Source organism: Talpa europaea, assembly GCF_964194135.1.
Source record: "Talpa europaea genome assembly, chromosome: 6".
Lineage (NCBI taxonomy): Eukaryota > Metazoa > Chordata > Mammalia > Eulipotyphla > Talpidae > Talpa > Talpa europaea.
In genome coordinates this window covers 42,694,671-42,838,849 of record NC_140072.1, presented here as the reverse complement: position 1 = coordinate 42,838,849, position 144,179 = coordinate 42,694,671, and the positions used below count along the sequence as shown (strand labels likewise).

Below are 144,179 nucleotides of genomic sequence, written 5' to 3'. Positions count from 1 at the left end.
TTATGAAGTCTCCTAAAACAAGACATCAAATCAATAGGCATGTGATTCTTACAGGTTGACATTAGATTTATAATGGTCCTTGTACACAGCATAGGCTTCCCCTGGGATTTCCTAAGGTCCATTATCCTTAGTGCTAAACTAAAAAGTACTATTTCACTTTAGGAACCAAACTGGCAACTCAGCTGCCAACCATTATTTTGCAAAGCAGGACACAGTTAGTTGAAAATTATATTTTTCCAATTAGCACAGTGGGAAACACTACTGAGGCATTCAGTCCAAGCCTGCAATTAGAGAACATTTGCTTGCTTCTAGAAATAGAATGAATAGGAAGTAGAGACCTGCTATCTAGGTTCTCAGCAGTGATACTCTGGGAGGAGAGACCTTGTTATAATTTCAGCAGTCCCCAGAAAATAACCACCTTGCTCCGTTTAATAAGTAGCATTCTGTTCTGCACCACAGTATGTTCAGATGAGATGAAAAAATCCAGCATCACCTCTCAATATAACAAAAGGAATTTACATAAGCCCAGTCATTAGGAAGGAACTAATGATCTGCCAATGATCAGCCCTAGTGTTTTACCTTATTAGTTGTTTTTAAAAATCTATTAATAAGCTTCCGAACTTGTGAACATGTGCAGGTGCAGGGAGAGCAGTGCATATGAACAGGACAGGGGAGCACCATGCCTTTCCCCATACCTTGATCTATGCATCTCTCCCATCTGACTATTCCTGAACTATATTTTATAATAAACCAGTACTTTAGTGGGAAAAAATATATATGAATAAAGCCTTAAACGTCTCCATCTGTGCATCCTTGGTGAGGATGTAAATTGATACAGTCATTATGGAAAATAGTATGGGGGATCCCCAAAAGATTAAAAATATAAATTCCATATGATTCCATTATCCCATGTCTGAATATTTACCCAAAAAGTACAGAAACACTAATTCAAAGAGATATATACACCCCCATGTTTAATATGGCATTATTTACAACAGCCAAGAGCTGGAAACAACCTAAGTGCCTGCTGACAGACAAAGAAGATGTGGCATATATACACAATGGAATACTCCTTTCCTATTAAAAATAGGATGTTATTTTAAATGTCCTGCCACTTGCAACAACATGGATGGAGCTATATGAATAGTGAAGTAAGTCAGAGAAAGACAAACGCTGTATGATTTTACTCGTATGTGGTATATAGACAAAACAGATGAACTACATAAAGCAAAATTAAACTTTTAGACTATGAGACCAATTAGTGGGGCCCAAAAGGGAAAGCGGGAGGGGGAGGAGTTGGGGAAACTAGTAAGGTAGAGTATACAAATGTGTCCCCTTTTGACTCTTACTAATGAACTTCATGCAGTACATATACATGCTGATTTCCAATGATGAATCCCTAAAACTTACATAACACACTGTCCATCAAAAAAAAAATCTCCACCTGTACCTGTCTTCAAAGTAACAGTTTGCCATAAGCACCTCAGTCATCTCCAACTAGCTGACCCTCAGTTTTTTTATTTATTTATTTATTTGTTTGTTTGTTTGTTTGTTCATACAAGCACTGGGTACAGTCAGAAGCGCAGGAGGGTGAGAGAATTCACCAGAGCCAGAGCGGGGAGCAGAGCAGGCAGAAGGACCGAGGTACACTGCTGAGGGGAGCGGCGGGTGGCAGGAGAGGTCTGCACGCCATGTGGGACCCTCCTCCTGGTGGCCGGGGAGCAGCCGGGGATTGAACCAGCGCCGCAGAGGCCGCGGGCAGCTTCGCAACCCAGTGCTCAACCACTGCGCCACCGGGGTGGACCTCAGTTTTCAATTAGAAATCATAAATAGGGCCTCCTGGTGGCGCAGTGGTTGAGCGCTGGGTTGTGAAGCTGCCCGTGGCCTCTGCGGCACCAGTTCGATCCCCAGCTGCTCCCCGGCCACCAGCGGAGGGTCCCACATGGCGCGCAGACCTCTCCTGCCGCCCACTGCTCCCCTCAGCAGTGTACTTCAGTCCTTCTGCCTGCTCTGCTCCCCGCTCTGGCTCTGGTGAATTCTCTCACCCTCCCACGCTTCTGACTGTACCCAGTGCATGTATAAACAAAACAAACAAACAAACAAATAAATAAATAAATAAAACATGCCTCTATAAAAAAAAAAGTTAAAAAAAAAGAAAAAAATAATAAATAGTTGAGAACTTGGCTCTCTCAAGGACAGGCAAAGATAAACTTTGCCACCACAGAGTGTGAGGTCAGCAACCTTATCAAAATGCAGAGCACTAAACAAGATTTTGCTGTGAGCCAGGAGAAAGTCATTGGTTACTGACGTATGTGCAAATCTTACACATTTCACACAGTAAATCAGGCACCCTCATATCATTAGATTTTATAAGGAACACCACAACCCAGCTTTTAATGAGCAAGAGTTTTTGTCACGTTTGGCCTTTAAGCAGCTTTATATTGCCTGAAGTTTAAAAAGTAAGAAAGAAGCAAAACAAATCCTTTCATTTCCTGCTAATCAAGAATGAACTGTTGGAAACACTAGCTTAGCCTGAAGCTTAGACCAGTTTGCAAAATTCATGGCAACCTCCGAGTAAATAGTGCATAGTTATACGACATTTTTCTAGTTCTCAGCTACTATAGTGGATTAACCAGGTGACTCAAGGTGGGCCTGGGCATTCTGTGAATGATACTGTTTAACTTCTGGACACAAAGAGCTTTACCAAGGAATAAAGAGCTTCATCTGCAAGTGATTGTGGGTTCCTGCATGTGTGCACGAAGGCAAAACACCTAATAAGATATACAAGATGTTGGCAGTGCTAAGTTATCTTCAGATAATGGGACTGGGAAAGCAGAAAGCAAACAAGGAGGTTTCCGCACCTCCCCCCCCCCCCCCCCCCCCCGCCCGCAGCTTCTAAGTTGTGCTTTTTTTTATTTGAATGCAATATAAACATGCCAATAAATTAACCACATTAAAACAAAAAAATAAAAAATACTACTAGGTAAAGACAGAACATTCCCTCTAGGACAAAATGGCTGTAAGGCACTACTATAGATAGAGTCAATAGGCGAAGAGACAAAAGCACAAAACGTGGACATTAAACAGCAAATGAGAAGTTGTGAGTAGACCCAAGAAGGCAGAAGCTTTGGTGGCCACTAAGAAATTGGAAAACAAGGTAGCTCTAGAAGATATAAAACCAGAAGGACTGAAAGCTAGGGCACATGATATATTAGATGATATTAAAGAATTACAATTAATTTTATTGGATGATAATGTATTGTGATAACATTTAAGAACAAAACACTATGTCCTTTAGACAAAACACTGTCCTTTAGACACATCTGGAAATATTTTTTTTTTTTGAAGATTTATGTATTTATTTATGCATATAAGAACTGAGGTGGGCCTCCCCTGGTAGCGCAGCAGTTGAGCGCTGGGTTGCGAGGCTGCCTGCAGCCTCTGCAGCGCCAGTTCAATCCCTGGCCACTGGCGAGGGTCACACAAAAAAAAAAGAACTGGGGTACAGGCCAGAGGTGCAGGTGGTGAGAGGATTCACTATAGAGACAGAGCAGGGAGCAGAAGAGGCAGATGTACTAAAATACACTGCTGAGGGGAGCAGCAGGCGAGTCAGGAGAGGTCTGCTGCGCCATGTGGGTTGCTCCTTGGCCAGCTGGGGAATCAAACTCGTGCTGCAGTGGCTGCGGATTGCTTCATAGGTTGTGTCTTAACTCTTTGCGCCACCAGGGAGGACCCACAAGTGACTTTTTTTAGATTTAAAAAAAAAATTTTTTTTTGCATACAAGAACTGTGGTGTAGACCAGAGGTGGGGGTTGGGGTGAAAGGATTCACCAGAGACAGAGTGGGGAGTAGAACAGGCGGATCTACTGAAAGTGGGAGAGACAGGAGAGGTCTGCTGTGCCATGTGGGTCAGCTTCCTGGCCAGGGATCACACTTATGCTGCAGTGACTGGTGATAGTTAGCTTGATAGCACTGAGACTTTAACCTCTGCACCACCAGGAAGGCCCTTTCAGATATATTTTTTAACTTTCACAGATAACCATAAATTTTACGCTTGACTTTTAGATTGCCCTGCATGATTTGTTTGTATGTTCATTTTTATGGGCCCACACCCACTGCAAAGTGAGGGCTGGCCTGTATGGCTCTTACCTTCCACTCTCCGCTGTGTCCCATTTCGAAACCTCTGTTCTACTCTTTATAAAATGACCTCTGCTGAAGACAGAGGACTGACTGTGGCTTGGGAAAATGGATCTGGGGGTTTAACTGCTGCTGCTTAAAAGAAAACTTTCATGGGGCCTCCCTGGTGGCGCAAGGGGTTAAGCACCGTACTATGAAGCAATCCGCAGCCTCTACAGCATGAGTTCTATACCCGGCCTTCCAGGAAGCAACCCACGTGGCACAGCAGATCTCTCCTGTCTGGCCTGCTGCTCCCCTTAGCAGTGTGTTTCGGTCAGTCTGCCTGTTCTGTTCCCCACTCTGTCTCTGGTGAATCCTCTCACCCTCCGCATCTCTGGCCTGTACCCCAGCTCTTGTATGCATAAATAAATCTTTTTTTTTTTTTTTTTGGTGGGACCCTCGCTGGCTGCCGGGGAACAAACCGGTGCTGCAGAGGCTGCGCGCAGCCTCGCAGCCCAGCACTCAACCGCTGCGCCACCAGGGGAGGCCCTAAATAAATCTTTTTTTAAAAAAAGAAAACTTACATTATGGAGTTTTGGAAATATACATGAAACTAGAAAAGTCTAATGGATCCTGTGTACTGTGTATTGTGTACTCATCACCAAGCTCCAAGAACAATAAACTGCTATTGTTCATCTATTTTCCTCATATACTAAATTTTTTTTATTGGAGTATTTTTAAGCAAATTCCAGACATACTACTTGACCTGTAAAATATTTCCAGATGTGGGCCTCCCTGGTGGTGTAAGGGGTTAAGATGCAGTACCATGAAGCTATCCGCAGCCACTGCAGCACAAGTTCGATCCCTGTCCGGGGAGGCGATCCACATGGCAGACCAGGAAAGGCAGACCTTTCCTGACTCGCCTGCTGCTCCCCTCAGCAGTGTATTTCATCAGTCTGCCTGTTGTGTTCCCGTCTCTGGTGAATCCTCTCACCCTCCACACCTCTAGCCTGTACCCCAGTTCTTATATGCATAAATAAATAAATCTTTAACCAGGTTTGTGAAGAGGCTGGAGAGTGGGAAGAAGTGTGGGAAACTTTTTAAAAAAACAAAAGAAAAACTTAGCTTCTGACAGCATAATGATTATAGGAGAGGAACGATGTGTGGGTGGGAGAGATGAGAGAAGTAGAAGGGGCTGGTTGGTGGTGGTGACATTTGTGAATGTGGTTTGCTATCTACAATTGCTGAGGTGAGAAACTACTTTCTACACACTACACAGAAACTGAAATCCATCCAGTGTTGTAATATAATATTACCGTGTGTGTGTACTGAGGCATTGGAAATTTGAATGTCGTTGAGGAACTGATGCTGTTTACCTAGAAACCGTGGAACAAATATCCACATACTGGAACCAAACAAAGTAAGGACTGACCAAACAGATTAAAATATTCACATGTACACACATGCTGATAAATATATAGAGCCCCAGAACTCTTGAGTAATTAGGATTTTACCCTACTGATTTTTCTCTGGGATTCCCCCAAGAAGAGGCTAACCAGATTACCCTCCATTAGGATTTCTCATCTACAGCCTTAAAGACTTTTTTTTTAAAGATTTATTTACTTGGGCCTTCCCTGGTGGCACAGGCGGTTGAGCACTGCACTGTGAAGCAATCCGCAGCCTCTGCAGCGCAGGTTCAATACCCGGCCAGCCAGGGAGAAACCCACATGGCGTGGCAGACCTCTCCTGTCTCGCCTGCTGCTCCCCTCAGCAGAGTCATCAGTCTGTCTGCCTGTTCTGCTCCCCACTCTCTCTGGTGAATTCTTTCACCCTTCCGCGCCTCTGACCTTTACCCCAGTTCTTGTATAAATAAATCTTTAAAAATAAATAAGGTCAGAGAAATAGAAAAATGTATTCGAAAAAGTGGGGAATTAGAGGACTAAATAGTTCCATAGTTTAGAATGCTTTAAAAAAAAAAATGTATAGAGGACACCAACATGATTCAGGAAATTTCTAGAAATGAAGGGTGTGTATTTCTGGTTCTCAGTCTGTTGAAAAGCAAACAACTCTTGCGGAATTTTCTTTCTTTTTTTTTTTCCAAAGATATATCCATTCATGCATACAAGAACTGGGGTGCAAGCCAGAGGTGTGGGGGAGAGTATTCAACAGAGTGGGGAGTAGATCAGGCAGACTGACTGAAACATACTGCTGAGGGGATGAACTAGTGGTGCAGTCACAGTGGCTCGCTGGCTCTGGCTGGCGACAGCTCAATAGGGCTGTCTTTAACCCCTGCACCACCAGGGAGGCTCCCTGGTTAATTTTCTGACACAAAAGGACTAAATATCCCAACAAATTTCCCAAAAAGAGAAGATGACACAAAGGACCAGTCAGCAGAAAGCCTCAACTAAAAACAGTGTCTTCACTGTTACATTCTGAAGGACTATTTCAAATCTGAACTTTATTTAAATTATCAATTAAAATGTGAAAATAGAATAAAAACATGTCTATACATGTAAAATATCAAATTGAAAAATTCTCACCAACACACTCTCAGGAAGCTGCTAGCTGATATTCTCGACACAGAAACAGGGAATGAACCAAGGAAAACAAAACCAGGTTACAAGAAATTCAACAGAAGTCAAAGAAACCCCCCAAAATGGAGGGGAATTTGGGGATCCAGGTGTGAAACTTGTCTAACCTGGAGCAGAGCAGGTTTTGATGAGCCTTCCCTATAATAAAGTGGAACTGCTAAACATTCTTGTTGTTTCTGAGTTTTTCTTTTTTTTTAAGATTTATTTATGCATGCAAAAACTGGGGTATAGGCCAGAGGTGTGGGGGGTGAGAGGACCCAGCAGAGACAGAGTGGGGAACCAGAGGCAGATTGACTGAAATACACTGAAGAGAGCAGTGGGCGAGTCAGGAGGTCTGCTGCACGTGGGTCACCTCCCTGGCTGGGGATCAAACTCCTGCTGCAATGGCTGCAGATAGCCTCATAGGTTGCGTCTTAACGCCTTGCGCCATCAGGGAGGCCCCCTGTTTCTGCATCTTAAGAGGAAATTACATTACTGGTGGACAGTTTCAAGATGGATTAATGAAAATTACATTAAAAAGACAAAAAAAAAAATACAACTTACTCCAGAGATAACAAAAAGTTGTATGGGAAAAAAGATCACAATATATTTATAATAAGACTTGGCAGCTCAGTATTTTTTTTTTCCAGAATATTGTTCTTATCGGGCCTCCCTAGTGGCGCAAGGGGTTAAGCACCACACTATGAAGCAATCCACAGCCTCTGCAGCACTGAGTTTAATCCCCTGTCAGGGAGCTAACCCACACAGTGCAGCAGACCTCTCCTGTCTCCCTGCTATTCCCTTTAGCAGTGTATTTCTGTCAATGCACCTGTTCCGCTCCCCACTCCGTCCCTGGTGAATCCTCTCACGCCCTCAACACCTCTGGCCTGTACGCTAGTTCTTGGATGCATAAATAAATCATTAAAACTCAACATGTTTCCCCCCTTCAGAATCCTCTGCTAGGTACCCCTGTACCAATCCCCTCCTCATTCTTCAAATTAAAGTCACAAGGTTATTTTTAAACAACCCCAAAAGCTACAACTATGCCCATGCTCTGCTAATAGATAACATTGGAAAAGATACAAGAATTTTGCAAGCCTGTTTCCTCATCTGTAAAAGAAGGATAAAGCCTAAAAGCTCAGTATAGTGTCTGATATTAAGTGGTGAACATTATTTGAATGACTTTTCAGTGAGATGACTAAACTTACTAACAGGATACAAAGGTATATACCCAACCAGCCGTTAATCTCTCAGACATGGGTCATGTTAAGTAGGCATAGCCTTATCCTTGTTATACTTTGGTTTGCATTCTCCTAAAAGTAATTCTTAGGACAGGAACTATCAACCTAGTTTGCAAAGCAATGTGCTTTTCATTAACTGTTCATTAATTTTCATTAATGGGTGAAAGAGATAATGGGTCAAGATCAAAGAAGCCAACACATACATATATCTTCTAATGAAGCTGGCTACACACATACACTCCACTCATTTTAGCAGTCTTTATAACAGCAAAGCTAAAAACAAATCTGAAAAAGAGGTCTGATGAAAGTTCCTTTAAATAGTAAAACTGGTTATTAAAAACTATAGACCTGTATGTGCTAATGTGAAAGTGTCTAGTAGACTATGCCATTAAAATGAAGAACTATTGGGCCTCCCCGGTGGCGCAGTGGTGCCGGTTTGATCCCCGGCTGCTCCCCGGCCACCGGAGGAGGGTCCCACATGGCGCACAGACCTCTCCTGCCGCCCGCGGCTCCCCTCAGCAGTGTACTTCGGTCCTTCTGCCTGCTCTGCTCCCCGCTCTGGCTCTGGTGAATTCTCTCACCCTCCCGTGCTTCTGACTGTACCCAGTGCATGTATAAACAAACCAAACAAAAAAAAAAAAAAAAAAATGAAGAACGATTACACAATGGTCCCTATGAAGTAGTAAGTACATCATGTATATTCTGGATCATCAACAGCAAGAAATGGGGAACTTAACTTAAGTGGGATGGTAATTCGTACTTCTTATCCTCACTATACTAAGAATGACATAAGGCTGATTGATCTAGAGTCCAAATGCTTCAAATATGAACAAAAACCATGAGAATAATTTTTCTAAAAACTGTAGCTTTTTTATTCAGCTGAGAGGTAGACAGATGAACATGGAAGGCTGTCCCATTTATCTTGCCCAAAGTTTATATTCCACTTCATTCATCCATCCCACTGCCAGAAATCTTAAAGAAATAACCAAGATTGGCAGAAGAATTCCTTTCTACTTCTTAGCAATACCTCAACAAATCACTTGCAAAGAAGTTACAACTAACTTAAATTTTCAATGTTCAAAGAACTTCATCCTTAGAAGTTCCCAAATAAACCAATCAAACCTGCCACTACCGACAGGAGGGCAGAGTACAATGACTATTTCTATAAGAGACTACAGGGGAAACGTCGGTTACATTATTTGTTGTTAAATCCCTGTGCACGTTAGGGCATAAGCTGGTGAAACCAACAAAGCAGAGCACACTCGTACAGCTCTGAATGGTTTAAAAAAAAAATTCACAAGTTTTATCTTCAGAGACAACATTAAAACATAATGGAATTGAAGCCTGATACAAAAAGTAGAGAAATATGTACAGGAATTCACAGCCCAGAAGGAAAGGAGACCTTAATAAGAATCAGTGAAAACTCGGCTATTTTACATAGCTAATTTTGAGACAAGTCATATTTAGCACAAAAGCAATTATAGCACAAGTAACACTTCCCTCCCACAGCTCCCAAACTCTAACGACTCGTGTCAGTCTTCTATAACACTGTAATCTTTCTTCAAAGGAGCAGGAATGTGTAAGGTGGTCCCAAACATTGACACGAATTTGAATCTCAAGCAGCAGCTTCACACTTTGAAGATGAAGAGCGCCATGATAGCAGCACTGATGACTCCAGAAATGGGGACTGTGACAAACCAGGCCATAAAAATGTTGCGGAAGAGTCGCCAGTCAACAGCCTTTTTGGATCGGAGCCAGCCAACAGATACAATAGACCCCACCTAGGAGAGACAGACACCAAAAAACCAGTTACTAAAGTGTCACTGGCACGTGGTAAATACAAATAGAGCTGAGTTTATGTAAGTCGTAAGTCTGACTACCAGATGAGCAAGATTTTATGAAAGCTACAAATTAAAGGAGAGAACTTGTGGGAAGATGAAGGCAATACAAAAATCAAATCATTAGCCTGTACTCGCTAGGATAAAACATTATGAAAAAAGGAATCCTTCCTTCTGAAGTTTCTCAGTACTTCAATCCTGAGAGACCCTGAGTATAAACTTTTCTCTTTTTTCCCCCAAAGATTTTTATTTATTTATACATACAAGAACTGGGATTTAGTCCAGAGGTGTGGATATAGGCCAGAAGTGAGAGGATTCAGAGACTGAGTGGGGAGCAGAACAGGCAGATCTACTGAGATACACTGCTGAAAGAAGCAACAAGCAAGACAGGAGAGGTCTGCTGTGCCAAGTGAGTTAGCTCCCTGGCCAGGGATCAAACTCAGTCAAAGTGGCTGGCGACAGCCTGATAGCTCTGAGATGTTAACCCCTACACCAGCAGGGAGGCCCTGAATATAAACATTCCATAAGTACCTTGCCCTTCAATAGTCCAACAAGTTTCTCATTTGCAGACTCTCTATAAAAGGTCTTTGGCATCATTTGGGAAAAATATATATTAATGCTTAGATAGGAGTAATAAACAGACACAAGAAAATTGTTAAACATAAGCCTTTACATTCTTGCAGTTACTTGTCCTACTAAACTTGTACACTCCTCAAAACTCTAAACTTTCCAAACCAATATATCGAAAGGGTAAAAACAAAACAAAACAAAAAACCCCACATATCACTAGAATCATTCAAGACCATTTATTATTATACTTACTTTACAATGTGTTGTACTGACAGGAAGACCAATATTTGATGCAATTACTACAGTGAGGGCAGATGCCAATTCAATACTGAAGCCACTAGAGACACAAAAAAATTATTTGTCAAGAATGAAATTTGACTGTTTTGATCTACTTCAAATTAAGACAACCCTGCTTTGCTTTACTCGGTGACAAAAACTGCCACTAACATCTGTAATTTGTTTAATTCCTGAAATTTACTTTAAACTAGGACTGCTTTAAATGGAACTCCTCTCTTCCCTCTAACAATTGAGGTTTTAAGGTACTCTCGAAGTCCATTATTTAAGTGTGCACTTTTAATTTGAACCAAATTATTAGTTTTAGCTCCCAAACAAAGCCAAGCATACACTGCTATTCACTCTTAATTTAGGAGAATGGGGTTGAAAAACACCTGACCAAAAAATTCAGTTTAAGAGCTAGACAATAAATATAATCTACAAAGTTCAAACCAACAACCAGAATAACATCAGGAACTTAAACAAACTTGGTTATTTTAACTAAAGCATGATGCATGTGGCAGTACTACATAGTTATGTATCTTAAGAAAATGAGCATTAACCTCCCTAATATCTGTCTGACCAACTTACCTAGAGGGTGTGATTGGTGTCAGATCTTTCCCCATGGTCTGGATAACTCTCCTTCCCCAAACCCACAGACCAATACAGATACCAACACCACCATAGAGCAGAAGCCACACTGGTATCGCTACTTTTGAAGAAACATCTCCCTTGTCGTAAACCAGATATAAAGCAACCAGAGGGCCAATGGCATTGCTGAAAGAAAAAAGGGCAAAGATGGGTGACTTTTCAGGCAGAATTAGAACTTGGCAATATCCAACTTGCCAATGGCCTAAAGCAACTCCTCGGTTCTAATAAACAATTCAAACCACAAAACTCAGTTTTAACATTGTATAGGGCACCGATTTTAAGTTTTTCATCTTAAATTCCACAAATTACTATCAAAGAGCTGGAATCCAATCACAATAAACAAACTTTCTCTCAAAGACTAGCTGCGTTCCTACGTATAACCTCCTGAAACCCAGTCAAAAAATCCTTTGTAATATCCTTAAAGAAAAAATTTTAGCAACCGTTTTATTAAGTCAATAACTGCTATTACCTCATACCATCTATATTATCCAGGGTCTCATGGTGATAGCAGTACCAGCCACAAGCACAGCTTTATGGAACGGAAAATGAGGTATGGAAATAAAATGTCAAGATTCAAAATGAACTGACCTGACATCATTGCCACCATGGGCGAATGACCCAAAGCAGGCTGTAAGGATCTGCAGGAACTGAAAGAGGAGAGACACTTCTGGTTTATCCTGGTCAGACCATTCTTCTAGAGAGTTACTACTTCCTTTTCTGTCACCCAGACCCATCTCTGCCTTGGCACTCATGTCCATCTCAGATGCCGAGTGAATGTCAGACACAGCGTTGCAGTAACTGGTGTAACTGTCCATTCGAATTCGCTTCTTGCTGTCTCCGTTTGGCCATGTAAGCTTTTCCATTTCTTCACCTTTTTGTTCACCTTCTTTGGCACGGAACGAATCCAGAGGCATGCCACAAATTGCCATGGTGTAGGAAGTGTAACTATTGTTGCGCCTCAAGGGTTTGTCACCAGAGTCTCCCATGCAGTCTCCCACCTTGGCCAGATGTAATTTATGGAGCAGCTCTTTGTATAAGCCAGAATCTTTATGCACGGTGTGATACTGATAGTGGCCACTGGAGTTTATCTGGTTACTGACAGCTTGATTGAACTGAACAAGGTTCCCGTTAGGTAACTGCACTGTACCTGACCAAGACCAAAAAGGTAACATTCAATACAAAGAGCATTAGGTTCAAACAGCCTCCACATCAGTACTAGGTGACAAAGTGAAGCTCTAGTTTCCCCACCGGAGGATATTCCACTCACCATTCATGGCACTGTCTATGCTGGTTTCTTCTTTCAGGTCGACGCTGGGAAGCCTCTCTCGCTCAGGAGCTTCCTCTAAGTCTCCCAGTTTGAATGACACTGTTTTCTCTTCCACTACAGCCCTGAGGGGCACAGTGGCGGACCCTCCCTCAGAAACAGGATTCCTGTTTTCAGTGTCACTGAGAGACAACTTCGTTTCTTCATGGTCTTCTTTCAAGCTGTTCTTTTTTTCCATTAACGGGCTTTCAGAAGGACTAGACTTTATTTCTCCTAGAAAAGAAGGGTGTTTTGCTTGGTTTTGACCAACTAACTTGTTCCACATCCCACATCTCAAAATGAGAATATAAACCAGTAAAAATTCATGCTAATTTTCCAATCTGTATTACTTGCCACCACTTATCTTTCCCTTGAGAACCAGCAATGCAGAAACTTACATTATCAAGGATGGCAAACTTTTACAGTAGAGTGTTTTAGGCTTCATGGGCTGTTGTGTACTCTTGTTCTTTGTTTTTATGTTAATAGCCCTTTTACAAATAGAAAAATTGTCCCATGTCCTTAGCAGACCCATTCTATAATGGGTAACAGTTCAAGTATAGGGCTGACAAAGATTCAAAATTTGGACTGCATCTATCAATAGTTCTTGTTCTTTTTAAATCCTTCCTACCCCGCAAATTCTGTCCACGAGTTCAAGCAAAGTAACATAGCCCAGTGTAGGCAACTTTGATTTCCACTTCTAAAAATAAGGAGACATGCCTTAAGGTTCTAGGTTAGGATTCTAATAAGTTCCATGAGTACACAGGAATATTTTCTATCATTTCCATGGCCAGGACGTTTACCTATTCACTCAGGCATCAAAGTCAAGCTGCAGACTAGGATTAAAACATTGGGCCTCCCCTGGTGGCACAGGCGGTTGAGCGCTGCACTGTGAAGCAGGCTGGCCCGCAAGGGTCCCACATGGTGCGGCAGACCTCTCCTGTCACGCCTGTTGCTCCCCTCAGCAGTGTATTTCTTGTCTATCTGCCTGTTCTGTTCCCTGTTCTGTCTCTGGTGAATCCTCTCACCCTCACGCACATCTGGCGTGTACCCTGGTTCTTGTATCAATAAATCCTTTTTTTTTTTTAAATCACCAAGATTTGGGGCCTCCCTGGTGGCACAGGGTTCAAGTCTCAGTGCTATCAAGCTATCGCCAGTCACTGCAGAATGAGTTCGATCCCTGGCCAGGGAGCTAACCACATGGCACAGCAGAGCTCTCCTGTCTCACAGCTGCACCCCTCAGCAGTGTATTTCAGTGGATCTGCCTGTTCTGGTCCCCACCTGTGTCTAATGACTCCTCTCACCCCCGCACCTCTGGCCTACACCCCAGTTCTTATATGCATAAATAAATAAATCCTTTAAAAATAAATAAATAAATCTTTTTTTAAAAAAAAAAAAATTTAGCAAGATTAGTCTGATCTCCCAGACTGAGGCAAAAAGGAGGTCAGAGTCCTGGAAGCCTCCATCCCCCTGTACAGCAGCCCGGCAGAGGTTCTCTAGGTTCCTCAGTGCAGCTGCATGACACAGCAGCTTCGGGAGGCACTGCAGTCAATGCATCCATCCGCTTCCAAAGAACAAACTGAAAACTGCTAACAGAACATGTGCAGATGAAAAAGGGGCAGAAAAAGGTCACTTTAACAGATCTCAGTAAGGAAAAAAAATTTAAATGACTAACACTGAAGAATTTATTCAGTACATAATTACACTAAAAAATTATGTGTAGTAATGGCCTAAACGATTCCTTCACATGACACTTAAATATGTTTTCCTGAATTTGTACAATTCTGAGAACTAACCAACTCCAAATTGAGATGCACACACATACTAGATCTAACTTTGCATGTCTGAACATGAAGTTACATACAAAATTAGGGTATATGTGTCCTCTATGAAAATATTTTGTACCTACCCCTACCTTATTTTTCGTTTATTCTCACTTTTCAATGTAGGCAATAAATCCTCTATATCATGTCATCGGCGACTGATCAAGGTTTTTAAAAAAAAAAGTAAATAAATCCTTTAAAAAAAAAATAAAAATAAAAATAAAAAAGTAAAATGCCCCATGTCTCCAAGCATGTGTAAATATTCCTTATGACTAGAGGTTGCAGTTGACTTAAGTCCCTAACAAAACCCTTTGGACAAACAAGTATTCTCAAATTCCCACTAAATTTTTCTTTTGACTTTGTCAATCTACCCAAATAATGGCTTATTTATAGGTAACCAAATAAAATAACAAAAAAACCACATCACTAGTTAAAATCTTTTGCTATATTTTGTTACTTACGTTCAATTTTTCTCTTCATCCGGGGACATACAAAGAACCAGACGATAAGGGCACAGATAACAGCACATCCCACCGAGATGAGGATGGTACCCCACAGAGGAAGTCTGTCAAAGCCCAGCACTAGGAGATAAAACGGTGCATCTTGAAAACCCTGGGGCAACAGCCCCCTGCAATAATGTACAAACCCTCTTCTGGGAACTCTGGGGTTCCCCAAGCCAGCCCAACACCCTTTATAGCTGCTGCCAGCCTTATGTAAACAGGATTTAATGTGCCAGTAGCCATACAAAAATTTAGGAGAAAAATATCCAATCTGAAAACCAAACCAGTCTGGCCCACTTAAACACCTGCTAAGTCTCTACAAGCTTCCTCACAAACTTGTTCTTTTTCCTTTCTTGCTTTAGAAGGTAGTAAATATTACTACTGAGAATATCCAACTAGCAGTGAAAAAAAAATTGAGGCCTCCAGGTGATAGCTGCCACACATTACATTTGCACATACAGATTTTAATGCTAAAAAAGGAATGTGTCCCTATGGTTATGACATCCACTGTACTAGCCTAGCCCCCAGTAAAGCCCCTCGACAAAATTATCTCTTAGGATGCATATTGAACTAAGATACAGAAAGTATGACTATTCAAAAGAATAGTTCAAAGGGCCGTCTGCAATAGTTCAAAATAGTTCAGTGGTAATATGTCTAACAAGCCACATTTAAAGAGACTTCCCTACTTTTCGCATAGCTGTGGAATCATTAACAGTTATCTGCTTATCACCTAAATGCTAAGAAGCTGCATATTACTGGCTATATTAATATATTAATGACTGAAGCAAAGCACTATAAAATCCTATTTAAGATCAAAAAGTTAAATCTGTAGCGTTCACCTTAAGAGCTTACTTACTTGGGTTGCTTTGTTTTATTAAGAATTACTTAAAATGGAAAATTTATTGTTTCACACATAACTGATTAAAAATAAAAATTGAAACTTCTCCAAAACTTAAGTTCTAGAATGTCTTTTAATTTTAATTCTGCTATCAGTTTCTATCATGTAGTCACACCAACTGAAATATACATGAAATGTAATCAATCTCCATTACAAGTTAAATTTGCCTACATTCCAAGTCAAAAAGGGAAATGAAACGGTTTATTCTTGTAAGTGATTCACAAGGGACAGAAAAAAAAATCCAAGATCCCATTTCAAAAATGACTGAAAAATTTAAAGTTTCTAATTTCACTGAACTATGAGCTTTGCTGCTACCATACGAAACAGTGCTTAAGAGTCCATGAAATACTTAAAATTAACATGAAAAACCCAATTTAAAGCAAGAAACTGCAGCATGCAGATTTTTCTTCAGCTACATCATTTGGTGAGGCGTCTGAGATCCCCTAAATATCCTCATAAATATCCCCTAAATATCCTCAATATCCTCATAAAATTGTCCATCTTCTTTCCCGATTGTTCCAATAATAAGATAAGGTTAAAAATACTTAGCTAACTCCATTTTTGGTCAGTGACTTATTACATTAGTGAGGTTTAAGAAGCAAGTTACAACCCATTAGTCAGAAATGAAATCAATTTAATGGGCCACAGTGAGCATTAAAAATAGCTAAAAAGGATATCTTAAAATACAAGTTCACAGCACATAGTAAAGTTTAAGTAGTTCCAAGATGCTATTCGTTGCTTCTCTCTCCCTCTCTATATGCATGTATCATGGGCAGCAACATACAATGTATTTCGTCCAGCAGGTCACAGTCAAAAGATTGTGAAAGTCACTGACTAGGTAGTCAAACACCATCAAGTTGAATGACCCTAGGTAGCATAACTGAACTCCTGCCTAATCAGTTATAAGTTTATATTTTTCATTTGCTAAATTAAACCTCTACTGTCAAAATGTATCCCATGCGTTGCCTTAGTCCCAACACAAAAGTAGTCAACATTTCAACCTTTATATTCTCACAAATAATGTTTCTTAATTTTCTCAGCTGTATGAATTCTTCTTCCAAGTGCACTTAGACCAGGTAATAAACATCCCAACTCTTCTCATTCAAGCAGATTCAGGGAAGTAAATTTAGTACTTAGAAACAAAAGTAGCTCCAATTGGAAGGAAAAAATGAGAACATCCAGCAAACCAGTCCTAAATGACTGATTATTGAAGACCAAATTTAACTAATGACTCTTCAGTAGTCAGTGGAGGTCAGTATCAATTCCAGTATTTTAGCATAGATAGGAGAAAGGGAGGGACAAGATCAAATTATCGTGGATCCTGTGAAGACTAAAGAGTAAAGGTCTGTAGTGATTTAGAATCTGAGCAGGTCTCTTTGGTTGAAAAACTATCTAGGTTAACTCGGCATACACTAGCCTGCAGCCTTCTGAATGGGCGCAGGCCAGCCACCTTCTAGGAGATTTCAGCCCTGTAAAGCAAAAAGGGGTAAATTGGGCATTTAATGCAAGTTTTGTAAACAACTTTAAATTCACATTTAAATGTTTTGATATGTACTTACAAGGTGCTCCAGTATACATGATGGAAAAGAGGTTTATTCCAATTGTGCAGGCATAGAAAATTGGCAAAGCTCGCAAACCATTAGGAACTGGATCTGCCTGTAAAATATCATTAAGATTGATACCTTAAAAACTCTGAAAGGTAACCGGTTTCCACAAAACTCTGTAAAAGTGCAGGCTCACAAATTACAGTGTTGATAATTGTCTTTCCATAACAATTCCTAAGGCCAGCTAGGCTTTCCTTACATTTGCTTCGGATGTCTCCCACTGAGGGCTAATCTCATCGTCTACATGACATTAGCTTGTGTTGTTTCTTTAGATTTGTTTTGACTATTTTTAACAAGGTTACCTATAAAAATGACCAGTAACATAATCAGCTTCAACACCTGATGAACCACCTTATGTCCAAATGTAAATCAGAAAACACACTTGAAGATATACTACATATTTTAAGAGATGTCAAGAAACAGATGGTGAGATGTCAGAACTTTTCTCATCTGACTTCAAATATACAAAGAATTCTTAAAAACAAAACATATAAAATATACCTGCAACATCTAATCTAGACATAATAAATGCTATAATTAACAACTAACCCAAGTACTATGATAAAAATCAGTTGTGCACTAGATCATCTCCTCACACTCAAAAGACTAAGCCAAGCACTAATACTAATCTGGGCACTGAAGTAGAGTGAATGGGACAAATTTCCTACCCTCCCAGAGCTGACATTTACATTTCAGTAAATATTGACAAATGCTACAAAGAAAAATCAAGGACACAAGGGCAGTGATGGAAAGGAAGGCTGATGTCAATGAATCAAGATCTGCAAATGTGTTATGTCAACAAACAATGTACATACCTAGAAGTGGAGAAGGAGCAAGCCACCTGGCTATCTGGGGGTAGGATATTCCAGAGATATCAGGAAGTGCAAAAGCCCTAAGGCAAAGACTTGAAATATTTAAGGACAGCAAGGAAGGCAATGTGACGGGTAATAATAGTTCCATTTACAACAAATGTGTATTAATTCTACAGGAAAACACCCAAATCAAACACAGAATGAGAGCACAGATGTAAATATATGCTAAGGCTAAACTCAGAAAATTTTTAGCCTAAAGGTTTAATGTTATCTTGATCACAATCCAGTGAAAAATCTTAGGGTGGAAGAGACAGAAGGAAAATCTTAAAGTGTTTCTAAAGCTCTGAAAAGAAAATCAATACATTGACAAGTGGTAGTAGCTTAAGATTAATGAAACCGAAGAGAAAGTAAGGGTGCCACTTCAAATCAGTAGAGCTGGGGCCTCACCAAAAAATACTCTGAATTTTAGCTCCCCCTATCCATAGTTTAAAAGAACACTATGGGGTCTCCCCTGTGGCACAGGGGTTGAGCACTGGGTTGCCAAGCTGCCCGCAGGCTCTGCAGCACAGGTTCGATCCCTGGCTGCTACCTGGCCACAGGAGGAGGGTCCCACATGGCGCGCAGACCTCTCCTGCCGTCAGCTGCTCCCCTCAGCAGTGTACTTCGGTCCCTCTGCCTGCTCTGCTCCCCGCTCTGGCTCCGGTGAATTCTCTCACCCTCCGGCGCTTCTGACTGTACCCAGTGCTTGTATAAATAAATAAAAATAAATCTTTTTTTAAAAATTAAAAAAATAAAAGAACACTATGAAACTGGGGTCTCCCTGGTAGCCTGGGGGTTAAGTCTCAGACTATCACCACTACAGCCTGAGTTCAATGCCCCTTCAGGGAGCTGACCCACAGATGGTGCAGCAGACCTCTCCTGTCTCGCCTGCTGCTCCTCTTAGCAGTCTATTTCAGTAGATCCACCTGTTCTGCTCCCCACTCTGCCGCTAGTGAATATTCACTCTCATTCTCACACACACACACACCCTGGCCTACACCCCAGATCTTCTACACAAACAAATAAAAAGGGAAAAAAAGGAACATTACATAACAAAAAAACCCAATAGCATTCAATAAGATTAGAAACCTAAGTTTAATCAAAATTTTCTTCTAATAATGGTTTTAAAAAATTCTCCAAGGAATCTGAGACCCCCAGTTCCCAAAATCAAAAGCCATTAGGGTTCTACAGATATTATGTGGGGACTTCCCTTAACAAATTTCTACTCTCAATTACTCCAATGAGGTAACCAGGACTAATAACTTAAGAAATTTTTATCACAGCATGCTTCATCTAACACACACTTAAAACATTACCCAGGGGCCTCCCTGGTGGTACTAGGGGTTAAGTCTTAACACCATCAAGCTATCTGCAGATACTGCAGTACAAGTTCGATCCCGGCCAGGGAGCTGACCCACATGGCGCAGCAGACCTATCCTGTCTCCCCCCCCACTGCTCCCCTCAGCAGTGTATTTCAGTAGATCTGCCTGTTCTGCTCCCCACTCTGCCTCTGGTGAATCCTCTTATCCCCTGTATCTCTGGCCTACACCTCAGTTCTTAGATCAAGTAGTAAAATGAATCTTAAAAAAAACAACAACTATTACCCATTAAGAATGTAAGTATCTCAATGAGAAAAGGAGTCTTCATAAAATCACCTTCAACCATAATAGTTCTCCATTTCTTATGTATTTGATGTTCCAGCAAGCTTTTGTCTAAAGAAAAGGGTCCCCCTGAATTTGAAAAGTTGTCCTAGATAGATTGAATGTGATTCCTAACGAAAGGGAGAATGCTGAAAAGTCCCATTTTCGCTGACTAGAATTTAAATAATTAAGAGAAAAACTTTCCATTTCCTGTATTCCTTGTTTATTGCCCCACTGTGTAACAGAAGTAGCTCATCTCTACTCCCTTTGTTTTCCATTGTACTTTTTCCTATTGTACTGAGACCAGACATTCAGTAAGCAGGGGAAAAAAGTAATTTTAATGTTAATTTCAAGAATAAAATCTTAATTTGTAAAGTATCTTAATACTCAAATACTCATAGCAGCCAGGACCCCCAAAGGTTACCAGTCTAAGGATATTTTCGTGAGACTTAAAACCTAACAGTAGGGGCCCCTCCTTGGTGGCACAAGGGGTAAAACACCCGCACTACGAAGCAATCCACGTCCTCTCCAGCAGGAGGCCAGGGAGCAACCTGACAAGGCACAGCAGACCTTTCCTGTCCCACTCAGCAGTGTATTTCAGTCAGTCTGCCTGTTCTGCTCCCCACTCTGACTGTTGGATCCTCTCACTGCCCCCCCACCCTGTCTCTCTGGCCTGTATCCCAGCTCTTGTATACATAAATAAATCTTTAAAAAATAAATAAATAAAACCTAACAGTACCAGAAATATTCACTCATCACTTAAAAATTCATCTGTTATTGATGGATTAGTCACAAGAGTTTGTTTGCTGGGGGGGAGAAATGGGGTGTGGGATGGGGATGTTGGAGGTGAGGAAGAAGATCCTTAAAGTCATTTTTACTTTAATCATTACTCCAACCATTCTTTAAAACTTCCATCCTCATACCCTCCACCTAAAGAATGTACCGTTAAGAAGTTAATATACCTAAACTCTCAATGGGGGGGGGGGGGGAAGAAGAATGTAAAAATATCTGCATGTACTCATTAAATCAGAGGTTCCAGATAACTAAAAATCCCTTTGCAACCCAGAGCACCACATTCCTCCCTCTACGAAACACAAGTTTGTTTTATCTGGAAAAATATCAAGTCTCCCCAGTCTCAGCACAATCTGCTTCTCCAAATAATCAACAAAGACCCAATGTAAGTAAACCTTTACCAAATAGAAACCCATAACAGATCAGGATATTTTTAATACTCCTTGTTCTCTAATACAGAGCATGCATGCTATCTGGTCCAAGACTACCAGTAAGCCTCAAATTCAAGAATCCTACCATCATAGGCTATAGTTGTTAGACACGGAGGGAAAGTGCTACCCATACCAGCTTGCTGAATTAAAAACCAAACTTCAAGTCTGTTAATGTCAGTGAATTGTCTTACTCTCCAATTTTACCAAGCTCTAGAAGTTTTGAGTTTTCAAAGTATTAAACTGCTGTTTGCCAAACTCAGGCTCTGGGCAATGGAATAGTAAATCTCTTTACCAGCCAAAAAACTTCTATAGAGAAAAGATACAAATCCATTCTTAGAGAAGCTTAGAATTAAACCAAACAAGTGGTCTGAATACATTCTCACTCTGTGGGATTAAGCTACCTATCTCCCTGCACTCAGATTACTACAGTTTAGAAGCAATTTTTAAAACTTACAATAGGCCATTAAAAACCATTCACCTCAGTAAAGGGTAAACTTTGTCTCCTAAGAAAAATGGACTTATTCTCAGTGTAACTCAGTCCAGTGAAATCCCCTGCTGTCTACATTTATTTTGGAGCCAGCATTGCTCAAGAAGGATTTTCAAACACACAGGAAGTTAAATGGTTGTCTGGAAAGACAACCAATCAAAAGAAAAACAAAAGCTACCTTTATTAGTTCTTATTACTTATTCTGAGAAATTAACATCAAAGTGCTATCAGTAGAGTTCCCACCTAGAACTTATAACCTGGTTATGATCATCAGTGTTGTTAGGAACAATTATATAGAGACCTTAACTACTTTATTTACCTGGCAGCTAAAAAAAAGTCACAGAAGACATTGTGACTTGTTGAACCCCAAGCTCAATTTCAAATTTTCCTGAATAGTGGTTTACATAAAGCAGTAATCTGCATAGAGCTAGACAAAATCACTCTAAATATCCTTATTTCCTTGCACATCATTCAATTTCCTTCATAAGACACTGGAAGGAAAGCAAGTTGGGTATTGACAACTTGTTTCTTTCAGAGAATTTAGCAACATACAGAAAGTATGCCTTTGCAAAAAAAAAAAAAAAAAAGGAATTTTCGTCCAGCTTCCCAAGGCCACACACCTACATACCAATCACATGTGCAAAAATGCTATTTTGACTTTGATTACCACAGGGTATGACCCACTGAAGGGCATGGGGGGAGAGAGGAGAAAGATTACCTTACGGAGGATGAATGCTCGAACAAGGAAGAATAAAATTCCAGACATAATACCAGAAAGCAGCGGAGAGATAAACCAAGACATCACTGGAATAGAGCACATTAAGAAAAAATGTGAATCGATGAAAATCAGGAACCAAAAACTCTTTAAATTTTAGTATTCTCTTTTCAAAACTTCATTCAGTCTGTCCCTCTATTGTATATCATATATGCCAATACATATTCCCATGCCAACATGACAATAAAAATTAAGATGCTATTTAGAATTAAACATACCAATTTTTATCAGTTCAGACCACTTGACACCCTCCTGCCCCTTGGCCACAAGGGAGAAACCAATGGTTGCACCAACAATACAATGGGTTCCAGAAATGGGAAGCTTCAAAAACGAAGCCACTAGTTGCCACACAGCAGAACCTGAAACACAGTCAAGTTGCATGAAGTCAATGGCAAAATCCCATTATGGCTGCAGCGCACTCTGAGGACGACCATGGGCAAGGCACAGGACGGGAGGAGACCGATTTCCTCGCCCACCACCCCTGGAACAATGCGAGCTTACCAAACATCGCGCTGACAGAGCCCGCCATCAGCAGATGCTGGGTCGAGTTGTACATCTCCACGTCAATCAAGCCCTTCCTGATGGTTTCGCTCACTTTGGCCCCCAGGAGAACGGAGCCCACAGTCTCGAAGACACTGGCGAGGATGCACGCTTGCTTCAGGGTGACTACACCTGAGCCCACGGCTGTACCAAACGAATTGGCCACATCATTGGCTCCCACGGAGAAAGCCAAGACGAACGCAATGATGAAGCCCAGGATGAGCATCCAGAGGTACTCCACCATGGGGCCGGCGGCCGCGGGGGCCGCGGCGGTACTGAGGATCATCGTCGCCGTGGTGGATGCCATTCTCCAGAGTAGTGGTTTTTTAATGACTAAGAATTACTGAGCGGCTTTCAAGATGTGTAAACGGAATCTGAGGTATCAAAATGCGGTAATAAATAATATATATTATATAAAATTAAATACTGTAAACGACGGCCCAGAAACCGAGCTGTGGAGTTACTGCTATACACTGGGTATGGGCATCTGTTGTCTGGGGTTTCTTTGGCTGTGGAGGGCTAGACGCGCGGAGCGGAATTCCATGGCGGAGAAGAGAAAGGACGCAAGTTCATCCTGCGGGTGGAGAGAATAACAATGGCAGCGCGCCCTTGGGGAGGGAGCGGTCTGGCAGCGGCGGGGCCCCACGCGGCCGGGGATCCCCACCGTGCTCCCCGCGGCCCCCTGGACCCCCAGGCGCAGGCTCGCGGGGCGGCGGGGCACGTGGCGCCGGGACCTCCCCGCCCGCGCGCGCCCCGCCGGCCCCCGCAGTCGCCCGCGCGCGCGCTCCGCGAGACACCGGAAAAGGGCCGTTCCCGCGCGCGCCGCCCGGGGACCGCCAAAAAGGCCCGCGGGCGGGCGGGCGCGCGGGGTGGGGGAGGGAGGCGGACAGCCACGCCGCGGGGTCCCGCCGCGCCGCCCGCCCACCCCAGCGCAGCCCGCCGCCCGCCCGCCCGCCCGCCGCGGCGTCCGCGCCCGGCGCCGGGGAGAAGAAAGAGCCTTTCCAAGGTGGCGCCACCACTCACCACAGGAAAGCAGGGGCCGCGCAGGAGACGAGGTGGTCCAGGCTGCGGCGAAGGGCAGGAGGTCACCTGGGGTCGGCGGGCCAGGGGCCCGGGGCAGAGACTCCGGGGAGGGGTCGGCGGGGCTGGCGACCCACCCGGGGAGCGGCGCGGGCGCCTCAGCAGCCGAGAAGAGGAAGCACGCAGCGCGCGCCGGCGGCCATCACTACAGCGGCGCACGCCGCCCATCGCCACTTATACCGGCGCGTGACACGCGCGCCCCGCCCCGGGGTGGTGCCGCCGAGGGGCCGCGCTCATTGGCCCCGCCGCCGCCGGCGACCCTCCCCCGGCGGGGAGCGTGTCCACGTGGGAAGGGGCCGCCCCCTCCCTCTGGCCTCGCCCGGGCGGCCGCGCTCGGCTACTCCGGCTGCCTGGCTGCCGGCCGCCGCACCCGCCGCGTGGGCCCCCCCGCTGCCGCGGGAGGTCGTCCTGCAAGGGCGCGGAGTTCACCATCAAGGTCACGCCCAGTCCCCCCACCCACCCCGCGGGCCTCCTGGACGGAGCCGGCCGCTCCTAGAGGCTCACTTTCGGCGCTTTTTTGACCTGTCGTGCCCAGAGGCCACCCTTGGCCGCATTTCCCTCCCGCCCGCCCGCTGTCGCCGCGGGAGACCTCGCGTCCCGGGCCTGGAGATCCAGCCCTGGCACCTTCGCGCACCTGTGACTTTCTCTTGGCTAGACAGACACTGTCCCTGACCCGGGAGGGAGGGAGGGAGGGGCGCTCACGTGGTCGCTCGGCTCCAACAGTCGTGCGCTTGGGTGAGAAAAGAAAGACTGGAAAGTCACGAGAACCAGGGTGTCTGCCCAGTTATGGCGCAGGGCGAAAGGGTGGCTGCGGCTCCTTCTCCGCGGCAGCCCTGCGTCTTCTACGCCGCGGCTGTGTCTGGAGATGGGGGACGGGGAACACAGTGCTTTGGGTTCAAAGTCTGACTCCACTTGCTGCAGTGTGTCACCTTGACTAAGTTCCAGATTTCTCGGGCTGCGTTCTTACAAATGTAAAATGTTAACAATCAGGACCTGCTCTGTGGCGAAACATAAATGAGTTAACTGTGTGGCTGGAACTCCGTAGTAAAGTAGCTGCTAATTTCCGTTTTGCTCTTTGGGAGAATATGCCTGTTTTAAGATGTGGAAAAGCATATAAGGGGATTTACTCTCTTACTCCCGGAATTTTCCTATCCGTTTGAAGTAACGATTGATTTCTGGTCCCCTCCAGTGTTATAATGTAGTTTTGACATTAATGAAATCGAAATGCAATGCAACTGCATAAATCTTACCTAGGGGGAGTAATCCCCCAATGCCATGAGGGATTAAGGTCGTGCTCTCGCAGGTTGTGAGATTAAAAAATTCCAACCAGAAATTCTTACTAGGCTTAGAACAGAGCCCTCCTCAACTTTCTGCCATCCCTAGCAGCAGGGCACTGGATAGCAAGAGCAAAAACATTGTGAAAGGTTGCTGTCTATGTCGGACATCTGTAGAGACTTAAACTCCACCTGAGTGTCTTCTGACCTACCTAGAACATCTGATGGAGTTCTATGAATAATTTACAAAGCTCTAAAGTCCCAAGGTCATGGCCAAAAAGAGAAGTACATGTCCGGGGGCATTGACCCTGGAGTGCAATTCTTATGTAATTCTGGCGTCTTAAAATGTACTCCTCCTTCCACCTTTATTCATTTCAAGGTTGTGAAAAAAATGAATAAAAAGACTGACCTGTGAAGGAACCTTAGTGTTCTGCCATTTAAAATAATAATTTTCAAAGCTGTTATTGCTGAGGAAATTGTCTAGAGCTTTCCCCAGTTTGTGTTTTCTTTCTGTCTGTTGGCAAACTTTTCTGGGTCCGTGGTATTAGGTCATTAAACGGACACACACTTGTTGGACAACCTCTGTGTAGTAAATATCCATGGAGGTGAGAGATCACAGTCCCCGCCCTTAGAGGTGGGTTTGTAGGGTAAGTGTTGGAGGTGGGGGAGAGACTGGAAAGGAATTCCCCTTGCATTGCAAATGAATTCTATCAACAACATTTGCAGCCTCTAGAATGGCCCACCCTTCCTTCTTCCAAAAACATTCTGAGAGTGCCTCTGCCAGCCCGTCTGGGAGGTGAGTGTCATCTGGGGACAGAGAACCAGTGGGGTATGGACTTTGGAGATCTACTTGGGAAGAATGAGGCTCTCCAGTTCACATACAAAAGACACTAGTTCTAACTTTATCGCCGAACACGGGAAAGGGGAAGAGAGGTCCTGAGGATGTTTTCTCTGTTAGAATCAGGGCCTTGGTATATTAGTATGCACTCTAGGATCTCAGTAAGGCCCTCTGGTTTCAAAGTTAAACACAAAACTAAAACCATTACCTGTTAAGTGACCATGAGCAAATAAACATTCTGCCTCAGTGTCCTCATCTGTTAAGGGCCAAGTTTGAGAGTCCACGCTTCACAGGACTGTTTTGAGGACCCCATCAATGTATGCAAAGCCCTTCTAGAGGGTGTCTAGCATGCAGTGGTGCTCACTAAGCATGCTCACATTATTCAACAACTAGCTGAAGGCCTGCTGGGTAGAGCCAGTACTGAAAATGAACTGTCAGGTGTCAGAGCGGCACTTCCAAACTTCTCCCACTGCTGGGAGAGGTGAGGGGCCATAAAACACTAGGGCCTGCTGCTCATGGGTTGGGAGTAGCACAGGGCACGTGAAGGGGCTCACTGGCAGAGGAGTGGGAAACCTGAGCCTGGTCCAGATCCTACTGACCGCAGGTGAGCCACTGCCACTGGGCCTATGGAAGGGTCCCTCTTTGGGACCCCCCCCCCCAACCCTTACTCTCCCTCAAAACAAATAGAAGCTAGCCTGCTACATACCGCTGGTCACCAGACTGGACTGGGTTTGGAATTGTCTTGGAGATGTTTCCATCTCTCACTAGACCAGTTAGTCCACTGAGAGCTGGGAGAGCAGACCCACCAATCCCTCTGGACCTATGCAGATGGGCCGGAAGGAGAAAATACCACTCTTGCACTTTCAACCTCAAAGAAATGCATCTGAGTTTACCATTCCACAAGCACAAAGTGAGCCCCCTGGGGAAAGTCTACTTGGGGGTGGGGGATTTTGGGGAAGTGGGATCACTGGGGAGCCAAAGCAACTTCAAAGGCAGGCCATGAGGACTCAGATGGGAGCAGGAAGAACACCCAGGGAAGGAAGGAAGGAGACTTTGAGTATGGAGATTTACCTCCTCCCTGACAATCACTGCCCTCTCCTCAGCTCAGTCACAGTTTAAGGAGGGGAAGGTCATGATGTCTATAGTGCAATGAATATTCATGTGCGGGGCACAGTTTCAGGTGCTCTGCATGTATTATCTCCTGCGATGTTCTCAATAAACCTTGGATGATATACTTTACTTTCACCTTACTGTACAAAGAAACTGAGGCATGCAGTTTCATGCAGCAACAGTCAAACCTGTGAAGAACCTAACAAGGTTCAAGTTTGTCAGTGCTTTTTTTCTCAGGCTGTCAGTAAGTACAGAGGCAAATATGATGCCCTTAAGGTGCTAACTCTTATTTGCACTTATTAGCACATTTGGTTTCCCCTTCTTCCCTCCCTTTTATTAACTCTGTTGCTTTTACAGCCTGTGTTTTAAGCTGCCTCAAACTCTGTTGGAATAGAAAAGGACATTCCTAGGAGACCTGACTCCAGCATTGTCCCACAGTGTCTCCAGAGTAAGACGAGGCAGAAAGCCAGGACACATGTTCTCTCCAAAAATAAAGTTGTTGCAGTGACCTGACCATGTCCTAGAGTAAATGAAAACTCTGTTCTTCAGACTTCTCAAGAAATCTCTTACAGACATCCTGCAGGGGAGGAGGAGGGAGAGGGATCAGAGGGAGGGAGGAGTACAGGGGACTGGGGCGATGGTGCACGGGTGCCTTGGGGTAGGAAAGTCTATGGAGACTACACCTGAGGGGGTGAGGGAGGGAAGCAAACATTGTTTAGATATGAACAATGATGGGCCTCCCTGGTGTGACAAGGGGTTACTATGATATACTATGAAGCTATCCATACACACTGAAGCTCACCAGACCTCTCCTCACTTGCCTGCTGCTCCCCTTGTATCAGGGTGGTCCCCAGGAAAGGGGGAGGTCCCAGGTTCCCCGCCCAACCAAGGGAGGGTGGAGCTGAGCAGAGAGAGAAGAAGCTGCAGAGGAGACTGAGGAAGGAAGGAAGCAGGATGGAGCCAGAAGGAGCCCTGGAGGAGGCACATGGAGCCGAGAGACACGTGAAGAAACTACACTTGCCTTTTGGTTGTGGACTGGGTGACGCAGATGTGGGTGAGAGACCCGTGGGGAGGTGACAATGGCGGGTTTTGTCTTGATTTTGATTTTACTCTTTTCCCTCCAGACTTGTCTGGTTGTTTCTGACCCTTTTCTGTGGGTCCCCACTGGAAGATGCTTTAGACTCGTGGCAGGCTTTGGGGCCTTGCTCTGGGCCAATCCTGCTTGGGTGGACTTTTACCCACAAGGGGACGGGTAACTTTGGGTGCTTGATTTAGAAACTATATTCTTTGCCTTTCCTGTAGTGTTTCCTAAATGTATTAAAGTTCCTTCCCATTAAGGTCTCATATGTTTTGTGTTGATGCGGCGGATGGCGGAACCTATTTAGAGCAGGCAGGTTTGCGGGGTCTGGGCTGCCCCTCTCCCTGCCCTGTAATACCCTCAGCAGTGTATTTCAGTCGATCTACCTGTTCTGCTCCCTAATCTGTCTCTGGTGAATCCTCTCACCGCCCACACCTCTGGCCTGTACCCCAGTTCTTATATGCATAAATACATAAATCTTTAAAAAAAATAAAAATGAACAGTGATGTAAGGTATATATAAATAAAATTAAAGGAAAGGAAAGAAATCTCTTACAAAGTAAAACCCAACCTACAAACAAGCCTGATGGAGTCACCAACAAAGCGGTTTAACTATTGCAGAGGGCCTCCCTGGTGGCGCAGCGGTTGAGCACTGGGTTGCGAAGCTGCCCGCGGCCTCTGCGGCCCCGGTTCGATCCCCGGCTGCTCCCCGGCCACCGGAGGAGGGTCCCACATGGCGCGCAGACCTCTCCTGCCGCCCGCTGCTCCCCTCAGCAGTGTGCTTCGGTCCTTCTGCCTGCTCTGCTCCCCGCTCTGGCTCTGGTGAATTCTCTCACCCTCCCGTACTTCTGACTGTACCCAGTGCATGTATAAACAAAAACAAACAAACAAATGAATGAATAAATAAATAAAACATGCCTCTATTAAAAAAATTTTAACTATTGCAGAGCGTCGCCTACAAAGTAAAACCCATCTGTATTTAATTCTTACAGGCAATAGGTTCAAGACAATGTTTTGGGTTTGGATATTGTTTTTGTGTCTTCAATTTCACAAAACTTTTTAGGTTTTTTTGTTTGATTTTATTGAGGCAAACATTGGTTTACAATGCTTTATATGACTTAAAGGTATGGACTCACCCCCATCCAGGTGTATGTTACCACACCACACCCACCAAGGCTCCCGTAGGATAATGTTTGAAGCAAGGACCGCAGGTTGCCACCACTACTTTCCCACCTGGGAGATGGCTGTGGCCGGCCTCTCTGTCTTCAAATATTTCCTCACTCCCCATCAAACAGGACTGAGCACCCAGTATCCCTAACTCTTCCTTTATAAAGTCTGGGGAAAGTTCTAGACAGAGGTAGAGGGAAGGGGTGTTCCTTCAGTCACCCAGAGAGACAGACTGATTGGGAGTGGTGTCAGGCCAGCGTCCCACAGCAATAAAAAGCTGGATATGGGTTGTGCTAAGTGAGCAAGTCAGTCCAAGGAGTGGGGACTGGCCCACCCATGCCGGGTTTTCTGTGCCTCCTGCCTGACAGCTCATTACCTGGTCTCTTCTCTTTGCTTCTAAGTGAACACATTTGGGCATGATGTAGCAGGGGACCCGGGCAGAGAAAGCAGAACTACAGTTCTGGGAGCTTGAAATGTTCCTTTAAGCATCAGGACAACCCAGTGTTCTTGAATATTTCTTCAGAAAGACCTCTCTAGGGACCTAAACTAGAATTCCCCATTTTCTCTAATTTCCCAGGAAAGCAGGCAAGAAAGGCAGTTTGCTAGAAACTCAGAAACCATATGTAATGAAGAGCCGTGGAAGAGGGGGCAAGGCCAGGACATCGCCGCCACACCCCAGGATGTTCGCTTTTAGGCTGAGAAACTGAGTGGGCAACAGGACATGACTCATCCAAACAGCCATGCCAAGAAGATAGAGGGGAATGGCATCAGGAGTTCCATCGCTTCCCCTAGCTGCTCACTCATTCAACAAATCATCTGCAGTGGATTTGATGGATCAACAAGATTGGCCACCCCACACCCTCAAAAAACACAAACCCCTTACATCTAGAATTCCATACTGAGTTCCAGCCATGAACATAACAACCAAAAAGGCAAAGTGAACCTTCCACCCACCGCCAGGCCTCCCACTCCCGAGCCCGACCCACATAGCTCATCTTCCACTACATCCTTATTTATCACTCGGTCAGCAGACAGCATGAGAGACTGCTGGAACACCCATCCCACAGTCCACCCCACACCACAGAACGGCCTTCTTTCTACAGGATCTCTCCAGGTGGCTGCAGGCCGGTCTGTCATATGACCCCCTGATAAGAGAAAGATACCCAAGAAATGCCAGCTGGGCTGAGGAGGGAAAGCTGGAGAAAACTTGTCTGTCTGGAGAGAGTGACCAGAACGTACACCTACACTCAGCTTTGCAAGTCCAGGAATTCAGGTGTTTTGGGGCTTCAGCTGCTGGGAACGGCCTCACAAGAGACTGAGGTATTGAGCAGAACTTAGTTTCTTCATTTTCAGTGGGAAAATTTGTTTCCAGTGAGGGAGACCCTCTACCCCCTGCCTATCATCTTGCTCCTTCAAAGTGTGGTCTGCAGGCCAAGAGCAAGGGAGCTTGCATGAACTCAGGCCCCTCCCAGACCCAGACCCAGACCCAGACCTATTGAAGTAGAATCAGCATTTAAAAAAAAAAAAAAAATTAAGATTTATTTATTTATACATCCAAAACTGGGGTACAGGCCAGAGGTATGGGGGTTGAAAGGATGCACCAGAGACAGAGTGGGGAACAGAAGAGGCGGATTGAAATACACTGCTGAGTGTACTTCGGTCCTTCTGCCTGCTCTGCTCCCCACTCTGGCTCTGGTGAATTCTCTCACCCTCCCGCACTTCTGACTGTACCCAGTGCATGTATAAACAAAACAAACAAACAAACCAGCAAACAAATAAATAAAGCATGCCTCTAAAAAAAAAAAAAAAAAAAAAAAAGAAATACACTGCTGAGGGGAGCAGCGGGGGAGACAGGAGAGGTCTGCTGCGCCATGTGGGTCAACTCCCTGGCCCCTGGCTGTGTTATAGGACAGCCCCGATAATGAACAGGTTGCCTGGGCCTGTATGGAATTAGCTTTAGGACATCCTTTCCCCCTAACAGCTGGGGATTGAACTTGTGCTGAAGTGGCTCCAGACTAAGGTCCCTTGTACCACCAGGGAGGCCCCTAGAATTAGCATTTTTAATGAGGATCCCAAGTAGTTCATGTGCACTTTACAGATTGAGAAGCAATTACAAGAAAAGTAAAAATCTTAAAAAAAAAAAAAAAAAAAGAAAGAAAGAAAGAGTGGACTCCGTGGTGGCAGAATGGGCTAAGGCTCAGCACTAGCAAGCTATTGGTGGCCACTGCAGCATGAATTCAATGGATCCCTGGCCAGGGAGCTGACCCACTTGGCACAGCAGACCTCTCCTATTTCGCCCCCTCCTCCCCTCAGCAGTATATTTCAGTAGATACACCTGTTCTGCTCCCCACTCTCTCTCTGGTGAATCTTCTCACTCCCCCCTCCCTGCCTGCACCTCTGGGCTACACCCCAATTCTTGTATGCATAAATAAAAAAAAGAAATCTTTTAAAAAAAGAAAAGAAAAGAAAGGTAGTGATGGGCCTCCCCGGTGGCGCAGCGGTTGAGCGCTGGGTTGCGAAGTTGCCCGCAGCCTCTGCAGCGCCGGTTCGATCCCCGGCTGCTCCCCGGCTACCGGAGGAGGGTCCCACATGGCGCGCAGACCTCTCCTGCTGCCCGCTGCTCCCCTCAGCAGTGTACTTCGGTCCTTCTGCCTGCTCTGCTCCCCGCGCTGGCTCTGGTGAATTCTCTCACCCTCCCATGCTTCTGACTGTACCCAGTGCTTGTAGAAATAAAATAAATAAATCTTTAAAAAAAAAAAAAAGAAAGGTAGTGATTCTCCTTATCTGGTAAAACCCACAAGCAAGTCTAACATTTGGGTCTTGTTAGACCCAAATCCAAGTCTAACAACATCTTATGTAAACTGTGGGACCACCTCCTCAGTCCTCATTGAGGGTCAAACAGTGGGAAATGTAAGGCATGTTGGGACCTGTAGTTTGCCCATTTTGGTGCTATGGGCAGTCTTTGTAGCTGCCCCCACCTTATTTAAATAGGGTTATGAAGAATAATGTTGATAGAACTGTCCATTTAAATTATCCCATACTGAACAGCCTATACATGCATCTTTGTAAGTAAGTGCTGGGATTTCTTCTTTCCCTTGGGATTTAAAAAAAAAAAGTATACTTTCATATATATATAAAGTCAACGTGAAACTTTAAAAATATTTTTCCAAACACAAAATATAGAAAAAAGTGTCAGGCTCAGAGGTGCAGGGGATGAGAGGATTCACCAGAGACAGTGGGGAGCAGAACAGGCAGATCTACTGAAATATACTGCTGAGGGGAGCAGCGCACCAGACAGGAGAGGTCTGCTGCGCCATGTGGGTAGCTATCTGATAGCTTCATAGTACTGAAACTTAACCCCTTGCACCACCAGGGAGGCTCCAAAAGACTTTTCAATTGACATTATCTCTGGTCTTGCTGGACTTTTTTTTTTTTTTAATTTTTTTTTATAGAGGCATGTTTTATTTATTTATTTGTTTGTTTGTTTGTTTGTATGTACATGCACTGGGTACAGTCAGAAGCGGGGGAGGGTGAGAGAATTCACCGGAGCCAGAGCGGGGAGCAGAGCAGGCAGAGGGACCAAAGTACACTGCTGAGGGAGCAGCAGGCGGCAGGAGAGGTCTGCGCGCCATGTGGGACCCTCCTCCGGTGGCCGGGGAGCAGCCGGGGATCGAACCAGCGCCCCAGAGGCCACGGGCAGCTTCGCAACCCAGCGCTTAACCGCTGCGCCACCGGGGAGGCCCTGGACTTTTTTTTTAATGTCTTATTTGACCAGATATGAAGTAAGGCCAATTCTCACCCTATCATATAGCTTCCAAAGCAAAATTTAACTAAGGATATCACTCCTTGTTACATGTTTCTGTTTGGGGACTAAAGAACTGGATCTTTAAGCCAACTGGCCCTGCACTGACCTGCCAAGGGATGGATGGATGGATAGATAGATAGTTAGATAGATAGATACCCACCATTTGCAGAGAACTGAACTTTATAGCTATGACCTTGGATGATGTCTGTGGTGATGACTTGTAAAATATCTGACATTGTGTATGGGACGTTGACTCTCCTGGCTCTAGGTAGGTATCTAAATCATTGTTTCATCTTCACAACTGTGTGATGGAGGCAGAACAAGTATTATTACCATCTCCCAGGTATATGGGACTCTCAGAGCCCACAGCCACACAGCTAGAAAGCAGAATAGGACCAAGAAGCCTGGTACCATGGACCCTGACAGGCATCGGCTGAACAAATGGTTCCAAGTTCAGTGTTCTTCCCAAAGCCTTGTGCAGCCTCTGGATTTAAAACAAGAGTGGGGCCTCCCTGGTGGCGCAAGGGGTTAAGACGCAACCTTGGGGGGTAGAGGGTGGGAGGGGAGGGATTGGGGACAAAATAAGGGGGTTGCAATTGTATGGGGAATATAAAAATAAAATTTATTAAAAAAATATTCATTTAGGTCTTTTACCCATTTTTTAATTGAATTGTATACTTTATATATTTGGGAAATTAGCCCCTTGTCATGTGTGATATGTAAATGTTTTCTCCCATTCAGTAAATTGCCTTTTTGTTTTTGTGATAGTTTCTTTTGAAATATAAAAGTGGTTTAGTTTGACGTAAAAAAAAAAAAAAAAAGACGCAACCTATGGGACCTCCCCGGTGGTGCAGCGGTTGAGCACTAGGTTGCGAAGCTGCCCGCAGCCTCTGCAGTGCTGGTTCAATCCCCGGCTGCTCCCTGACCACCGGAGGAGGGTCCCACATAGCGCGCAGACCTCTCCTGCCACCTGCTGCTCCCCTCAGCAGTGTACTTCGGTCCTTCTGCCTGCTCTGCTCCCCGCTCTGGCTCTGGTGAATTCTCTCACCCTCTCCCGCTTCTGACTGTACCCAGTGCATGTATAAACAAAACAAACAAACAAACAAATAAATAAATAAAACATGCCTCTATTAAAAAAAAAAAAAGACGCAACCTATGAAGCTGTTCGCAGCCACTGCAGAATGAGTTCGATCCCCTGCTGGCCAGGGAGCAACCCACATGGTACAACAGACCTCTCCTGGCTCTCCCACTGCTCCCCTTAGCAGTGTATTTCAGTAGATCTGCCTGTTCTGTTCCCCACTCTGTCTCTGGTGAATCCTCTCACCCCCACACCTCTGGCCTGTACCCCAGTTCTTATATACATAAATAAACAAATGTTTAAAAAATAAAATAAAACAGAGGAGTGACCCAGATACGGAAGAGAGGGAAAGGAGAGCCGACTTCACTTTCTAAGACAACCTCATTTGCAAATACTGTTCCTTTCATTTTTATCAGACTTGTGTTCTGACTAGTCCACAAAATGTGGTCACTGAAATTATCAGGCTAAATAATATATGCTCTTGTTAAGACAGCACAGTACAGAACAGTATCAAGTTAAAAGTGCCCTCCTTGGATCCTAATATTCTAGTCCAACCCTCAAAAATAATAGACTAATAACAGTTCCTTGTCAATCCATCAAGTTGTAGTCATTAAATTGTGCAGCTTTTTGTATGCCAATCATACCTCAGAATGGCTTTCTATAGTTCCTTATAGGACACAAGCATAAAATGTATTTATATTTTTATATAATATGTACTATTTTTCAAATAAAATCGTTACACATATGGTTATACAACTTGTTCTTTTCACTTAATGTTGTCTTAGATCCATTGCATGTCATTGCATATTAGCTCCCTGATTCTTTTCTTTGAATTTCTGCATAATAGTTCATTGAAAAGTGTGTGTGTGTGTGTGTGTGTGTGTGAGAGAGAGAGAGAGAGAGAGAGAGAGAGAGAGAGAGAGAGAGAGTCTGCATCCACGTGTCCTAGTGTGGGTGGACTAGCTGGGTCATAGGCTATCTGAGTGTCTTCATCTTATACACATTGCAAAACCATGCCAGATTAGGCACACACCCAGCATTTAAGAAAAAGTGCCAGTTTCAAGACTTTAGATCTAGTTTTAGATTTTCAGGTTACCTGGCCCGTGGCCTAATGGCCCACCCACATCTCCTGCATCAAAGTCTGTCTCCCTCCTTAGTATCTCTTAGTTCCCAGCCACGATGAAACCTTTTGACATCATCCTCAGCAGCAGGCTTGTCCTTTCCCTTCTGCTTCCAGCTCTCCACTTGTCATTCCTACACAAACCTGTCTCTCCTCTCACGCCACCCCTCCCCTCTTTCCTTTCTCCATAAATCTGTCTTCCCACCCTGAACACTCCAGAACAGCCTCTCCTGACCCGGCAGTCACCAAGCACCTCCTTCCCCTCCGCGTATGTTTGTTTTTCCAATGAGGTCACGCTCAGACAGTCGCCTCCTTGCTTGTTAATGTTCCTGCCTCCAAGCAGCCTGCGTTGGCATGGTGGTTGTTATGGGGTCAGCGTGGGTAACCAGACCCGGAAGAGACACAGACTTCACCACTCAGAACCTTAAATCTGGGCTTACTCAACTTCTCGGTAAAGACTCTGCCGGCTCACTGCCAAGAACTCTGATGATTTAGGTGGTCCGTGCCCTCCTTCCTCCCTCGTGGTTACCCACTTTCACTTCCCATCTGTCTGCTCATGCCTGGGGCATAAGACAGGGGCCAGGCAGAGGCTTCACTGACATTTACAACCCTCTAGATGACACCTAGCTACCAGTTCTGATGGAGCCCTCGATGAAGAAAGGAGAGAGTACTCCATGGCGCAAGACACAGGGAGTAATGGCTCGTGTTCTCTGCTAGCTGCTGGCCACGGCCTGACTTCCCTCTGCTGTCTCAAGACTGCGAAAACGAACCAATGGAGGGGCCTCCCTGGTGGCGCAAGGGGTTAAGGCGCAACCTATGAAGCTCTTTGCAGCCACTGCAGCAACTGCAGCACGAGCTCGATCCCAGGCCAGGGAGCAACCCACATGGCGAAGCAGACCTCTCCTGACTCACCCGCTGCTCCCCTCAGCAGTGTATTTCAGTCAGTCTGCCTGTTCTGTTCCCCACTCTGTCTCTGGTGAATCCTCTCACCCCCACACCTCTGGCCAGTACCCCAGTTCTTCCATGCATAAATAAATAAATCTTTAAAAAAAAAAAAAGAATGAACCATGGACAGTGGGGGAACAATGCACTCAGTGCATGATGGAGGGTGGAGGGGATGCAGCCAGTTGTGAAATGAAGATGAGCACCCCCAGATCCCTCTCTAGCTCGCCTGGGTCCTTTCTCTCCCTTTTTCTCTTTCTCCTTGTCAGGTCAAGGAGCCACCACTCCTTTCCTTCTGCCTTTAAACAGCCACAGATTTCCCTTCATTCCCTCTCTTCTATCTGCTACACAGTCCCTGAGATAGTGGTCTACACCCACTACCTTCCTTCCTACCCCATACTCGGAAATGTGTTGCCCCTTCTCCACACCTGCCCAAATCCTGTCACCTCCCTGCTGCAAACCCCAGCCGCTGCTCTGCTCTTCCTGAAGCCTCTGCAGCTGATAATGCTAGTATCATGTCAAAAGACTAAATTCATCTGAGTAAACTGGAAGATCTAACTGGCTTTATTAAACAACTCATGGGGCAGGTAGCATCCCATGTGGGCCAGGAGAAGGATACTCTGAGGAGTAGCGAAAATGGAAAATTTTATAGTGAGAAAAAGGGTGTGATAGAACTATTAGCAAAAGGAAAGATTGTTTCAGGCCAGGCTATTTTCCCAAAGGGAAGGCTGGGAGGCCTTAGAATGCAGATGACTTCACTAGGGCTAGCCATGAAAATTCAGGCTTGATTGATTTAAAATTCCATTTTGGGGAGAGTTTAAAATTGTAATCAGGTTAGGTATTGAGTCTTGGTGAGATTTAGTATAAATGACTCCATTTGGGACCTGTAGTTTCTTTCTTTAACAAATCTTTTTTTTTTTTAAGATTTTTATTTATTTTTACATAGAAAAACTGGGGTGAAGGCCAGAGATGGGGGAAGGGGTGAGAGGATCCACCAGAGACAGAGTGGGGAGCAGAACAGGCAGATCGACTGAAGTACACTGCTGAGGGGAGCAGCGGGCGAGACAGGAGAGGTCTGCTGCACCATGTGGGTTAGGACCCTGGCTGGGGATTGAACTCAGGCTGTGGGGGTGATAGCACTGAGACTTAATCCCTAGGCCACCAGGGAGGCCCCAGACCTTTTCCTTAATTTGTTTCCCTGCTGAAAATCTGTGTACTCGCCCTCTTTCCTTCCACATTAGTCTTTCTTCCCTGGTTCCACTTCCTCCTCACCCACTGTCTGTCTGTCTCTCTGTCTCTGTCTCTGTCTCTCTCTCTCTCTCTCTCTCTCTCTCTCTCTCTCACACACACACACACACACACACACACACATTCATTGTCACCCTAAAGTGCTACCTCCATCTGCTGGGCCACAGTTCTAAATGCCAGCTGCACATTTCTCCCATCAAATGCAACACATTTAACCCAAAATGTCCCAACTTATGTCCCCATCCCACCGGAAGCAGCTGCCTTCTCCTGATTCCCCTTATTCAATGCCGAGCTCCAGCTCTCTGAGACACACTGAAGCTTCAAGCCCGGGTTCCTTTGAATCCTTTGTCTTCCATGCAGCATCAGTCTCGACACACTTCAAAGTATCTCCCAAACTGGTCCCTCTTTTCAACTCCTACACCACCTCCTGCTTCCTTTCCTGGGTTGATTTTATTTATTTATGCATATAAGAGCTGGGGTGCAGGCCGCAAGTGCGGGAGGGGATGGGTGAGAGGATTCACCAGACAGAGTGGGGAGCAGAACAGGCAGATCTACTGAAATACTCTGCTGAGGGGAGCAGTGGAGAGACAGGAGAGGTCTGCTGCACCATGTGGGTCACCTCCCTGGCCGGGGATCAAACTCGTGCTGCAGTGACTTGATTGTGCTGAGACTTAACCCCTCATGCCACCAGGGAAGCCTTCCTGGGTTGTTTTTTTCTATTATCATTCCCCTTTACAAACACCTCCAGAGGTCCTCACTGGGTATGCAGTGAAGCCCAGCCATGCAGACCTTCTCTGTCCTTCCGCATGTGGGTAGAGCTCCCTCCCTTGCCTTTTATCCTGCCCTCTGCAGGACATGTCTCATCTACCCTCACCTCTAAAACATGGATGTCTGGTCCACAATGGGTTTGGTACAGTCAATGCTCTTTGCCTGTGTATTTTTGTAGTTGTCTTGTTTTCCCAGTAATGTCAGAAACTTCTGGAACATCTTTGCATTTCTTTATGCCCTGCTAGGATTGGATTGGTAAATCTTAAGCTCAGGGGTGAGACTAGAAAAGCAAATACATGAGGCCTAGGGAAAGAGGGAGGTTTGTAACATAGCAGAGTCAATGCCGACCAACCTATTTGCAGGTTGAATGTACCTTCAGGCCAGCAGTTTGAGATCCTCACCCAGGAGCCTTGCCTTGGTAGCTATTCCCTGAACACCTCTTTACAGACGGTCGATTCCCTAGAGGCAACAGCCAGTACCAGAGTCTGACAGAGCTTAGGGGGTAGGGTGACCTGATTTCCTTGGCCTGGAGTAGGAGCAACCAGCCTCAGCAGGCCTAGAGGTGTCATCTCCTTTTCTCACCCTGCTGGCTGTGCTGCACCTGATGTCAGGTGCTGCCACTTGGCTCCAGTTTCCTGTGAGGTCTAACCAGCTATAGCTTTTCTCACTTACACAGCAAAGAAAGAGTGGACCCACACCTCCCTGCTCATGACCCCACCAAAGTCAGCCAGACCCAGTTTCCCTAGGGAGGGCCTGCTGGGCAGTATCTTTATCCCTGAAGAATGCTGAGCCTCATTTACATGACAACTCAGGTGGTAAAGGGACTGGTGGGGTCCTGGGGGTAGGGTGGAGACAGGGACATGGAGGAGAAAGGCAAAGAGAAAGACAAGTGGGGGGGGGAATATAAAGAGCACAGAAATCCAATTTTGACTTCTATGTCCTGTCTCTCACACCTATAGTCCCCCACTTCCACCATCCTTCCCCCAGCACGTCCACCCACATCTAAATCCAGCCCCTCATCCCTCGCCCTCGACACCTCTCGCTTATTCCCTAGCCTCCAGCCTCACCCACTTCTAAACAACCTACACAGGTGACCACACTCATCTGCCCAACCATTATTTTCATGAAGTCTTTCCCCACTCCCACTGCCTACAGGATAAAATCCAGACGGTCCTGTCTGGCTGGGGCTTTCCATGACTGCCCTCCTCTGTCCACCTAGCTTTATTTTCCACTGATTCACAACAGGAAAAAATCTACTCTTCCCAGTGGGACTCGTCGCCGCACACTCCCTACCGTGCACTGAAGCCAGTGTATTTGTCTGGTTACCTTAGAGAGTTACCAACGTCCTCACTCCATGTATATCTCCTCATTTCCCTTTCACAGCAAGCCTGGGGAGCGGCCTAGTTATTCTAGTTCTGCAGATGAGATGAAACTGGGGCTCAGAGGGAGTGGGTCACTTCCCAAGACCACAGAGCTCCAGAGTGGTAGGGCCTCTCAGCGCAGGTCTTTGTTCTCCCCCTTCTGGGACTTCTCACTTTACCTTAAATGAAAGCAGTGAGTTTCTGGGAAACTAGGACTAGGTTCTTTTTTTTGTGAATGACAAACAATAGTTACAATTACAGTATGTAACAGAAAGCAGAGCTAGGTAAATAGTTTAAAGGAACATTTTCTTTCTTCTTTTTTTAATCTTTAGAGTTGCTAAAACTCATTTTGAAAAGTAAATTTTCTCCCCCTTGGCAGACGACACATTGCTGTTCTCCTAAATTTGAAGAATCAAAGACACAAAGCAGGGCCTCCCTGGTGGTACAGGGGTTAAACACAGTGCTATCAAGCTATCACCCAGCCACTGCGGCATGGAGTTCGATCTGAGTTCAATCCCCAGCGGCCAGGGAGCTACCCAAATGGTGCAGCCGACCTCTCCTGTCTCTCCCACTCTCCCCTCAGCAGTGTATATCAGTACATCTGCCTGTTCCGCTCCCCACTCTCTCTCATGAATCCTCTTCCCCCCAACTTTGACTTAACACCCCAGTTTTTGTATGCATAAATAAATAAATCTTAAAAAAAAAAAACAGACACAAAGCAAATAGGGTCCAGGTGCAGGCTAGAACCCACCTGGAATGTTCTCATTTGGGTTCCTTTCTGAGATGGCAGGCTTTCTACAGAATGGAGCTCATGATTATTGCCCTATCACAGCACAAACAAACCTTGACTTTGGTTTCCCAATATAATGTTGTGATGTACACACTAATTATGTCTTATGATCTGTGCTGTGTCTGACAGTTTTCTGCCTGGAACATTGGCACATTGGAACAGGAGGCCGGTTGACCCCCTCCTGCAGTGAGAAGGCCCGTTGACCCCCTCCTGCAGTGAGAAGGAAGAGGAAGCTCTGCAGGCCTAGGGCTGGGTTAACGAGGAGGCGTGACTGCTATTGCTCCAAGGGTCACATTTGGGCTCTCAGGGCTCCACCCTGTCTTTCTAATTAGTTCTCTAGCAATTCCAGATCTCAGAGTTGTTTATGAGTGTTTAAGTTCATTCTAAAGTGCAGATGCTTAATCTTAATTTTTTTAAAGATTTATTTATTTTTATACAAGAACCGGGGTACAGGCCAGAGGCGCAGGAGGATGAGAGGATTCACCAGAGACAGAGCGGGGAGCAGAACAGGCAGAAGGACCGAAGTACACTGCTGAGGGAAGCAGCAGGCGTGACAGGAGAGGTCTGCCACGCCATGTGGGAATCTCCCTGGCTGGCTGGGATCAAACCTGCACTGCAGAGGCTGCGGACAACTACACAGCGCTGTGCTCAACCCGTTGCGCCACCAGGGAGGCCCTGTTTAATCTTAATTTTTAAAAGAAATTTTTATTGCAGTAACATTGGTTTATAACATCATAGAGATTTACAACATTCCATGGATTTATCATTACAAATGGCATCTAAACATACTATGTTAAGTTCATCATCTAAAGTCCAATTGTATCTTTCGCCATACAGTTGATTTACCCACCTCCGCCTCCTCCTTCCCTTCTAGTCACTGCTTCCTGTCCCTGGGCAGCTCTTGCCTGTTGGGAAGCTGCTGCCCTTAAGGGAGCTGGAGTTTTGGAGAATACCTGTTTACTATGCATGCGGAGTTCAAGGATGTTACAAGTTTTGCAAACAGAACTTCTTCCAGAATTGACTCTTGTTCTCTGCGGAGTAAACAGGGATTCTCCAAAAATTCCAGCTCCCTTCAGGACAGAAGGCTCCCGACACTTGGCCTTCTGCCTCAAAGCAGTAGGTGCCCTACCTGCTTCTCACTGCTGTAGGCCCCTAACCCACAGCAACCTCCCACCTAAGCAACAATCAGAAAGAGCTGGGTATCTATAGACCCACCAACCTGCCTTCTCATTCATGGCTGGTGCTCCAGACAGGCTCCCTCTGGGAGCTCAATTGAGCAGCCAGTCACATTAAAAACAGAATTGCATGAGTGTGTATTGTGATAAGAGCAATCCCAGAGGTCTGCACATGATCTATCAGGGGCAGCACACAGATTGTGAGGAATTCTTTGTGAGGTGGAGATGCCTGTATTAAAGGAATGAAGAAGGCCTACCTGGTGGTGCAAGGGTTAAGATGCAATCTATGAAGCTATCTGCAGCCTCTGTAGCACGAGTTCAACCCCCAGCCAGGGAGCTACCCACATGGCACAGCAGACCTCTCCTGTCTCGCCTACTGGTCCCCTCAGCAGTGTATTTCAGTCAATCTGCCTGTTCTGTTCCCTGCTCTGTCTCTGGTGAATCCTTTCATCTTCCTGCACATGTACCCTGATTCTTATATGCATAAATAAATAGATCTTGGGGCCTCCCTGGTGGCGCAAGGGGTTAAGCACTGTACCATGAAGCAATCCACAGCCTCTGCAGCACAAGTTCCATCCCTGCCTGGCCAGGGAGCAACCCACATGGTGCAGCAGACCTCTCCTGCCTCACCTGCTGCTCCCGTCAGCAGTGTATTTCAGTCAATCTGCCTGTTCTGTTCCCCACTCTGTCTCTGGTGAATCCTCTCACCCTCCCGCATCTATGGTCTGTACCCCAGTTCTTGTATGCATAAATAAATCTTAAAATAAATAAATAAATAGATCTTAAAAAAAAGATTTTTTAAAATTTATTTTTATATAGAAGAACTGGGGTACAGGCCAGAGGTGAGGGGGATGGTGAGAGAGGAGTCACCAGAGACAGACTGGGGAGCAGAACAGGCAGATCTACTGAAATACATTGCTAAGGGTGTTGGGGGGAAGGATGTACTGAACAAACTCCACAAACAGATTTTATGGGCCCTACCCCCACCCCAGACCAAAGAGATCCAAGACACTAAGGCCTACAAATCCCATAATGTCATCCCCACTGAAGGGAGGATTGCTGGGAACTGAGGGTGGAGTTAAGCAGCTAAGTCTGGTATATAACCAGACACGTGGGTCTTGGGGGTCTTGGGGGTCCTTGGTTTTACACCGGCTTTCAGCGTGCTATGGTGTTCCAGCTCAGCGGAACTGGTAGGACACAGTCACCAATTTCTCTCTCTTTCTCCCTGAGTTCTTCATTTCTTCATTTCCCCTTTTTGTAAGTAAACCCTTTATTACTCTTTTTGTATGTGCCTGCAGTTGAGTTTCATTATAAGTCCCTTTAAGCATGCCGGTGAGGACCCACAGTCAGGCAACCCATTTTACATTGGGGTTGTCCTGTAACAAGGATGGCAGCAGGTGAGACAGGAGAGGTCTGCTGTGCCATGTGGGTAGCTCCTTGGCTTGGGATAGAACTCAAGCCTCTGTGGCTGGCAATAACTTGATAGTGCTGAGACTTGAACCCCTGCACCACCATGGAGACCCTTCTCTTGATACTTTAGGGCCATGGCTTTCTACCTGCAAACACTTTATTAATTATTACTAAAAGATTGATTTATTTATGCATACAAGAGCTGGGGTGTAGGCCAGAGGTACGAGGGGAAAGGAGGCATGAGAGGATTCACCAGAGACAGAGTGGGGAACAGAACAGTCAGACTGACTGAAACACACTGCTGAGTGGAGCAGCGGGCGAGACAGGAGAGGTCTGCTGCGCCATGTGGGTTGCTCCCTGGTGGGGATCAAACAGTGGCTAGGGATAGCTTCATAATGCTGATACTTAACCCTTTGTGCCAGCAGGTAGCCCCAAGTAAAAGATGTTTTTTAGTGAGAGATGTAGCTTAAAAAGAAAAGGAAAGGACATGGCTCTTGCACTTGAGAAACTCTGAATCTAAGGGGACAAGAAGACAAACACACACACCACTAGGATAGGATGTGAGAAACCAGAGACAGAGGGGTGTTCAGAAGGCCTGAGGGCTCAGAGGAGGGGGCTAGCACCTTGCCAAGAGGGCGGGGAGCAGCCCTCCCAAAGGTGGTCTGCCTGAGACTGGGATGGGGACGGATACAGGACCTGGGGTTCTGGTTGGGGATGTGAACACAGAGATGCAGGAGGCTGGTGTAACTGGTTCAGGACTTGGGGCGTCACAGCAAGGCTTGGAACCCTGAATGGGATCTGGGGCAGTGGGGACAGACAGGTGTGAGAAGAGCAGAGGGAGGAGACAAGGACTTTTATCCTGTGAGAGATGTTAGATTATTTTTGTTGTTTCAAAAGGCAGTAATGGGGAGAGCAGCCACTTGAGGGACAGATATTGGTTCAGAGATTTTTCAAGTTTAGCTGAATAATGGTTCTCATGAAAACTTAGGATACATTTAACCATTCATCTGACATGACTTATTTTCCACCTTGCTGACCAGCAAGACCCAGCATTAGCAGCTCAACCAGCTTCCCAGTGCGCGCCCTTGCTTTCTCCTTTCATTTTCTTTGTTTAGCTCTGCTGAGCATCCAACCCTCAACTAAGGAGGGGCTGTAAAGGGGGAGAAGTGCTTTCCCCTAACACCTTTTCTCAGGCAACTAGGGGACTGCCTGTAAACTGACTTTAGAAAGACACAGCAGGGCTGACAGTCTGGTTTTCAGCTGGCAGACAGGGAGTGGCCTCTCTTTCTGCTTGTAAATCTCTGCAGAGAAAATAGAGTTGGAAGGGAAAAGCAAGAGCAACAAAGAAGCTAGCATTTTATTTCCTTTTTATGCAAAAACACTTTTTATCTGTAGATGCGGAATGTAAAATCTGCCTTTTTCTAGTAATCTCTTCGAGGTCATTAATAGGAAAGGGATGAGGCAAATATTAAATATCAGTAAGTAGGGCCTCCCTGGTGGCCTCAGGGTTAAGTCTCAGTGCTGTCCACGCCTAAGGCCTGAGTTCCACCACTGGCCAGGGAGCTAAAGCACATATGGCACAGCAGACCTCTCCTGTCTCACCAACTGCTCCCCTCAGCAGTGTTTTTCAGTCAGTCCTCCCGTTCTGCTCCCCATTCTGTCTCTGGTGAATCCTTTCACCCCCCACTCCCCGGCACCTCTGGCCTACACCTCAGTTCTTCTACACAAAAATAAGTAAAAATTCAAATAAATATCAGTAAGCAAGTATCAAAGGGACTGGAATTGTCCAATTGTTAGGGGGAAAGGATGTCCTGAGATAATCTCATACAGGCTTTGTGGACTCCACCCCCACTCCAGACTAAAGCCATCAGGACATTGGGAAAGACAAATCCCATCACCATCAAGGGGAGGGTGGCTGGGACCTGAGGGTGGAGTTGGGCAGCCAGGTTGGATATAAAAACCAAACACGTGGGCCTTGCTCGCTCTCTGGCTCGCCATCGCTCGCCTCCTGGCTTCACCGCTCCTGGCTGGCGGCCAACTCTGAGAGCGCCATTTTGGGATTCCTGATCGGCGGATTGGGTAGGACTCATTTAAAACTTTGTCTCCCACTTTTCTCCCAGAGCTGGACATTTCCTCATTTCCCCTTCCCTTGTAAATAAACCTTTTATTAACCTTTCACGTGTGCCTGCAGTAGAGCATTGATAAGTCCTTTTAGGCGCTCGGGTGAGGACCCACAGTCAGGCACCCCGTTTTGTATCGGGGTTGCTCTACAACACAACCTCACACCCCTTTGTGGACAACTTCCTCCCATAATATTCACCATGACTAGGAATTCTAAGAGGTCCCTAGGAGAATTATACATGTGCCAGTCGATATTGTCCATTCTTCCGTAAAGGCTGGTCTTTTCCCTGGCTCCCCACACCCACACCCCAAGCCCTTTTCTACACAGAACCCCCTGCTCTCAGTGAATTCTGCCCCCCCCCCCCAATTCCTTTACTCTTTTCTACCCCAACCTGAATCCTACCTCTAAATCCTCCTGGAAGCCAACCCACAAGGAGTAAAATAAATTCCTGAGACCTTTATGGTCTTTTATATATTTATGAATGATAAGGGACTCATTCATTTCCTTATTCTTACAGCCTCGGCTGCTAAATGTCACTGATAACTGCGGATTCCTGGAACACAGCAACCTCTGGCACATAGCTGAGGATGCAATAGGATCTCAGAACGGAGATCTAATAGAATCGAATACAAAACCTGAGTTCAAGTCCCTGGGACTTTAGGAGTTTCCTTACTCTCAGAGGCATGATTTCCTATCTTGAAAGACTAGGATAGCAAAGAAGTATCTACCTTTTTCAGATGTTGCAGAAGTTAAGAGAAACTACAGGAAAAAGTTTAACACCTAAGGGATCAATTAATTTTACTCTAAAGTGGTAAGATAGAACTCAAGGGCATTCTTTTTATTTGCTCATTTTTGTCTATTCAATTTTAGGATTTTTTCCAGCCTTGTGAATTTTATTCAATTTTTATTTTATTTTTGAGATGTGTTAGGTCAGAACAAAAAGATACATTCATGAACTGCAGGTAAATGAATCACGTTAGTCTGTTCTTGTGTTTTTCCTTTTCTTTTTCTTTTTCCTTTAACAAGTAGGTAAATGTGCCTATTTCCTCCTCTCCAATGGTATTCTTGAGACCGGCTTTTCAAGACCTCAGTCATCTTTGGCACCACTGCTTAGGAGGCGTTGCCAGCAGGAGCTCCCGTGACAATGGGGTGAGTTGTTGCTAATCCTCACGTGGATTAGAGTTGGTGACGGGGAGCTGACATTCTTCTCGTGACTGGCTCAATCATAAATAACTTGTCCCTGTCCCGCAGGCGTCCCTGTGACTGGTGATGGAGCCATAGTCCAGGTCCGGCTATTCAGAAGGCTGAGGCTCCAGCATCGTGTCCCCAAGAAGCAGCCCAGCAGAGGCCGCCTGAGTGTGAGGTGTGATATTTTAAAAACCACGTTGTGCCATTTGCAACAACATGGATGGACCTGGAGGGTTTTTATGCTTAGTGATAAGACAGACGGAGAAACACAAACACCCTGTGATTTCATTCATGTGGTACAAATGTAACAGGGTGGTCCCCAGGAAAGGAGGAAGTTCCAGGTTCTCTGCCCCACCCAAGGGAGGGTGGAGCTGAGCAGGGAGAGAAGAAGCTGCAGAAGAGACTGAGGAAGGAAGCAGGATGGAGCCAGGAGCCCTGGAGGAGGCACGTGGAGCCTAGAGACACGTGAAGAAGCTGCGCTTGTCTTATGGTCTTGGACTGGGTGACACAAATGTGGGTGAGACCCGTGGGGAGGTGACAATGGCAGCTTTTATCTTGATGTTGATTTTGCTCTTTTCCTTTCGGGCTTGTCTGGTTGTTTCTGACCCTTTTCTGTGGGTCCCCACTGGAAGATGCTTTAGACTTGTGGCAGGCCTTGGGGCCTTGCTCTGCGCCATTCCCATATGGATGGACTTTTACCCACGAGGGGACGGGTAACTTTGGGTGCTTCATTTAGAAACTAGACTCTTTGCCTTACCTGTATTGTTTCCTAGTTTTGTTAAAGTTCCTTCCCATTAAAGTCTCCTATGTTTTGTGTTGATGCGGCGGATGGCAGAACCCATTTAGAATAGGCAGGTTTTCGGGGTTTGGGCTGCCCCTCTCCCTGTCCCATAACAGATTTGGTGCCCAACATGATTTAGGACAGAGCCATCCGTGGTTAGTCAGCCCCATGGGGAAATTGGGCTTCCCTATGGCACTGGCTACCAAACCTGCCTATTCTAAATGGGTTCTGCCATCCGCCGCATCAACACAAAACATATGAGACTTTAATGGGAAGGAACTTTAATAAAACTAGGAAACTATCCTGGAAAGGCAAAGAGTCTAGTTTCTAAATGAAGCACCCAAAGTTACCCATCCCCTCGTGGGTAAAAGTCCATCCAAATGGGATTGGCCCAGAGCAAGGCCCCAAAGCCTGCCACAAGTCTAAAGCATCTTCCAGTGGGGACCCACAGAAAAGGGTCACAAACAACCAGACAAGCCCGGAAGGAAAAGAGCAAAATCAACATCAAGATAAAAGCTGCCATTGTCACCTCCCCAAGGGTCTCACCCACATCTGTGTCACCCAGTCCACAACCAAAAGATAAGTGCAGTTTCTTCATGTGTCTCTAGGCCCCATGCGCCTCCTCCAGGTCTCCTGGCTCCATCCTGCTTCCTTCCTCAGTCTCTTCTGCAGCTTCTCCTCTCCCTGCTCAGCTCCACCCTCCCTTGGGTGGGGCAGGGAACCTGGAACTTCCTCCTTTCCTGGGGACCACCCTGTTACACAAAGAGAAATAAAACGAATGAACTAATATTTAAACTATAAAACCACTCTTGGTTACCAGAAGGGAAGGGGAGAGGGTGGGTGAACTGGGTAGAAGGGATCATTACACGTTGAAGGACAGAACTGGGATTTTAGTGGTGACCACAATGTACGTACAGAGGTGGATTTATGGGCTGCACACCTGAAACTTATAGAATGCAATGTAACTTCAACAGGAGCCATTCTGAGCACAAACGGCCATCTTGTGACCTACACACTTTCCAGGGAAACAGTACTTCATGCTTGAAATCATTCATTATTGATGAGAGCTGAGGAATCAAGGGTGAAAATCCCCTTGGGGCCCTTCTCAACAGGATGTTATGTTAAGGAGGAAAAATGCTGGTAAACACAAGTGCCCAGCCACAGGGAGGTGGCCGGAAGAAGTGGAGCTCCACAGCTGGAGGTATTTATTGGAAAAAACAGTGGGAGGGGAGGTTCTGCCTTGGTGTCAAGCTACCCACAAGTTACCTCAGAGGCTGTGACTCACTGTGTTCTGGGGGAGGCTGCTTTCTCCAAACGGAATTGATGCCCAAGGAAGGAAATGAAGCAATCTCAGACTACTCAGCAGCCTTGGGGTAGGCATATCTGAAGGTCCGAGTCATCCCCAGGTATTGTGACTTAGTATTTACACTGTGGCCCCAAGGCACAAACAATACCAAAGGAATAGGATTCTGGGGAGAGAGGGAACTGGGGACTATCTTGAGTGAGTAGCTTTCCCTCACTGCACCTTCATTTCTTCGTTTTAAGGTGAAGGGGGAGCCTTGCACCCAGCACCCCAACTCTGCCCATATCTGTGTTCTATTTTACAATTAGAAAAAACGTTGAATTTCAGTGCCTATGCACACGACTTGTCCTCCAGGTCAACATAGCCTCTGTCCCGCCCTTCCACCTCACCCTTAGTCGACTTCACAACTTCAGGCTCCCTGCCTGCCTTTGACGTTATTTGAAATGGCAATGCCAGAGCTAGCAGCCCCCTAGTCCTTTCCAGCTCTGGACCTCTCAGATTCCGAACCTTAGAAAATCAGATTCCAAATACTGAGTAGAAACAGAGCAAGTAGCTGCACTGGGATGAGAAGGAAATTATCCTTCATCCCAGGATTCTAGAGACTGAGTGTGGCAGGGTGCCAGGGCTGAGCATCTGCCAGGCAGAACCGTCGCAGCTTAGGGGAGAATTCAAAACAGTCTCTTTTACCGCCTCCTGTGAATCCTGCTTCTCTAGTGCTGGGCCGCCAGCCGTGGGCATCATGCCCAAACTTCAGTGCGCAGTGAGGGGGCTAGGTACCCATCTGTCCAGTTTCCTAAGCAGGTGGCTGGAAGAGATTGCCTGCATCCAGACTGCCCTCTGCTGGGCAAGCACTGCAGCTGCTGTGGGGTGCGAGACAACAGAAAATCTAGAGGAGAGCGATATCCACTCCTAGTGTCTATACATCTGTCAAGTGAGAAAGGCAAGGAAAAAGCCTTCAGCTTTTCTTCCATATTAACAGGAATGCATGGCACCTTCCTTGTGGTATTGGTCCTCCAAAAAGTCTCTGGTAAGCAGTCTCAGTCTCCTATGTCTAATCAAAATGATTTTTCTGACATTAAGGTTGACACAACAGTGTCTCATACATATTTATTGAACAAGTTAACTAGGTCAGCAGTTACCTATGGTAGAAGCTACTCCTGGCTTTGTTGAGGAGGGTGCTTACAGCTTGTTGGCTCTTTCTGAATTCCCCTCTGTAGCAGGGGGAATCAGACAGGTCCTCCTGCTTGGTTCTTCAGTTCCAAACTGTAGCTACTAAGCATCTTCTAATTCCTGGACCCTACTCCCGCTCCCCTACCGAGATGCTTACAAATCATGGCAGACCTAGTTCATAGCTTCTCCCTTTTCTCTCTTTAAATAGTTCCTTCTTGTCTCCCTTTTAGATACCTGGATTCTCATCTGACCTTGAACTCATTGGACTTAGAGATATCTCACCTTCCTAAAATAGTCACAGGCATGCCTCTTTCTCTTATTAATTGTTGTTACTTGACACTTGTCAATACTGTGGGTCTGTACAAAGGGTTAGAAACTTCAGGTTTTCAGGAGGGGCATCTAGGACCCCCCACCCCCAGGGTTAGGCTGGGCAGAGCCAGGCTCTGAGCGGCTAAGGTAGGGCCTTATGTCCAGGCTCACAGCCAAGTGGCAGGATGTTATGTAAACACTGAACTTGTCTCAAGTATTCTCACATGACCCCCACACCGTGAGCTAACTAACCACACTTAGGGTATGTGTGCCAAACTGAAGCATGCTTAAAATTTTAGTTTGAGTAAAAAATTGACTCAATCTAGCAGATGGAAAGGAGCTATGAGGAGCTGTGCAAAATGAAAGACTTTTATGGGCAGAAGGAAGCAGGAATAAGGATGTCATACTAGGCACAAAAAGCAGGCTGATTATGGCATGGGCACAATTCTTTAGAGAAAGGCAGGGGTCTATCAGGCAGATTATCTCACTAGTGCCGAGGAGGCAACTCCTGATGGTCTGGTTTAAGATTCCTTTTCTGGGAGAGTGGGAGCTATAATTAAACTAAATCTTGGTGTGGTGCTGTAGGGCTTAGCACAAATGACTCCATTTTGGACAGGCTTTCTTGTTTTTAACAATTGGTAGAACAAATTCAAAGGGCTAAACTTATGCTCATTCCCGCTCCACCCCCCATTTTCCCTGCGTATAGAACATGCACTGTCCTTTTCTTTGGATCCTTATAGAAAAGAATTTTATGAACATAAGGATCTGTATGTATAGTCATTTACTCAGTCAGTGTTTCTCAAGTGCCTGCTATAGATAATGAGATAAATTAGTCAACTATATAAGTTAGATTTGTATGTGCCTCGGAAAAGACTTAGTAGGATAAGTGAGCTGGGAATAGCCCTGCAGGCATTTCCCTCTGCTCTCTCACCAGTCTCTGAGCCCCTGGCTCTGTCTCTGGTGAATTATGGCTTCATGCATTCCCTGTGCTGGGGGGCTGGCCCTGCATAACTAGGTGGGTCTGTGACAAACCCTTGGGGTAAGGTGGGGGAAGCTTAAAAAAAGCTTCATCTTCATTTATCCTGGGTCAAAGTTTGTGCATGTTTTTCTGGCTTTAGTTAAATGTGATAAAAATAGCCTTTATCAGTTGTTCTCAAAGTGTAGTCCATGGACCAGCAGTGCCAGGACCAGCAGCATCTGGGAACTTGTCAAAAATGCAAATTCTCTGGCCTCACCCCAGTCCTCCTAGATGAGAAATTCCAGGGTACGAGCCTAGAAATCCCAGTTTTAACAAGCCCTCACATCCGCACTATAGAAATGTTTGGAAATACTCGTTTCTACCAGTAGTAGTCTTAAAGTACACATTTTCTACAGTCTTACCAGTTGAAAACAAATCTTTCCAAATTAAATCCTAGACTAGGGGTACAGATGGTATATTAACAAGTGAAAAATAAGTCACATGGCTTAATTATTTAAAAATAAGGATCAGGGCCTCCCTGGTGGCGCAGGGGGTTAAGACGCAACCTATGAAGCTATCCGCAGCCACTGCAGAACGAGTTCGATCCCCGGCCAACCAGGGAGTAACCCACATGGCGCAGCAGACCTCTCCTGCCCTGCCCGCTGCTCCCCTTAGCAGAGTATTTCAGTCAATCTGCCTGTTCTGTTCCCCACTCTCTCTCTGGTGAATCCTCTCACCCTCCACACCTCTGGCCTGTACCCTAGCTCTTGTATGCATAAATAAATAAATCTTTTTTTAAAAAAAGAAAAAAACAAAACCTTAGCCCTTCTCTCTCTCTCTCTCTCTCTCTCTCTCTCTCTCTCTCTCTCTAAATATTTAAAGAGCAGGTTTATTAGGGAAAGGGACAGCTTTTGTTATGAGAGGCCTGCATTGTTGCAGGCAGGTGACTTGAGGAGAGTTGCCTCCACAGAGGGATGTCGTGAAGAGAAGTCCCGGCATGGTACAGGGCGTGGGCAGCCAGAAAGCTGCTGCCCTGCAGAGGGAAAGAGTTGATGAAAAGAGGCACTTGGGCCTCCCCTGGTGGCGCAGGCAGTTGAGCGCCACTCTGTGAAGTTGTTTGCAGCCTCTGCAGCGCGGGTTCTATACTGGCTGGCCAGCGAGAATCCCACATGGCGCAGCAGACCTCTCCTGTCTCGCCCGCTGCTCCCCTCAGCAGTGTATTTCATCAGTCTGCCTGTTCTGGTCCCTGCTCTGTCTCTGGTAAATCCTCACACCTCCCACGCATCTGGCCTGTACCCCAGCACTTGTATAAATAAAAAAAAAATAATAAATCTTTAAAAAAGAAAAGAGGCATCTGCATAGTCACAGGTGGGCAGTGGGAGTGCTCAGCCCTTCTCTGTAATAGTTCAGGAAACTGCAGTTATGAATTATAAGGAATTTAAAAGCCTGAATTTAAAAGCGGTCAGCATGAAGGACTCGCATAGATGATGTGATGTAAGTTAAAGGTCTGTCTATGTAAACAATAGTATATGCAGAAAATAGGAACATTGTGAGGGAGGAAGATGAAGGCAACAAGGCTGAAGAACCGTCCCTCACCAGACAAGAAGACTAACAACCATCTGAGTCATTCTCATTTCAGCTTTAAAATGTAGAGAAGGCGAGTCATGTGCAAAGCCAGAGCTTAGACTCGGAGCAGCAACGTTACCAAATCTCTTTCCTTTTTGGAAAGATGGATGTGTGAGTGGCACTTGGCCAAACAGAAAGAGTCATGATTTAAAAAAACTTGAATTAGATGTCATGCATGGTTTTTCAGCTTACTAAATTGAAATGAACTCAACCAATTAAGTGTTAATCAATTACATTGTACTTTAAATCATTAAATTCCATCTCAGATTTTTTTGTTTTTTAGAAAAGGCGATCTTTCTGGAGATTCAAGAAGTTCTTCTCCAGAACTTTTTATACTTTATATATTCATTTCTCCCCAACCATTTATTTCGGAAATTTTCAAATCTACAAAATGTTGCAAGCACAGTAGCATATACCCCTTTACCTTCATTTATGAAATGTTAACCTTTTTCCATATTTGTTTTCTGTAGAAAGATAGATGTTTATACATAGTATCTATATATGTACATTTTAACTATACATATGTGAATAATAGTATTGATATTAGTATATCTATATATTTGAGATGTATATACTTTTTTCCCTCCTCAACTATTTGAAAATTTTATTCTGATACTTTACCTTTAGATACTTCAATGTGCATCCCCTGGGACATTCTTCTATATTATTATTATTATTATTTTTAACAATTTATTTATTTATTTATTTATTTATTTATTTATTTATGCAAGCACTGGGTACAGTCAGAAGCGTGGGAGGGTGAGAGAATTCACCAGAGACAGAGCAGGTTGCAGAACAGCAGAACAGGCAGAAGGACTGAAGTACACTGCTGAGGGGAGCAGCAGGTGGCAGGAGAGGTCTGTTGCACCATGTGGGACCCTCCCTCACAGGTGGCCGGGAATCGAACCGGCGCTGCAGAGGCTGCGGGCAGCTTCGCAGCCCAGTGCTCAACCGCTGCGCCACTAGAGGAAGCCCCATTCTTCTATATTAAGTCACTACCATTATCAAACCCACAGCATTTAACATTTCTGGAAACTCTTATTTAACATACAGTTCTTATTCAAGTATCCCTAATTAAACCAACAGTGGCTTTAGGGAGTGGTCCAGGCAATATCTCTTTATCCTATTTTAATGGAGTCTTGTTCATGGGCTTTGTGTTTCATGATATTTACATTTTTTCTTTTTTAAAAAGATTTATTTTTATTTATTTATGCATACAACAATGGGGGTGCAGGCCAGAGATGCAGGGGGTGAGAGGATTCACCAGAGACAGAGTAGGGAACAGAACAGGCAGATTGACTGAAATACACTGTTGAGAGGAGCAGCACATGAGACAGGAGAGGTCTGCTGCGCCATGTGGGTAGCTCCCTGGCCAGGGATTGAACTTGTGCTGCAGTGGCTGCAGATAGCTTGATAGTGCTATCTTGCATCACCAAGTAGGCCCTATTTACATTTTTTTCTATCTACATTTTCTCTTTTTATGGACTGTTCACATTCTACTCTGTTGGCTTCAAGTCATGGTTCAGAAGGCTTTAAAAACATAGTCAAGGACCTCTCTGGTGGCCTAGGGGTTAAGTCTCAGTGCCTCCTGATGCAAAGGCCCACCTCATTGGCCTGAGTTCCATCCCTGGCCAGGGAGCTACCCACATGGCGCAGCAGACCTCTCCTGTTTTGCCCACTGCTCCCCTTAGCTATGTATTTCAGTGGATTTGCCTGTTCTGTTCCCCACTTTGTCTCTGGTGGAATCCTTTCACTACCCTGACCTCTAGTCTACACCCAGTTTTTCTACACAATATAAATTTAAAAAAATAAATAAGTAAAAATTTTACAATAAAGGAATAATTCTTTTAAACAAACAAACAAACAGAGTCCAAAGATGCTCTTTGACAAAAATACATCTGCTCTTTTCTAGCACAGTTTCATCCTGGGGTATTTGCTCCTGTTATTAATGTGTTTAAACTCTGGTTTATGCAAGAGTTCATTTGTTGTTTTGGATTCAGCGGGGGGTGGAGGGATCAGAGAGAGGCAAGTGTTTTAAATATCCCAGCGTCTGCTTTGAGTAGTAGCCTCTTCTATGAAGAAACAGGTGATTCATTCTTTTTTTCCTCACTGACTCAGTCTTCAGCTATTCTATATTGAGAGTCTCAGGCTCAAGCCAGTAATCCTTGCTCTGCACCTCCACCCTTCCATCTCTCCAACAGTGCACCTTCTGTACTGGATGCCAAACGTGCACATCCCCTCACACTGTGCAGTGGTAGGTCTCCTGATGCAGGGGATATGTACTTGTATTTCCTATAAACCTTCTTCCCCAGGGCCTCCCATGGTGGCGCAGGCTGTAGAGTGCTGTGCTGTGAAGCTGTCCGCAGCCTCTGCAGTGCCGGTTCAATCCCAACTGGCCAGCGAGGGTCCCACATGGTACGGCAGACCTCTCTTGTCGCTCCCGCTTCTCCCCTCAGCAGTGTATTTCATCAGTCTGCCTGTTCTGTTCCCTGCTCTGACTCTGGTGTGTCCTCTCACACTCCCATGCATCTGGCCTGTACTCCGGTTCTTGTATAAATAAATAAATATATATATATTTTAACAAAAACCTTCTTCCCCAGACAACGATGCAACTTCAATCATTTAGGTAGAGTCATTTAGGGCAGAAGGTGAGAGAAGACAACTACTGACCACTAGATCTCTAGACCTCAGTCCACCACTCTACCACCATTTGTTGCCCTTGTACCTCACCACCACAACTACAACCATACTCTTAGGTTGTGACCTGAACACAGAATGGTGACTTCCTCCTTTGATCATTCTAAAATATTTACTGAACGATGACTATGTGCCACACTATTCTAGTTGCCTTGGGTATATCAGTGAACAAAGGAGACAAAGATTCCTGTCTCATAGAATCCCTTTCTGGGGAGAGCAGGGAGACACAATAAACAATAAACCTAGTAAATAAGTGCTTCAAATGGTATGTGAAGAGATAATAAGGAGGAGAGAGCAGGTTATCAGATGTGCTGGGCATGGGGTAGGTGTCTGAGGTATGTTGGTATATCATCGGATGACTAGAAGGTGACTTTAGAGAAAGATTTAGAGGTGACAGTCACTTTATCTGGGAGAAGGTTCCCAGCAGAATAATCATGCAAATACCCTGAGGCAGGGCCAAGCCTGGAGTATTCCAAGAGCTGAAAGGAGGCCACCTAACTGGGAATGAGGGAGGAAATAAGGTTAGAGAAGCAATAAAGAAGGTGCCTAGAATGCACAGGGCTTTGGATGCTACTGTAAGGACTTGTGCTTTGCTCTGAGATGATGTGTGCCTGCAATTTTAGAAGGATAAATGACATATATTCTGACTTCTTGAAAAGAATCCCCTGGCTGTTGTACTGAGAACACTCAGGTGGAAGCAAAGTAGAAACTGGAAGAACAGGGAGGAGGAGGCTGCTGCAGAAACCCGGTTTGAATGATGGTGGCACATGCTGGGAGTGATTAACAGGAAGGTAGTTGGGCTATGGAGGTATTTTGAAGATGTAGCCAACAGGATTTCCTAGTGAACTGGATTGAGTGTGAGAGAAGAGGGGTCAAGAAGGCCCCAAAGTCTGGATCTGAACAAACCGAAGAACAGATAAAGCTGAGGTTGGAGCAGCTTTATTTTTTTATTTTATTTTTTTTTTTTTAAGATTGACTTTTATTTATTTATGCACACAAGAACTGGGATGTAGGCCAGAGGTGTGGGGGTGGGAGGTGAGAGGATTCACCAGAGACAGAGTGGGGAGCAGAACAGGCAGAACTACTAAAATACACTGCTGAGGGGAGCAGCAGGGAGACAGGAGAGGTCTGCTGAGCCATGTGGGTTAGCTCCCTGGCCAGATAGAACTCAGGCTGTCTCTGAGACTTAACCCTTAGGCCACCAGGGTGGCCCCTGGAGCAGCTTTAGCAGCAGGAGTTCAGCTCTGAAGATGGTAAGACTGAGGTTTCCAGAGATCAATAGAGATGCTGGGTACGTAACTGAGACGCAAATCTGGATTCTGGAAGAAAAGTCTCAGCGGAGATTAAATTTCAGAAGATAAGTACCTTTCATAGTGGCTGTTGTCATTTCCCCACTCTATAATTTATAACACACAATAATGCATCATCCATTACTGCATCGTTCTGAATGTGACTTAAAAGTGCAATCTGTGTATATTATAGTTGTGCGGTAACAGTCTGCCTTTGACTGAGGATTAACTGTTGTGCTTTGTATTAAGACAGTGCTAGTTTTTTTTAAGATTTTATTTATTTATGCATACAAGAGCTGAGGTGTAGGCCAGAGGTGTGGGGGGTGAGAGCATTCGCCAGACAGAGTAGGGAGCAGAACAGGCAGATCGACTGAAATACACTGCCGAGGGGAGCAGCAGGCCAGACAGGAGAGGTCTGCTATGCCATGTGGCTTAGCATCCTGGCAGGGGATCAAGCTCATGCTGCAGTAGCTGGCAACAGCTTCATAGTGCTGACACTTAACCCCTTGCACCACCAGGGAGGCCTGACAGTGCTAGTTTAAATTTAACACTGTGGATATTGCAACCATGTTTTCTAGGAGTTCAAGTAATGAAATGAGAATGATTACAGTATCAATGCCCCATGACCAGGCATCACTGAAAACACAGACTAATGGTCATTAATGACAAATGGGAGGACATATGACTGGAATAAGGAAATAATCAAAACTTTCTTGCTGCACATTTCTAAATAGGCAGAAAGACTTGGAATTGTGCCTAGTGCAAAAGAATATTTTAAAGCACACATTGGAGAATGAATCTGAGTTTCAGGATGAGACAGGCAAGTACTTCTAAATCTGTCAAAAGTGAAGTTTGTTTTTTTTTTCCCTTTGTCTCTCCAAAGACACCAATGCTCAGTTGAAGAGTGGCTTTTGAAAATAGCTGGGCACACCACATACACAAGCACTTATTAGCCTATCATTCCCTTGACTGCTCTATAAAGCAAAGTAAAAATTATATTTTCTGATTCAGACACTGCAACGAAAATGCCCTGTAGGGGGACAAAAGGAGAAAATTCTGATAACACATGTGTTGGTCTATACAGTGCAAAGCTGATTCTGGCAGGTCTCACCAAGGATCATGCTTGCTGGTTATCCACGGCAGCAACAACAAACATTCTCCCTGACTCTTAGGTACTTGGATTTCAAAAAGAGAATATCAAGTCATCTTAATTTCTCTGTAGTCTTAATGAAACTGCAGAAAACATAAAAGACCATTGATCACTTATCCAACTACAAACTAGACTTTGCTTATTTATCTGCATATTTGGCAGACAGTACAAAAGTAAATTTTGGCAAACCCCATTCAGTCTATAAGCTTCTTGCCAAAGAAAATAAAGATATGTTTATAGTGTCCCGTACATTTTGTGTATAACATTGATAAAAAGACATGTGATTCACTTACTTGTTATATTGAGGCTTGTAAATTTTCCATTGCCTCAAATATACATAAGAATTTAATGAGATTTTTTTATTTTAGTTTTTTTTTTTACTTTACTGCTTTTATTATATAAAATTCACTTTGATGCACAGCTCTATGCTTCCAAGTTCCCATCACGCCAATTCCTGGTGTCAGTCCAAAGTGACAACATCAAGCTAAATATCCTTTTAACAGAAGTACTGAATGTGGGACAATTAGGATTTTGATTCTTACCACTACATAGAGAAAAGAGGGTCCCTAAAGACTCAGGAAGTTTAGAGAATTGTTACTGGGAATGGAAACAGAAAATGCAAAACTATTTTATTGTATCATGAGACATAAAGAAATAATATCATTGCTATTTTTTATTCATATCCATTTTAATTTGTGGCATTGTAAGTCTTGCATTTATGTATCTTAAGGAAAGCTTCCCTGGGCCTGGTTTCCTGAGGCACTTGGCAGGGTAGATTGTTTGTTTGTTTCTTTTCTTTTTTTAAAGATTTATTTAATTATGCATACAAGAACTGGGGTACAGGCCAGAGGTGTGGGGGTGAGAGGATTCACCAGAGACAGAGTAGGGAACAGAATAGGCAGATCGACTGAAATACACTGCTGCGAGGAGAACACACACGGGCGAGTCAGGAGAGGTCTGCTGCTCCATGTGGGTTGCTCCCTGGCCGGCCGGGACCGAACTCGTGCTGCAGTGGCTGCGTACAGCTTCATAGGTTGTGTCTTAATCCCTTGTGCCACCAGGGAGGCCCGGCAGGGTAGATTATTTGGAGGATGCTATTTCTTCAATTTTTTGATCTGCATTTCCCCCTTCTTCGTCCCTGGCACCACACACTGCTGCATCACAGTCACAATGGTAAGCTTCAGTGACTTCTCCTGGGAGGTATGAGATTTGTCTTGGATTATCCACCCACGCTTTGCAGCCAGAGCAGCTGATTGGCAGTGTCCAGTCTCTGCCCTTGGGAGCCTCTGGAGGGCAGAGCCCTTCACTGCACAAACTTATCCATATTTGCTGCTTGGCATTTTTAGCTGCTTCTTAATACTTTTCAGAGAAATACTCTTTTTGTCAGCAATTGAACTGATACACCAAGCATCCTATAATTTCTGGTCCATCAGAGAAGAAGGAAGTGATTAAATTCTATGGATGTGATCCTGTTTCATATATCACCATCTCATTGGTAAATATTCACGGGGTTAAAAATACTACTATTGTGATACTCATAGGCTCCCAGACTCTGAAAACTGTATCATCAAGGCCCTCAGAGTAGGTTCATTAATTTTCAGAATTTTATTTCTAAGCAATATTATAAAAACCAGTCAACCAAAATTGAGATATTCCACCAAGCCAGTGGTTCTCAAGCTTGGCTGCCTAATGAGTAAGACAGATTTAAAAATTGATATTAAAAAAAAAAAATACCTATACTGGGTCTAAACCCAAGACATTCTGATTTAATGGGCCCTGTGGTTTGGTGTTAGAACTCTTTTGAATAGCACACATTATGGCAGAAGTCAGTTTACTTTCTTTTCCAGATTATTGTTAGAGAATCTGACTTCTATTTATGCACAGTCTGCCTGAAAGTATTCAATGTCATGAAGTAGACTGTTTACAGAAGGCTAAGGGCCAACTGAACTATCATTACTATAGTAATTATCAACAAAGTCAGTATGTTCAGTGGCAATCAAAAATCCTGTTTAGCCATCAAAGGTGAAATGAGAACCTCAAAAACTGCCTTTTGGTTAACAGAGCCCACCTTCTCATCTGGCATTGATTGGCACATTCTGCCGCCTCAGAATTCTCAGTGTCATCAGCTCACTCAACCACTTCAATATTTGCACACATCCCCCAACACTGCCACCTGTCCCTTCCCCCACTATTCCCAATAGTTCCCCATCTTCCATGCTCACTAATTCTAGTTGGCCTCCTTGGTTAAATATAGTCATTGTGCATGTGATCAGGCATTTTGAAAAGACTCTTGTTATCACAATACATCCAGCAATGGTGGCTGTGGTAAAATGCGGAGATGAATGACAGCTGTAACAGGCAGCAAATGTGGTTGACGTGATGGTGGCTACTGCTAAGGCAGCCATGATGGGCTGCTACAATGGCAGCTGTGGCAACAGATGTTGGCCATTGAAGTGAGTGGCCATAGGGCGACTACCACTGAAGTGAACCCAGTGGGCAGCAGCAACTGAGGCAGCTTTCTCTGTTGGAAAGTTTCTCCCCGCAAAGACTACTCTGCCTGTGTGCAGTCAGCAGGAATGGCATAGAATTAAAACTCTGTCCCCTTAAGTATTCCGGAGCCAAATGAGTTGCAAGGTTAGTGTTTAAATACCCTCACTCCTCCAGTAGAAAGAATATATATTCCACACAGCTGCCCAGAGTTCCCCAGAGAATTAACCTGTTGCCCACTGTGCCGACTTGCTTGATAATGCACCCTTAATGTGCTGCTGTCCCTTTCCTGTCTCACTTCCCATTGTTCTACTAATAATTTCTGAGATCATTTCCCAAGCCCTTGTCTCAAAGTCTGTTTCCAGGGGACACCAACCTCAGATAATGCGTCATGAACCAAGGGTTATGAATCAATCACATATGGCACATTAAAACAAAAACTGACGATATGCCAAGGCATTTTTAACATCTTTCAAAAGAGTGAAATCATATAAAACATGTTCCTAACCCAACTGCAATTACTAAAGATAATTAGAAAAATCCCCATGCTTAGAAGTTAATATAATTCTAAACTTCTAAATAATCTAGAATCAATTAGAAAAACACAATACAAAGCCATGCTTGGTGGGAAATTTAGGTGCATATATTAGAAAAGAAAAAAGGCTGAAAATGAGTAAGCTAAGCTTTCACTTCCAAAAGCAGAAAATTAAATCCAAATAAAGGAAATAATACAGAATTAATTGAATTAAAAATACAAAATAGAGCACATTGAGAAAGTGAGAAGTAGATTCTGTGAAAAAAATACGATTGATAAATCCACATCAAGGCTGATCATGAAAAAAAGGAAGGGGGTACAAATAACCAAGGTAAGAAATGAAAAAGGGGTTTTCACTAGATTCTATAGACTTAAAAGATTATGAGGGTCATTATAGTTAATAACACTGTATAATAGAATTGAAATTAGCTAAGAAAATAGAACTTAAAGGTTTTCACTATTAAAAAAAGACAAGGAGGATATTCTGAACAAATTTGTGGCAATTTGAAAATTCAGATCATGTGAGAAATTCCTAGAAAAATGTAACTTACCCAAATTGACACATAATGAAATAGAAACAATGACATTTTCACGGTAGCTTAAATATGGGCACAAAAAATTTTTGCAGTTAAATGTCATCAAGAGAGGGGACTCCCCACTCCTCCCCACCAGCACGTCATCTGGGTTGACCTCATGACTTGCTTTGACCAATAGAATGAGTAAAGGTGTTAACTTTGAGGTTTCCATTTTTGCTCCCTTGGACCGGAGACCACAATGCAAGGAAGCTGGTCTAGACTACTGAAAGAGGCCACTTACAGAAGATGTTCTAAAATGAAGCCCCAATTTCCATTTTGGCTCACTTCCTTTAGCTATTTGGAGCAGAAGCCCACTCAAGCTTACTTAAGTGGGGTTAGCTGAAGACATACTCAGAAATCTGATTATATAATCCACAGTTCAGAGAAACTGGAGTCGAGAACATAAAGCCACCAGATCCAAGCAGCCCTTTCAGGCACAGAGAACTGATCACAATCCTCTCTCTGCTACGTGGGGTTTTCTCCTGTTTGGTTACATGCTGTCTGATGGCTCCCGCAATTCTGATTACACATGTCTTGCAGGGCTCCTAAAAGCCAATTCACAACTTCCTTTGTCTTAGAGATGAAATCCCTAGGAGAGAGCCTGGCTCACTTCTCCAAGCCAGGTCACAAACCTTGGGTTTCAAATAGCCAGTCTGGTCAACACTGGACAGATTTCCAATTCCCAGAGAGGAGTGACTTGTCTGGCTGGTGTATCTGGGTGCAGGTCCTGGCATGCTCTGCTCAGCTCAGCTCGGCTCAGCAATGGGACCTCTTTTCAGTAAATGTGCCTGTCTGCCTCCTGGCCTGTAGGACCTGCCCCTGATGGAGTCCCAATGACCAAACAGCTATACCCACAGAGTCTGTAATCTTGAAGACACTAAGAAGTTGCAGCAGCCAATGTTGGTATCAGCCCAGATCCAATCTGCACTCTTCTGTGTACTGAAGGCTGCTTACTTGATTCCATTACGTTCTGCACAGGGATCTCTTCTGATGGCAGTAGCACACTCAGACACACACATGGCAGGCAGATATGACAATCAATGCCCACGAAAATAGCCCTCAATGGCAGATGGGATTGCCTCTTGGATAGGATAACTGAGTTAAGTTCTCTGCAGTCTCCCAAAAGTTCCCAGAGGGACAGAGCCCCAGCCATGGTGACTGACTGGGTAATGCACCTTTTATTTCCCTCTGTCTTAACCCTCTACTCCCCTCCAAGTGTTTCCAGAATCAAGTTCCAAATATACCATCTGCACTCAAATTGTCAGCACTGGATTCTGGAATACAAACTGAGCCAGAAATCCAGTGCAGCAGACTCTAAATCACATCTTTCAATACAGCTGTTTTCAGGAATTAAACCAGTATTTTTTATCTTCATTGCCCAATACCCATGTCTATCACTCAATTGGTTCTGAACTTAGAAGCAAAAGAATTGTGTTATTTCTAATACTTGAAGGCTCAAGTACTCAAAAAAACACTCAAAATAATTCTTAGTAAATGCTAGAGTGGGAGAAAGAGCCTTTCCCCAAGTAGATGTAGGAGACAGAATATAGTTGGTGAAATGTAACAATTGTTAAATTAAATTTAACAATTAAATTTCTTAACCATGTTGAACAGATGGAACATTTTGCCCCCTTCCTTGGTTTGCTAGGTAGAGTTAGGGTACAGAGGGCCTTTCCCCTGCAACTCAGGTGCCAAAGGCTAGAATCAAGACTTGGTACACAGAGTCTTTATTTACTGTGGGTCCTGATGTCCAGGGATGCCAGGCCCATGTCCACAGCCCTCAGGACTTCATCTGGCTACTCTTCAGGGTAAAGGCATCAAGTGGTCTGCCACTCATGTCCATTTTTCCTGTGACCCAAAGGATCCTCAGGAGGCAGGAAGTGGCTGTGGCTGTGAAGGAAACACATCAACATCTACTAGCATCTTTTCTGTGCCCACTCCTGGAACCACGGCTGGGGAGATCACATAGACACAGTAGAGGCTGCACTTGCAGAATTCAGTCTGCAGGGAGTCAGTATCAGGTAAAGACCTTGGTCACCTACCATCTAAATATGTGGGATGCAGTGAAATGTCACTGGGAGGAGGGAAGGACCATTTGCTTTATGTACTGAGCACCTGCCGTGTGCCCAGGATTGTTCCAGGTAATGGGGACCCATCAAAAGATGTGGGAGATACAACTCTGCCTCTAAAGAGGGACAGACAGCCAATGAACAAAAATAAGTTAACTGCTGATAAATTCTAGCAAAAACAAAAACAAATTAAATCAGGATAAAGAAAAGAGGTGAACTGCAAGAGGAAGTACAAGTAACACTTTAAATGTAAGCTACATTAATGTAGATGTTCTATAAAGTCTTTCCATCATGTTTTATGAGATGAGACTGTTTGTGTGTTTGCTACTTTGTAGACTAGCGAATGGAGGAGGTCTGAATCTCACTGCCTCAAACTGAGGAGGAAAAGCTGTACTAGAATGCCATCACCAGGGAGGAGAAGAATGGTGAGAAGGAGCTGGGTGTTGCGTTAATTACACTGAACACACCGAGCAGCCCCAACAAGGTTTTTAAGGGTAGAGATGTGACCTAATATCCACTTGTAAAAATTCCTTTGGCAGAGGAGAGCACATTTGGGGTTCATAGACGGTCACAGGAGGACCATGGCTGCTTGTTCAGTGAGGGAAGGAGCATATGGGAAGGTAGGGTCTTTACTGTTCAGATGCCAAAATAACTTCAAAGAAAAATCACCAATACATGACTAAGAAATAGCATGAACAGCATGCAATCATTACTGAATGTTTCCTGAAAAGAATCAGAAGTCCTTCCCTCTGATAACTGCTTTTGGGGTCTGAGTCTTTCACGTATCCCTGCCTCAAGAAACAACCAATGACTACAGACCAGGTAGAAGGGAAACTCCCCAGTCTTTAGCCAAGAACTCCTCTGAAGCAGGCAATGCAAGCGAAGCAGGTACAAGGCAGTAAGGTGAAAACCATGGTGGAGTGAGCTCAGGTACCTTGGGTGCCCAGGGACAGGGATAGGTCATCAAGGGACATTTTCTTAGTGAGAAAACATCTAAACTGAATCAGGATTAGCCCGATGGATCAGGAGGGGTAATACAGAAGGAATGATCTGGATAAACACTTGGCAGCAGGAGATATATCCCTGAGTACCATTCACTAAGGCTGGAACACAAAACTTGAAGTAGAAAGCAGTGGGAAGTAGGGCCAGAGGCACAGGGGCCACTTCTGTAGGGTACTCTGTGTTGGAGTTTAGAATTGAACTGGTAGAAGTGAGAAGTCATGAATAAGTTTTTAAGGAAAGCAGAAAATGCTCAAATTCCACTGAGAATCACTCTGGGAGCATCACAGAGAATGGGCTGCAGGGGTGAGATGGGGCACAGAGGTTCCAAGAGAAGGCTTTTCTTTTGGATGCAGTAAAAGACGGGGTTCCAGGGACACAGACAGGGGCAAATTCCAGTGTGTTTAGAGGGGGCTGGTGAAAGGTGTGACTTTTGACTTTGGAATTCACAGTTCAGTGGGGAGGTAGTAAACGTCTAAATCAGTGTTTCTCAAGCATTTTTTTCATTTGTGCCCCGAGGAGCCCTTTAAAATATATATATTTATAAAGATTTATTTATTTATGCATATAAGAACTGGGGTACACGGCCTCCCTGGTGGCACAAGGGGTTAAGGCACAACCTATGAAGCTATCCGCAGCCACTGTTCAGCACACTGTAGGAAGCGGCGCACTGCAGGAAGCTATCCTCTCATCCTCCACACCTCTGGCCTATACCCCGGTTTTTGTATGCATAAATAAATCTTTTTTTTTTTTTATAGAGGCATTTTTTTTTTATTTGTTTGTTTGTTTGTTTGTTTTGTTTATACATGCACTGGGTACAGTCAGAAGCGCGGGAGGGTGAGAGAATTCACCAGAGCCAGAGCGGGGAGCAGAGCAGGCAGAAGGACCGAAGTACACTGCTGAGGGGAGCAGGGGGCGGCAGGACAGGTCTGCGCGCCATGTGGGACCCTCCTCTGGTGGCCGGGGAGCAGCCGGGGATCGAACCGGCGCCGCAGAGGCCACGGGCAGCTTCGCAACCCAGCGCTCAACCGCTGCGCCACCGGGGAGGCCCTAAATCTTTTTTTTAAAAAAAAAAAAAAAAAAAAAACTGAGGAACAGGTCAGAGGTGGGGGGGGGGAGTGAGAGGATTCAACAGAGACAGAGTGGGGAGCAGAACAGGCAGACTTACTGAAAATACACTGCTGAGGGGAGCAGTGGACAAGAGAGGTCTGTTGCGCCATGTGGGTAGCTCCCTGGCTGGCTAGGGAATCGAACTCATGTTCCAGAGGCTATGGATAGCTTCACGGTGCTGTGCTTAACCTCTTGCACCACCAGGGAGGCCCCAAAATATTTTTAAAATATTTTACTCATCTGTGAAATTTTAATACCAGATACATAAATAGGTATTAGTTTATGTCTTGTGCACATTTAAAAGAGCAAGATTTTTTGTTTCATCCTCATTCTGTCTGCCAGTACAGCCAAGCACAGTGAAGAAGGGAAAGAGAGTAGGTATGAAGGTGGGTGAAGTTAGCCTGGAGAAGAACACAGTGAATCCAGCAGGGATTTTCTCAGCATGAACGGGAAGCTACTGATGAGTTTTAAGCAAAGGTGTAATATGTGACCAGTTTTTAGTTGTGAAATGCTCATTCTGGCCACTGAATAGACCCAAGACAGGAACATATTCAAGGAGACCAGGTAGAAGATTGGAGCAGGTAACCTGGAAGTAGAAGGGTGGAGTGATGGCTGAACTAAAGCAGAAATTGTGGAAGGGCAGGAGGTGATCACAATCTGGATTCTGGATGGAAAGGGTAGCTGTGTGGGGCTGAGGATGACTCCTTGTCTTTACTCTGAGCAACTAGACAGATGAAGGAGTGATATGAAAAAGTGAGCCCCCCCTCACTTACTTCCACATTCGAGGCTGAGGGTGGCAGTTGCACTTGCTCAGCACACTGCAGGAAGCGACGCACATGCTCTGCACAGTTGCCCACTGCTGCCTCGTTCTGTCGAAGACACTCCTCAAAGGCCTCAAAAGGTTCAGCACAGGCCTGGCGAATCTGACGGATGATTGGGCTGTGGGGGTAGAGCATTTCAGGTCTCAGACTTCCATGCCACTGCCCCCCGCCTCCCAACACACTGTCCCCATACTTGCCCACTCACTGGGAGGATGTACATCGAGCAATACTCATTTTGAGGTGGTGGCAATCCCGCTGCCATGACTCAGGCTTGGCTGCCACACACTGGCTATATTGCTCCAACTCCCGACCACAGTAGCGGGCAGTTATCTCCAGGGCTGCTTGCCTATGGGACAGAGTAGGCTAGGATAATTCCAGGCAGCAAGCAAACCGGGAGTTCTGATTTAAGTCGGGTGGGTCTAGAGCCTTGGGCAGATCTGGGAGTGTGAAGCATCCTCGGATAAATGTAGAAGTGTCATGAGCCATGGGGTGTGCAATAGGTTGGGAGCTTCTTGGGAGATAGTGGAGAACCTAGAAAATATCTAATTATTCTAAAGCAGATGTTGGGGGAGTGCTGGAAGAAAGATCTTAGAGTCCAAGCATCCTGCAATAGGTCTGGGAACCATGCAGAGAAGGCTCTGGGCTTTAGGAGTAAGATCTAAAGTTATAGGGACAGAACCCACAATTTTAAAGTGGGTCTGGAAGTCCCAAAAGTAAGGTTTAGAAATAAAGAGGTGAATTTCTGGAGAAGGGTCTTTGACCAGTCTTGAAATAAGACTGAGAACAGGGGTACTGGAGGTTTCCTAAGGCCTTGGAAGCCTTGGCTGAGATTCTAAGGTAGATCTGGTAATCCAGAGATGTGTAAGAAAAAGTCTGTGTGGATCCTATAAGTGAGGTATGCAGTACTCTGGGCAGATCTGGAAGTTCAAAAGATCAGGCTAGATGAGCCAGGGGGAATGGCTAAGGGCTCTAAGGACGGGTCTATGAGTCCTAAAGGTCCTGAAACAAGTCTGAAATTTTTGGGTTGTAGGGAGAAGGACTGGATTCGGGGTCCTGAAAGACGAAACTTAGATGTTGAGATTTGACCTTAAAGTCAATTACCACGAGGAAGAGGCGGGGACTGGACACGCGAAGGGGTGGGACTTGTGAGGGATGGCGCTGAATCCTAAGGACAGAATCTTTAAGTAATAGGGAGGCTAATCTTTCCCGCAATTCTGGGCTAGATTCAGGCCACTGAGCGAAAAAAGGGGTGCGGGTTCAACTCTCCAGCTACTCACATCTTGGTGGCGGTGTGGGATCAGTGAGGGAGGAGCGGGCCGCCTTTTCCGGTTTCAGGTTGTCATGGCGGCGCCCAGGCCCACCCTCCCAGCCTCGTTTTTTCCGGTCACAGAGCGGACTAGCAGCCCCATTCCCTATAGACCCAAATCGTCATGGCGGCGCCCTGTGTCTCCTTCCGGCTTCGGCCTCTAAAGGCCACGCCCAGAGTAGCCACTTCCGGCCCTCCCCCCCTAACCCCCGGCGAGGTTGCTTTATCCCTTTCTAGTTCCGACTTGCCATGGCGGCGCCCAGTAGCCACGGAAGTAAGATGGGGAGGTGCAGCGTTACATCAGCCTGAGCAGTGTGCGTCCGAACTGCGGCGCTGAGCCACGGCCACACGTGCGTGTAGCCACTCTACTGGTGCTGGTGGCGAGCGGTTGCCGCTGCAGCGGACCACAACCTGCTTCCTCCCACCCCGCGGCTTAAGTAGGCGCCATTGCGGCCGGCTGCTGGGAAGCGGATGAGAAATCACGTGGCCGCCATCTCCCTTGCGCATGCGCCCACCGCCCTCTCCGGGCGCTGGTTCTCGGGCGCTTGGGGAGCGGGACAGACCTGCTGGCGAGGCACGCCCATTTGCTTAGCCCATGTTACCCAGATATCACCCCCTGCCCCTTAGCCTCAATTCTGAAAGCAGGGTGGACGTGAATTTAATCCTGACACCTTGTGAGCATGGACAAGTTACTTTTCTTTGTAATTCCTCCAGGTGTGGCAATGCAGCTTCCTCTTTATCTTCAGAGTGAGGATAGACCTGGGGTGCGTTTCCTCATCTGTGGGACTAAGCATCGATGTCCCTTGATTAGAGAATTGAGCATCAGACCTGCCTTCTAATATGTAGTCTTTCCAGACACTGCAACAGGGTGGTCCCCAGGAAAGGGGGAGGTTCCCTACCCCACCCAAGGGAGGGTGGAGCTGAGCAGGGAGAGGAGAAGCTGCAGAAGAGACTGAGGAAGGAAGCAGGATGGAGCCAGGAGACCTGGAGGAGGCGCATGGAGCCGAGAGACACGTGAAGAAACTGCGCTTGTCTTTTGGTCGTGGACTGGGTGACACAGATGTGGGTGAGACCCGTGGGGAGGTGACAATGGCAGCTTTTATCTTGATGTTGATTTTGCTCTTTTCCTTCCGGCCTTGTCTGGTAGTTTCTGACCCTTTTCTGTGGGTCCCCACTGGAAGATGCTTTAGACTTGTGGCAGGCTTTGGGGCCTTGCTCTGGGCCAATCCCATATGGATGGACTTTTACCCACGAGGGGATGGGTGACTTTGGGTGCTTCATTTAGAAACTAGACTCTTTGACTTACCTGTATTGTTTCCTAGTTTTATTAAAGTTCCTTCCCATTAAAGTCTCCTATGTTTTGTGTTGATACGGTGGATGGCAGAACCCATTTAAAATAGGCAGGTTTGCGGGGTTTGGGCTGCCCCTTTCCCGGTCCTATAACAACACCAGCCCAAATGAAAATAACATTTAATTAATTGTAACACTTTAAAGAGGTACAAGAGCTATTTGTGAACAAGTGATAACTTCGTGGAGTCTTAATGTGCCCATCTCTGTAAAATGGGGTGATGACAGTGACATCCTTCACATAGATCAGAGTGTTATGTGAGTTTTGGGTAAGTCAGAACTGTTACAGGAGGCCGCAAGGGGAGGTCTGGTTGGCAGTTAACACCTAACAATTGCCCACTGACCATTGAACCTGCTTCACATGACAGTAGGAGGTTTGGAGCAATGGGTACTGTGCCAAAGTTTTGCACCTCAAGACCCTTGTGTTCTTCTTTTCTGCAAAAACTTCCAGGTGAGTGGTGGGACAAGAGGGGGAAAGAACAGCCTTCAAGGACAGAGGGCTCTTTAGTTTCAAATGTGGCCTGAATCTCGATTTCTCTCCTGTAGAGAGAACGTGCCCTATGCCTCCTTCAGATTTTCTTAATGATCGCTTTCTTCTTAATGCTTAGCTGAGAATAGCACAAGAATTGGGCGTCATTGAGAGGGGAGGAAGATATAAGTTGTTTGACTTTAGGTTTGCAAATTAATTGGAAAGAGAGGAAGGTATGGTGAAAGGAGTGGGACAGGAGATCAGATTGTCTGGAAGTTTCATGGGAAGAGGTAAGTCAGGAGTAGGTGTCAGAGTGTTTGTTGCTGTTTTTTTAACTTCCCCCCTCCAGTTTTATTGAAGCATGACCCAAAAAAGTTATATATGTTTTATGTAGATCATGTGCTATTTTGCTATATAATATATTGTGAAATACATATGCAAGCTGAGTAATAGAACCATCACTTCACCTTTTATCATTTTTTGTGTGTGATGAGAACATTTGAAGTGTACTGTTTTGGCACATTTCAAAAATACATTATTATGAGCCTCCCTGGTAGCTCAGGGGTTAAAGTCTCAGCACTGTTAAACTATCACTAGCCACTGCGGCCTGAGTTCCATCTCCAGCCAGGGAGCTAACCACATGTCCCAGCAGACCTCTCCTGTCTCACCCACTGCTCCCCTGAGCAGTGTATTTCAGAAGATCTGCCTGTTCTGCTCCCCACTCTGTTTCTGGTGAGTCCTCTCACCCCTGATACTTCTGTCTGCACCCCAGTTCTTTTATGCAAATAAGTAAATCTTTAAAAAAAAATACATTATTATTAACTGTAATCACCATACTGTGTACTAGTCTCCCAGGACTTACTCATTTTATAACTGAGATTGTACCCTTTGGCCAGTATATCCCCATGTCCCCCACACGTCTGGCAACCACCATTTTACTCTTTGTTTCTATGGGTTTGATTTACTTAGATTCCACATGTAAGTGAGACCATGCAGTATTTTTTCTGTCTGGCTTATTTCACTTAGTACCAAATGCTCCATGTAGGGCCTGTCAGATTTGACGAGGGAGGTTGGGAGTGTGAGGCTGGGAGCATACACAGTCTGTGCAGAAAAATAAATGCCTTTGGCCAGATGATCTACAAACTGGCAGCAAATAAGTCCTGATCCTCGCTGCCCTGAAGGGTCAGTGTACCTAGAAAGGATGGTGCCTGGGTGTGTAGGTGATTTTTTAATGGGACTGTTATGAGAAGGATGCTCTAGACTAGCAGTCTTCTGGATTCCTGAGGGCTCCTTGTTGCTGCTCAAGTGGCTTCACCTGTCACCTTCCACCGTTGGCTTTCTCCATCTTGCCTTTTTTTGCAAGTACCCCTACCCCTCTCCAGATCTTAGGGTATGATGGGGTTGGAGGTAAATCCTGAGGTGAGGTTGGAGTACATGCAAACTCTCCAAGCAGTGAGGACAGTGAGCAGTTATGCTCAGCTGTATTTTGTTTCTTCTCCCTAACCAGGTGGTTAGTGACATAGAACTTCAGGACCACCCTGGAAATAGTCGCACAGAAATTTGTTAGAGGAAACTAAGTACTCTGACTCTGATGGGGTCTCCTGGCTGTAATTGCTTTACCCATATTTAGTCCCTTAGTTAAAAAAAAAAGTGAACCCTTTCCTTGAAGCTTGGCTTCTGTTTTCTCACAAATGTCTCCTGGATCCTATTCTTTCCAGGTTTATCCTTCCAGGGTCCCAAACATTGGGCTTACTGGAAATTATGATACATTCTATCCTTGACTCCTACCTCTGGATTCCAGCCACTTGTTGGTCTAGACAGGGGTGGGTGAAGCCTGGCTGAGGCTCCACCTAATAATATACACAAGTCTGTATTATTATTACAAAATTTTATTTATTTTTTTTTTTTAGAGGCATGTTTTATTTATTTATTTGTTTGTTTTGTTTATGCATGCACTGGGTACAGTCAGAAGCGCAGGAGGGTGAGAGAATTCACCAGAGTCAGAGCAGGGAGCAGAGCAGGCAGAAGGACCGAAGCACACTGCTGAGGGGAGCAGCGGGCGGCAGGAGAGGTCTGCGCGCCATGCGGGACCCTCCTCTGGTGGCCGGGGAGCAGCCGGGGATCGAACCGGCACCACAGAGGCCGCGGGCAGCTTCGCAACCCAGCGCTCAACCGCTGCGCCACCGGGGAGGCCTCAAAATTTTATTCTTAAAATATTCCCCCCTTTTATTTTTTTTAAAAGTATATATATATATATATTTAAAAAATTTATTTATGTATACAAGAACTGGAGTGCAGGCCAGGTGCTGGGGGTGGGGGTGAGAGGATTCACCAGAGACAGAGTGGGGAGCAGAACAAGGGGATCTACTGAAATACACTGCTGAGGGGAGCAGCGGGTGAGACAGGAGAGGTCTGCTGTGCCATGTGGGTTAGCTCCCTGGCCAGGGATCAAACTGAGCCCATAGCAGTGATAGCACTGAGATTTAACCCCTAGGCTACCAATGAGGCCCCAGCATTTTTTCGTTCTTGAGGTTTCCTCTGCTCCCCTTTGTTTCTGTTTGAATGCTTTCTCTCCCTTGCTATCACCCTGGCCTGCTTCTTGGGCTGCCTCACTTGGTTCTTTTTGCCATCTTCACAGCCACGTATGCAGCTGCCACTCCTTCCTCCCACAGGCCTGTAGTAAGGGCCCAGCTCCCTGCTCTCTGGTGCTGACTGAGGGAGGGTCTGGGGAAGGAGTAGAAACCATGGCTGCAACCTTGAGAAGCTGCCTAGCACTAGCTCAACAAACTTCAGGAATGGTGATGGGCAGGCTGAGGGTGGAAGGAGGTTGTGGTGACCTTGTGATGAAGGTCAGGCCAACTCTTGTGCTTTCTGGGGGCAGAGCACTCCCTTCTGAGGATGGGTCTTAGGCAGGTCCTAGACCGCCCACTCAGCAGTTCCTTTGCTCCTGCCTTGAGCTGGTGTGGGGTTCCTGGTGGGCCTGGTCTGGGCACCCTAGTTTTCCTTGGCTGCTGTAGATTCATGAAGTTGAAGGTTTGGTGGGAGTGCAAATTCAGAAGCTTTGGGTAATGACTAGGTCCCTGTATCAATCTCCTCCTGGTCCTTTTGGAGCTGTGAGCCCAGGCTGGTAAGGAGGCATGCAGAAGCTGGTGACAGACAGGGGGTGTTGCCCTAGTTTCTCTGTTCCTTCAAGAGGTGACATTGGATGTTTCAAGTAGAATGTCTAACCACTTAGATTGGAAAAAGGAAGTCAAGAAGTGTTAAATGTGTGGTTTGGTTGGCTTAGATCCAATCTAGGCCTACACTTCTACCTCACCAATCTCAATATTAAATTTTGTGTCTAGGGCCTCCCTGGTGGCGCAGCGGTTGAGCGCTGGGTTGCGAAGCTGCCCGCAGCCTCTGCAGCGCAGGTTCTATCCCCAGCTGCTCCCCGGCCACCGGAGGAGGGTCCTACATGGCGCACAGACCTCTCCTGCCGCCTGCTGCTCCCCTCAGCAGTGTACTTCGGTCCTTCTGCCTGCTCTGCTCCCCGCTCTGGCTCTAGTGAATTCTCTCACCCTCCCGCGCTTCTGACAGTACCTAGTGCTTGTATAAATAAATAAATAAATCTTTATAAAAAAAAGTTTGTGTCTAAATTGAGGTATCCTGGGAAATTTCCCATTTAGAGCCCATACTGGCTCATAGTGTGTCCCACTGCTGCTCAGCTGTTTGTTTCCTAAGCTTGCAGTAACATTATCACCAATGAGGTGATTTAAAACCACAGAAATGTATTCTCTCCCAGGTCAGGAGGCCAGAAATCCAATATCAAGGTGCTGGCAGGTTTGATTCCTTCTGGAGGCTGAGGGAGAATCTGTTTCAGATCTGTTTTTCAGCTTCTGTTGGTGGCTGGCAACAGCCAGCCTTGGCATTATGTGGCATTATGTGGCTGGTGCAGTCTCTACCTCCATTCACATCACTTTCTCTGTATCTGTGTCCTCTTCTCTGCTTATTAGGACACCGGTCTAAAACCACTGGGGGCTCTATGCCAACATCCTTTTGCCACAGGTTGTACTCTGCATAAGGTCAGTAATTAACACTAGCTCATTCAAAAGGCTCACCGGACTAACTGGGCTGAATAGAAGGGTGTTCCATACAGCCTGCTGCATTGTGTTTTTAAGCCAGCCCCGCCCCCCTTTTTCATAAATGCTTTGGTCTCATCCCTCACCCATCCTGTACTGCTTCACACACACCACGTGGCTGCACTGGGCACCAGGTGGGTCCCAGATGTTGACAAATCCCTCTCTCCTTTTTGTCATAGTAGCATTTTCCCCATAGGGAACTCTAATCAAGAGTAGCTCTACAGATACTTGAAACGATATAATACATCTTACAGTACCAATTAGAACCACTTGGGGGCGTGGAGTGTCCATTAAATAGAAGTTTCCTTTCAGTGGCCCCGGTTAGGTGGGCAGAGTTGACTGAGAGGATTGTTACAGTAACACTGTAACCTGAAGACCAGTCAACAATTGAAAAGAACCGCTGGCAGCCCTGGGCAGGGGCCAGGAGAGATGTCTAAGACCAGTCCGTCATCTGCAGTGAACAGTTGGGGCCGATGGGTGTGATGCAGCCTCTGCAAGAGACACATGAGAGTCTAGCATGTAGGCTGGTTTATTAGAAACAGTCCACAGTCCTTTACTTGATGTGAGAAAGCTGGTTTTTTGTTTGTTTTCACTGCAAGAGGCACCACTTTATCCCGATTGTTCCAGGGCTAAAGTGATGAAATGTTATCTCCAAGGTGGGCTGTGTCTGGAGGTCTGGTTTCTAACAAGTCCCAGGGATGGGTACTCCTAGGAATCAGTCTGTCAGTAAAATTTGTATTCTTTCCTTTTGTTTAAGAATTTCATACATTCTCTCAATCAACACTCTATGGACAGATCTAAGTAATATACTCAATTTTGTTTAGCTCTGTCCTTTCAGTGAAGATAGTCATTTTCTACACTCTCAGAGATACATAATTCGATCTTTTGAGTCTTTCCTTTAAAGTGTTGTGTCCATTGCTTCACTTATTAAGAATGTGTACATACATATATGCATACATACTTATTCATGTTTGAATATGGATCTGTTGCATGTCATGCCCATTTGAGGAGGTGTATTCAGTTGGGTGCACATTCAGTTCATAAAAGATAAAACATTTACTGTCATGTATGGCAGTTTGTTTCAGCAGATACTCATTTCTGGTCTGCCAGCAATCCATTCATAGGAAAAAAACTTTCATTCACTCATTCCTAAATATTTCCTTTTAATAGGTACAATTGCTTAAATTCTTTTTTTTAAAAAAAGATTTATTTATGCATATAAGAACTGCTGAGACTTAACCCCTGCGCCACCAGGGAGGCCCAATCTTAGAGTCTTCATCTTAGAGTCACCACAGGCCCCAATTGCTTAAATTCTACAACCACTACAGATACATGCTTTTATCTCCATGAGGTCAAAAGCACATCACTCAGTCTTCACCAATATTGAATTCACAGATAAGTAATTTATCTTTCAGCAGTAACCACATTTCCTTCAGTAGATTTATTTATTTCTCTAAGTACTTTATTCCAGATTCACATGTATTGTATAGGTTTCCTTTCAGTGAGACACCTTATTTTCTACCATCATTCCATTTGTAAGGATGTAGTCCATACCATTCGATTTTGTGTATAAATCCTTTCTTTCAGTAGATACATTCAGATTCACAAACTCTTCATTCATGGAGATATAAAATATAGACTTGTTATGTGTATAGCCAGTTTCAGTTTTGATATAAAGTCCTACCAACATCCAATTCACAGAAATACTAGCTTATACCGTAATTATATGTGTTTAGTTTTCCATTTATTCTGTTATGCTCTAAGAGATATGTAACGTCACTCAATCTTGTATACAGGTGTCACATGATGATTCCATTTTACATACTATTTTTAAAATAACAAATTAGTGGTTGCCAGGGTTGTTAAAAATGGGGGAAGGAGGAAGGAATGGCTATAAAAAGGTTGGCAGTCTTTTGGTGATGTAACAGTTCTTTATCTTGATTATACTGGTGGCTACATCAAGCAACAAATGGTAACACTGAAGATACATATGTAGAACTATACATACATATACAAATGAGTGCATGTAAAATTGGGAAATCTAAATAAACTCTGAGTTGTTCCAGTGTCAATTTCTTAGTTGTGAATCTGGAGTATCACTTTTAGTTAAAGCTAAAAGTTGACTATTTTATTAAACATTTTTATTTATTGCTACTCAAAAAAATGGAAGGACATGAACAACAGATTTCACTTATGGGATGGTGAGGTAGACAGGCTGGTGCTGCAGTCTAAACTGGGATTCTACTAGCAGTAGGGAAAGTTTCAGTCAACAGATGCAAGGCGTTTTTCCAGATTTTTTTCCCAATAGTTTCATGAAGCAAAGCCAGAATATACCTTGAATGGTCTATTTTTCGCAGTCTAGAATTAGCTGCCTCAGAATTAGTAATAGGCCACCTAAAGCCAGACTCAGGGGAAAAAAACTTTTTTTTAAAGATTTATTTATTTATTTATACCAGAACTGGGGTACAGGTCAGAAGCGCGGGAGGGTGAGAGAATTCACCAGAGCCAGAGCAGGGAGCAGAACAGACAGACGGACCAAAGACACTGCTGAGGGGAGCAGCGGGCGAGGCAGGAGGGGTCTGCTGCGCCATATGGGGCTCTCCCTGGCCAGCAGGGAATCAAATCGGTGCTGCAGAGGTTGCAGACTGCTTCGCAGCGCAGCGCTCAACTGCTGCGCCACCAGGGAGGCCCCATCTTAGAAAGTTTTTTTTTTTTAGGGTTTTATTTTTATTTTTTTAAGATTATTTATTTATACAAGCACTGGGTACAGTCAGAAGTACGGGAGAGTGAGAGGATTCACCAGAGCGGGGAACAGAACAGGCAGACTGACAAAACACACTGCTGAGGGGAGCAGCGGGCTGCAGGAGAGGTCTACGCACTATGTGGGACCCTCACCTGGCGGCCAGGGATCAAACCGGTGTTGCAGAGGCTGCGGGCGGCTTCACAACCCAGCGCTCAGCCGCTGTGCCACCTGGGAGGCCCTTAGAAAGCTTTTTCACATCAAAAAGCATCTTACACTTGCACAAGTAAGTGTAGGCAAGGCAGCTCCTGCCAACACTATAAAAGCCAGTCTGGGACAGCCCAAATATCCATCAGCAGGGGAGAGTACATACACATAATGAATACTGAATACAAAAAAGAAAAGCACATCCACTAGATCTTATGGATTTAGTATAGAAAAATATAAAATACCCCAATAAATATTTTGTATTCACTACATGTTGAAATGACATTTTGGCTGCATTATGTGAAATATTATTTCTGAAATATGGAAACTAATTGTCCATTAATAAAAGAAGTGGGCAAAGAAAATATGGCATAGAGGCCCTCCCCTGGCGGCGCAGCAGTTGAGCGCTGGGCTACGAAATTGCCTGCAGCCTCTGCAGCGCCGGTTCGATCCCTGGCCACCGGCGGGGGTCCCACATGGCACGCAGACCTCTCCTGCCGCCCGCTGCTCCCCTCAGCAGTGTGCTTCAGTCCTTCTGCCTGTTCTGCTCCCCACTCTGGCTCTGGTGAATTCTCTCACCCTCCCGTGCTTCTGACTGTACCCAGTGCTTGTATAATTACATAAATAAATCTTAAAAAAAGAAAAAGACAAAGAAAAAACGGCATATACATACAATAGAGCAGCATTAAACTTGAAAAAGGGATATCCTGTCACATGCAACATGGAAAACCCAGAGGACAATACCCTGAGAAGGAGGCCAGTCAGAGATGGGCAAATACTCTGCACAAACCCACTGACATGAGGTATCTGAAATACAGTCAAGCGAAGAGACAGAGAGAATGGTTACCAGGGACCAGCGGAGAAGGAAATGGGAATTGCTGTACCACAGCCACAAAGATTCCATTATGGAAGATGAATAGATGCTAGAGGTCTGCCTTACAAAACTGTGTCTACCGTTAACAATACTGCATTGTGCACTTACTTTGTTAAGGAAATAGTGTTCTTACTGCAACAAACAAACAAAAACAAAGGGGCAGGAGGAAACATGATGCTTATTACCCTGTGATTATTTCAGAGGCGTGTGGTTCAAAATACATGTAATTGTTCACATTAAATATATGTGGTTATTTGTATAACAATCACACTTCAGTAAACTTGTTTAAAAATAATTCTGTAACAGTATGAAAATATAAAATTGTATACATGGCTTGCATCATATTTGTATTTGACTGCTCTGTTCTACATAGACAAATACATGTAGGTGGGGTACAGAGAACCTGGGTTTGGAAAGGACAATTTCCCCTATAGAGGTTCTATTCTTTTTAATGTGTCATTTTTTAAAAAAAGATTTATTTATTTATGCATACAAGAACTGGGGTACAGGCCAGAGGTGTGGGGGGGAGTGAGAGGATTCACCAGAGACAGAGTGGGGAACAGAACAGATGGACTGACCGAAATACACTGCTGAGGGGAGCGCTGGGCGAGTCAGGAGAGGTCTGCTGTGCCATATGGGTTGCTCTCTGGCCAGCCGGGGATCGAACTCATGCTGCAGTGGCGGCTGTGGACAGCTTTCATAGGTTGTGTCTTGACTTCTTGCGCCACCAGGAAGGCCCAATGTGTCATTTTTTAAAATCAACTTCAGTAGTTATTATACCAAAGACTTAGAAACCTTGAGTTAGTTTGAAAGTTCTAACACCCTTGAAAAAACACCAGCATAATGTAGCAACAGCTCCACTGAAGTGAATTTGGTTTTAACCTGATAGCCCTAACCCAGAAGGTCACATCAAGTTAAATGACATCCAGTTTCACTTTGATGTTCATAGCTGCCAGCTCAGCTACAAAATATCGAAAAACATAAGGCACAGAAACAGTGTCAATAGTGTCACTGCGATTACACACAGTACAGTTGTATTTTCTATTGCGCAGGGCAGACCAAGAAGGGGGTGGCTTCTCCAACAGTGGCGAGAGTAAACTACCACACTCCACACACACGTGGGCTACCGATCGATCAGAACAGTTGAAGAGGCGGTCATGAAGGAGAAAAGATGTACCATGAGCCAAAAGAGCATCTCGCTCCATTTCCCCAAAACGGATTCCACCCTGGACATTTCTTCCCCCAATAGGCTGGTTTGTGACTTTGTCTCTGGCTCCTGTTGTTCTAACTTGGAATTTGTCTGAGACCATGTGTCGTAAGCGTTGATAATAAACCACACCTATGAAAATGTCTGCTTCCAGTTCTAGCCCACTGATGCCACTGTACAACCTCTCGGTGCCATAAAAGTTGTAGCCAGCAGCCTTTAACATCTCACCGAAGTATTCCAAAGCTGAGTTCTCCTCTGAAAAGGTGAAGGGTGTAGCATCATGGCAGAGACCATGCAGAGCAGCAGACTTCCCTGCCATACTTTCGATTAACATACCGATGGTCATTCGGGACGGAAAGCCATGAGGATTGAACAGAATGTCTGGGACCATCCCACTCTCAGTAAACGGCATGTCTTCTGCTGGCCACAGTCGGCTCAAGATACCCTTCTGCCCATGACGACTGGCAAATTTATCTCCGATAGTCGGGTTCCGAGGGACTCTCATAGTGATGCAAACGCACTTGAATCTTCCATTTCCGGTGTCATTACTGCACACTTTGATGTTATCCACAACACAATTTTCTTTACTCCTAGAGCAAAATAAACCATACAAAAAGTCAAAATCGCTTATTTCAACATATAGAAAGACTTAAGTTTTATGGATATAACTATTTCTCCATAAAGATGTTCGGAAAACTTAACCTTATTTCCAGTCTCTAATACACATAGAGATTTGTGTTAAAAGTATTTACAAATAGGGCGTCCCCGGTGGCGCAGCAGTTGAGCGCTGGGTTGCGAAGCTGCCCGCAGCCTCTACAGTGCTGGTTCGATGCCCTGATGCTCCCTGGCCACCGGAGGAGGGTCCCACATGGCGCGCAGACCTCTCCTGCCGCCCGCTGCTCCCCTCAGCAGTGTACTTCGGTCCTTCTGCCTGCTCTGCTCCCCGCTCTGGCTCTGGTGAATTCTCTCACCCTCCCGCGCTTCTGACTGTACCCGGTGCTTGTATAAATAAATAAATAAATCTTAAAAAAAAAAATATTTACAAATAGGGTTACTGATTGTGCTCACTACAAAATTATTAAGACCTACTGAAAACTTTATAGTTGTAAAATAAGCTGAAAATATTTTAAGTTTTAATAGAAGTCACAATGAACTCAATATTTTAGCTAGGAAACATCCCTAACAACATGTATGGCATGTTTCAACATACTTCATAATCAAATCACAGATAACTCTCATCAATTATAATAGACTGACAAGAGAAACAGAAAAGTCGACAGAATTTTATCTTGTTTAAGAAATACCAATTCAGGGCCTCCCTGGTGGCGTAAGGGGTTAAGACACAACCTATGAAGCTATTAGTAGCCACTGCAGCACGAGTTTGATCCCTGGCCAGGGAGCTACCCCCATGGCACAGCAGACCTCTGCTGACTCACCTGCTGCTGCTTCCCTCAGCAGTGTATTTCAGTCAGTCTGCCTGATCTGTTCCATTCTGTCTCTGGTGAATCCTCTCACCCCCCACACCTCTGGCCTGTACCCCAGTTCTTGTATGCATAAATAAATAAAACTTTAAAATAAAAAGAAATACCAATTCATTATGACTGAGTTATAACTACCTTTTATATTTTTTCTAGAAATTCTCCTGTTAAAAGATAACTTTCATTGACTTCAAGCAATTTCTCTGAGAAATATCCTTTGAAAAATAGCACTGGTAAAATAGATTCTGACTGTAGAACTGAGGGTACTAGAGAGGGAGGGGAGGAGAGGGGTCCAGAGGAGAGAGCCAAAGGACCCTGGTGGAGGATTATGGGTACTTCAGTGGTAGGTGTGGCTTGATAACATACATTCAAAGAGATATAGCCCTAGATCCCTAAAACATACACAATGCTGTAAAGAATGTTACCTTGATTTAAAAATATATTAATTAAACAAAATTAAATTTTACAAGAGGGAAAAAAAATTAGCACTGTTTTGTTTGTAAGTGGATATCCAAACTTACTTATAGTACATAACGAAGCTCTCCCCAGTGTTCGGGTTCAGGTAGCTGTAATATGGATCTCCATACTGCAGTTTAGCTCCAATAAACGGCAGCCCATCATCATCCAACTTCTGCAAAACCCGTGGGTCACCGGGCTTGATTCCAAATACCAGACTATCATCTCCTTGTTTAATTTTTTCAGAGAGGTCTATGAACTCAGACTTGTAGACACTTCCATGGGCAAAGCCTCGTTCCCAAGAGGCCTTACTCACAATCTACAAGATCAAAGAATAATTTAGGAAAACTGAGGCCAATTAGCAATTTTTTAAATAAAACTAGTTAAAATTATAATACTTGGTTTAGGATAACTGGTATTCAATTATCTACATTTTCCAAATCACCTGACCTGTTAAAACCCAGACATATACAAATGTTTGCTTAAAACCCAATCATGCATAAATATAAAAGGTCAATATATCCAAGACATTTTATATTCTTTCAAAATCTACTATGTGCTCAAACACACATGTGAATATCATCTCCCTAAAGCTTGCTGCTGTCAACTTAGACCATGAATTAACCTTTTAACAGGATACTCCTGTGCCAAATCCTAGACACCTGGGGACAGAAATACTATCCTTCAGTGACTTAACAGTGGGGCGGGGGTGGGGGGGGAATTAAAAATTATAAAGAATGGAACTAGAGGGCCTCCCTGGTGGTGCAAGGGGTTAAGTCTCAGGACTATGAAGCTATCATCAGTCACTGTATCATGAGTTCAATCCCTGGCCAGGGAGTTGATCCACATGGAACCACGGACCTCTCCTGTCTCACCCGCTCCTTCCCTCAGCAGTGTATTTCAGTAGGTCCACCTGTTCTGCTCCCTACCATGTCTCTGGTGAATCCTCTCACGCCCCCGTACCTCTGGCCTACACCCCAGCTCTTATATGCATAAATAAATAAAATAAATCTTAAAAAAAAAAAAAAAAAGAATGGAACTAGATCTCTTGGTGAAACTTACCATGGCATCTTCCATATCATAGCCAGTGTAAGAAATAACAGCAACGATGGCATTTGTCCCAATTGGATAGTTATCCATGTCATAATAGTCATACATGTAAGGTCTCACTAAAGGGCTCTGTGGAGTCTGAAGACGATATAGTTTATTATCTGATCGGTCTTGGTAAGTGAGAAGTGGAAAGCCCATGGTTTGTTTACCTATAAAAGGAAAAAACAACTTTTACTTTGTCCCCTTGATTATAAAGATAGTATATGAAGTTGGAAACAACTAAATATTAACTATAGGAGAATGAATAAATAAATCATAATGGTTAAGCTCACCGTGTACTAACACACAGTGTGAAAGTGAAGTAGACCTACATATATCAATATGACCAGACCATGGAAACAATGCAGAGTGGAAAAAAATACAACACTACATTAATATATACTATTCCTGCACATTTGTAACACATCCCAAACAATCCTATACCCAGTGTACGGGACAAGTGTAATGTAACAAAAAAGCATTAAAAGGCTATAGTATTACATTAGCTTCCTTTCTCATATACACACATATACCTACAGAGCAAGATGTCAATATTTGTTAATTCTGGGGAGTACAGGACATAAGTAAGACTTTTTATTTCTTTTTATTACTTTAGAACACAGAATCAATTCAAAACAAAATTATTCTGAAAACATATACACTGGATTTTTTTAAAATATAGTACAGGAGACTCTAGCTTTCAGTAGTAGAGCGCTACTCCTACAGGACCATCCTCAACTACTGAGATCCAGAAAAATAACAAAACAAGAAACACATACATATATGCACACAACTTGAAAGCACTGGAAAGTAACCAAAAGCAGCCACAAACTTAAGAAAAATTTAGATGTGGAGAAAAGGAATTGCACTAGATGAATTTCCAGTTTTTATTTTATTTTACTTTATTTTTGCCTGATAGTCCAGTCAGTGTAATGGCTATGTAGAGTCTTAATGACTTGAAGAACCAAGAAATAGAGTTCAGAGCACAATATTAACTGAAAAGTAAGAGGAGAAACTCTAGAGAGGGAAGAAATCAAAGGAAGAGTCTTAAATTCTGCACATAAAGTGAGTTCAAATCTTCAGAAGACTCATGAATAGTGCATGCATAGAACATTTCCACCTAAATCAGCCCACCTAAATCAAGAGTATACTCCAACTGCTATGTTCAGCTAAGTTATCTAGCAGTTAAATCTAAAAAGGAATCCTCCTCAGAGGAACATAACAGAATCCAATCTAAAATATTTCAATCAGGACCTCCCTGGTGGCGCAAGGGGTTAAGCACCGCACCATGAACCAAACCGCAGCCTCTGCAGCACGAGTTCGATCCCCAGCTGGCCTGGGAGCAACCCACATGGCAAAGCAGACCTCTCCTGTCTTGCCCGCTGTTCCCCTCAGCAGTGTGTTTTAGTCAGTCTGCCTGTTCTGTTCCCCACTCTGTCTCTAGTGAATCCTCTCACCCCCCGTGTCTCTGGCCTGTACCCCAGCTCTTGTATGCATAAATAAATAAATCTTAAAAAATAAAATATTTCAATTAAAATGTCCACCAATACAATTGACAAAGAAACAGGAAAATATTACCCATATTCAAGGAAAAATCCAATTAATGGAAACTGATTCTGTGATGGTCCAGATATTGGATTAACAGACAATGAGCTAAAAAAGTATCTGTTGCATAACTATGCTCCAAATTTTAAGGAAAATATAACAAAGACAAGCATTTCAAAGAAAACAAACTATAAACAAAGAAACAAATGGAAATTAGCCTAGGCTGAAAAACATAATATATGAAATAGAATGAAAAGTCTGTGAACATGATGATGATGAATAAAAATTCCTATATGATGAAAGAAAAGAGAGAAAACAGAAATCCATTTGCTTGAGACAATTTTCAAAAAGTTTAATTTATATGATGTGTAACTAAAATCTCAGAAGAGAGAGAATGGGGCAGATGCCATATATTAGAAGATCAGCAAAACCCAAGCAACACAAACACAACGAACATCTTATCTACATATATCACAGACAATTTGCTACAAATAAAACCAAAAATCTTTAAGAAGAGGAAAAATAACACAACTTACGGCTAAATAACAATGCATATAGCCAATGACTACTACTTAGAAATGACAGAGACCAAGAAAAGACAGTATAACATCTTTTAAGTGATGAAATTATTTCAAAATTAAAAAGCTATAGGTACTTTTCTTCTGTTACCATCTTTCACCTCATCTTACCCATCTGGCACTGGTACATGTTCCGTGGACTCTGGTTATGATCGGAGAATGGGATAAAGTTGGCAATAACACTCAGCAGGCTGTGAGGGAAGAGCTCTTGGTGGGTGGTAACTCCAGCAAAAACCTCATCCTCAAAGATAGCAATGTTCATGAAGAGCTGGAAAAGAGGAAGGATGAGAAAGTTCAAGGTACAAAGTAACTGTGACTGCTAACATATTAACCTCTCAGGGTTTTTCACTAAAAGACTTGAGAGAACCACCCCACCCAGCATCACGAACATGGCAGGGATCCACTGGGAAGCATAGGGAAGCTTCCAGTTAGAAATACACTTGCCTTACAAATTTCACTCTCAGTCTACCCTGGTCCATATGCAAAGGGGGATATGAAGAGAAGATTTTTTTTTTAAGTAGCAGAAAGCCCAGTTTTGCAAAAGCAAAGATGTAGGCAAAGAATATGAGTACATATAATTGAGTATTTCACCCTCACCCCTAAGGCAGAACAGTGTGGAAAGGAGCTTCAGGAGCTGGGCAGAATGGGACAGGCAGGTCATGTGACCACAAACCTATTATAACAATGACAACTCTTTTTTTTTTTTTAATAGAGGCATGTTTTATTTATTTATTTATTTGTTTGTTTGTTTATACATGCACTGGGTACAGTCAGAAGCGCAGGAGGGTGAGATAATTCAACAGAGAGGGGAGCAGAACAGGCAGAAGGACCGAAGCACACTGCTGAGGGGAGCAGCGGGCGGCAGGAGAGGTCTGCGCGCCATGTGGGACCCTCCTCCAGTGGCCAGGGAGCAGCCGGGGATCGAACCGGCGCCGCAGAGGCCGAGGGCAGCTTCACAACCCAGCGCTCAACCGCTGCACCACTGGGGAGGCCCAACAATGACAACTCTTTAGAAGAGCAATAATAATTAGGTCTCTGAAGTTGTACAGCCGCCATCACTCAATTTCTGCGTACCTGTTCCATAGTTCCAATTAGTTCTTCTTTACCCAACTCCAAGTTCTGCACCGGTCGCACCAGTCTACAAGGAGTGGTAAAAAGGAACAATCCTGGGTAGAGACCGGGTTTTCCTGTCATGGGGATGAGGGCCACTTCCATCCAGGGAGGAATTCTTTTTTCTCTCAACACCTGTTTCAACATAAAGAGTTCGGTAAAGAATAAGCAATGTGTTTACATCGTTCTGCTGCTGGGAGACAACTTAAATAGGGATGAAGTCAAACAAGAAATGTAGTTATCTTGGGCCTCCCCTGGTGGTGCAGCGGTTGAGCACTGGGCTCCGAGGCTGCCCACAGCCTCTGCAGTGCCAGTTCGATCCCTGGCCACCAGCTCCCACATGGAGCGCAGACCTCTCCTGCCGCCCACTGCTCCCCTTTCGTCAGTCTGTCTGTTCTGTTCCCCACTCTGGCTCTGGTGAATTCTCTCACCCTCCCGCGCTTCTGACTGTACCCAGTGCTTGTATAAATAAATAAATCAATCTTTAAAAAAAAGAAAAGAAGAAAAGTAGTTGTCTTGAGAAAATAGTTATGCAGGTAACAAACCTAGCGCCCTGCCAGTCTCATTCTCACACAGAATGCCACTCACCCCATTTTCCAGAGCTGGCAGAGCCCTACTTACTGGGAGGTCCAGCATCACTATCAGGCAAACCAATAGTGAGAAACTGGTAAATCAAGAATGTACGGGTAGACATACTATATGAAATTGTTCTACAGAATCTAATTACTGAGTTTATTTTAAAGGGTATTCAATGAAAAAGTCCTTCTACCTGGAAAATTTTTTAAAAACACAAACCAAAATTTGAAAAAAATAACAAAATTATATCTCAGAACTTATGGGAATTCACAGCTAAACATATTATTTAAAATGAAAATGAATTAAATTCCTAACTCAAAAGCTTAAAATAAAAGCAAAAAAAGTCCCCCAAAAAGTACAAATCAGGAAATTATAAGATAAAACCTGAAATTAATGAGATGTAGAAAAAGTTTCAAACTAGTGAAATTCTCAAATCTTAATTAACGATCACTCACCCCTTGGGGTGGGGGTGGTAGAGACAGGGGAGAGGACGCACTACATTAAGAAAAGACAAAAGGGGAAAAGCCATCGAATCAAAAGATCATGTAATTTTATGCTCCACAAGCTGTTGCAGAGGGTAGATATGTTCTAACTAATTCTTTTTACAAAGCAGAGACTTACGAATGTAGATTCAAACAATCTTAAATAAAATATATTTCAGAAAGTATTTCTTAAGTCTCAAAACCCAGCGGGACAGAACAATCCACAAAGACACAAGATCACCTTAAAATGTCGGATAGCATCTGCAATGCCAGGCGCAAGCTCCTTATCCACCCAGCCGACCATGGCGCCGTCCAGCAGGACAGGGTAGCACTCATTGTAGGGTCGGTGTGGCGTGCCATCGACTGGAGTGACTCCTGATGGAGAACAGAATGAACATATCAGGATGTTTTTCCAACAGTAAAAAGCCCCTTCAGAGAGGTTCATCAACTCCTTGATCATTTTATTCAGCCAATGATACAGTCTCTAGCAGATGTTTTTTGTATTGCCAGAGTAAGTTTCTAAGTCATTTCAGTGAGGATACACAAAAAACTATACTCTGATTGCCTGTGGGAAGAGGCACAGGGGGACAGGAAATCCTTCCACTGTAAACTTTTTATATATATTTCTAAAACCATGTAAAACATTGCCTCCCACCTCCCCAAATTTAATTATTATTGATTTTCAATTGCATATCTATATCTGCAAATTTGCCTACTTATTAAGTTATTTGTAAACCTGATATCAATACCAGTAGCGTTTGTGGTCACTTGAGGACACTCAGCAAAACATCTGAGTCTCTAAAAGCAGCTGAGGTCTAATGAGGTGACATCCTACCTTCTTGTTTCAGCTCTCATACTATACACAAGGATCCTTTTCACAGTCTATTCAATGCCATGGTTTTTACATTTCTGTGCTTTATGATGGTCATTTAGTGCTAGGTGTTGAAAATGGCCTCAGCAAAGGTGTGCAGCAAGTGCTATCCAGTGTTCCTGCCACAAGGCTGTGCTGTGCCTTATGGATAAAAATGCACAGTCAGAGATGCTTATACTTAGAGTCCTGTTGGCTGGGAGCTCTATGTGAATGAATCACAGTATACTTAAATAAAGTCTTTAAACAGAAACTCATAACGCAAGCATAACTTATTTGCACTGATTAAAATCCACATAACCAAACAAGACTGTTTATCTCTGTACAACACATACCCAAGTTGCAGAGCAAAGCTGGAATAGATGCTGTGTACACAAACTGTGTGACAACCTCACATATGGCAGTTAAGTGGTTCATCAGGCCGCAGGGCTCCCCGTCGGGGGTATGCACGGGACAAAGAAAACCCCAGGACTCTGGCAGCAGCCTGCGTACTGTGGTGGTTCTCATCTTGGCAAAATCGGCCCCTCTGTGCACACAGCGGAAATGGGAGAGATAGCGTATGAAGTTCAGCTTGTCAGCCACAACACAAAGTCCAGAATCTTGCAGGAAGCCAAGACCTTAATAAAACAAAAGTCATTCAATAATGGGCTAAACTTTTTTTTTAAAGGCTATTTTTATTGGTGGCTACATACTACAGATCATAGACGGGGGTATTACAAAGCTTCCTCAGCTAGAATGAGTGGGAAGAGTACAAAAAGTAGTTAAAACCCCCAGATTTCACAAATTTTATTAGTCCTGACTGGTTCCCTATCTTCTCTACCACTTTCTCCTTTGTGAGGAAACATTAAATACATAGTAAAATAGCCGATATTAAGTGGGATTCAGCCAAGAGAGTTGGGTATTATTAATTACTAGCCTCTAAATCTGTATCAGAATCAATCATTTGTTTAAAACAAAAAAAGACAGATTCCTGGGCCCTCAATTCCCATTTTAAAGTTTTCCTTCTATTCTGATGAACCGATCTAGGAAGGGCATGTGTAACAACCCTCCCACAGCACCTATCCAGGTAACCTTCCTCAGGTGGCTCAACCATCTTTAATCTTCTAGGAGGAATAGGAAATGTATTCGATTATTACACTGTATTTAAGCCAGACAGACACTGTCTAATGCTCCTGAGATTGACATACACTTAAACGTAAATAATTTTACAAAAATTACTAAAATAAAGCCTATTTATTTAATTTCACCTGTTTTAGAACGTAGATTCCCAGTAGCAAGAAGATACTCAAATGGTCTTGTAAGGTCTGTTCCCAGATTAAAAATCTTCATCAAATTTTCATTGTTAATGTACACATTAGTCTTCTGAGCCCTCTTATCTATAGCTAGTTTAATAGACACTAACCAAGCTTCCATTTTTTCCTGAAATAAGAAAAAAAATTAAATATTTTGTGTTTTAAATCCAAGTTTCATAATCATTCCCACATAATCTATGCATTCATACATAACAAAGGCCTGCTAATATATATACCTAACATAGAGAACATCTAAACTACAAACCTGAAAGACAGCTTTTCAATGTAATATTAGTGGTCAGGCATTTCTTAAGATAAAAGATACAAACCCTGTTTACATGTGGGTTTTTTACCCTCAGGACTACTGTTATTTTGATTGCCTCTTTGTGGTGAAGGACCATCCTGTGCACGGTAGGAAATGGAGAAGCACCCCTGGTCCTTACCAACCAGATGCCAGCAGCACCCTCCGAGTTGTAACAAACAACGTCTCTAGACAATGTCAAATGTCCTCTGGGGTGGGACAAAAGTCACTTTTAAGAATATCCACACTAACAGGAAGAATCAAAATGGGTTGCTTTGTTCTTAGAAAATTTTCAATTAAAATGCTTTTATCAAGCAGTCAGAACAGCATCAATCTCAGAAACAGGCAACAACAAAGCTTTGAGATCAGCATGTTGCCTGTTGTCTCAAGAACAAAATCAACCAACAGCTCAAAGTCCTCAAATGACATCTAACACACATGACAGTTAATAAACTAGCAGGAAAGACGGACATGTTCTTCTCATATGAAACCTGTGATGTAACGGAAAAGGAACAGAAGACCAAAGAGAAAAGAAAGAGCCACAGGGTAAGCCTCAGCACTGGCACCTGAGCTAGGAGGAGGCAGGAGACCCGTCCCCTGCAAGACGTCTTCCTAGCGAACTCACTGCCACTAACTCACAGCCAACAGCACTTTGACTCAGCCCCAATGAGCTTGTCTAACCACATATTTTCTCAGAGAGGCACATCACACAGCCTCCACGCACTTGGGAACATCAGGTAGAACGCCAGCATCACACCTAGGGCCATTTTAAACAGCCAGATCAGCTACAAAAAGCACAAAAATGTGAGAAAGTACTAACTCTTGTTTATAGAATGAGAACTAAAATAAGAAAGCAGAATGCCGCTCTGTTACACCTTGGTTGGGAACAAGTGCAGCAGAAGACTCCAAAATTTTTACTCTCATTGTGTGTCTGTAAATAACCACGAAAAGTGATGCCAGTGCTGATATTGTTGGTGTTACAAGTTAATCTTAATGAGTGGGTGAATTTGTAAATATGGAACATGTGAATGAGGACTGACTGTATGGTGACATGTCATTCACACTTAATCTTTAATGTTCTTAATCAAGATTTGTCTTTACTTCCCCTATAAAACCATTACAGAAATTTCTCAACCTAGTGTAAGCTAGGATCTTTGATTAGATTTCTTACCACTAAATACAGAAAATAGAGACTATATAAAATGCCCAAACTAGCAATTAGTCAAACTAGCAATTAGTCAACTATCTGTAAGTTCTGCATCCAGCTTTAAAGATGGAGTTCGTCCCACAATAGATACTGAACATGTAGACTTGTCATTATTCCCTAAACAATACAGTATAAAAGCTATCTACAAGGCATTTTATTGTTGTAGGTATTATAAGTAATCTAAAGATTATTTAAATTATGAGATGATATGCATAGGTTTTATGCAGTACTGTACCATTCTATATAAGGGATTCAAACACCTGTAAATTTTGATATGTGCAGGAGGTCCTGGAACTAATCCCCTGTGGATACCCAGGGGCGACTGTATAAACATACATGTAGGAAATAACACTGCTAGATACTGTCACACCATTCTTCAGAGGCACAACTGGTCCCAGGTGAAAACAGCACATAATTTACCTTCAGATACATGAGGAAGAGTTGACCAGGCGTAAGGACTTCCTGATTCACCAAACTATCAGGATTCTCCTCCATGCACTCTCCTTTGGCTAATGCAAAGAGCTTCCGGGTCATGAGACAAAGTATATAAAACTTTTCAGTATTTGATTTCAAGTGGATACAGATGCACTGGCTGTCAAAACAGAAAGGAGTAGCTTATAACAATCCAGCTTTTTTTTTTTTTTTTTTTTAAGATATATGCATACAAGAGCTGAGGTATAGGCTAGAGGTGGGGGTGGTGGTAAGAGGATTCACCAGAGACAGAGTGGGGAGCAGAACAGGTGGTCTGACTGGCGAGGGGAGCAGCAGGTGAGACAGGAGAGGTCTGCTGTGCCATGTGGGTTAGCTCCCTGGCCACAGGATCAAACTGGCGCTACAGTGGCTGCCAACAGCTTCATAGTAGTGAGCCTTAACCCCTTGCGCCACCAGGGAGGCCTCCAATCCAGCTGTTAATACTACTTGATGTCCTACTAACCAAGGTATCCACTTCATGTTTACCAAAAAGTCTTTACTCATTTTTTGAAAAACTGTTTTTCACCTTTAATGGCACTATTTTTTTTTTAAAGATTTATTTATTCATGTATACAAGAACTGGGGTACAGGCCAGATGTGCGGGAGGGTGAGAGATTCACCAGAGACAGAGCGGGGAACTGAACAGGCAGACTGACTGAAATATACTGCTGAGGGGAGCAGCAGGCAAGACAGGAGAAGTCTGCCACGCCTTTAATGGCACTATTAGCAAAAGAACAGAATATAGTCTGGAGTTGTGCTGGCCAACATGGTATTGACAAGCCACATGTAGCTAATTAAATTGCAATTAGTTAAAATTAAATGAAATTCAGAATTCAGTTTCTCAGTTGCACTGACTGGTCACTTGAGCACTCAAAGTGGCTCATGGCTGTGTATGAGACAGAGCTGTGCTACAGCAGGGTTGCTTTATATAAAAATCACATGGTAGTTACTCAAGACAATTCCTTGCCGCAAGGAAATAAAGGGATGATGTCTGCAACTTTCAAATCATGCAGAGAAAATAATACAGCAAATGTAGTAAAAATGTTAACTACTGAACACAAGTATCCAATATACTAATTTTGCAGTAATTCCAGAAGTTTGAAGTTATTTCAAAATAAAAACTGAAAAGTACAATAAAACAAAACAAAAATACCATAAAAAGAAAGGAGAGGAAGGTCATGGGAACAAAGCTAGTCCCTACGCTCCTAAACAGAATTCTACCCCCAGGTCCATTCCAATTCCTAAATGAATCACAAACTCTAACTACATCAATACAAAGAACTACTGATACCCTCCAACCCCCCTGAAAAAAAGCTTGGATGGAAGCACACGTACTTAAATAGAAACTCTGCAGCTTGTTCATTTGGATACCAGTCAGGAAGATTGAGTTTTACTCTGAAGCGTTCACCTAGATAGTGAAGGACTTGTTTTTGTGTGGAACAACCCTCTTCTGCCACAATCCTTAACATTTGAGAAACAGAGTTTCTGAAGAAAGAGTCATCCTCTTTTCCTTTGACGAGCTCCTGAAAAATCTGATAATCGGAGAAGTTGACAAGTGCCTAGAATAGGAAAAAAAAGTTTTAATTGTTATGTAATAACTATTCCACTTAACTCATTCAGTAACAATTCTTTTCTTTTTCTTTTTGATGCCCAGGACAAATGAGCAGAATTGAACCCTCCACAATGAGGCAGTGCCTGTATGATAGATACCAAGAAACAGCCCCATGATTCTTGCCTCATGGAATTCACAACTCTAGTTTCCTCCTGAAATCAATCATGGTCACTTATGTGACCAAGAGACTACAGTGAAAAAGTTCACATGTGAGTCTCCAGGCTTGGTCATGAAAGGCATTGTTGCTTCTGCCTCATCTAGGTTAACTCTCTCAGACAGCTACCCTAAGCAGGACCTGTGCAGAGGAGCTGAGATGTCCTGCCAACAGCCCACACTGACTTGCTAGACACTCAAACGGTGCAGAGTCTACACTGGAAGTGGATTCTCCAGCCCTGGTTAAGCCTTCTGAACAAATGCTGTCTTTACAGACATCTGACAGAAACATCTTCTGAACCAGAACAGCTCAGCCAAATCACTTCTACAAACCTGACCACAGAAACTACAGGGGGAAATGTTTAGTGATGTTTTAAGTCACTGAGTGGAGCAGCAGATAACTAGGAAGTAGGAACTCTGATGAGGAGAATCTATTCTGTGGCCTCCAATGAATCTTCTCACAACAAAATAAAATATTCAGTAAATCATACCTTAAGTGCAAATCCCAGAGGAAGGAAAAACAGTTCTTTCCGATAAATGAAGTTCAACATAACTGTGCCATTTTCCAAGTAGTGAAGATTCATATTGATAGCAGAATGTTCTTCCCGCACACAGTGCATTGAAACTCCTATTGAAACAAAAAATAAAAAAATTCTATAATACTGTAAATGCTTCAATCATTTTTTTCCCTGAATTAGTTTTACCCTTTTAGAAATAACTGGAGTCAAACCACTAAGTTCAATCAATGCTGGCCACCAAAAATGTCACCAGAACCTGCCAAATGTCCCCTAGAATGTAAAATCTTCCAGGGTTGATGTTGGGAGAGACCCCGCGCAGTGAGCAGAAGGGCCTTGACCTGAGTCCCTAAGGCATGTGAAAACACATGCGTCTTGAAAGAAAACCTCTGAGTGACAGGACTTGGTGTTGAGTGCCCGGAAAGTGACCTGTGTGGAGTCAGGCCTCTACCTCTCCACAGTCTTAGAATAACAAAAAAAAAGAGCGAACTTCCCAAGCTCTAGCTAGGGGGCGATAAGATTATGTGCATGAGAACTAACCACCTGGTACCCTACTGTCTGAAGTAAATAGATAATAGTAAGAAAGTAGACTAATCATTCATATGTGTTATCATTATATGGTATGCTTTGATGTTACACCTGCTGCAATTAAAATAGTATATAATGAGCACTAAGACAATAAAGATTTACTGCATGCTGGACATGACAGTCCCCCATGTCTGATTTCCCTCACCGTCGCGTCCCAGGTCCAGGACTCACTAGAAGTCCACTGGTTGAAAACCCCTCAAAGTACTAAATCTAAGAATTTAATGAAAATTCAAAGTTTTCTATCAGAGCAGGGCCCTTGTCTTATAGCACTTTATATCCCCAGCACCCACAGAGTCTGATCAAATGGAGAAAAGGAGAATTTTAGATATTAAATTAAATTAAAACAAAGATTGCTAAGACATACTGCATCAAGTGCTACAAAAGAATAAATGCCTGAACACTTTGCCTTGCTGCTATGATTATAGGTACAGCACGTATGGTTATAGAGGCTGGTCTTTAGTTGCATTATAAGAATAAATTCTTCAGCTATAAGAAATTCTTATCAGGGTTACACAAGAATGCAAAGTCCTGTGAGGCACTGTCACAGACATTGCTTAATCAGAGGCAGGTAGCAGAGCATGGATCAAAAAATTTCTGAGGCCTACTCTGATCTCTGGCCAAGTCAAACCAGTCTCCATCTTCATAAACATATATGTTTCTTTCAGCTTAAAAAAAACCCCACAATATAGATACTAGGCTTCCCACTTACAAAATCTTAATACAGAAATGATCACACACAAAAATATCACTCTATTTAGGTACAGCTACTTAAAAAAAAAAAAAAAAGGCTTATAATTTTTCTAATAGAACATCCCAAAAATCACTACAAGTTACCAAAGTGAGTATAGCCAGGGCCTCTGGTTTTCCATTTTGGTCTTATCATTGCAATGGGGAAATTTCTCCGAGGCATAATCAGCATTCGGATGACTTTTTCAATGCCATTGATTATAAAATAGCCTCCCATTTCCTGCCAAAGAGACAAATTATAATATTAAACAAAACTATAAACACAAAAGTGAATAACTGCAAGTCATCACCCTCATTCCCAGGCAGACACAGAACAATATGAGTAAGAGGAGCACCCAGGCAAATTCAGATTAGTAATAGGAGAATAATAGCTTTAGTCAGTATCACATTTCTGTGAAAAATATAAGGATTGCCTACCTTGAAGCAGGCATATGATTCTGGGTACTCTACATTATTGTAACATTTAACCCTCATAATAGGAGAATAATAGCTTTAGTCAGTATCACATTTCTGTGAAAAATATAAGGATTGCCTACCTTGAAGCAGGCATATGATTCTGGGTACTCTACATTATTGTAACATTTAACCCTCATGACAATGAGTGGGATAGCTATTGTGCCCATTCTCAGCAGAGGAAGCTGCTCAGGGAGATTAAACTTCCCAAAGTCACACAATGGTCAGTGGAGCAGCTGGGTCGTCAAACCCAGACCTGCCTTCAGAACTCTCTTCCTGCCACACAACACAAGCTCCCTGCTGCATGCAGAATCTGTATGTCTTGATCAACTCACACAATAGTGCAAAGCCACCCAACACAGCTGCAAGAACTGCTGAAGGGAAGACAGGTGAGTTATTTAACATGCTCGCGGCATCATACTCTGGCAGAGCACATTTTAGACAATAGTTTTTCATAGACTAAGTTAGGGTAAAAAAAAAAAAACCAACAAAAACAAACCTCTCTAAATATGTACCATTGAGAAAATTAGGGGGAAAAAAATCTATCAGTTCTTTCCCTGCAATAATAGCCTCAATTTTAAGGCTACTTTTTTTATAATTGTCTCATTTGAGACTCACTCTGAGCCCTACACAATATACAGCCAGGATATTAATGCCCCACTTTACCTATCCAGAAAGCAAAGCAGAGAAAGAGACACTGACCCCCCGCAGTCAAGCTTCTAGTCTTCTCTATTGTCACCTGGCCCATTAGTGCACTGGACCCTGAAATTACCTCTGCTTCCTCATGGTGCTTGATGAGCGCTTTGGGAGGAAGGTTGTATAAGTTGCAAAGGTTGGACTTCACCATGATGGGGACATAGCCAAGAAATTGTTTAATGATTCCTTTTGAGACCCCGTTGACTGCCCAACTGATATCGGCCTAAATGGAAATAACAGAAGAAAAATTATTGAAAAAAGAAAATATCTGAATCTACAAGAAAAAGATGAGCATTTTAAAAGAGCAAGGAAGACCATAAATGAAATACTATGTTTTAGATTTAAAAGATAGGATCTCTTAGATGATGGTACCAACAAGGCAGACTACAAACTCGGGATCTAGCTTTGTACAGCCTTATTCTAAAAAATATAAAATGTGGGCCTTCCCTGGTGGCGCAGTGGTTGAGTGCTGGGCTGAGAGGCTGCCCACAGCCTCTGCAGCGCATGTTCGTTCCCCAACCGCCGGCGAGGGCCCCACAAAAAACAAAACAAAACAAAAAAAAAACAAAAACAACAAACAAAAAAATGTAAAATGTGACGGCCTCCCTGGTGGTGCAAGGGTGAAGTCACAGCACTATGAAACTAATGGCAGCCACCGCTGCATGAGTTCGATCCCTGGCCAGGGAGCTGACACACATATGGCACAGCAGACCTCTCCTGTCTCATCCGCTGCTACCCTCAACAGTGTATTTCAGGAGCTCCGCCTGTTCTGTTACACAGTCTGTCTCAAGTGAATCCTCTCACCCCCAAATCCTCTGGCCTGACCCCAGTTCTTGTATGCATAAATAAATAAAGCTTTAAAATAAAAATGTAAAATGTGAAAGTCACACACTGTCACTTGTACTCACTGTCAACTTTCCCCTGTAGGTGCTCCTTCGGCCCCGGCATTCTGCTGGGTAGACACTGAGCTCTTTGCAGATGCTCCCTTTTGGAACTGTGGGGGGGCTGATGACAGCATCCACAATAGTGAGAGAGATACGTTCATCTTTGAAAGCAAATTCGAAGGGAGGTATAGCCTGAAATACAATTGACACTATTCACTGTTTGCATTTCCAAGGCATTTTTTCTCTAATACTCTTCCAAATCTTATTATGTTCTACGAATAATGATGCCTGTAATGCCAAAGTGACATATATTTAAAATGACAGTAAAAGCCACATCTGGTCTATTCATGCCTTCACCAAATGCTTAAAACTATAATGCATGAGGGCCTCCCCTGGTGGCGCAGCAGTTGAGCACTGGGCTGTGAAGCTGCCCCGCAGCCTCTGCAGCGCTGGTTCAATCCCCGGCTGCCTGTGAGGGTCCCACATGGTGCGTAGACCTCTCCTGCCGCCTGCTGCTCCCCTCAGCAGTTACTTGGGTCCTTCTGCCTGTTCTGTTCCCGGCTCTGGCTCTGGTGAATTCTCCACTCTCCCGCGCTTCTGACTGTACCCAGCGCTTGTATAAATAAATAAATAAATAAATAAATAAATAAATAAATAAATAACTATAATGCATTAACTTATACTTTTGTGAATGCCTACAGGTATCAAATTCTGTAGTAAGCTCTTGGGATCTAGTTTTGTACAGAACAAAGCTGTTTTCTGAACCAAGTACCTGCCTTCTCTTTTCTACCTTGTGCCCTCTATGTGCACAGCAAGACAGATGGGACTGCTGCTAAGAGGACAAGGATATGGAAACATCCTCCTGATCCAGTACCAGACCCGCCAAGCTATTCCACAGTCTTGTTTGTACATGTCATCCCACGATGGCTTCATACGAAAGCCAGAGCCATGCAAAGAGAACGGTGGTTCCCCTTCCTGAGCAGCGGCTTCTCTACACCACTCCCTTGGGTGAGCTCTGCTGTTCTGAAGAAGGGGCACCGCTAAGTATGCGCGCATATTAGCTACGAACAACCTCCTAGACTTAGAGTAATAAGAACATCAAAAACAGAGTCACATAAACCATAAATCAGAGACATTCTGTGAGGGAGGGGGAGTGAGCAAAACAATCAGAGGGATCAAAGGGATCAAAACAAGGGAGGGAAGAGCACACGGGACTAAGGTGATGGTTCACGGGTGAACTGGTGGTGGGAATTTTATGGGAACTACAGAATGATGTAAAAGTTATAAATGAGGGCCTCCCCTGGTGGCGCAGCGGTGGAGCGCTGGGTTGTGAGGCTGCCCGCAGCCTCTGCAGCACCAGTTCGATCCCCGGCCGCCTGCAAGGGTCCCACAAAAAAAAAAAGTTATAAATGAAAATAATTAATTAAAAAAAACAGTGTCAGTATATCAAGGAAGTTGTCTACTCCTGTGAATTCGACTGACCTTTTCCAAATTTTAGCTAAAGCTGTTATTATTTTAGAACTCAACATTTTATTCTAAAATAAAACTTTGGGGCCTCCCCGGTGGCGCAGCAGTTGAGCGCTGGGTTGCGAAGCTGCCTGCAGCCTCTGCAGCCGGTTCGATCCCCGGCTGCTCCCCGGCCACCGGAGGAGGGTCCCACATGGCGCGCAGACCTCTCCTGCCACCCGCTGCTCCCCTCAGCAGTGTACTTCGGTCCTTCTGCCTGCTCTGCTCCCTGCTCTGGCTCTGGCGAATTCTCTCACCCTCCCATGCTTCTGACTGTACCCAGTGCATGTATAAACCAAACAAACAAACAAATAATAAATAAATAAATAAATAAGACATGCCTCTAGAAAATTAAAAATAAAATAAAATAAAATAAAACTTTGATGTATTTCATATTTAAGGACTACTGAACCACTGTTCTTTAGGATTTTCATAGTCTTTGGTCACAATATTTTGTTACATGGTCAATATGTAACCTTTATGTGTTTCTACTTAAGGACATTTTATTTAATATATATTGTTGACTCATTAATATTGAACTCATAGCCAACAGCACCTACATCATGACTAAACAAGGTTATCTACCACACGCTTATTTGTAAGGCACATCATAACCTTACTATGCTTAGGAAATATTAGACAGCATTTCACCATATGGTTGAAGGCCAGGAAAAACAGCAAAATCGCCAACAAAAAGCCTAAGAATGCAAAAATCTGAACAGACTTCAAAAAGGACACTTATTTACAGTATAAGAGCTTGAAACATGAAAGCAGAGTATTGCTTTACAGGATCTTATGCACCAGGAAACAAATTTTTCACTGAACTGTCCATATTGGTGAGTACTGATCTGGAGGTCACAAATAAATTTTACTTAGTAGGTAACTCACAAACATGGAATTCCCAAATAGTGAGAATCAACTATATTCTGAAAAGATGACTATGATGGACATACCGATTTGAACTCACAGAATGGAGGAATCTACTCAAAAGAAACCAGGCAAAACTATAAACAAACAAAAATATGTTAAGGCTATTTCTCCCTTGGCTCTATAAAGTTTTTAGTCATTTGCCTTACTATGTTATGGAACAACAATTTCAAATAATAAAATGCCAGCTAAGTTGCAGTATCATTATTTATCCTGAACTAGATTTTCTTCATCTCTTTCAACCAGAATATATCCCAAGAGAATATGAATGCAGAAGCAGATACAGGAACTCAGCTGTCTTCTTATAAGCCAGACATTTAAAAGATATGCAAAAACGTCATCATAACGTTAACATATAATTGGCTTATTTTTAAATGAATTAGTTTTTCCATTTTAATTTCTAATAGAGTAATAAATACTGTAAATAAATGCATTGCCCTCATAACACAAATCCTACCCTACAAAACCAAAGCCAATAGTATCCCCAGAGCATTGCTCCTTCACTTTCCTAGGTGGGAATTCTCTCTCCTCTTCCCTACAATTCATCTAAGCCTGCTGTCCCTTCTCCAACACCTGGATTTGGTTGCACTTCCTCTGTACTCCTCAAGTGGGTACCCAACCCTTGGCAGGGGAATTCTCAAGAGGACTGTCACTACTTTCATATCTCCACCACTCTACTCCAAAACATGATGCCCAGTTCTCAAAAGCAGAGAACTCAACAGTCTCTTCCACTTCCACTTTCTCCTCTCAGAGTCTCATGCCTGGAGACACTGGCAATGCTTATTAAAGGAGACCTTCCCCATCACCTTTACTTGAATCCTTCATTACCATTATCCTCTGTGCCAACCACTTAATGTTGACAAATGTTACCTAATAATGCTATTATACTTTCCTACTGAATCTAGCTTTTATGTCTCGTTTATCTTTCTCAGCATCAACCTAATTGAGAACAGGTGCCCATTAGCTTCTCATTTCAAAGCTCTAAGTGTGTGTGTTGTGGGGGGCGGGGGGCTGTGAAGGAGAACCTTACACATTAGTGTAGCCACAAACAAGCTCAGAACCTTTTGAGTTAAGTATTGGACAGGTTAAGTCTTCATGCTATAAATGCGTGTGTCTTAAGAAGCACATTTCACACGGGCCACTCCTCACTTCAACAGCACCCACAAACTGTCCTACAGACACTACGGTTCCCAATCACATACATTCAGAAACCCCAAATACATCTATCTCTAGCTGACTCTACAAGTGCCAGGGGGCCAAGTCCTGCGCTGAGTCCAGCACGATCTAATGGTGTAGCCTTGGGGGGTATAGTGTGACCTCCCCGGCGTCTCTCTCGACCCACCGCCGCGGGTCTTAAGCCCTCTAGGCCCAGGCCCCACCCACCCCCGCTTCCCGAGTCTCCCCCACCCCTTGCAGCCCCCGAATCTCATTCATCTCTCTCCCCTCTCATCCTCTCCCGAGGCCCGCACCCGACCCAAGGCGCCCTTCTCCAGCCCCTCCGGACCCTCTCTCCTGTACTCCTCGTGCTTCACCAAGGGCGGAGGGTCGTCCCCGGGTCCAGCCGCGCGGACAAGCGCAGGGCTCCAGAGCGTCGGGGAGGAAGCCGCGCTCACCTGCACCGCGAGGCCGAGTCCCTCGCGCACAGCGTAGTTGAAGGACTCCACATGCGCCCGCGTCAGCTCCTGCAGCGCTGGTTTTTGCTGCTCCCGCGGGATCCCGTAAGAGGGGTCGGTCAAGTGCTTCAGGCTAGGCCCGCTGGGCAGGTTCCGCCACCGGCCGCAGGAATCCATGCGGCCGCCCGCACCCGGAATCCCAGCGACCACTCCACGCGCGCCGCGAAGAATGGCAGAAGAGCCGGCGCCCGCGGCCTGCTGGGAAATGTAGTTCTCCTTGTCACCCCGCCCTTGGTCCTTCCATTTTATAGGGTCGACTTGGAAGCAAAACCACAGACTGAAGGAGCCGGTTTAACACTGTGCAGATCCAGACGGTGCCAGGTCCTCTCTGCTTACCCTGCCGCTCCGGAGAGACCCGGAGGTGGAAACTTGACCCACCCTCTGCCCCACGCCCTGTTCAGGTTGCCACCTCTTTGGCTCTGGATTTAAAGACGCGATCTTCAAAACATACCCTTTTATCCTGTTATCCAGTTGTGGGATCCAAGGCTGATGGGACTCTGGGGAGGCACCCCTGGCTTTAAGGAAAAGGCAGATGTTGCGCACCTGGCTGCAACTTCTACCCATCTCTTTCGTTGTTCCATTTTTATTTTTTAATGGTATTATTTTTTATTGAGGTAACAATTGATTTACAACACTGTGATTTAGAGATAGAGGTGCACACCTTTTCAGATGTATGTTACCACATGTACCCTAATCCACCATAATCCCCCACCCCCTTTCCGGAAACCTAAAATCTGTCCTCAGATTTCTATTTACCCAACTCTTAAATCCTGAAGGCTCATTACTGGAATGGACAAGAAGTAGTCTACCCTAGCTTTTTCTCTCCCCGTCTTCTGGGGAGCTGGGGCAGATGGAAGGCCTTACCATCCTTAAAAGCCTTTTTTTAAAAAAAGATTTGTTTTATTTATGCATACAAGAACTGGGGCACAGGCCAGAGGTGTGTGGGGGTGGGGGGCAGTGAGAGGATTCACCAGAGACAGCGTCGGGAGAAAGACAGGCAGTTGGACTGAAATACACTGCTATGGGGAGCAGCGAGCGAGCCAGGAGAGGTCTGCTGCATCATGTAGGTGTTACAGGACAGGGAGAGGGTCAGCCCAAACCCCGCAAACCTGCCTATTCTAAATAGGTTCTGCCATCCGCCGCATCAACACAAAACATATAAGACTTCAATGGGAAGGAACTTTAATAAAACTAGGAAACAATACAGGTAAGGCAAAGAGTCTAGTTTCTAAATGAAGTACCCAAAGTTACCCGTCCCCTCGTGGGTAAAAGTCCATCCAAATGGGATTGGCCCAGAGCAAAGCCCCAAAGCCTGCCACAAGTCTAAAGCATCTTCCAGTGGGGACCCACAGCAAAGGGTCAGAAATAACCAGACAAGCCCGGAAGGAAAAGAGCAAAATCAACATCAAGATAAAAGCTGCCATTGTCACCTCCCCACGGGTCTCACCCACATCTGTGTCACCCAGTCCACGACCAAAAGACAAGCAGTTTCTTTACGTGTCTCTAGGCTCCATGCGCCTCCTCCAGGTCTCCTTCTGGCTCCATCCTGCTTCCTTCCTCAGTCTCTTCTTCTGCTTCTCCTCTTCCTGCTCAGCTCCACCCTCCCTTGGGTGGGGCAGGGAACCTCCCCCTTTCCTGGGGACCACCCTGTTACAATCCCCCCTTGTGGCAGGCTTTGGGGCTTTGCTCTGGGCCAATCCCATTTGGATGGACTTTTACCCACGAGGGGACGGGTAACTTTGGGTACTTCATTTAGAAACTAGACTCTTTGCCTTACCTGTATTGTTTCCTAGTTTTATTAAAGTTCCTTCCCATTGAAGTCTTATATGTTTTGTGTTGATGCGGCGGATGGCAGAACCCATTTAGAATAGGCAGGTTTGCGGGGTTTGGGCTGACCCTCTCCCTGTCCTATAACATAGGTACCTCCCTGTCCAGGGAGGGATCGAACTCTAGCTTCACAGTGCTCTGCCTGATCCCCTGTGCCACCAGGGAGGCTCCCTCCTTAAAAGCCTTTGAATCTCTATGAATCCTGTGACTCACTTAATCTCCCCAGAATGGGGGTTTATCAGGGAATGCCTGCAGATGTCTTTCAGCGTCATCTTTTGTGTATATGTGTGTTCAACAGTTGTAACCTGTGTTGCAATGTAACTGACATAGTTTAATTTGCATTTCCCTAATGACTAGTGCTGTAAAACATCTTTTCATGTCTATTAGCTATTTTTCTAATTTTTTTTTTTTAAAGATTTATTTATTTATTTACACAAGCACTGGGTACAGTCAGAAGCGCAGGAGGGTGAGAGGATTCACCAGAGCCAGAGCGGGGAACAGAATAGGCAGAGTGACGAAATACACTGCTGAGGGGCGCAGTGGGCGCAACAGGAGAGGTCTGTGTGCCATGTGGGCCCCTCACCTGTGGCCGGGGATCGAACCGGCGCTGCAGAGGCTGCGGGCAGCTTCACAGCCCAGCGCTCAACCGCTGTGCCATCAGGGGAGGCCCTATTTTTCTAATTTTTTTTGAGAAATGTTTAGATACTTTGCCTATTCTAAAATTGGGTTGTCTTTTTGCTGTATTGCAATAGTTCTTTATATATTCTGTTCTTATCAAGTATATGATTTCCAATTGCTTTCTTTCATTTTATGGGTTTTTACTTCCTTGATGGTGTCCTTTGAAGCACAAGTTTTTGGTGTTGATAGAGTCTAGTTTAGGTTTTTCTTTTGTTGCTCATGCTTTTGATGTATTTAAGAAATCACTACCTAATCCAAGATACATAAAATTTACACCTAGATTTTTTTTTTAAATTTTCCACAGTGGCAGTATGATAACCAATAAAGTTCATCTGAGGTACAGTTATTGCTAATTATAAAAAAAAGATTTACATCTATGTTTTCTTCTGAGGGTTTTTAAATTTTAACTCTTAGTTGTAAGCCTTTGATCAATTTTGAGTTAATCTTGTATGTTGTGTGAGAATGGCATTCAACTTTATTCCTTAGCATGTGGAAATATCTTAGGGCCATTTGCTGAAAAAGTGGCTTCCTTCCATCCATTAAATTGTCTTAGCTCCTTGTCAAAAATCAATTGACTGTGGATGTGAGGGTTTGTTTCTGGGTGCTCAATTCTATTTCCTTGATCTGTATGTTTATCCTTATACTAGTCCAGCATAGACTGATAAAGTGCTATAATAAATTTTGAGGCCTCCAACTTTATTCTTTTACCAGATTGTTTTGGCTATTTCTGGTCCTTTGTTACTTCCACATGAATTTTCGAGATAGCCTGTAAATTTCTACAAAAAAGGCAGCTGGGATTTTTCATAGGGAAGGTCCTTCATCTGTACATCTGGGATCTGTTTTCATTTTTAAAATAATTATCTTCCAATTCATGAGCATGAGTCATATTTCTTTTTACTTAGGTGTTTCTTAATGTCTTTCAAAGATGTTTGGTAGTTTTGGTGTACAAATGAACTTGTTAAATTTATTACTAAAAATTAAATCGTTTGATGCTGATAAAAATTGTTTTCTTAAATTTTCAAAATTTAAAGTTTTACTTTTAGAAATAGAATTGAATTTTAGGTGTTGATCTTTGGCAACCTTGTGAACTCATTAGATCTATCCTTAAGATTTGCAATATATAAGCTCTTGTCACCCTCCAATCTAGATGCCCTTTCTTCCTTCCTTTTATCTGACTACTCTGTCTAGAATCTTTAGTATAATATTGACTAGTGTGACAAGAATGGGCATCTTTGTTTTGTGCCAGATATTAAAAAGAAAGCTTTTAGTCCTTCATTATTACCTGTGATAGAGGCTATGAGTTTTTCCAAAGATGCCCTTTATCAAGTTGAGGAAGTTCCCCTTTTATTCCTAGGTTGTTTTCTTCTTCTTTTTTTTTTTTTTTTGCTGTTTTCACAAAGGGTTGTGTGTCATATGCTTTCTCTATGTATATTGATATGATTGTGGTTTTTGTCCTTTGTTCTATAAAAATGATTACATTGATTGCTTTCGTATTATAAACAAGCATTGTATTCTTAGGCTAAATCCTACTTGGCCCTGGTGTATAATTGTTTGTATATGTTGCTGTGGTTGCTATTATATTTAATTTTTTCATCTATATTCCCAAGAGGTATTGGTATGTTGTTTGCTTTTATCTTTGTCTGATTTGGGTGTCACAGTATTAATGGTGTAATCACAGACTGAGTTGGCAAGTGTTCCCTTCTATTTTTTTTGAAGACTTTGTGAAGGATTGGTGTTAATTCAATTGTATGGTTGTAGTTTTCAGTGCCAAATTTTCTCCTTAGTGCTATTTTTAAATGATTTTTATCTATTTATTGATGTTTTCTCTCAGATAACACATCACTCTTTTAGCTCCTTAAACATTCTAACTAAATTACAGTCTTGTATAATAAGCCCAATGCCTGGACTTCCTCAGGAAAAGTCACTACTGACTCCCTTTTCCTTCCATGGGCTGTATTTTCTTCTTTTCTTGTTTGAAAATTGGAAAGTTTTAAAGGTTCAACTTTGGAAGTGAGATATTCTCTCCTCTCTGGGTTTTTATTGTTGTTGCTGTTATTTAGTGCCTTTCCAGAACTAATTCTGTAAGACCTGTATTTTTTGTTGTACGGCCACTGGAGTTTCTGCTGTTAGCATAATGGTGAACTAATGATAGAACAGAGATTTTTTTTAATTGCCTGGAACCTGTAAGTCTCCCAGTCTTTGCTAAGGAGCTGTGTTTGTATGATGTGGTCATACTTATACAATTTATGTAACTCTGCTGTGTTTACTTCCAGCTTGTACAGATCTTTCCTAGTCAGAGGTGAAAGCTGAGGAAATTCAGGTCTCCTTGGGGTATGCACACAGCCCTGTGCACGTATGTGTCCTTATAGTGTTAGGAATATTTCAAAACTTCAAAACCGCCTCTATGGCAATCTCAGTTACCATCTTTTCTTTCTAAGCTTTTTGGTCATTTTGGTGTTTGCTCCCACTGGAAGTTGAGATGTTAATTGCTGCTAATTATTTCTGACAGATGAACTGGGGAAAAGGCTGTTTACACTCAGAAACACGTCAAACAAGGGCCTCCCCGGTGGCGCAGCGGTTGAGCGCTGGGTTGCGAAGCTGCCCGCAGCCTCTGCAGCGCCGGTTCGATCCCCGGCTGATCCCCGGCCACTGGAGGAGGGTCCCGCATGGCGCACAGACCTCTCCTGCCGCGCCTGCTGCCCCCCTCAGCAGTGTACTTCGTTCCTTCTGCCTGTTCTGCTCCCTGCTCTGGCTCTCGTGGATTCTCTCACCCTCCTGCGCTTCTGACTGTACCCAGTGCTTGTATAAATAAATAAATAAATCTTTAAAAAAAAGAAAGAAAGAAAGAAACACATCAACACATCAGTGGGCACTGATGTGGATCTGACAGGTCAAATAATGACATTTCACTGGGAATGGGGCATTGTACCTTTTAATAGCTGTGTGGCTATGGTGGGGCTCTTGGTTTCTAAGGCTCTTGTAGAGCTAGGGAAGGGTGGATAAAAATAGGACAAGTTAAAATGTCACAAAACTTGTTGTTATTACTGAGATGCAAATAATTTTCTTTAATTATCTCCTGGACTGTTGCAAGTCTTTGGATAACCTCTAGTTTTTACCAACAATTTCACTGCTTTTATGAAAGAAAGGGTTTTCAAAGGTTCTTAATGTGCTATTCCCACTCATGTTCTTTCATGTGGATTTTGAAAAGAAGTTCTGCTTGCATAAATCTTCAAGCTGTGCAACCAAGTATTCCACTGGACAGGAGTTTATTTTCCTTTACCTTTATGGATCCTTTTGGGAAAACCTCTTTAAAGTATTATGGGACCTCGGGGGCAATGAGAACTTCAGAAGCAGTTAATGACAGCAAATTGAGCTAGACTCTAAGAGAAGAACTGCAAAACCTTTGAGCCCATCCACTCTCAGGATCCTAGGGTCCAAGTCTGCTTGTCCCCAAACAAGTTTGGTAGGCACCAGAAACTTGGATGCTTAAGGCTAGTGTTTCTGGTATGGAAGGACATTTCTCTGTGCCCAAAATATGTTTAAGGAGTGAAACCAGCCATGGAAAGTAGGCCAACCACACATGGGAAAGGAGTTCGCAGGACTCAGTCTTATCACACAAGAAGTTACAAGTTAATTACAGTTTACACAAACTGTACAAGGACATCTCTGAGACTAAGAACCCCTGTGGTGGCTTTGGAAAGTCTCAGTAAGGACATCTTGGTGTCTGGCTAATTATGGAAGCAGCCTCATTTTAGAAGCCCCTCCACCTCCACCCCATGTTTATTTTTTTTTATTTTAATTAATTCAGTTATTTATACAAGAGCTGGGGTGTAGGCCAGAAGTGTGGGGTGTGAGAGGATTCACCAGAGACAGAGTGGGCAGCAGAACAGGCAGATCTACTAAAGTATACTGCTGAGGGGAGCAGTGGGGGAGACAGGAGAGGTCTGCTGTGCCATGTGGGTCAGCTCCCTGGCCAGGAATAGAACTCATGCCAAAGTGGCTGGTGATAGCTTGATAGCTCTGTGACTTAACTCCTGTGCCACCAGAGAGGCCCCCACCCCATGTTTAAAGCACACAAAAACCTCCTTCACAACCATGGATCTCACCCCACAACTTGCATCCTGATTTAGACAACACGTGTAAGAGATGACAGACTAGACTGTGATAGCTGAAATTGTTTCAGTGCTTGACCTAGTTCATCATGGTTTTGAAGGACAATTTGGTTTATACATTGTGCAACCTGCTGGTGTCAGCAAGTGATGCCAACATCTCACCTGTTTTCTTATGATCTAAGGGCTCAGAATGTTTTTTACATTCTTACATTCTTTGGGGAAAAATTAGAGAATATGCAACAGAGAGCCTCTATGACTTATAAAGTCTAAATATTTGCTATCTGAAACTTTACAAAACTCTGCCTACCTCTGGTTAAATGGTTTCAAATAACCCATGACATACTAGGACAGCCAACACCCACAGTAAGATGATAGAACCAAAGGGCACGAAAACACTTGAAATATCATTACTTTACTTAATGCTCCAGGCATTTTAGACATTCATAAAGTCACCTTATTTCAGAAGTCATTTCCTCTTAGGTACAGATTCAGCGTCCACGATCAGAGACAAGGTATCACTGAACTTTCTCTATAATACCCACATACTACAGGGGACCCATTCTGGCACCCTGTCTTCTCTGGTAGAGCTCCCCACCATACCCACAGTGAGGCTGCACCACCCCTACCACCCCTACTTGACAGCCTCAAATGTTCATGTAGCTTCACGCTGCTTGTGGGATCTGTGGATTTATACATTTCCAGCACTACCAGATATTCCAAGTCTGTGATAATCATCCCGAGGCACTAGTGAGACATCACATCAGCACCTGCTCCATTGTATCATACAGACACTGAGGCACTTCATATATTCTGGGTAAAAGAGTTTATAATTACCACAGGAATTAATTGTGAGGGAGAGGTCTTTTCTGTCAATAATTAGTAACCTTAACAGATATTTAGCAGATATTTAAATTCATGTCTGTTTACATTTGTTGTCAAGGCTGCATAAACTGCTGAAGTAAATGAGAGCGTGTTTGAGTTTCCAGCGCTATGAGGAGAAGCAAAGAGAACCCGCTTAGACAACACTGGCTTGCATCATGAATACAGAGGCAACAGCTGGTCATTCTTAAAGGCCCTGTCCTTCCAGAAGGGATTTATTAAAGCCCCAGGGTTTGACTCTTTCAAGGTAAAAATGTTTGTTGTTCTTTCTCAGGCAGCGCTTCCCAGCATCTTGAAGCCTGCTTCATGTCTGAGGTGCCGATTTCACTGGTCAAGGGTGGGAGGAAGAAAGGGAATATGTGGACATCAACATTTTTAAAAACTAATTCCAGCATATAGCCAGTACTGAGAACCTTGGGACTAAAGGTTCTTGAGTCTTGCTAATCTCATCTGTCCTCACTGAAAGTCCTTGAGGTAGTCCCTGGGTCAAGCAATACTCTCTTCCATGAGATAAGAAACTAAGGCACAGAGAGGTTAGCAGGTTCCTCTGACACTGTGCAGCCAAATGACAGCACCAAGATTGGAATGGACATCTCCAAATAAATGACACCTTGTCCCCTAGCGACACGTACACGGACTATACCTATGAAGACTGACTGGGGAGCAAGGTGTGACCATCTGTGCCAAGGACATCATGGAAGGGTATGGAACAGTTCTGAGCTAACCATTTCATCAAAAGAGAAACAAATGGCTAAATACTTATTTGAAACCATGTGAAAAATAAAGTATAACTTTTTTAAGGACTGATTACTTGCACATATATGCTATATTAATTAAGGTTTCTTAGAAATTCCATCAAGACCCACAGACTTCCTGTTTGTGATGCTTTCTGTATTAATTCCTAATTTACTTCTTACCTGTCATTATAAGAGCTGGAAAACTCTTTAATGTCCCTGTTATGTAGGTCCAAAAAAGCACTACACATCTGCATTTGCACGTGACCACATGATACAAACCTCTGTGCCTCCCCCATCATTAGCCCACTATGCTTGCCAGGTACCCAGTACCCTCTCCTGGGTGTTCATCTGCCCATGATTTGCTTAGAAGTCCAAAACACTAACCCATCAGCTGCACTGGGCCTCCAGAATTGACTTTTACCACTATTTTATTTCACTCAGGATGCAAACTTCACTATTCACATTCTGGGTAACTACCAAGACTTATTTTGCAAAAACAAATGCCCTGCAATCTCACCTAGTCGTCCCTTCCTCCATTTCACATGACATAATGCCTTCACATTCTACACCCACTGCTGCATCTGTGAAATAATTTTATCATGATTCCCTTCTCCACTGTAAGCTCCCACATCACATCCTGGATGAGGAGGCATAGCCTTTTCCTTTTAAAAAAGTCTCCCTGACTGCAGAACTGTTTCTTGAGCCAAGTAGAATCAAATAATGAAGCACTCGCAGGGACAAAGGGAGACATAGCATGTCCTGGGGAGGAAGATGCCTTTCCACGGACTGCTGTGGTTCCAAGCACACTCTAAAAAAGGTCCTGCTCCTCAGTTCACACTGTAAAAGGCATCTTGTTCTTCCCACTGCAACTTATGTGGCCTCCTGAAGACTATGTAATATTCATCGGTGCTAAGTGGGTACTACACCTAACAGGACATATTTATTGACTTACAAGATGCAGTGTGGAGCTCTGAAACGATTTTTTTCCCACTTGGAGACATACACTTACTTATTCAGAGCCCCTCCCTCATTTCAAGAGGCACACGCACAGCAAATCTCCTTGGAATAGAATCTGCCTCTCCAGCTCCTGCAGAAGGGGCTTGGAAAGCAAGGAGAACAAAAAGAGGCAATACTATCTGTGCCCGGGGCAGTGCCACCTGGGGGTGGGGAGACTCTATCCTCCTGCCCCCTAGAGGGGTTTTCACAAAAATTAAAATTTAAAAAAAAAAAGTGAAGAAAAGGGAACTTTGCAAAAGTGCATGTAGAATTCTGGTTAAAACAAAGATAACTCAGGCATCATATTTCAAAGACCCACCACCCTTAAGTATGAAGTAAAGCAAGACACTGTGTTTTTTCTCGCTCATGCTTATTTGATGCTTACGAGTTTGCCACTTGGTTTCTAAAACATGCAGAGAGCAGCGTTTGTGGTTTAGGTGTCCAGGCCATACCAACCCTGACAGCTGACTCACCAAAGACTATCAGGAACAGAAGGAACCCCCTTCACTGCCACGCAGCCCACAGCACAGACCAAAAACTAGTGGTGCATGCTTGTCCGGAATTTCATGGTGCAGTGCCATGGAGGGGGATGAGTAGGGGCCACCCAGGCAACCTCCAGAATGCTCTGACATCCAACGCACGTCCCAGAACAGAAGGGTTGCAGCTGGGCGGAGAGGTAAGGCACTAAGGCTGCAGCAGGTGGGAAGACACCAACCAAAGGTCCAAAGCTACAACCCCGGGAGGAGAGGCGCTGTTCACGACGCTGCCTTAGGATAAAAATCAGATTTTTTAAAGGATAAGAACATAAAATAATCAAATTCCCGGTTTTTTGCCCTCCAAAGGATACTTTGCTTTCCCCTCAGAGAAATCTGCCTCAGTTCTCAAATTGGAACAGCAGCGTAGAGGGCTCCAGAGCAAGCACTCGTTGGGGAAGTCACCTTCTTTCCCCACGCTCTCTCTTCCATCATGTCTTTGCAAGTCGCCTTTCCTTTTTCCTGTTTCGGCTTGAGGATAAGCATTCCAGACATTTCACCTTCCCCTGGAGTAGGACCAAATACTTCTTCTGAGGCAGCTCTGAGCACCCCCTGGGTCACAGCTTGATGAACGCAGCGGGCAGGGTGGGCTGCTGCTCGGTGTCTGGGGGCGGGAAGACACTGGATATGGCTATGTCCACGATGCCCTGGCACAGCTCTGGGTAAAGCTTCCTGGAAAGTGTTCAGACATATCACTGAGGATGGTGATCAAAGTTTTCAGGATCTGCCCTAGAAATTCCATCTATGAACACATTTCTAAAACTGGTTTCTACTGGATATATACAAACACCACAGAAGGCACTGCATGAGGAAGAAGCATCCCCTAAACAAATATTTCTGGGGCCACCCTGGTGGTGCAGCGAGTTGAGCACAGCACTGTGAAGCTGTCCCCTGTCTCTGCAGTGCAGGTTCGATTCCTGGCTGGCCAGGGAGATTCCCACATGGTGCAGCAGACCTTTCCTGTCTCGCCCACTGCTCCCCTCAGCAGTGTATTTTGGTCCATCTGCCTTTTCTGCTCCCCGCTCTGTCTCTGGTGAATCCTTTCACCCTCCCGTGCCTCTGGCCTGTACCCCAGCTCTTGTATAAAAATAAATAAATCTTTAAAACAAACAAACAAACAAAAAAAACCCAACAAATATTTCTGGAAGGTCTTGCAGGTAAACAGGCACCTCCTGCTCTGGCTGGCATGGAAGAACAAATAATTTCACTGGAGTCTGTCTGTGATGAGTATGTGTGGAGGAGAAGCACTCAGCATGGTTGGGGGCTTTAGGAACGACCACCACGAGTGACAGCTAAGCGAAGGCCTGGAGAATGAATGAAGCCTCACAGAATGGATGACAGGGTAGAAGTGAGGATGAGAAGGAAGAGACAGTCACAGGTGAGTTGGGGGTGGAGAGAAGAGGGGTAGCACAAATGGAAGGAGGGGCAGATGCCAAGAAGCAAGACCTCAGAGCATCTGGGAAGTGCCTCAATGCAGTGTGGGGCTGGAGACAAGGTCGGGTCAGGCCATACAGGACCCGCGGTGATTTTAAGATCATGAAATTGAATAAGGTCACATGCAGAGAAAGTAGCGGATAGAGAACATCCAAGTGAGGCCCTGGCTCAGGCAGAGGAGGAATGGGAGGTCAATCTCGCCCATTCTTCCTTAGTCACGTCTTCCCAGTACAGAGTGTGCCAAACCACCACCCAGTCTCAGCCAGGGTGTGGTCAGCTGCCAGGAATGGTCTGAGAGGTCTGGGCAGGTAAGAACAGGGGAAGTCACTGGCCATGGCAACAAGGACTTGGGAACTTCAAAGAACAGTGTCTACGGGGCAGTCAGGATGGAAGCCAGTTTGGAAAGAGCCAGACATGGTTGGGAACGGAGGAAGAGGAGATGGCTTGTGCAGACCTGCTTCCCAGGAGTCCGGCTGCGAGGGGAGGAAGGTGAGGGCAAGGTCCCTGGAGAAGGATGTGACATCACATTTGGAGTTGCTATGGACACAATGCTGGTGGCACCGCACAGTACAGAAGGAAGAGGGCGACACTGAAAATGAGATCCAGGAGAAGACGAGGGAAGGCAGGACAGGGAAGGCTTAGAGCACAATGGCAGGATGAGCCTTTGACAGGGGGAGAGGAGAAAGGCGGGACAGGAGAGAGTGGGCATACCATGGTGGAGCTTCCTTCCGACCTCCTCACCAAACATTACCCACCAAGGGGGATCTTGTACATCCTATACTTTATGAAAGAGCTGTCTTGGTCTGTGACCTGTATTTGTCTAGTCTCTGTCTGGTCCGGCTTCTCTCCACTAAGGGCAGGGCTTATGTCTCCCAGGCTTATGTCTCCCAGGGTTACCTAATGAGTACTTGTTAGTTGCAGGCATGGACAAATGAGACACAATCGCACCTGTCATAGCCGTCAAGCAAGTGGCAAAGGCATGGCTCCTAATGAAAGAAGTGCTATGTGTCACTACTGCCTCTTTCAGGTACATGACTTTCTCCTAGAGCTTGAGAAATCACTCCACTTTCCCCAAGATGTGGACATGGGGAACCATGAAAGATCTTGACATCAGGAAGATGGGTCTTAGAGCTAATATTGTGACAGGATTAAGTCTGAATAACTTTCCCTTACATATAAGGTACCTACAGTGCAGTCTCAACTTACTTTTCATCTTCATCTTCCCGTCCCCCATGGCACTAAGACCACGCTGCAGCCAGGCTTCTCCTTGAAGGGAGGTTCTATTCACCAATGTACCACCCCCCAGATGAGCCAGCACAGAGCAAGACCCCACTGGTCTGTGTTCCCATTCTGAAGGCTCTTCCCTAATCCCCTTGGTGCATGTGAGTCTCTTCTCCTACAGTCCAGCTCCATCCAGCCCCACGATGTCTACGATGCCTCTCAGGTTGCTTCTTGTCTGGGAGCCCCTGAATGTCTCAGTCGTCACTGTCTCCCCCACCATAGGACCCTGCTCACTCAGCTCATCAGTCATTTGTTTTGTTGAAACTCACGGCATCTACCACTCAAATCCAACATAAGTGAGGAATGGGAAAGGAAACGACGCAGTGAAGTGCCCTGTGTGCCAATGTACCCCCCAAAGGACCCCAATCACTGCAGCAGCTCCGCACAGAAGGCAAAGGGTTGTGCTTAACACCTGGTCGAGGAAGCCCTCCACCTCGCCATGCTGGGCTATTTCACCTGCGAAACCAACCTCCCACCTGTTTAAACACAAAGGCACTGGGGCTTACTGAGCACAAGCAGGGGCGCCGTTGACCTCAATGAGCCAGACCTTCAGCTCCTCGTCCACCATGAAGTCGAAGCCGAAGAGCTGGAAGCTCTGGTAAGGGAGGTGCTTGGTGCTGATGGCGGGCTCCACGCTCAAGAGGCAGCTTCTGTGGGCCAGAGGGGAGAGCACTCTGAGAACAGCAGTGGCTGAGAAGGAGCACAAGGGATGGGCTTGGATGATCTTATATAAAATCTGTTCAGAAAAATCAGGTTTGACTTAAGTTTTTTCCTAAATTTATTACCAATTAATCATTCAAGGTCATGCCCAAGCAATTTGTTAGAAACCTCCACAACCAATCATGTTCTTACAAGTAGAGGCAGCTTTCCCTGTCAGCAATGAGTCACTATGGCCTCTATAAATGTGGATCTGTCCAAGAGAAAGGCTGCCACCACATGTTTGTAATAAATAAAACATTTCCAGGTATTTTTGTCATATAAAAGAACAACTTGTCTTTGGTAAAGAGCAGATTTGAAAAAAAAAATGTTGGTCTTGTTCATTTCTTTGCACTAGCTCCAATTCTAACGCCAACTTATTATTAAATGATTTAAGATATATATTATATGTATATACACACACATTACAGAGCAACCAAATATTGAAATAGAGACTAGAATTACTAACATCAACTACTGTTTGAAAAAATTGGAGGATTTTAGTAAAATGGAAAAAAGTTGAAAGTGAATCTCAAGGGGCCTCCCTGGTGACGCAAGGGGTTAGGTTGTAGCACTATGAAGCTATCCCCAGCCACTGCAGCATGAGTTCAATCCCTGGCCAGGGAGCTACCCACATGGCACAGCAGACTCTCCTGTCTCTCCCACTGCTCCCCTCAGCAGTGTATTTCAGTCAATCTGCCTGTTCTGCTCCCCACTCTGTCTCTGGTGAATCCTCTCACCACCACCCCCCGACCTCTGCCTACACCCCAGTTCTTGGATTCATAAATAAAAATAAATCTTTTATTAAAAAAGACTCTAAAATTATTAGACTCTATGTCCTTCTACATAGGTGTGTTGTTAGAAGGAAAGAGATACAGGGAACTGGCTTCCACATAATTAACTTTAAGATGATTAGTAGTTTTGGACTCATGAAGTCTGCACTCTATGAAAGTTTAAATTCATGATTTTAGAGAAGGGCTGAGCATTCTATGAACATGGAGTCAGGGCATTGCTCCCCAAACCTCCTTCCACCATTCCCTTCTTCCGTGTCAACTTCCTTTTCTTTCTCCCCCAAAAGGAAATTACATCTATAGATATAATTAAATATTTAACAATAATTTTGGACAGTCATGTAAGAACCAATTGGATAAGTTTCTTCTCCCATCCATCCTTAGCCTGCATGAGAAACCCCTCTATCACATGTGTTTCCATATCTTAGTTTCTATTCTGAGACAATATTTAACTTTTGTTTTACTTGAAATATCCTTTATTATAATTAAGAAAAGCTTTAAAATTTAATAGATTATCATGGTAAAAACAAACCCAACAATACTAACCAATAAAAAGTGAAAGAAACATTACATTCTGACTAAAAAAAAACCAAAAGCCAGAACCAAATCAAAACTAAATATTATTTTTTACCTCCTGGAAGCTCAAGATTAATAATTTACTGTAAAAGATTTCTTTTTTCATCATCAGAGACATTACACGTATTTCTTTTTTCAGTTGGAGTGGGAAGTTAGGGGGAGGCTAGTTGGGTTGGGAGGGAAACATGAGTGCTGTGAGGTGCATTTATAGCACCAAAGGAGCTGCACTTTCTAAACTGCACAGAACAAAGAAGAGGGGGATGGTATAGCAAATATCCAAAAAATCTTCTGCCTGAAATAGGATTCTTTCTTTAGCATTTTTAATTTATCTGGTGTCAGAATTCTATCCAACTATCATTCCCAAAGAAATAAGGCCCTGAGTCCTATAATTATTCTGCTAGACTCGAGGTGAGAATACATCAAGAAAAAGTCTCAGTCACCAGGACAGAGTGGTAATGACAGGGCAGATAGATCAAAAGATGGGAGATCCTAGGGGCAGATCCTCATATTAATGGCCACCTGACTTATAACATTATAAGACCCAGCAAAATGCAGTGTGGAAAGAAAGGGCACTCTTATGCACAAATGGTCCTAAGTCAGTGGGCTAGCCTTGTGGAAAACATGAAATTTGACATAAAACAATTCAGATTATAGGTTTAAAATATAAGAGATAAACCCCAGATAACCATCAACTATAGACAGGACAAATCATGGAATATTCACACAATGGAATATTCACAGCAGTAAAAAAGGATGCATTACTATGTACAACAACAGAGATGAAATCAGATACAATGCTGAGATAAGGTGAACATAAAATAAGAAATATAATTCCATTTCCATAAAGTTTAAGAATAAGCAAAAGAAATCTATGGTAGTAAAAAGAAGCGTGGTTACCTTTGGAAATATATATATGTATATATTTTGAGAAAGTTCAAAGTCTTCTGGGATTCCATAAATGTTTTATATTCGGATTTGCAATATGATTAGGTGAAAGTAGGCATAATTAAAAAGTCACTATGCTGTGCACTTAAGATTTGTGGACTTTACCATATCCAAGTTTCACCTCAATTTAAAAAAAAACCTCTACTGGGCCTCCCTGGTGGCTCAAGGGGTAAAGCATAGCACTATGAAGCAATCCGCAGCCTCTGCAGCACAAGTTCGATCCCTGGCTGGCCAGGGAGCAACCCACATGGTGCAGCAGACCTCTCCTATCTTGCCCGCTGCTCTCCTCAGCAGTGTTTTTCAGTAGATCTGCCTGTTCTGCTCCCCACTCTGTCTCTGGTGAATCATCTCACCACCCCACCCCTCACACCTCTGGCCTGTACCCCAGCTCTTGTATGCATAAATAAATAAATTTTAAAAAAAAACCTCTACTGGACTTAATAAAATATGATAAATGCATAGATAACACCAAAAAATTATTTCCAGGCTTATTAAGAAACAGTATCAAGAGAAAAAAACCAAGGAAATAGAAAGAGACCTATAAATTAAGAGTTGGCAAGCTTTTTCTACAAAGGGCCAAACAGTAATTGTTAGAGGTTTTGTAGACTACATACAGTCTCTGCTGCATATTCTTTAATTTTTCAAAACCTTTTAAAATAAAAATCAAAGGAGAAATGTGAGACACAGAGAAAAGGAATAATCTCCATGTAATTAGAGACCCAGACAGAAAAGATAATAGTTGAAAAGACAACGGACAAGAACATTCCAAAACAAATAAAAAAATATTAAGCCACAGAAGCATTATAAAGCCTATGCAGGAATAAATACAAAGAAAACCACACAAATTTCACAGTAAAATTTATAAAATGAATCTCAGAAAAAGGAAAAAAGAGCAATACTAAGATTTCAGCTGACTTAACAGTAAAGATGGAAGTCAGAAGATAATGGCATGCTGGGCCTCCCCGGTGGCGCAGCGGTTGAGCGCTGGGGTTGCGAAGCTGCCCGCGGCCTCTGTGGTGCCGGTTCGATCCCCGGCTGCTCCCCAGCCACCGGAGGAGGGTCCCACATGGCTGGCAGACCTCTCCTGCCGCCCGCTGCTCCCCTCAGCAGCGTACTTCAGTCCTTCTGCCTGTTCTGCTCCCCGCTCTGGCCCTGGTGAATTCTCTCACCCTCCTGTGCTTCTGACTGTACCCCAGTGCTTGTATAAATAAATTAAATAATAAATTAAAAAAAAAAAGATAATGGCATGCTACCTTCAAAGTGCTAAAAAAATTAACTGCTGATCAAGATGTTTGTTTCTAGAGCAATGTCCTTAAAAATAAAGGTAAGTATACTAACAAATAAACACTAAGAAAATTCATCTCTAGAAGACCTAACTTAAAAAGCACTAAAATTAGTTTTTTAAGACTAAGGAAAATGATCCTAGATAAAAGCAAGAAAATGCAGGCAAAAAGTAAAGCAACATGTAGAGTTAACATGTATGGATAAATCTAAATGATTATTAATGACACATAAAAATAAAAAATAAAAGTGCTTTGTGAGTTTAAAATATACATAATCACTCACAATCTAATGCCTTTAAACCCCTCTGTGAGTCTTCCCCATCTTCCCCTCCAGAGTTAACCTCTACTCTGAATTTTGCATTTAATCATTTTTTGTTCTTTTCTATATCTTTACCATATATGCACATTCCTCTAACTAATGTACTATTTTGTTTTAGTTGCTTTTCCATTATATGAATATAGTATGCCTGCATACATCTTCTTATATGCAGTTTATATTTTTTGCTTGACATTATGTTTGTGTAATTCCATGAAAACATCATTCAGGAATAATCGAAATAAAGACATTAATTGGAAAACAAAGGATTTATTACCAGCAGAATTCCTCTAAAAGAAATGCTAGAGTGCAAAGGGGAGTGACAAACCTGGAACTTTAGAACTAAAGGAAGAGCAAAAAAAAAAAAAGGTAAACATCTGAGTAAATATAAAATAATATTTTAATTTAAATATTTAATATTTAAAATTATTTGAAGAGTGTTTCTAATAGACAGCATATAGTTTGGTCTTTTTTAAAAATCTAATCTGACTAGCAAACATATATTTTATGACTGTTGATGGCAAAAATTTTATACTATTATGTGGTAGAGATTTCAATGTGTGTAGAGTAACAGAGGAGACAAGTGAACTGAAGAAGATGGTAAGGTTTCTGCATCTTATTTGAGGGATAAATCAATAATTCCGAGGAGACTATAAAGCATTAGGCTTGTACATTATAATCCCCAGAGTGACTACTAAAAAAGTATAAAGATATGCTGTTAAAATTAAACAGAAAAATTAAATGGAACTCTAAAATATTTCAAATAATTCAAAAGAAGGCAGAAGAGGGAGGAAAAAAACGAAAACAAACTATCGGGAACAAATAGAAAATAAATAATAAAATACTAGCTATAAATCTAACCAAATTAATAATTATATTTCATTGAAATGGTTTAAATACACCAGTGGATATACAGAAATTATCATATTGGATTAAAAATAAAACAAAACAAAACCCAACTATATGGTATCTATAAGAAACCCACATTGCAGAATAAAATAGAAGTGAAGGGGTGGAAAGAGACATACCATGCAAACACTGATCAAAAGAAAGTAGAGTGTATATCAGACAACAGACTTCAAAATAAGAAATAATACCAGAGACAAAGATAGAAATTACATGACAATTGGTCAGTTCCCCAAGAAGAGAGAACAATTCTAAATGTATATGTACCTATCTTGAAAATATAGGAAGCAAAAAAGACAAAACCATAACTGGAAACCAATGCATTTCCTTTCACAATGGAAGGAATAGGTAGAACTAAGAATTGGCAAGGACTTCAATAGCAAAATGCAACTCAACTCAAACAGCACTACCAGCCACCCTCACCTGACACTTACAGATCCCTCTGCCCAACTGCAGCAGGGTAACATGAACATAAATGTTCACTAAGATGGACCATATTCTGGGCCATTAAACAAACTTAAATAAAATTTAAAAACATGAGACCATACAAACCACATTCTCTGACCATAATGGAATAAAAGTAGAAATCAGAAACAGAAAGGAATGTGGAACAATCTCCAAATATTTGAAAAGTAAGCAAAAATTTCTAAATAACACACGAGTTGAAGATGGCTTCAGCAAGAGAAACCAGAAAACATTTAATAAAATAAAAGCACAACATAGCAAAATCTGGGGCATGCAATCAGTGAGCACATGAAGGGAAACTGCTAACATTAAATGCTTATACTTTTAAAAAATAAGAGCTTTCAAATCGATGATCTAACCTTTCACTTTAAGGAAAGTAGAATAAGAAGCAAATTAAATCCCCTAACGTGGAAAGACAGAAATAAAGAACCTAAGTCAGAGAAATCAAAAACAAAAAGATAGAGAAAACCAACAGTCAAAAGTTGACTGTTTTTGAAAGGATTAATAACACTGATAATGTCTGGTCAACCTGTCCAAGTAAAGAGAGAAGGCATAAATCAGCAATGTCAGGAATGAAAAAAGTGATATCATTACAGATTTTATTGATATTAAAAGGAAAATAATAAGATATTATAAATAATTTTGTCTTTAAACTAGACAAATGAAACAATTTCTTGAAATGTACAAACTCCCAGAGCTCCTTCAAGACACATACAACCAAAAAAGATACAATAAAGTTACCTTATAATATGTTTGATTTGTAGTAAGATACTACTTTCCAGGGTAATGTTCAAAGCACTTGTTAGGTATTGATTGAACTCCTCAAAGAACATTTCGTTCCCTTCTTCATACTTCCCATAGTTTTTTGAGTACTCCTTTTGAATGCAGTGATTGGTCAAATGGCAGGTCTTGTCTTGGAAATTATCAACATGGTATGGTTCTGAGGCAGTCCGAAGTACACCCTCTCTATAGAGGTAGATATTATATTGATGATCCACCAAGACCCAGCTCCTACAAGTCAATAAAACACTGCTTTATTCAACTCACCCAAGGTTTCACCATATTATATATATCATTCGCACACCTTGACTCTTTTGAGAGGAATCAGAGGATGGAGGTAGGTTCTAAAGTTGCAGGAGGACTGAAAGCTGACCACAGCTATGGAACTAAAGCATTCAGAGTTGCGGAGGGGTAAGCACAAAGAGGGAGGGAAGCACAATGGACTATGGCTGATTTGATGGCGGGTACACTATGGTGATGATACCTAATGTGGGGTGGGGATCATAATGGTAGCCCAATTTAAAAAATAATAAATACATTTATAAAAATAAGGTTACAGGATGCAAGTTATGACACTTAGCAAGATATGGGTTATACCTCTAATGAGGCAAACAAAATACTTCACCACAAATGACAAGAAGACTTCGATCTATTAAAAAGAGAGCATTTTGTAGAGATCTGGATGGGTTAAGGTTAATCTATGGACACTTTGTTGCTCCTCTAGTAATTTTAAAAAGATTATTCCTCCTGAAGCTGATCTGACATAAGATTGGTGTTCAAGGGCCTCCCTGGTGGCGCAGTGGGTTTGAGTGCAGCGCTATGAAGCTATCCACAGCCTTTGCAGTGCAGGTTCAATTCCCAGCCCGCCAGGGAGATACCCACATGGCGCGGCAGACCTCTCCAGTCTCACCCGCTGCTCCCCTCAGCAGTGTATTTCAGTCAGTCTGCCTGTTCTGTTCCCCACTCTGTCTCTGGTGAATCCTCACACCCCCCACACCTCTGGCCTGTACACCATTTCTTTATCCGCAGCCACTGCAGCACGAGTTCAATTCCCGGCCAGGGAGGTGATCCACATGGTGCAGCAGACCTCTCCTGTCTTGCCAGCTGCTCCCCTCAGCAGTGTGTTTCAGTCAATCTGCCTCTTTTTCTCCTGCTCTGGTGAATTCTCTCACCCTTCCACACCTCTGGCCTGTACCCCAGTTCTTGTATAAATAAATAAATCTTTAAAAAAAAAGTTCATGAAATCCTTAAAAAGTGGGACACAAATAATTAAGTGAAGACTTATTATTTGAAAGGGGGAAGGTGTTGTGTCATCTGTTGTATCTGAATTATGTGTTCTATGTACATCTCTCAGTTTCTTTCATGAGCAAGTACTGTCTGTACTATCTATATATTTCTCTTTGGTTCCATCAGTTATGTTCATTAAAAGAATACTAAGAAAATTCATAATTTTAATAACATTTTCTAGAAAGCAAAAAGAAATGTTAAAAGAAAAATAGAAAATGAGGTACAGAAGCTCAGTTCCATTCAGCAGCACTCAATTTTGGTAACATTAAATACAAAAACTTTCTTACATTCCATGTGACCCCTCTCATCACACACCACTGCAATTTTTTCAGATGGGTAAAACAAAACCTCCAGACACAAATGCATTACCGAATGTCAAACTTGCGATGACCTGGCTCCAGAAGCAGAGGGTGCTCAAGGTATTTCTGGATCACGTGCACCTGGCCCTGGTTGTCTATAAAATCCAGAAGCTCTGTAGCCTCCGAGGAGATGAGAATGCCTTCACCTGACAGGGCAAAATCAAAACAGAATTAGTCCAGGTTATCCCAAGAGAAAAAGCTCTCTAGAAAGCCAGAAAGAAAATACTAACTATAGGAAAAATTGACAAGAGGCTTTTATTAGCCTTCTTACTCTTCTCTTTCTTCCCCACTTCTCTCTGCCAATTGCTCAAACCGCCCCTCTTTCCACAAGCGCATCAGGGTACTAACTCTTTTTCCCTATAGGACTATGAACACTATCTCAGCAGGCTTCAACCATGAAATTTCATATTCACAGACTTTCAAAGTGTCTAGCAGCCTAAATAAGTGCCACCCCACTACTAAGCCACTGGCTACCACCATGAAGACTGTATATTGCTTATGGCCAATAAACCCACATCTAACCCCGTATCTTACAGAATATCAAGAAGGTCAGGACATAAAGATGAATGTGGAAATACATTCCTCGTAACACTATAATATTAAAAAATGGGATACATTCAAAGTGCCCATCAACATTAAGTAAATGATACAATAGCCTTCTGAATGGCTTTATTGAAATACATTGTGCATGCCATAAAATCAAGTTTTTATTATATTCCAAGGTTTTGCAACCATCACTATAATGTAATTTATAGCATTTCATTAACGCCCAAAAGAATCCATCCCCATCAGATGTCATTCTTTATTCACTCTTCACACTAACCCCTAACAATCACTAATTTACATTCTTTCTGTATGGATTTGCCTATACTAGATGTTTTATATAAATGGAATCATATGGTATGTAGCCTTTTTTGTGTATGGCTTCTTTCATTTAACATGTTTTCAAGGTTCATCTATGTTGTACCTTGCGGTACATTTCTTCATTTCTTTCATGACTAAATTATATTCCATTACATGGATATACCACATTTTTTTCATTCATTCAATGATTGACAGGTTGTTTAAGCTCTGTTTGCTCTTATAAATAATGTGGGACACAAATATTATGTGAGAGGAGACAGAGTGGGAAGCAGAACAGGAGGATTGACTGAAATACACTGCTGAGGGGAGGAGTGGGTGAGACAGGAGAGGTCTGTTGCGCCAAGTGCGTTAGCTCCCTGGCTGGGGATTGAACTCTTGCTGCAGTGGCTGCTGATAGCTTCATAGTGCTGAGACTTAATCCCTTGCACCACCAAGGAGGCCTAATCTTGTGATTTAGACTTGCATTTCCATAATACTAATGATGTTGAGCATGAGCTTACTGACTATATATCTTCTTTAGAGAAATGTCTACTTCTATTCTCTGCTAATTTCTTAAGTGGGTTGTTTGTTATTTTATTGTTAATTTGGTTTTTTTTTTGTTTTTTTAAAAAAGATTTTATTTATTTATGCATACAAAAGCTGGGGTACAGGCCAGAGATGCGGGGAGTGAGAGGATTCAGAGTGGGGAGACAGAGTGGGGACCAGAACAGGCAGATCGACTGAAATAGACTTCTGAGGGGAGCAGCAGGCGAGTGAGGAGAAGTCTGCTGCTCCATGTGGGTTGCTCCCTGGCTGGCTGGTGATCGAATTCACGCTGCAGAGGCTGTGGATTGCTTCATAGTGCAGTGCTTAACCCCTTGTACCACCAGGGAGGTCCTTATTGTTAATTTGTAAGAGCTCTTTATATCTGGGTGCCTTCTAAGGTCAATGGCTTACAACATCTTCTCCCATTCAGAACAGCTCACTCTCACATATTGCCCTCTTAAAGCCACAACTACCTTCCTCCCACCACCACTCTCCTGATCCCTGGCAACCACCAATCTTCTCCATTTCTTAAATTTTGTAATTTCAAAGTATTATGTAAAGAGAATTATACAGTATGTGGTCTTTGGAAATTGCTTTTTCATTCATCCTTACTTCCCTGAGGATTCATCCAAGCTGTTGCATTTACCAGTAGTTCCTTCCCTTTTATTGCTGAGTAGTACACTCCATGGTATCAATACACCAGTTTGTTAAACCATACACCAGTTAAAGGTCATCTGGGTTGTTTCCAGTTTTGAGCTATTATGAATATAGTTGCTATGAGCAGTTATGTGCAGGTTTAATCTAGGGTGTGTGTGCCTTGCCACATGAATTTTAGAATAAGCTTGGTGTAAACAAAAATCTTGCAGGCTCTTGATAGTAATCACATTAAAGATACAGACCAATTTGGGGTGAATCAGCATCTTTTTATTTTTTTATTTTTTTTTATTTTTTTAAGAGGCATGTATTTTTATTTATTTATGATTTTTATTTATTTGTTTGTTTGTTTTGCTTATACATGCACTGGGCACAGTCAGAAGCGCAGGAGGGTGAAAGAATTCACCAGAGCCAGAGCGGGGAGCAGAGCAGACAGAAGGACCGAAGTACACTGCTGAGGGGAGCAGCGGGCGGCAGGAGAGGTCTGCGTGCCATGTGGGACCCTCCTCTGGTGGCCGGGGAGCAGCCGGGGATCGAACCGGCGCCGCAGAGGCCGCGGGCAGCTTCGCAACCCAGTGCTCAACCGCTGCGCCACCGGGGAAGCCCCGAATCAGCATCTTTAGTATGCTGATTCTTGCAATGCATGGACATGATTTGTCTGTCCATTTATTTAGTTCATCTTTGATGTTTTTTCAGTTACTTTGTAATTTTTAGCATCTAGATCCTGTACATACATGTCTTGCTAAGTTTATACATAAGCATCTCATTTTCTTTGGTGTGAATATAAATGTACCATGGTCTTAGTTTTAGTTCCCACATGCTCATCACTAGTATACAGGAATGAAACTGATTTTTGTGTGTTGATCTCATCTCTTGGACCTTGCTGAACTCATCTTTCAGTTTTAGGACTTTCCATCTATGCTTTAGATTTACAGTTCATAGTATTTGGGTCTCATACTTTCAGTACAGATTAATTTAATACTGCATCTATCCTAAAAGCCAACCCCCTTTTCATCTACCCCATTTTTGTCACTTGTACCATTTGGTTAGCCTCTTTAAAAAGAAATTGCAAATCATTTCGGAAAAGCTCCCTTCTCTTCGTGTGAACATGACTCATACTTTTTCAGCCCCCTTAGGAACCACACTCAAATTTCTTAGTACCTCTTTATTGCCACCTGCTAATTCTTTACTATAGACCTTAGTCTCTCTTTTGCTATAGCACCTTGCATACTACTTTGAGAATAATCATCTTAAAACATCACTCTTCTACTAATACTCTGAAACTATTTCAATCACTAGTGACACCTTGCTCTCCAAAATCTGGTCACATTCCCTCTCATCCAACCTTACTTTTCTTCTTATGTTATTTCCTTATTAATGATTTCTTACAGAAAGTTAATATATCTAATAATACTGGTTGGTGGGTAACATTAGTGTGAAGGAGATACTTTTTATAAAGTTTAAGAAATTATTATTCAGAAAACATAGCATTAAAGGGAAATGGAAAAGTTATCCACAGTCTTATTTCCTAATGTATATTTTCCCTCCATGTTACCTTTCTTTGCATAGGAGTTCAATCATGGTGAACTCACTTCTTTATCCTTTTTCACTTTATGCTGCCAATATTTCCACTGTTTCTACATTAACTTCACAATTATGTTAGTGGCTGAAAAAAAGTACACATTTGTGGATGTAAAAAAAAGTACACATTTGTTTACTGATTGCTGGACAATACGACTGTTTTTAAATAATATTGTGCTATGACTGGTAACATAGTAGTAAGTTTGCAGTAGATCACCCTAATTTCCTTTTGAAATACTTCCCTGGACTAAATTTTCAGGAATGAGATTAGTGGGCCAAAGAACATGAACACATTATGGCTCCTACACTGTTATTCTATCACTTTTTCAAAGGGCTGTGCATTACCACTAAGTGGGAGAGCTCACAACAAACTTCAGCAACAGTGTCACTAAGGGTAACTTTATTTTGTAGATATAAAATGATACGTAAAAGTCTCCATTGACTTTATAAGTTCTGGATACTAGAATAGCATGTTTCCATGTCTTTGTTATTGCATTCCTTTATATCCTCCTTAACTAAAGGGGAGAAATGATGAAGGAACTTTGGACTCTTCAAGGAGCTTCAAGGTCACAGTCTTTCTTGTTCTCTGGTCCCATCTCAACTTTTAGCTTATCTGGAAACAGATGCATCATCAACTTGTTGACTAGACTGTCAGTCCATGAGAGCAAGAGATCTTGTCTGTTTTATGTAACTCTCTTCATCCAAACATTCACGACTACTTCTAATCATCCATTCATTTACTCAGTAAATGCTGAACCTTTGTTGGAGTGCAGGGTGTTCTTATATCCCCAAGAGACAGGGTTGAGCACGGCAGTAACAAGGTCTAACCATGCTTTAACAGGATCTCTGTCTACTATATTGTGTGCAAACTCTGGAATGGTCAAGAATAGGACAGAGAGCAATGCTCCAGGTAAGGGATAAAGGAGACTCACATCCAAAATGAGCAATGGATGTAAATGGGCTTCACACTGAGTATACAACATACCCAACATATACTGAATATTTACTTAGCAAGGATAAAAGCCATTGATTCAGCCTATAGGTTTCAGTAGTTCTTAAACCAAAAAACACACACCAATTTTCTCAACTCCTAAGACAAAATTTCTTCTTCACTTGGCATTTTATTCCCTCTTTACCTCTCCCTGCTGCTGAGCATCAATCTATGTCTTGTTTTGGTGAGGGTCCAGAGACCATCCAGGTGGGATCAAGACCATAACTTGACAGGTCCTTCCACCAAAGGCCCTGTCTCACTCCTGGTTCTAACTTTAGTTAAAGCTCCATGTAAGCTGTCCTTGCAGTGGCCATTCTGATTATAGCCCAAATCTAGGAGGAGCCCGGAATCCTGTGAATGTCTATTTTCTCTTCTAGTTCCCTCACTATTAGAACCAAGCTCGGGGACAGTTCTTGAGGTGCAGTCATAAAAGGGGAAAGTAGGTGAGGTACCTGGCTCATGGCAAGAGTCCAATTCTCCCACTTTCAGGAGATTCCAGGTGATGCCCTCCTGCCTCATGGTTGGTGGAAAAGAAGGTGAGGTCCACTGGACCGGGGATAGAAATGAATACCAATGGCCAGATGGTCTTCCAAGGCAATAAAAGAAGAAGTAAGTTCAAAATTGAATGGTTGCTGAAAGAGCATATGATGGTAGTTACAGAGAGAGACTGTGTTTATGTGTTCATTACATTGGGAGCTACCTATATTTTAAACCTGAGATATCATAAATCTCATCCCTTCTGTGTATTCCTTCAACATACATTTATTAAGTGCCTATGGGGAAGAAAACAGAAATGAACAAAAAAGAAAGTCTGTGTTTAGGTGGAGCTTACAGGGTGAAGGGGAGAGGAACAGATAAACAAACATGTAATATGGTGCTAGGAAAAAATTAGTGCAATGGAGGTAAATAAAGCAGAGTAAAGGATAGAAAGCAAAGGGCAGAGAGGTTCTTTTAGATTAGAAAAGCCTTCTCTTTGAGTTGAGAGAAATAGAAAATAATCCACACAAATGCACTGCAGATACAGAGACAGACTTCAGAGCATTTGTGGGTCAGCAGGCATCGTGGCTCCAGTACGGTGAGCAAGGTTAAGAATAGGAGATGAGATCAGAGCTATGGGAAATGTCAAATGGTGCAGGCTACCATTAGGAATCTGGAGTGTATTCTAATTGCATTGGGAAGCCAGCTGGTGAGTCTTAAGCAGGGAATAACATGATCAAATTTATGCTTTTAAAACATCTCTGTCTAAGAACGGGAGAACTGGCTGTGAGCAGGTACTGCAATTACATAGACTGGAGAAACTAGAGCGCTGTTTTCAAGAGAAATTATGGAAATGGCAAGAAAAAGACTTAGAATATATTCTGAAGGTAGAGTTAGCAAGACTTGCTGCTATATTAGGAGTAGATTGTAAAGAAAAGAGCAGTCAAGGATAAATCCCAGGTCTGAGGCTACAGAGACTGGGTAAGGAGTGGGATCACGTACTGAATGGGGAGACTGAGAGAGGGACAGGCTTGAGTGGGGGAAGTCTGGAAGGAAATGAGTTCTATATCAGACACATTAAATTTGAAATGCCTGTTGTTGAATCTGGAGCTTAAAAGGAAAAGATCTCAGCTGGAGAGCTATACTTAGAAATCATCAGTTCACAAACAGATATTTAAAATTATGTAATCAGATGTGGTCTCTACCTTTGAGGATTCAGATTAGAATAGCCACTCATCTAAAGATATCATTAAAAATCTAACCTATGAGATTGAATAAAGCACAGCAGGAACTTACAGGGGAGGGAGAAAGGGAGGAAAGCCAACTCACCTTTGGCACCAGCTGATGATTTTGCAATCCAAACATTGCCTTCTCCATCTTCTTTCTTTTTGTTGTAAGAAGCCAGGAAGAATTCCCTTTCATCTGTTCTTGAGTTATTGATAGGTGGGAGGATTCCATTCTGAGCTGGAGCAACTGGGGTCTTGAGATTAGTTGGATAAATCACATAGGACTCAGGGAACCATGTGCAGGACTCAGCAAGTTCTGGACTTGTCTTGATTAGCCTGGCAGAAGACAAAGGGTCAGCCTCCCTTCTTAGACACTCTGTCACTCTATTCAGAAATGTCAGTTATTACCCACTGAGCTCCACTAGGAGGTGGGGCATGACCCGGAGCGGGAGTTAGGTCCCCTTGTCCCATTATAAGTATTTGATCTAGGCCAACTTCTAATATACTCTTGGGCAGCACATGGCTACTCCATGGCACCTTAAAGGTGCGTTCCAGATAATGTGAAGGGGCAAAAAGTCCAAAATTTTAGCTTCTTTTTGAAGGCATCTCTAAGGAAGCAACTTGAAGTACTCCTGAGCCAATACCTTTCCAACAAAGATGTTGTGCCTGAGCTAGACCCTTACTTAAAAATCAAAGTGGGGAGGTGAAGAAACAATTTGGACTACTAGTAAAAAGTATTATCTTGGCCCATCTCTCTGGTGAGAAAAGGCTATTACGTGGGGATCTTAATTATCTCAAATTTTATTTCAGTTCTTCATTTTTCACTTTTAGCTCAGCCTGGCATCAGTGACAGAGTAAAATATGGACTCTTTCCAAGTGGTATTAACTCCAGAAGTCATAACTATGTATGTATTTTGCCTCTCAAAATAACGTAACACAAAGGAAGACCAGGCCAGGCCCTGAAGAGAACACCTAATAAACATCAGGGCTTGTTCAGGGCTTCCAACTACATCTGCTCTCCAACCAGACCCTACAGGGGGCAACAGTATCACATTCCATAGAGGAGGACTGGGTCACGAGAAATGAATTTACCAGTATCACAAAGGTAGCAAGAAACGGCCAGAATGCATCCCCTAACTCCCAAGCCCTAACTAAACTTACCCTTTATCCCCCAGAATGAGAGGTAGGGAGGAAACTACCCAAACACCTTCACAGGCTTTTACTAAACTGTGTTCTCTTCCATAGAGCTCTTAAGGGCAATCCTGTGTTAAGATCACCTGCAAAACCCGGTCTATGAACAAAGAGTAGCCATAACAAAAAGAAATTTTCAATTGAGATTTAAATTTTATTAAAGGTAACAGAACTTGGCCTCCCTGGAGGCGCAAGGGGTTAAGCACTGCACTATGAAGCGATCCAAAGCTTCTGCAGCATGAGTTCAATCCCCGCGGGGCCAGAGAGAAACAACCCACATGGCGAAGCAGACCTCTCCTGTCTCGCCCGCTGCTCCCCTCAACAGCGTATTTTGTCAGTCTGTCTGCTCTGTTCCCCACTCTGTCTCTGGTGAATCCTCTCACCCCCCCGGCATCTCTGGCCTGTATCCCAGCTCTTGTGTGCATAAATAAATAAATATTTTTTAAAAATAAAGGTAACAGAACTTGAAAGTTAATTGAACTCAACGGAACAAAAGAAATAGAAGATAAATTTCCAACCCACTGAATGTTCAACTGGAACAGCAATGTCTGATACAGTGATCACTAGCCATATGAGGTTTCTAAACTTCTAAAATGTGGCCAATGAGACTCAGGAGCTGAGTTTTAAATTCTAATTAGTTTTAATTTCAAAATGGAGGCATTGTAAAATATTTCTCATTAAACACAACTTTGAGGTTTTGATGGAAGACATTTCACTTTAACTACCAACATGACATAAGGTAATTTTTGTATTTTGTCATAATGCACTGTGCATGTCAGGCGCACCCGTTGTTTCTAGCATTCTACATAAACACAAAAACACATCGCTGTTCTTCTCGGGGACAATAGATCAATTCAGTTCAAGTGGAGTTTTTCCCCATGCACTGATAAAACATTATAATGTGTTTATTATGCAATGAGCACAAGTTACAATGATAGCTATGTAAATAATAATTGGTAAAGTGAAATATAATTGTATTTCTAGTTAAAAATAAACGTGACAAAATTAAAAATTTAAAACAAAAGCATGTTGTGAATGTGAAGCTGAATGGGGACACAGAAGCTAGAATTAGAACCAGAACAGTAAGAAAAAATAAGAGAAAAGAGAACTGGAAAAGATTTTTAATAAACTTCACAATGAATGACAACTGCAGTTTGCTGTGGCAGAATAAAATGAAAAAAAAAAAAAAAAGGAGACAGTTTCAGCAAATACATAATGAATTTCATAAGCAGTTTCTTTGTATTGTAACAGTCAAAAAATAATTAGTGGATGAAATCATAATTAAATACCTAACTAAAAATTTTAAACAAAATCTTAACAGGATTTGAGCTTGTAACTTTGATCAGCTATAAAGTTTTCTTATATACAAAAAGTCATTTTAGATGGAAATGTGGTAACAGAAAATATTTTGAGGAAAAGACTGAAAAAAGATATTTCACCAAAATGGGACAATTTTTTAAAAGATTTATTTATTTATGCATACAAGAGCCGGGGCACAGGCCAGAGATGCGGGAGGGTGAGAGGATCCACCAGAGACAGAGTGGGGAACAGAACAGGCAGACTGACTGAAATATACTGCTGAGGGGAGCATCAGGAGAGGTCTGCCTCGCCATGTGGGTTTCTCCCTTGCTGACCAGGGATCGAACTCATGCTACAGAGGCTGTGCACCGCTTCATAGTGCGGTGCTTAACCCCTTGCGCCACCAGGGAGGCCCAAAAAATGGGACAATTTTTAGCTAAGTCACAAACAATTCTCATTGTGCTCAAAACCTGCCTAACAACATCAAAGACTGACTCAAAATTTGAAAAATCTCAAATATTTTTCTTTAGATTGGAGTTGCATGACGGAGACATTGCCCAATTAATACTTTGGGTATGGGGTGGGCGGAGCAACATGGCGGCGAGGAGACGCTGCGAGTAAGATCTCCCATTAAAAAAAGTTAATAGGGAGGAAAAGCGGCAGGTCCCAGTGAGAACTGGGACACGGAAGATAAACGGACGACTCCAGCAAACTGCCCGAAGAAGAAAGTTGCCATAAAAGAGGACGAGAAGGGAGGGAAGCGCAGAACCCTGCTCCCCTCCCCCGCCCACAGAGGCGGCACTCTCCGACCAGCAGAAAGGAGGGAAACAACAAACCAAAACGGCCAACAAGAAAAACGGACGCAGCAAGTGGGACTGTGAGTGGAAAGGAACTATTTCAGCCACCACACCCCGTGAACGGGAGCAGAGGCGAACCCTGCAGGATCCGCCGCGGTGGTGAGCTCCAGGCGCCATTAAAGAGAGCCACGCCCCCCAGGAGGAGACCAGCACCAGCACACAGCCCCGGCCGCCCGGTAAGGTTGCGTGCGGAAAGCGGCGCGGATCCGGACCGGATCGCAGCTGCCCAGGTCCCCGCGCCTGCGACCTAGGCTTGCGGGGAGACGGCGGAGGCCCTCCCTGAGTGGGCAGGAACAAGGCGCCCAGGCAGGGGAGGGGGATTCAAAAGGCGCCATTCCCGCGCCACTGATCTGGGCTACAGCCCGCGTCCTGGAACTGAGGGCTTTGGAACTGAGACCCGGGGCACGAAATTAGGGGGAGACTGCGGAGGCCCTCCCTGAGTGAGCAGGAACAAGGCGCCCAGGCAAGGGAGCTGGATTCAAAAGGCGCCATTCCCGCGCCACTGATCTGGGCTACAGCCCGCGTCCTGGAACTGAGGGCTTTGGAACTGAGACCCGGGGCACGAAATTAGGGGGAGACTGCGGAGGCCCTCCCTGAGTGAGCAGGAACAAGGCGCCCAGGCAAGGGAGCTGGATTCAAAAGGCGCCATTCCCGCGCCACTGATCTGGGCTACAGCCTGCGTCCTGGAACTGAGGGCTTTGGAACTGAGACCCGGGGCACGAAATTAGGGGAAGACTGCGGAGGCCCTCCCTGAGTGAGCAGGAACAAGGTGCCCAGGCAAGGGAGCTGGACTCAAAAGGCGCCATTCCCGCGCCACTGATCTGGGCTACAGCCCGCATCCTGGAACTGAGGGCTTTGGAACTGAGACCCGGGCACGAAATTAGGGGGAGACGGCGGAGGCCCATCCTGAGTGAGCAGGAACAAGGCGCCCAGGCAGGGGAGCAGGATTCAAAAGGCGCCATTCCCGCCCCACTGATCTGGGCTACAGCCCGCGTCCTGGAACTGAGGGCTTTGGAACAGAGACCCGGGGCACGAAATTAGGGGCGTGGGTTCCCCACGACGGTGGGGCACAAGGCAGACACAGCACCCCAAAGCCGTTGAGGTGTACCCTACCATCCCCGCTCTGCTCCCTGTCCCACGGGGTGGAAAATAAGCTCCCCAAGGGCTCTAGGAGAGATCTCTGGCACCACCTAGCGACTTGAAGCCAGCAGAGGCTCCTGAAGGAGCTAGTGGCCAGCTGGGGAGTTTGCCCACACCGGGCCCCTTCCGAACAAGTAGTCTGAGCCCACAGGGAGAGCGAGCACCCACAGCCGGGGCAGACCAGGTGCACAGAAGAGTGTGCCTGAGACCAGACACGCAGGGAGTGTGTCCCACATCACCATTTTAGAACAGGGACATTTCTTCAGTAAAGACTACCTGCAGAAGGCTTCCTCAGGAGCCAGAGGTGAGCGGGGGAAGTTCGCCCACGCCAGACCCCCTCTGGCCTGCAGTCCAAGCCCAGAGGGGAGCAGGAACCCACCGCCGGGGCAGACCAGGCGCACAGGGGAGTGTGTCCCTACATCGGCATTTTAGAACAGGGACCTTTCTCCAGTAAAGACTGCTTGAAACTGACAGATGACTCCTGGAAGAACCAGAGGGGAACAGAGAAGCCCACCCAAGATGCCGGCCAGTCCCAACTACACAGTGTCCCAACGCATACGGCAAATTAGAAAACAGACAGTAGGGAAGAGAAGAACCACACGCAACCTAGCAACTCTCCAGAGAAAAAGCACACCACAAAAAGAAAGCCAGCCCCCAGATTGCAAAGACAATAACTTGGAAGAATTTCTGAGCCTTCCAGAAAGAGAATTTAAAATTGCCGTGATTAAAAAACTAACAGAAGTCATAAAGGAAAACAATGATAAGGGAAAAATAATCAACGATCAGAAGAATGCAATTGAGTCCCTAGAGAGGGAAAACAATGGTCAGAAGAAAGAAATTGAGTCCCTAAAGAGGGAAGTAAAAGAAATGCAGGAGATCAAAGAATTAATGGAAGAACTAAAGAATTCTGGGAAAAGCAATGAAAGCAGAATAGATGAAATGGAAGAACGAATAAGTAATCTTGAAGACATAGAAATAAAAAGAACCAAAACAGAAAAGGAAAGAGAAGTACGAAGGAAAAAGAACGAAGAAAGACTTCGGGAACTATCTGACTCCATGAGGAAAGGAAATATAAGAGTTATAGGAATACCAGAAGGAGAGGAGAGAGATGTAGGAACAGAGAAAATATTCAAAGAGATAATTGAAGAGAACTTCCCAAATATGAAGAAGGAGCTGAAAATTGATATACAAGAAGCAAGAAGAACACCAAACTTCCACGACGAAAGGAAAAATACAGCAAGACACATAATAGTAAAGCTCCCAAGAATCCAGGACAAGGAAAAAATAATGAAGCTGGCAAGAGGGAAGAAACAGATAACATTCAAAGGAAAACCAATCAGGCTGACATCAGACTTCTCCGAAGAAACACTACGGGCAAGGAGAGAGTGGAGGGACATAGTCAACAGACTCCAAGAAAACAGATGCCAACCAAGAATACTCTATCCCGCAAAGCTCTCCTTCCTCTTTGAAGAAAGAATATGGACCTTTCCAGACAAACAGAAACTCCGGAATTTCATTGCAACTAAACCCCCACTCCAAAAAATACTACAAGGAGTCCTAAAGCCAGAACCTCAGAGGGACGAATAACAATGAAAGAAGGCCAAAAAAAAAAAAAAGTTATTAAAAGAATAAATAAATAAAATCAAAGGAAAGACAAACACAATGGCAAATACAGATGTTAACATATCAATAATAACTCTGAATGTAAATGGACTAAACTCTTCAATAAAAAGACACAGAGTTGCAGCCTGGATTAAGAAACAAAACCCAACCTTTTGCTGTCTCCAGGAAACACATTTAGCTACAAAAGATAAAAATAGGCTCAAAGTTAAAGGATGGAAAACAATCCTACAAGCAAATGGACCAAAAAAGAAAGCAGGAACAGCTATACTTATATCAGATAAAACAGATTTCAAACTCAAAAAGATAAAAAGAGACCCCAAGGGTCACTACATTATGATCAAGGGGACAATACTTCAAGAAGAAATAACACTCATTAACATATACTCACCAAACGAAGGAGCACCAAAATATATCAGACAACTGTTGTCCTCTCTGAAAACAGACATCAGAGAAAACACATACGTAGTGGGAGACTTCAACACACCACTATCAACAATGGATAGATCAACAAGACAAAAAATAAGTAAAGAAACTAAAGCTCTAAATAAGGACCTAGAGCAATTGGGCTTAACAGACATCTATAGAACACTAAACCCCAAAAAAACGGAGTACACATTTTTCTCAAGCGCACACGGATCATTCTCCAGGATCGATCACATACTGGGGCACAAGACAAACATCAACAGATACACCAAGATTGAAATCATATCAACCATCTTTTCTGACCATGAAGGCATCAAACTAGAAATAAACCATAAAAAGAAGGCAAGGAACTTTCCTACCTCATGGAGATTAAAAACCACACTACTGGAAGACCATTGGACTAATGAGGAGATCAAAGAAGAAATTAAAAAATTTTTTGAATTGAACGACAAGGAGGACACCAATATCCTAAATGTATGGGATGCAGCAAAAGCAGTAATAAGAGGAAAATATATAGCAATAGAAGCTCACATCAAGAAACAAGAAAGAACGCAAAGAAACAACCTAATCTCGAAGCTCAAAGATCTAGAAAAAGAACAACAAAAAAACCCCAAAACCAGTAGAAGAAAAGAAATAATAAAAACCAAAGCAGAAATAAATGAAATTGAAACTAAAAAAACAATCCAAAAGATCAATGAAACCAAGAGCTGGTTCTTTGAAAAAATCAATAAAATAGACAAACCCCTAGCCAGGCTCACAAAGGAAAAAAGGGAGAAAGCACAAATAAACAGGATCATCAATGAAAGAGGAGAAATCACAACGGACACAGCAGAAATCAAAAGAATAATCAGTAACTACTATGAACAGTTATATGGAAACAAGTTCAACAATCTAGAGGAGATGGACAAATTCCTACAACTCTACAATCACCCAAAGCTAGATAAAGAAGAAATAGAACACCTAAACAGACCAATTACAATTAGCGAAATTGAAATGGTAATAAAAAACCTCCCCAAAAACAAAAGCCCAGGACCTGATGGATTTACAAATGAATTCTACCAAACATTCAGAGACGAATTAGTGCCTATCCTTCACAAACTCTTCCAAAAAATTGAGAAGGAAGGGACAATACCAAACACGTTTTATGAAGCCAACATTACACTAATACCAAAACCGAACAAGGACAACACAAAAAAGGAAAACTACAGGCCAATCTCCCTAATGAACACTGATGCAAAAATCCTCAATAAAATTTTAGCTATCAGAATCCAACAATGTATCCATAAGATAATTCACCACGACCAAGTTGGATTCATTCCAGGGGCACAAGGATGGTTTAACATCCGAAAATCAATCAACGTTATCCAACACATCAACAAAAAGAAATATAAAAACCATATGATAATATCAATAGATGCTGAGAAAGCTTTCGACAAAGTGCAACACCCATTCATGATAAAAGCCCTTGAAATTCTTGGGATACAAGGAACATACTTCAACATCATAAAGGCCATCTATGACAAGCCAACAGCCAGTATCATTCTCAATGGTGAAAAGCTGAAAGCAATTCCATTAAGATCTGGAACAAGACAAGGATGTCCACTCTCACCATTGCTTTTCAATATAATACTGGAAGTCCTAGCCAGGGCAATAAGACAAGAGAAAGACATCCAAGGAATCCAAATAGGAAAAGAAGAAGTCAAACTATCACTATTTGCAGACGATATGATATTATATATAGAGAACCCCAAAAACTCCACAGAAAAGCTAATTCAACTCATCAATCAGTTCAGTAAAGTGGCAGGATACAAAATCAACACGCAAAAGTCAGTAGCCTTCCTATACACAAACAATAAATCTGAAGAAGAAGAAATCAAAAAGACCATCCCTTTTGTTATTGAAACAAAAAAAATCAAATATTTGGGAATAAATCTAACAAAAGAGGTAAAGGACCTATACAAAGAAAACTATAAAACACTGTTAAAAGAAATAGAAGAAGACACAAAGAAATGGAGAGACATCCCCTGCTCATGGATTGGAAGAATAAACATTATTAAAATGGCCATCCTTCCAAAAGCAATATACAGATTCAATGCTATTCCAATCAAAATTTCAATGTCATTCTTCAAAGAAATAGAACAATTATTGATGAAATTCATATGGAATCACAAAAAACCCCGAATAGCCAAAGCTCTCCTGAAAAAAAAAGAAGGGAATGGAGGCATCAGACTCCCAGACTTCAAACTATACTACAAAGCCATAATCATCAAAACTGCATGGTATTGGAACAAGAACAGACATACAGACCAATGGAATCGAATAGAAAATCCAGAAATAAACCCACAGATTTATGGTCAACTAATCTTTGACAAAGGAGCAAAGAATATGCATTGGAGCAAAGAAAGTTTGTTCAATAAATGGTGCTGGGAAAACTGGGTCGCTACATGCAAAAGAATGAAGCTTGACCACCACCTCACACCATACACAAAAATCAACTCAAAATGGATTAAAGAACTAGACATAAGACCTGAAACCATAAAATATATAGAAGGAAATATAGGCGAAACACTACGTGATTTGCACATCAAAGACATCTTTACAGACACATCACCCAAAGCAGTGATAGTGAAGGCAAAGATAAACAGCTGGGACTACATCAAATTAAAGAGCTTTTGCACAGCAAAAGAGACAATAACAAAAACAAAGAGAAACCCCACCAACTGGGAGAACATTTTTGCACCCAACACTAATGATAAAGGACTGATCACAAAAATCTGCAAAGAGCTGATGAGACTCAACAACAACAAAGAAAATAATCCAGTCAAAAAATGGGCAGAAGAGCTTAAAAGAAACTTCTCTGAAGAGGAAATGCAAATGGCCAACAGGCATATGAAAAAATGTTCAACATCACTTGTCATCAGGGAAATGCAAATCAAAACTACCATGAGATACCATCTTACACCAGTGAGAATGGCACATATTAAAAAAACTAGCAACAACAAATGTTGGCGAGGGTGTGGAGCAAAAGGAACTCTTCTGCACTGTTGGTGGGAGTGCAAACTGGTCCAACCACTGTGGAAAGCTGTGTGGAGATTTCTGGACCTACTAGACATAGAGCTTCCATATGATCCAGCAATTCCACTCCTAGGTATTTACCCAAAGGACACAGAAACATCAATTCCAAAGAACACCTGCACCCCTATGTTTATAGCAGCACTGTTTACAATAGCTAAGCTTTGGAAACAACCCAAATGCCCAAAAATAGATGACTGGATCAAGAAGATGTGGTACATATATACCATGGAATATTACTCAGCATTCAAAAAAGATAAACACATGCAATTTGCAGCAACATGGATGGCGCTGGAAGGGATCATGCTCAGCGAAATAAGCCAAAAAGAAAAAGAAAAATACCGGATGGTCTCACTCATAGCAGGAATCTAGAAAACTTAAATAAGGGACCAGGAAAATGAATAACTATAAGATAGTGAAAATCAAAATCAACAAAAAACTATGAACCAGAGACACTTTTAGGGGGGGCGGGAGGGGAGGGATTGGGGTCAGAATGGGGGGGCTGCAATTGTATGGGGAATATAACAATAAAATTTATTTAAAAAAAAAAAAAAAAAAAAAAAATACTTTGGGTATGTTTTGCTCAAAGGATTTCCAAATATATGAAAAAGTACTGTCAAATGGTAGCCTAAAAATATCAATCCCATGGTGTAGCTGTTTTTTTAATCTTTTATAATGGTCAAAGAAGAATTTGATGTGTATGTGAAAATTCAGTTTATCACAATAGATAGTACTTCAGCTAGGTTGTGCTAAATCTGGAGTTTTAATAGACTGATGTTTCCCTTCATAGCTTTATTTTATTCTATGATACATAATGGAAAAATTTGCTTCACTGTACCACCTGATACATTTGTGCTCAGTTTTCTGGAACCTACTCTCTGGATACAGAGAGTTACATTGGATACAGTTGTTAAAATGATTCAGTATACACTTGCAAATGCTACAATGATTTAGTTCATGGAACAGTTGAAACAGAAGACAATGAATTAAATGATACTGTGGTCTTTGCCAATGCTCACTGATTGAGAGATGAAAAGAGTTTTCTACAAAGATTTACTATACTGCTAGTTTCAATTCAGATCTTTCTTGAAATAAAAGGTTTTGGGGGGCCAAATTATCATTTTCATTCAATAATTTATTACTTCCTTCAATAACCAAAGATAAAAAATGGCAGCAGGACTTACATTTTCCCACCTATACCCACAAGTATATAAGCAAGCTAAATTAAAGCTGCAAGGGAAACGATGACCTATATACTTATGACCTAACCGGAAAAATATGTGAATTTGTGTTCCAACTTCATAATACATGTTAATTACAGTGATTTTACCTATTTTTAAATTTTTTAAAAAAGATTTATTTTTATTTATGCATACAAGAACTGGGGTGCAGGCCAGAGGTGTGGGGGGTGAGAGGATTCACCAGAGACAGAGTAGGGAGCAGAACAGGCAGACTGACTGAAACACACTACTGAGGGGAGCAGTGGGTGAGTCAAGAGAGGTCTGCTGCGCCATGTGGGTTGCTCCCTGGCCGGGGATCTAACTCATGCTGCAGTGGCAGCGGATAGCTTTATAGGTTGCATCTTAACCCCTTGCACTACCAGGGAGGCCCCTGATTTTACCTATTTTTGTACCATGACTCAATATGCAGAACATTGGGCCTCCCCGGTGGCGCAGAGGTTGAGCGCTGGGTTGCGAAGCTGACCGCAGCCTCTGCAGCGCAGGTTCGATCCCCCGCTGCTTCCCCCACCACCGGAGGAGGATCCTACATGGCTCACAGACTTCTCCTGCCGCCTGCTGCTCCCCTCGGCAGTGTACTTTGGTCCTTCTGCCTGCTCTGTTCCCTGCTCTGGCTCTGGTGAATTCTCTCACCCTCCCGCGCTTCTGACTGTACCCAGTGCTTGTATAAATAAATAAGTAAATAAATAAATAAATCTTTAAAAAATGCAGAAAATTTTAATTGTAATAGACAGCATTATGCAAATTAGCTGCAAACACTACAGGAAAAGACAAAAGAAAAACTTAGAACACTATTGATATAAATAAATTTAGCTTCTTTTCAATTAATTCAATACCTCCTTTGAATTTAATATTAATAATACAGATTTGACACAATTTGTGAATAAACATGGATAGTTTTTAAAATGGTATGTTTTTGCTTCAAAGTCAGGTCAATTATTTTTCTAATAAAATGAATCAGTTTGTCAATGTGTTCATGTGCCTATTAAAGGAAAATGATTTTTTGGTATTCAGTTCAGTTGCTGAAAAACTTCAAGTATTTGGGAACAGCTTGGGCATATAAAACTACATTTTCCATCCATGCATTTTTATGAAATCTAAATGCAGATCAAGGGATTTCAATGAAAACTTAGTGTCTGAATTAAGATGTGCTATAGATGTAAAATACACATCAGATTTTAAAGCCTCAGGATGAAAAAAAAATGTATGTAAAGTATCTCACTGTTTTTTACTAATTACATGTCAAAATGTCTTAGATTTATTTGATTAAATAAAATATATCATTAAAATAAACTTCCACCTGTTTCTTTGTACTTATTTTAATATGGCTACTAGAAAATTTACAATGACATATGTGGTTAAACTTCTATTTCTGTTTGACAGTGCTACTCTGCAAGAGGACCTTCATCTGGAAGTCCTCATTTCGTATATAGAACCAAGACCGATTTCCACAGGAAGTCCTTTGCATTTGTTCTATGTCCTCATGAGCCCTTTGGGAAAGATACAGCAAATGGAAGTTTATTCACAACCACAAGGAAGAAATACTCTCAAGAGGAAAAGAAAATCTCCAACGTAGGCCAGAAGAAAAGCCTTTCAGGGATTTGGGATTGTAGGCTGGGAGCCTTGATGAATTTCTGGAACTCCCTGAAGTGAGAGGAGGAAGGTACCTGCTGTACAGGCTCCAATGCAGAACCTTATCAAGGTTCTGGGAAACCCTGGGAGGGAACACCTAGTCCCACTGCCTGTGGCTCCTGCCTGTTCTGTTCCAGTGCAGAACCTTATCAAGGTCCTGGGAAACCCTGGGAGGGTACACCCAGTCCCACTGCCTGTGGCTCCTGCCTGTACAGACTAGAACTGCCCTGGCTCAACACTAATTCTGATCATGGGCAACACAGCTGTCTTCTAGGAGCTGCCATTTAAGATTATATTTTTAACTTTCTGAGTCCTTTCTAGTTATTCAAAATTATGGAAGAGAAAGATAAAAATGACGAAGACAAACATATGCTACTACTTCCTTCTACCTTATGATACTGTTCGGGTGATAGCCGGCCATTAGCCTCAGTGCTCAGGGATGGGCAGTAGAGCAGACGCCATTACAGATATCCTTTCTGCAGGGACTCCTTGCTGTGGTAAGAGTTGACTGCCAAGGGCTGATATAAGCCCCTTTTCCAGGGACCCAGTCCCTGTTCAGATATGCTGGGGAGCCGTGCTCCCCGCTTCTCCCCACAGCCAACGTCTGACTGATACTGCCATACAGAAGCCTGATCGGCTGGTTTCAAGATGGGGCAACCCCTAACCCCCACACACTCCTCAGCCCTATGGAATCAGACTGAGGTAAAACTTCAGCTGATACCACCTCTTGGCTTCTTCCCCTGCTATCCTGCTCTCCTTGCTTGGAGATGGGCTTCTGAGCACATTCCCCTCAAGATCACTTATGCAAAGAACCCTGTCTCCAGCTGGTTCTATGGAACCTTACCTAAGAGACAGCCAGACTTTATCAAGCACTAGACAGCAAAACTTTGGATTGTAATCAAAGTGGCTTAGAGGAAGTTGCAGAACTACTATTTGTTGACTTTTTCAATAAAATACTTTGTGTTTGAAATATCTGAAAATTACCCCACGTTTTACTTAAGTGTTACATGATGAAAGCTGAAAACATTCCCGTAAAAGTTTGAAAACATCAGGTCTGGAAGAGCACTTACTTCACTAAAGAAGCTTTGCGACACAGCTTGTCAGCCCCCCTGTAGTAATTCACCAACTGCATCAGCCCAGGCTCGTGACCTAGGAAAGAAAGAGGAGGCTCAGAAAGGAAACAACACAGGTGGGGAAGCACACTGTCAGCACCAGCGTGCAGGAGAACAGCTGTGTGCAGCCCAGCTTTTCTCTCTCCCATGTCAGGACTGGCTGCTAGGAAAGGAGCCCTTACATTGCCCTGCACTTCTGCCCCTTTCCTCAGCAACCCCCATCATTCTCACCCTCCCCTGAGTGGGTGTTATAATATCAATAAAGTGGTCTGCCAAATTTCTCTGCTGCCTTTGTTCTTTCTCACTCTCCCTGATCCCCACCACACCCCACTCTCAGTCCAGTAAGGACTTTAATTAGTCAGGCTTTTAACACCCCCTAACCTTGCTCCCTATAGCCAAGAAGGAAAGCAGTAGAACAGTAAGACTGCTGTTCTCAAGCATGTCTACTTCTACAAGCTTCCAGGGGAGCCATTAGAGGGTGAAAGAAGGCAGTGAAGAGCCCTGACAGCAAAATCAGAGGCCCTGAGAGCTTTCTTCTAGGCATCATGCCACATTTTCAATAGTTTATTGCATGTCCCCTCCTCTGTAAAATTAAAGCAAAAAGGACACAAATAAAAAGCCTCAATTTTTGTTTAAAATCCTAACGATGTTATAGAATGCACAGAATTTCCAGCAACAAAAATAAGAGTAGAGCAGCCAAAGAAAGGAGGTTTGAGTTGAAGAAGTCAAAAGAATAATTCATCTGAGAACAGCATACACTCAAACAAAAAGTTTCAGGTACTAACTGGTTCTCACTGTCTCCCTGGGGCAGAGCAACCTGGCTTACCCCCCAAAAAGAGCCATCTTTTCAGCCCCATGGTACTATCATTCCTCAGCCTTCCGAGTTCTATAAGCCTTCACCTTGGGTGTCACACAGTGCAATTTCAACAGAAAGTAGAGACCCCCAACAGTGGAGGTATATAACTGTTTTGGTTGTTTAATTTCCTATAAAAAACAAATGCCATCTGCTGATCTTCTTGTACCTGTTTAGGATTTGGGCCCCATAGGTTTCTGCTCCCTCCCAAGTCCTAAGCACCACAGCCATGCCAGCCACCCTGGGTTCAGTCCCGGCTGAGCCATTTTTGTCAGTTTTTAATATTAAGACCCACCTAAACCTTTATAGACCGGCACTACCCTGTCCACAGAAATAAGTAGGGAGAAAAGTGGACGGAACACGGAAGAAATACATGTTCTCAACTGTAAATATTTTTTCTTCTTCTTTCAGGAAAGGCATTCTCTTTGCTGAAGGCTTACTGAGGAGACACTTTAACAAAAGGGAAATGCCAACCCCATGCCCCATATTCCAAGATTTCTGGGGATGGAATCGGTGCTTCCATGGTGTTCCCACCTTACATCAACCTGGATAACAACAAAAAGTTGTCTATGATATTATTCCAAAAAATAATCTCTGTAAGGCTATCCTTCACTCCTCAATTATAACTGTACATGGTACTCAAGACCTCCCCCATGGCCAGCCAGCTCCAGTGGCCTATTTTCAGTCTTTGCTCGTTCTACCGCTGGGCCCTCTGACCACACCTATTTCTGAAAACTGTCTCCTCTGGTAAACACAGAACACTGCTTTCTTTGGGTTGCCCTGCAACACAGAAATGACTTTTCCTATTATTAAATCTCCCCTGTCTGTGGCAGAACAATCTGAGCCCCAGTCCAAGGGGATTTGGGCAGGGAACATGGTTTCCAGGAGCGAGACTGCACTTCCCTATGACTGGGCAGCGAGGAGAGGCCACAGGCTCTGCTCAGGTCAAAGGGGTGTGAGTTGAGGCGCTCAGCACAACTTCTGCATTACGTCATCTAAAGAGGAGCCTCGGCGCTCGGCTTCCCCAGGCCCCTTCCCACAGGCGGTGGGTGTGTGGCTATGGTGGTGCCAACCTGTTTCAATCATATGAAAAGCGTGTCCCTGGGGGAGAGGAGAGTAGGGACAGAGGATACAGCGTGAATCCAGCATCAAGTGAAATCTGCATTCAAGGCTCAATTGGGAAAACACGTTCCTCGGTGCAGCTAAGGAAAGGTCCAAAATCAGCCACCCTCTGTCCTTTCCTGGGTTCGGTTCACTTCCGAAGCTCCTGCCTTTGGCATCCAGAGGTCTTTTCCAAATTCCCCGACAGCTTATCCGCGCCCTGGGTAGCCGAATCCCCGGGGCTTTCCACAGGCATTAAGTCCCTCTCCCGCGCCAAGCCCAGGAAGGGCGGAATCCTCGGTAGGAAATTCGCAGGAAGACTCCAGGCGGATATCAGCCGCCGGCTCCGCGCCCCCTCCCGGCCCCGCAGAGTCCCCCGGAACGGTCGGATTTGGGGGGCGTGGGATTCGAGGCAAAGGGGGAACGCGCGGCCTCGCGCAAGGCTGACGCCCCCCGGGCTGCAGGGACCAGCCATTGTCAGGAGGCATCTGCGGGCCGGCGAGACGGCACCGCGACTCGGGCCCCGCATCCCATTCTGGAGACGAGGAGACATGGAAAGTGATGGGCTCTGACCTCTCCGGGCCATTTTCCCATCTGCCCGAGCAACCACGGAGGGGAAGATTTACGACCCTAAAACAAAAGCGCTGGTCCTAACGGGAGGGCGGGAAATGGAGACGCGCTCACCCAGTCTCCCGAAGGGCAGCCGGTTCCTCTCTCCCAACATGAGGTTAAACCTGGGGTTGTCACGCCGCAGCCTCTTCCAGTGGCCCGTGGCGAGGAGCAGCCGGGAGACCTCGGCGTAGACGCTGCTGTTCTCGTCGCGCACCACGAAGGTGTACATGGCGAAGCGCCGCGCGCCCGCGCGCTCCGGGCAGCCGCTCGGGGACCGGCAGGCACCAGAGGCGGCTCAGCGTGGACCCCGCCCGGGCGCCCGCCGCGTCCGAGCCTCCGCCGCGCTCCGGCCGCGCCAGTGGGGTCCCGGCGGCGGCGCGCCCGGGCGCCCGCGCGTCGGCCTGAGCAGCTGGCGCAGCCCGGACGCCGCGCCCACCGGCCGCGGCCCCGCCTCCGCCCCGAGATGCCGCGCGGCCGCCCCGCCGCGGCTGCTCCGGCTCGTGCGCCCTCTGCGCCCTGCCGAGGCCTCCCGGGCCTGCGAGGGTTTGGGGGTTCGCCGGGGAGGGCGTGGCTTCAGCCGCGTTCCGGGGCGCGCGTACTGCGGGGTGGCCGGAGACGGGGGCGCGGCCGGAGACGGGGGCGCGGCCTTACTGCTCGAGATCAGGGCCAGAGGGGCGGTGCCAGCGAGGATCCCTTTCGCGGGGCTCGCTCGGGATTCTCTATCTATTGCAAAAGGACGTTTTCGTGGATGAAAACAAAAAGTTCCAAGGCCCCATCTGGTTCCCAGTTGCGTTTCCTTTTTTTTGCTGCTTAAGGGCAACAGAGAATCCGGAGCGTTCTGGTGGCTGCTGGTTTCGAATGGGTCGAAAGCTCCTTTCACCTGCTGAGACCTCCCTGGCGGCGCAGGACCAAGAGGGGATGAAACAATTGGGTGCAGACCCTGAGGATGCCTGGCCTCTACTCCGCACCCTGATTTATTGGCATTGGGCCACTCGCTTTCTCCTTTCTGAGAGGGGGCAG

General features: G+C 43.7%; 3 protein-coding genes across 4 annotated transcripts; all 3 read right to left on the bottom strand.

Moving 5' to 3' along the window:
- Nucleotides 1–9,555: 9,555 nt before the first annotated feature.
- On the bottom strand, nt 9,556–23,207 carry SLC20A1 (solute carrier family 20 member 1; the record flags this gene model as incomplete). The annotated part of the gene is made up of 10 exons (XM_084234808.1): nt 9,556–9,708; nt 10,588–10,672; nt 11,200–11,385; nt 11,848–12,406; nt 12,527–12,796; nt 14,844–14,963; nt 17,340–17,436; nt 22,304–22,389; nt 22,579–22,719; nt 22,862–23,207. 10 exons carry the CDS (start codon nt 23,205–23,207, stop codon nt 9,556–9,558), a joined length of 2,043 nt encoding a protein of 680 aa, XP_084090934.1.
- Nucleotides 23,208–78,240: 55,033 nt separating this feature from the next.
- Nucleotides 78,241–99,924, bottom strand: POLR1B (RNA polymerase I subunit B; the record flags this gene model as incomplete). 2 transcript variants are annotated; one of them, XM_084235887.1, is made up of 15 exons in its annotated part: nt 78,241–79,190; nt 80,600–80,853; nt 81,597–81,793; nt 83,858–84,014; nt 84,821–84,991; nt 86,156–86,289; nt 87,118–87,399; nt 88,030–88,201; nt 90,003–90,174; nt 91,389–91,612; nt 92,310–92,446; nt 93,756–93,888; nt 94,894–95,040; nt 95,726–95,893; nt 99,748–99,924. In XM_084235887.1, the coding sequence occupies 15 exons, from the start codon at nt 99,922–99,924 to the stop codon at nt 78,308–78,310; spliced, it is 3,408 nt and encodes a 1,135-aa protein (XP_084092013.1). In that variant the 3' UTR covers nt 78,241–78,307. The 2 variants fall into 2 exon arrangements, with proteins under 2 accessions (XP_084092013.1, XP_084092014.1); XM_084235888.1 differs by lacking the exon at nt 95,726–95,893.
- Nucleotides 99,925–110,126: 10,202 nt separating this feature from the next.
- TTL (tubulin tyrosine ligase) lies at nt 110,127–143,388 on the bottom strand (the record flags this gene model as incomplete). The annotated part of the gene is made up of 7 exons (XM_084235768.1): nt 110,127–110,241; nt 112,791–112,934; nt 119,004–119,273; nt 120,699–120,834; nt 127,110–127,342; nt 140,552–140,630; nt 143,232–143,388. 7 exons carry the CDS (start codon nt 143,386–143,388, stop codon nt 110,127–110,129), a joined length of 1,134 nt encoding a protein of 377 aa, XP_084091894.1.
- Nucleotides 143,389–144,179: the final 791 nt, after the last annotated feature.